Below are 144179 nucleotides of genomic sequence, written 5' to 3'. Positions count from 1 at the left end.
GGTTATTTTACTAGAGAATGGGTATTTAGAAACCAGAATCTAGGGGTGGCACCTGTGGCTCAAAGGGGTAGGGCACCAGCCCCACATGCTGGAGGTGGCAGGTTCAAACCTAGCCCCGGCCAAAAACTGCAAAAAAAAAAAAAACAAACAACCAGAATCTATGTGCTAGATGTGTTCATTGCAGTTTCTAGCCCTTTCCAGTAGGTATTTCTAGGATATATATGTATGTATACTAACTCATACACACTTTTATGTTTCCATATTTATCTGCATATATGTTTTTTAACACAGGAATACATTATTGATACCTCCAAATTGAATTCAGCACCAAGGAGTTTATTCTAGCTTCTCTTTTTCCTTATTTATAAGTCATTTCTCCAAGAGTGAAAAAACTGGTAGTATTGTCTATATTCATTTGTTCTACTTTAATATGCAAATGAAATAGTTTCAGAGATCTTAGCCAAAACCTACGTAAGAAACAAATTTACAAACTGCAGTGTTTTTGTTTAGTTCTTTTTGTCTTTAGCTTCACAGTATTCACTTAAAGCTCTGTTTTCCACAGCAGTTAAGGCCAACTCCTTTCCTCCCCTCCTTTCAGGTGGTAGAATTCATTTGTAATATAGTCATTTTATCATTATATATTTATATGATATATTTATATCATAATATAGTCATTATATCCCGGTTGATTTTTTAAAAATTGGCATGTGGTACAATTCGTGTGTATTATACAAGCCTGTGGTTTGGAATCTGGTATGTACCACAATGGTTCCCTATAGAAGAGCCCCAACACCCAGAACTTCCTCATGCTCTTCCCACCACAAGAGCCACTAATCTGTTTCCCCCCCGTAGTTTTGCCTGTCCAGAGTGTCATAAAAGTGAGTCATTCAATATGTAGCGATACAAATGGGCCTCTCTTATTTCACTAAGCAAAATGCGTTTGAGCTGTATTCTGTGTTGCTGTGTGAATCCATAGTTCATTCCTTTATTGCTGAGTAGTATCCCATCGTTTCTTCCTCTACTCACCAGTTAAAGGACATCTGGGTTGTTCCAATTTTTAGTAATTATCAATAAATATAAGCATTTGTGTACAGGCCTTTGTACAATAACAGATTTTTATTTCTCTTTGGTTATATACCTGGGATTATCCTGCTTCAGATTTATAAGGCCCACTGGGTCATCAAAATGAAAAAGACTTTCACCAACGTACATACTTCTGAAAATTTTACAACATGAGGAATAGGAGTGGATAAATGCTAAGAGCTTCCCGTAGGGGGAGACATATTTAGAGAATCGACAATCAGAACATTGGTTTCCTGAAGTAACACTGGGTGAAAGACAATGGAACAATGCCTTTAAAAAAAAATTTTTTTTTGGGTGGCGCCTGTGGCTAAAGGAGTAGGGTGCCAGTCCCATATGCCGGAGGTGGCGGGTTCAAACCCAGCCCCAGCCAAAAAAAACAAAACCACAAAAAAAAAAAAATTTTTTTTTTTTTGAGACAGAGTTTTACTTTGTCACCCTGGGTAGAGTGCTGTGGCATCATAGCTCACAGCAACCTCAAACACTTAGGCTCAAGCAGTTCTCTTGCTTCAGCCTTCCAAGTAGCTGGGATTACAGGCGCCCACCATAATGTCTGGCTATTTTGTAAAGACGCGGTCTCGCTCTTGCTCAGGCTGATCTCGAACCTGTGAGCTCAGGGAATCCACCTGCCTCGGCCTCCCAGAGTGCTAGGATTACAGGCATGAGCCACCTCACTCCCCAAAAGTGATTTTTAATGTAGAATTCTATATGTAGCTAGATAATTGTGAGGGTAAAAAAAAAAAATTGTTTTGAGACAGAGTGCCATGGGATCACAGCTCACAGCAACCTCAAACTCTTGGGCTTAAGTGATTCTCTTGCCTCAGCCTCCCCAGTAGCTGGGACTACAGGTGCCCGCCTTGACACCCAGCTATTTTTTTGTTGTCATTGTTATTATTGTTGTTTGGCAGGCCTGGGCTAGGTTTGAAACTGCCAGCCCTGGTGTACGTGGCCAGCGCCCTAGCCGCTGAGATGCAGGCGCCAAGCCATTATTAGGTTCTTTATAAGAAATTTAGAACACCAGTTTGTGAGGATAAACTCCATTCATCAGGGTGGACACAGATCACAGGTGGCCCTGGAGTTGAGGAACAGCTTTGATTTCCCATAAGATTTGCAAGTCCACAGCTCTCTGATCAGCCTTGGCTGCTACGTAATCTGTGTTTCTCTTTTTCTGTGTCTGCGATCTCACCTTCCTGGTGCCTGGGATTCCACAGCTGCTTCTTGAAATAAGTGTTGGTAAAATGTTTTGGGATTTGCACATTGCTGATAGCAATTTTGTGGAGGTGGTGATGACAAGTTTCTGGTGTGTTCAGAAAGGAACTCCACCGAGGACCAGAGGTCCATTCACAAGCAACAGGGCACTTGGTAGCTCCCTGTGGCACCTGGTGAGGATGATGGGAGGGATGTGGGACTGGTCCAGGAGGGATGCTGCTTGCAGTTCCTCCCATGCCAACTGAAGGGCTTTTTGCTGTGACTCAGCAGCTTTTGAGGCACATCTTCCGTAGGATGATATCGAGGAGTTTGGGGAAGCTTAACCACCCAGGGACCATCATTCGTGTCACCACTAACTGGGTTTTTAACAATGGCAAGAGCATTCTTTTTCTTTCCAGTCCTGCACTTAGCAGTTGAGTGCTTCCTCTCGTGCGCTCCCTGTCTGGAATTCAGAGCAGATTGGGAACATGTGCCAGTTCCTCTGATGAGGACAGGATCTCAGCTATAGCAAGACTTCCCCTTCTTGGGCCCTTTAGCCTGAAGGTTCAGCCTTCCTGGCTTCAGGTTTCTTCTGCTTAGTATTCCACCTCATTAACTTTTTCACCCACCATCTCGCAAATGAGAAAGCAAGAGTTGTGTTTCTAGACATGATGTATTCAGAAAATTCACTTCTCAGGCATTCTGCTTAGGTTCAAAACTACTTGAGGGGCAGTGCCTGTAAGCTCAGTGGGTAGGGCACTAGCCACATACACGGAGGGTGGTGGGTTTGAACCTGGCCGAGACCAGCTAAAAAACAACAATGGCAACTGCAACAACAACAAAAAATAGCTGGGCGTTGTGGTGGGCACCTGTAGTCTCAGCTACTTGGGAGGCTGAGGCAAGAGAATCACTTAAGCCCAAGAGTTGGAGGTTGCTGTGAGCTGTGATGCCATAGCACTCTACCGAGGGCAACAGCGTGAGACTCTGTCTCAAAAAACAAACAAAAAAACTACTGGAGGATATACTCCAGCAAAACAAAGAGTAAAACAAGAAAGCAGAAGGTAGGGGGATCCAGAAAACAGTGGCTCCCCCAACCAGGGGAGCAACAGTGGGAAATACAATAGCTATTATGGGAGACCTAGGGAGCAACTGGTGCAGGTTGGAAGATGGGGGTAGAAGACTCTGCAAGAAAAGAAAACGGAGGGGAGATGAGCTGGGGAAGGACTTGATGGAAAACTTGATGAAACATTAGGGAGGGATTAATAGAATGCAGATGGCAGGAAGGGCAAGAGAAAAAAAGACAGGCAGCTAGAGACTCCAGGGAAAAGAAAAGCTGCGTAAGAGAGGAATTGTAATCATAATATATCACTGGGCTGGCAGAGAATATTTGCATAATCATCAGTACAAACTCTGACTATTGATTTAATTAGGAATGGGAATGAAATTATTTGTGGGGGTGGGACAGAGGAGGTACAGGCCCAAGAGGGCTAAATCCTTAACGTCTGTAACATCACTAGAACGAGAAAACAGGGTGAGCAGATTGGACATGTGGAAACAATTACAGCTTAAGGTAAACATGAGTTCAGAGTAGTCAAGGAGGAGAGAATAGAGTGTTCATGCAAAGGAGGCATAACTTTGCTCTACTGAAATCTCAATGCCTGAAAAATAGGTCAAATAAATAGTATCCATTCTTTTTTCCAAAAGCTGGATGTGAGCCTTGGATGACCTCAGCAGATTGAGACATGCCTATTGGTATAAAGCGTCTTTCTTTAGGTCAAGATGATGGCATATACAAGGAACAAGAATTAAGGAAGTAACAGGTTGGCTGATAACCCCGCCAGGCCCCCAAATATATAACTTCTTTTTTTAAGCTTTTAAGAATGCAGGGTCAGGGATTGACCTGTGCCGCTGTTTATTATTTCCCAGATTAGAAAGAAACCTGGCACAAATAGCCTCCCAGTTTGCTTGAACGAGGAAATGTGAACATCAGATGGTTTTAATGAGTGTGGCGTTTACAGGCTATTTCACTGACACAAAAAGGACATTATCACCGTCCCTGTTGCCCGCAGCACCTGGAGTGGCTCAGACAATAGCAATTCACATAATGAGCAATCTAAAGTGTCAAGAGATGATGACTGAACAAATTAAGCAATTTCTTTGTGAGAACCCTAGAACAGTGCTGTCTCTTTAGAAAGCCAACAGGGGGCGTCGGAGACCTGGCTGGCCAGGAAGGGGCCCCTGGAGGGGCCTGAGAGGAGGCCGTCCTCAGGAAGGGGAGGAACTTTCTTGCTTTAGCTGTAAATCTGACAGCCAAGGGTCCCGGCGTCCTGGTGGGGACTGTAGTAATTTCAGGTGGAACTGTCACAGAGAGAAATCTCTGAGGACCCACCCAACAAACGCTGGCTGAGTGGCCCACTGAGCTAAGTGAGAGCGGGTAGGGGAGGAAGGGACGTGCTGGGGGAATCGTCTCCGGGGGAATCGTCTCAGAAGCTTACGAATGAAAAGCACATTAATTTGGGAGGCTTTATTTTCATTAAGAAATTACATGTATCCTTTCATTTTTATTGTTTATTGTAAAGTGTAGTATCCTTGCAGAGAAGGGCACATTCGTACATAAACAGCTCACTGAATATTTTACTGATTTCTTTTCTTTTTCTTTTTCTTTTCTTCTTTTTTGAGACAGAATCTCACGCTGTCACTCTGGGCAGAGTGCCATGGCATAGTTCACAGCAACGTCAAACTCTTGGGCTCGGACAATCCTCTTGCCTCGGCCTCCTGAGTAGCCGGGACTATAGACGCCCATCGCCACACCTGGCTAGTTTTTCTATTTTTACTAGAGATGGGGTCTCACTCTCGTTCAGGCTGGTTTGGAACTTCTGAGCCCAAGCAATCCACCTGCCTCGGCCTCCTAGAGGGTATGAATGCAGGCATCAGCCACCGTGCCCGGCCTTACTGATTTCTTTTTAAAGATGAAAATCAGAAGACAGGTTGGAAGACGTTTTGTCACATCACATCACGTCACGTCACATCACATCACATCACAGGAGGCTGTGATGCTCCAGTGCGGCTAACAGCCACACTGTACCTAACGGCCAGGTCTGGCAATGTCTCTCCCTAGGATTATCTCCACTTCTGGAAGGACTGGTGAGGACATCCTCAGGCAGGACTCCTGTGGAGACTCACAGAATGCCCATCCTGGCCATGTGTGGTTGTACCCAGCAGGACGGGGGAGGCAGCAAAGTCCTACTGTATAGACTGGACAAGAAACAGGCCTCCGAGCACGTAAGGGGACATATAAAAAGAGCTTGCTATGGCTTTTCTTCACTGATTCAGATAAGTGAAAGAAAACCTGAAGGAAAGGCAGTGGGTTGTTCTAAATACCAGATAGCGCTGCTCTCATTCCTGTAACCCTTTTGTGACTACCTGAGACCCAAGAAATAAAACCAGACTCCCAGCGACAGTCCTCACGGTGCTTCCACCTAACTAACTCTCTGATCCTTTCTCCTACTGCTCCCCCAATTTACTCACCCATCCCACTTCCACTGGCCACTACCCTGTCCCTGGGCTGTGCCTCGGGCCTTTGCACCTGCTGTTTCTGCAGCCCTGAGCACTTTGTAGAGGTGCCTGCTTTTCACCTCTGGATTCTTTGTTTAGCTGTCACCTCTTTAGTGAACTCCCTGACTGGCCTACCTAAAACGGAGTCCCTTCTCCCAAAACAATCCTGTCTCATCCTATTGATTCATTGAACAGCTTACCACAATCTTACATGACCTTTTACTTATCATAAGTTCACTTGCTTCCTGACTACCTCTCTTTCCAGAATGTCATCTCTATGATGGCAAAGACCATGTCTGCCTCACTCATGGCTGTGTCTGCCCTACTCCAGCTCCTAAAACAATAGTGCCTTGCACACAGCTAGTGCTCTGTCGCCATGTGTTGATAAATGAATGAAGAATATGCATAATAAACAGATCCCGGGATGGAGGGGTTAAGGTGTTTGCAGACGATCCCATGTCTTTCTCTCAGGCATAGAAGTCTAAGTGCTGTGCTCTACACAGAGAGTCCTGGAAAGCCCAGGCGAGGTTCTTAAAATCTGTTAGTTATCGATTGCGGCATAACCATTTAGCAACTGAAAACACCACGTATTTATCATCTTGCAGTGTTGTGGATGAGGTGTCCGGGCACGGCTTAGCTGGATCTACTGCTCAGGGTGTTTCACTAGTCTACAGCTGAGCTGCAGTCCAGAACTCTGATCTGATCTAAGGACTGCCTGGGGAAGCACCAGCATCCCAGCTCGTATGACTGTTGGAAGAATTCCGTTCCTTGTGATCAAAGGCTGGGAACCTGGGCTTCTGGCTGGCCTTTCCACGCTCGAGTCCCAGCCATGCTCGAGAGGAAGAGATTACACAGAGCCAGCAAGTGGTGGTGTGTGGGGGCCATCTCCATCTGTCCAGCACCGTCCAAGATCCCCTGTTCACCACCTCCCTCAGGTCCCAAAGGTGCCAAGGTCTCATCCCATCACAGTCTCTTTTAAAAGTCTAGAATCTCATCATCTACATCAGGAAACTCCCTCTGGGAGCATTTCCCCCTAGATCAGTGGTTCTCAACCTTCCTAATGCCGCAGCCCTTTAATACAGTTCCTGTGGGTCGCCACCTACAAGTTGAGAATGGCTGCCCTAGATCTATCAGTTTTTAAAACTAGAGGAACAAGTCATCTCCCTCCCCCAACATACAACTGTGGAATAGGCACAGGATAACAGTTACAGGTATTTCTATTTAAAAGGGGGAAATGGGGGCGGCGCCTGTGGCTCAGTGAGTAGGGTGCCGGTCCCATATGCCGGAGGTGGCGGGTTCAAACCCAGCCCCGGCCAAAAACCACAAAAAAAAAGGGGGGGGGGAAATGGGACGTACAAAGGAGTCCTGGTACTCACTCCTTTTGGCTCTTGGCTTTGACCTCTAAGTTCTTGGTTCTATCCTCTAAATTCAGGCATCCTTTTTCTTTCATTTTTTTTTTTTAAATAAAAGATAGCATACATTTATTTGCATCTTAGTCGTTTTATCAGCTTGCTTTCTAATCCCAAGTAGGATTTTAGGAGTCCTGACGGTTCTTTTTATTCTTTACCATCTCTTTCCTTTCAGCCCAATTTGACATAACTGAATAACTTCTTAAAAACTTTGTAGGTCTTCCATGGATTTCATCACATCATTCAACAAAAGCTACACCTACAGATCTTTTTGAGAGAAACCTTTTTTCCGTCTCTACCTTAGGCTGTTGCTGAGAAGGCTGAAGGACAAGGGTCCTACGTGTCCCACTGTCCCTCTGATTTGATTAAGGGTATCTGGGAGACACACCTTTATTATCTTGAAAGGGACTTTGGGTAATTGACAACTACTCTGAGCCTCTGATCTGTCTTAGATTTTAATAAAAGGTTAGTCATACAGTCACACTCTTGGCTATGTCTCCAAACCACATTTTCCAGGGAGTGCTAAGAATGCATATCTTAATTTTAACATTGTTTGCTATCTGGAAAGTCTAATAATTTTCAAAACTAATTAAGTTCTAGTTCTTAGTTGTTTAATAGCTTTCTCTCAAATTATCTGTCTCCCCATGCATTTTACTATAAGCCGAAAGAAAAAAACCAAGCAGTGCCTTCTTTGCTTGGCTTGGAAGTCCCTTGAGCTAAATAACAAGTGTCACTCCTCAATGTTCTGCTCTCCCTATAACTACAGGAGATGATCTAACCAGACTGTCGGCCACAGCTCTGCAAGCATCTTCCTTCCTCTGGTTACTAATGCCGCTTCCTCTTGAGGCTTCACCGGCAGCACCACCAAAATCCCTTCCAATAACAAACCATTTGAGCCTATTTAGTTTTATCCCTACTTCCCTCTTCAAAGTTCTGGCCTCCACCCATTTCCAAAGCCACTCTCACATTTTTAAGTATTTGTTAGAGCAGCACCTCACTTCCTGGTGCCACAATTTCTGCTGACGAGCCTTGTGTCATCCTCTCTCCAGGCAGAGCGAGAGGAAGTTGGCTCTCTTTGCCTCCAGAAGCACTGTGGGAAGGTTTGCCATTCTCCCAGAAGGGTGCTGGGTGTGAGAAGCTGTTTGGTGATTCATCTTTTTGAGCAGAGATGTTGTTCCAACCCTGTTATTTTATCATAGACAGGTGGATTTTCTCTGCACCTTTATGTTCTTTTAGGGGTTCTCTGCTGAATGAATAGGACAAGTTCTCTCGAAGCTATGATTCTAGGGTTCCTGGGAAATATTTGCATTGAGGAGGACAGAATTGGGTGAGAGTGGCTTGAGGGCATTAGGGATGGACACAGGATTTGTGCTTTCTGGCTCCTACCCACCTGGAATCACATGGACTGCCCAGCGGGCCCTGGGTCCCTGCCTGCAGGTTTCCTCCCGAAGTCTGACCTTCCAGCAGAATGAACAGCTCCTGTGATGACTGTCCCCTGCAGGGGCAGCCAGGGCACTCAAGCACCCTGGCCTTATGGTAAAAAGCCTTCAGTCTGGAAAGCCCTCCTGGCAACACTATTCTGCTTCTAACAAGCCAAGTTGTCAGAGGCAGGCCATGGCCTGTACTCACACCTGGGGGTTGACCCGGGAGGGGAGCCTTGGGACCCAGCTCCTGCCTGGCATTCATGCTTGGTCCCTACTAATCTGGAATGTTTCTCTGCAGCAGATACCAAGATGATAATGATAAAGCTTTAGTCATGGGGGGCTCCAAGGAGACATGCCTGTCTACCCTGGTTTGTATCTCATGAGCTTAATTCAGCATGATGTCATTAATGCCACTGGCATGCTCTTACGTCTCGGTGCCCTTACATCTCTGTTGACTGAGTAAATCATTCTTCTGCATGGGGAATTCTACTGTATGACCATCATCATCCTTATAAAAGGTTTCTGTTCATCCAGATCAATACAGCCTCAGTTCTAGCAAGGATCTTCTCCACTGCTTTGTAAATACTTGTTTGTCCCCTCTTTTGAAAGATTCATTTTTTTTTTTTTTTTTTTTTGTAGAGACAGAGTCTCACTGTACCGCCCTTGGGTAGAGTGCCATGATGTCAACGGCTCACAGCAACCTCTAACTCTTAACTCTTGGACTTAAGCAATTCTCTTGCCTCAGCCTCCCAAGCAGCTGGGACTACAGGCGCCCACCACAATGCCCGGCTATTTTTTTGTTGCAGTTTGGTGGGGGCTGGATTTGAACCCCCCACCCTCGGCATTTGGGGCCAGCTCCTGTGGTTCAGTGAATATTTCATTTTTACTCCTCATCAACTAGAAAGGCTCCTCCAATCCTGACTGGCCTTGCCTTGTAATTCCTCCTGAGAGTCTTTCTCCAACTTTAATTAAAACTCATTATATGCTTTTCTTTTGGGGGTGGATAGGAGACAGGGCTCTCAGGGTCACATGGGTAACAGTAATTCCAGTTGATGTGAGAAACAGGCAGCATAAGAGTCTCTGCCTAAGTAGAAAATGCCAGTTCTTTAAAGCAAAATAATTCTTATTTTATTAGCTCCTTAAGAGTGGGTTCCGATCCCAGATTATGTCACATTATGTCTAATCATCATCTCCAGAGTATAACTGTGCAAAGACAGAGAAAAGTTTGGGCAAGCAGAAAGCTACTTACCACTTGTTCACCCCTGCCTATCTCCTGCAAAGGGCCACTGGGCTATCCTCTTATCTCCTTAGAGTACAGTAGGTTGGATGGTGTCCTCCCAAGGATATATCCACCCAGAACCTTGTTTGGGATGGGTCTTTGCAGATGTAGTTAAGTTAATGATCTCGAGACGTGATCGTCCTGGGTTGAGGGTGGCCCCTACATCCAATGACAGGTGCTCTTATAAGAGACAGAGGGAGAAGAATGGGAGGTGAGGAAAAGGCTGGAGTTAAGCAGCCCCATGTCCAGGATTCCAGCAGCTGTCACAAGCTCGGAGGCAGGAATGAAAAGGACTCTCAGCTTCCAGAAGGAACCTGACACCTTGACTTGGGCTTCTGTCCATAAGAATGGTGAAAGAAGTTCCCTTTTCTGGCAATGTGTTATGGCAGCCCTAGGAAGCCAATGAATAGGGTACGTGGTACAGATATGAGACGTTCCTGATGGCAGTGTCATCTGGTACAATGGGATAATCTCTGTTCTCGCCAACAGAAGATTTAGGGGCCACAGAATGTTATTTGGAGCTGGTGTCATGGGTCCGGAATGGCTATTTCAAGTTCACTTTGATTCATTGACATTCCTCATTTGGCTAGAGGAAGATCAGAAAAGTGTATTCATCTCATGTAAGACTAGTCTGTGTTACACCTTCTGGTATTAACACCTTCTGGGATAAGACCCATCTGTATATAGGTAATTATTGAGAAAAATTATTGCTTGCTGAAAATTCCAGACCAGGCATCATCTTTGCCCTTCACTCTTCTGATCCATGGGTCACCAAACCCCACCCTCTGCCTCACTTGCCACTAGAACAGGGTAGCGGGCTCCTCCCCAGCTGCTCTCTTGCCCCAGGCTTGCTCCTATTGCTAGTGGTGAGCCTGAATTGGAATAGGAAACTGTTGTTTTCCTCTCACTCAGAGGATTGGAACACAGGTTGGAGCCATCAACAACCCATGCACAGGAAATCCTCCATTCACATCTGGTTTATGCAGGTGCTAGATTTTGCCAGATATGAATAAGAACAGAGGCTTGAGCCTCATTTTTCATGGGGCAAGGGGTTGGGTTTCCGGGAGGGTGAGGGGACACCAGTGGGAGTGAGAGGGGCGTGTGTATATACATTGAAGAGGGAGTGTCACCACTTCCTGAGTGGGAACCTGCCTTTGTGGAATGAGAGGGCCGCAGATCAGCCTGGGACTCCCCAAGCCTTTATTTCCATAGACTCCTCTCCTAGGTCAGAACTGTGGTTGGTGCAAAAAGAGGTGCACAGGCCATTCTGAGTAATTTGGGTTGAGAAATACTGGCTTGATGCCTTGGCAAAATCCCTTCTAAGTGGGAAACTGTTTAATTTAACATTTTATCAACCAAGAATTTCTACAAATAAGGTCTGGGCGTAGTGGCTCACACCTGTAATCCTAGCACTCTGGGAGACCAAGAGTGGTGGATTGCCTGAGCTCATGAGTTTGAGACCAGCCTGAACTAGAGTGAGACTCCCATCTCTAAAAATAGCCGGCACTGTGGCCTGTAGTCCCAGCTACTCGGGAGGCTGAGGCAAGAGAATCGCTTAAGCCCAAGAGTTTGAGGTTGCTGCGAGCTGTGACTGCACTCTACCGAGGGCGACAAAATAAGATTCTGTCTCAAAAATAAAAAAAAAAAAACAACAAAAAAGAATTTCTACAAATAATGGCACATCTAGACTCCTGTAGGGAAATAACTAATGTAAATAGAGAAGAGAGGGAAAATAACTGCTGTCCGTTCCTTGTCAGCCATAAAAGAAAACCCATGAGTTATCGCAGCTGCTGCAGAGTAAGATTCAGCCAGAAACGAGTGTCTGGATATGTTGTCTTCACTGAGACAGAACACCTTGTCATAGCGGAGGGGAGAGACCCGGGACTCGGGGCCATGAGACCTCGCTTCCTGTTTCAGCTGTGCTAGTTAATTTGGTCACATGTATTTAGTTTTTGACTGCCAAACACCTGACCCTCTGCCTCCTACCTATGTCTTAGGAAAGTACCCAAAGCTCATCTCCCTCCTGTTTTCTGAACCATAGAATCTGGAGCAATCTTTCTAGATGAGGCATCACTTCATGGAGCTGTGATAGAGGGATTCCACTGGGAATATTTGATGTCTCAGACAGGCACAACCAGTCAGGTGGACTGGGCCGTCCAGGGCCAGCGAGCATCAGCCCGGCCAGGTCTGTCCTGCCCCGCTGCCTGTGCTTGCCCTCCAGTCGTCTTCTCCTTTTTCTCTTAAGGCCATCAGAGTTGATTTCTCTTGTTTGCATGGTTGTGTAATTTTGCATGAATCAAACTCTGTGGAATCCAGTTTAAAATTCAGCTTCTTAGAGTTCTAGGATGAAATATTGGAAGCTAAAGGGATGAAGGGGCTGGCGATGGCTGCAGTACAAGTGTGCTTGCACTTTCCTCCCAATTGGGAAAGTAAAAGACTAGGTTTAAAAATCAAGTTTTCAGGGCCAGGGATAGTGATTCACGCCTGTAATCCCAGCACTCTGGAAGGCTGAGACAAGTGGATTGCATAAGGTCAGGTGTTGAAGACCAGTCTGAGCAACATAGCAAGACTCCATCCCTACAAAAAAAAAAAAAAAAAAAAAAAAAAGAAGAGGAAGAAGAGGAGGAAGAACTAGCTGGTGTTATGTGGGCGCCTTTGGAAGACTGAAGCAGGATGATCACTTGAGCCGGAGAGTTCGAGGTTGCTGTGAGCTGTGATCATGCCCCTGCCCTCATGCCTGTACAACAAAGCAAGATCCTGTCTCAAAAAACAAATTACCCATCATCGAAGGCCACCCTGGTCATAACTTGTTCAGTTACCCATTGCAGCTGATGATTCTTGGTAAAAGAAGATGGGAAACGGCAAAGCAATCGGGGATGGACTATATTTAGCAAACCATGCAGTGAACGGGGAAGGGTGAGGGAGCTCTGTGAACTGATCAGGGGAGGGCTCGAGGGTATGTTATTAGGTTCAGGAGAGTGTATAGTCTGATTACAGCTTTTTGCAACAAAAAATGGGGGAGGAATAAGATTTTTTTGGTTATTTTCTTTTATTTGCTTTATGAAATACTGGAAGCATTAAGTAAGAAATAATATAAAAGGTTACCTGATGGCAGAATAGGGTGAATAGAGGACAAAGTGGGAGCAAGACTTTTAATACTGGTCTACTTTGAAAATTATGTAAATATATATTTTTTTAAGAAAAGGAAAGATTCATAAGATTTAGGTGCTCTGTATCTAAATATAGTATGTGATATATAATATATGCAAAATCTTTCCATCATATATTAGTATGTAAATAAGATTCATTTTTATTTTTATTTTTTGAGACAGAGTCTCACTCTGTTGACCAGGCTAGAGAGCTGTGGAGTCATAGCTCACAGCGACCTCAAACTCTTGGGCTCAAGCAATCCAGCCTCCGCAGCCTCCCAGAAGGCTAGGATTGCAGGCATGAGCCACCATGCCCAGAATGTAACTAGGATTTTGAAAATTCAGTCTGACTTCAAGTGAAGGCTTTGAGAAGATCTGTGTGCAGAGTGCAGACAGAGCAGGAGACAGTTTGGTGAAGTAGGTCCAGATTGCACAGCCTCCAACCATTTCATCCCAAGAGAAGCCAGCGCTCCTACTGAAGGAGTTTAAGAAGGGAAAGGACAGAGTTCAGGGTCTATATACCAGGGTTTTGCTGATAGAGAAAACTGAAGTTATTTGCAACTCCTGGTACCATTTCTGACATTCAACTTTGTTAATAGATTAATCATCTAATATAAAGGCCATTCTTCTGTTAAAACAATGCTCCCTAAACTCTGTAAGAATTTGCCTTTGAAATCTTCAGTAATCCGTACTAGTCAATGTGTTAGTAACCTCATGATTAATGGAAGTTGGTGATTGCCTTGTGGAAAATGTATTGAGATTTTATTTGTTTTATTTAGTTCTACCATAAATAAGGTTAGGTTATTAAAAGAAAAGACAGAAAATTCTAGAAAAAAGTTAACCAAAAATCAAAATTCAGATGTTATTTCTCAGCACTTGGGAGGCCAAGGTGGGGGGGTTTTCTGAGCTCACAGGTTGAGACCAGCCTGAGACAGAGAAAGTCCTCCTCTTTACAAATAGCCCGGCCATTGTGGCGGGTGCCTATCATCCCAGCTACTCAGGAGGCTGAGATGAACAATTGCCTAGGACCTTTTCAAGAGGTTTACAAAGTAAAAAAGATATTTTCAGAACAATAGTATTAAGATGTCATTTACTCTTCTGAACGTGTTGATGTTCACACTGGCAGGGTAAAAGCAATGAAGGATAAAGGGCTGGTGCTTTAGCACGAGGTCAGGCAGTGGGACCAAATGGTAATAAGTAGTCACTGAAATTTTCACCACCCACACATTATTTATTTATTTATTTATTTTATCACTTTTTTTTGAGACAGAGTCTCACTATGTCACGCCCGGTAGAGTGCTATGGCGTCACAGCTCACCACAACCTTAAACTTCTGGGCTTAAGCAATTCTCTTGCCTCCGCCTCCCAAGTAGCTGGGACTACAGGTGCCCACCACAATGCCTGGCTATTTTTTGGTTGCAGTTGTCATTGTTGTTTAGCTGGCTCGGGACTGGTTAGAACCCGCCACCCTCAGTGCATGTGACCGGTGCTGTAACCACTGTACTACAGGCACCAAGCCAATTTATTTATTTATCGAGACAGTCTCACTTTGCCACCCTTGGTAGATTGCTGTGGAGTCATAGCTCACAGCAATCTCAAACTCTTGAGCTCAAGCTATCCTCTTGTCTCAGCCTCCCAAGTAGTTAGGAGTACAGGCACTTGCCAGAACGCCTGGCTAATTTTTCTATTTTTGGTAGAGATGGGGTCTCACTCTTGCTCAGGCTAGTCTCGAACCCTGAGCTCAAGGGATCCTCTCACCTCAACTTCCTAGAGTATTAGGATGACAGGTATGAGCTACTATGCCTTGCCTGTTCTTCATAAAATTTAACTACCTGTTCTTGCAGAGATAAAATGGTTTTGGCTAACATCTGTCCCTACAATAGTCAGTGCACTTTATTTTTATTTTTAATTTCAGGTTAATGTGAGGGTACAAACAACTAGGTTACAATGTTTGCATTTGTTAAGTAGAGTCCCTCTTGTAGTTGTGTCCATACCCAAGAGATGTGCCATAGTCCCTTACATTGTGCCCATTAAGTGTCTGGCTATTTTTTTCTTACTCAGGCTGGTCTTGAACTCCTGAGCTCAAGCAATCCACTCGCCTCGGCCTCACAGAGCGCTCGGATTACAGGTGTGAGCCATCACGGCCCAGCCCACAGTCTCAATTTAAAAAAAAAAAAGTTAATGAAGCAGTAAAAATGAGTAATTTCACTAAATTCCAATCCTTGAATTATTTTAATATTGTGTCATGACATGAGAAGTTTGTATAAAGCATTTCTACTACATATTAAAATATGGTGATTGTCTTGAGGAAAAGCATTCATGTGATTGAGTTCAGGGATGACTTAGCCAATTTTTTTTTTTGCATGGAATACCATTTTTACTCGAAAGAATGACAGACAAACTGTGGTTATTTAAAATTGGATACTTGGCAGATATTTTTAAGGAAATGAACAAAGTGACTTGTTACTTCAAGGAAAATAATTGATGGTATTTGTTGTAAATGATAATATTTGAGATTTCAAAGGAAAATTAGAATTTTAGAAAACTTGGCTGGGCACGGTGGTTCATGCCTATAATCCCAGCACTCTGGGAGGCTGAGGAGGGTGGATTGCTTGAGCTCACGAGTTTGTGACCAGCCTGAGCAAGAGTGAGACTCCCATCTCTACTAAAAAAGGAAAAACTAAGGCAAGAGGATCACTTGAGTCCAAGAGTTGGAGGTTGCTATGAGCTATGATGATGCCATGAGGGCAATAGCTTGACACTCTGTCTCAAAAAAAAACAAAAAACAAAAAATAAATTTTAGAAAATTTGTTTCTGCTGTGTACTTGATAGCTTCCAAAAACTTAAGGACTTTTCTGATGAGAATGCTGGTGATATTAATGAATGTGATTTTTAAAATTATTTATGACAAAACGTGTCAACAATTAGAAGATTTGCCTAAGTCAGTGAATGAATGTTTTCTAAGCGATGACCACAGGATGTTTACAAACTCCTGCATGAGCAGAAGATCCATTCAAAGTGCAAGATAGACTGACGGGTTTTAATACAGCTCAGTATCAAAGTTCAATGTGTTGGTTTCAGAGTCTAGATTACCAAAACAATTTTTAAGAAAATGCCACTTGCTGAGTTTGGGCTTTGTACCAATGAATATCCACAATTGTCTAAAAAGGTATTAAAATGCTCCTGTCCTTTCCCAGCATGACACTGTGCGATCCCAAAGCTATCCTGGAAACTTAATTAGTCTGAGTGACAAGTTCCTCAGAGAAGAGATTGTAGAATTCTTTTAGTGCAGTGAAAACCCCTCTTCACAACCTTGCTTTTTTCCCTCACTTGACAAACTATTTCTAAAAACCTTTAACATTACTACTGTTTTCTGTTTTTTCAGATTTCACCTATAGCCCCCTTCAAAAATTTTTGGCTTTGGGAATAGTCTGTGGCTCATTATTGTGACTGGAAACCAGATAATGAAATCTGTGTTTGGCTTAACTACCAGGGAAGGGAGCACAGAGAGATAAGCCCCACGTGTTCTACTTTGATCCAGTGCCATGCTTATAAATAACAGAAATCCTGGTTTAGTTGGAAGCGGACTAAACAGCACAGTTACTATGTTACTCCAAAGTAAACAAACATGTCTCTTTGTACAAATATGTGTTTTTAAAAGTTATATTTTAATGATACGGATTTCATTACCATTGAGGACATCTAAGTAACAGCTTATGAACATGAAAAGAAGATTAATTATCTAGGAGAAACTTTGGAAATGGCTGGAGAATGTTTTGGTAACGTGGATCTGAAGGGAACTCTCCCGGTATCTATGGAAGAGGTGACATAGAAACCTGTGCAGAGCCTGCTAGAGAGATGTTAGATAACAGAATTGGAGGAACTTTCGTGAAAGTTGACGTCTCCGTATTATTCAAAGATCTGAGCAAGTTGGCTTTATTTGCACAGTGCTGGTCGGCTTATTGTAACCCTGGATAATTGAGGACTCTTGCTCTTTTGCCTTTTCTCTAACTTCTGGATATTTGCCTGTTTTATTACATTTCAACATTAACACCAAAGAGTGAAGACAGTACCAGAGATGTTAACTGACAGCAAGAGAGTCTGATGGTTACTGTGAGCTTGCCGCCCCTGGTTTATAAAGTGGGAATGATAACAGTCCTTCCGTCATAGGATTGTTCTGAGGAGTAAAGGGGATAACCTTTGTGAAGTGCTCAACATAGTCCCTGGAGCAGGGTAAAATCAACAAATGTGAATTGTAAACCATTTCATGTGAATGCATCTGTTTCCATCAGTCTCTTTTGAATTAACTGTTCAGAAATATTGTTAAAAGAATACTCATGACCAATCATGTGTCCTTCAGTAACCAGCAGTCATATGAACTTTCTGACGTAAAAACACAAAGTGCATTGGACGCAGGCTCCCCTTTTGCAGCAGCCGTGTGCGATAAAGTTCTATTGTGATGGCCTCCTTGTGTCATATGGGATGGGACTGGAACTACTTGGAAATGGGACTAACGATGGCTTATGACATGAAAACGTTTATAAACTTGTGTAGTAAGAAGCCTGGGGATTGATCACATTCGTAGAATAACAGGACCCAATAGGACTTCTTTCTTACGCTTCCTCTGTCGTGAGCACCTGACTTTCATCCACAGGCTAAGGCCTCCTGTTCCAACATGGGTACCTCAGCCCCAGACGTCCCTCCTGTTACCTCACTGTGTCAAGAAAGAAGAGTTTCTCTAGGAGACTTCCTTTATTTGCTTCATTTCCCCAAAATGTAGAGCCTGGAGTCAAAGTTTAGGTCCTAAGGGGTGGAGTGAGGTAAGCAACAAAGAACCCAATTGAGGTAATAAGGATCAACAGATCGTTTGTCCGGTTGTGACCCTGATCTTCCAGTGCAAAATGTGATGTGTGTCTCTGTGTGTGTACACTCAAGCTTGTGTGTGAATTCATTCATCTGTTTTAGCCATTCATCCATAAAGTCAATATATGCTGAACAGCTACTCTGCTGGGTGCTGAAGATTCAAAGACAAATGTGACAGGGCTCCTGCCATAAGTACGCCATAGCCCATTGGCCCTCTCTCACCCTCATCTACCTAGTTCAGACCCTGCCTCATTATCTCACCCACTTTGCTTGCAACACAGCGTTCTTGAGCTCCGTGCTTTTCAGCAGGCCTGGAGACCTGCTAATCTTTTTTTTCCTGGGGACAGAGTCTCACTATGTCACTCTCGGTAGAGGGCTATGGCATCACAGCTCACAGCAACATCAAACTCTTGGGCTCAAGTGATTCTCTTGCCTCAGCCTCCTGAGTAGCTGGGACTACAGGCACCCACCTAAATGCCTGGCTATTTTTAGAGATGGGGTCTCACTCTGGTTCAGGCTGGGATTACAGGCATGAGTCATCTTGCCTGGCCTGAGACCTGCTAATCTTGGCTCAGTTCAACCTTGAACTTGTGAGCTCAGGCAATTGCCGACTTTAGCTTCCCAGAGTGCTGGGATTACAGGTGTGAGCCACCGTGCCCGGCCTGACCTGCTAATCTCGGCTCAGTTCAACTCTCTGCTTCCTGCGCTCTTCTGCTGACTGCAGCTGAGCACCATGGTGCAAACCTGGAATTGGTGTCTCTGCAGATGGGCTGTGTCAGCCTCAGCTGAGTCCTTACTGCAGCCTGTCTGTTTACTCAGCTCAGAGCTCTCTGCCTCCATTCCCTTCAGTGACTCTTACATGTTTTATTTTTTTTGGATTAAATTTCAATATGCAAATATGCATTGTATATCATTAACAATGAGAGAATTAAAGTTGACATGACAATACAAAATATAACATATATAGAAATGATTCTTCAGAAATATATAGTATCTCTACATGGAAAACTAATTATTATTGAAAATATAAAAAGTCACATATCTGTATATACAGGAAAATTGTTATTAATGATTTTTTTTTTTTACTTGTTTAGGTATTTCTTCTCTTATAACTCGGATTATTGTCTTTCTAGGGATAACGGTATACCATGTAGCAAATTCAGTTTGCTCTGGGGGTTCAGAAGGGTTGTAGCAAGCCGCTGGCCCACTGTGGTGGGGGGGGTGCACACACCTGAAACTGGGTGTTATTATATAGGCAAGTGACTTTTAAGCCCTTGCATGTCTTTTACACACCCCAGTCTGCTTCCTTCCTCTCTGCCTTACTTTCCCAAATTAAAAAGCAAACATAAACCATGAAATGTGTACTTCTAAGCTGCTGTGGGGCCCTCTCTGGCCCCTGCTTTGGTTCTGTGCCAATAAAAAGCAACATGAGGCCACCTAAATACTTACTCTGTCTGTGGGAACGGTGCGGGGCCGCTGTTCACTCCATCACATGCCCAGTGGGGGTCACTGGGAGAAAGTTCACTCAGGTCTCAGGACCAGGAGTAGCTGTGACTCTTTGGAGCAATCTTATTTCATAAATATTGAATGAAACACGTGTCTATTTCATATATAGCTATACCTCTATCTAATCTACTTTACATAATCTCATTTGTATCTGCTTATAGATATTCACATCTTCAGCGGAATTTTGCTTTGGATAAAGGGAGCCTCAGAGTTGAATGTGCTTTTCTGTAGCATTAAAGAGGTGTCAACTGTGTGTACGGCAGGACACACCAGAAAGGGAACTGATAGCCTGGCTCAGGAGAGAACAGGAGCATCGCTGTAGCAGAAGGAGCCCTGGACTGGGGGTCTTGCACCTAGGGCCTACTCCCAGCTGTGTTTTTTGCTGGTTGTATGTTCAGAGTTGACAGTATCTATTTTCTTGGTTAGTAACACACTAGCATGCCTCTCCAAATCTTCTCTCTCATTCATTGCAAAATCAGTAAATGTTTTCCATTAAAGTTCTTATAAATACTACATAATGTTGGGGCTTGTGTTGTGTCAATACCAGAAACCCCTTTCCCTTAAAAAAAAAAAAATACTAAATCTGAACTCATGGTGCAGAAGCTCTCCTTTGAAGAAGATACCATCTCAGGGTAATTAAAAAGAAAAAGAACGTTATGCTCAAAGTTTTTTCTTGTCTGTGTTGGAAACAAAAGGCTTGCCTTTGCTGTGTGTTGGGTGTGTGCAGCCTCTGGCATTGGGAGTGGAGAAGGGGCTGCCACAGACCAGTGCTGGTGTATCTTAACATTGAGAAAAGCAGGATTTTCAAGGCACGTGAAATCTCCACCCCCAAATATCTCAGTATAGTAAGTGCCAGCTCAGCAGCTAATTAAAAAGTAATAGTCATATGGGATTTGAAGTGTCTCAGTGAAGGAGTCACAGTGTAACAAAGTGGCCAAATCTCTTTCAGGGATGGTACAGAGTAGTTAGTTTGTATTTTTTTTTTTTTTAAGCAGGTGAAATAGAATATGATACCATTTTTCAAAGCTCAGACAACCCTTCAGATGCTTTTCAATGTTTCTTTGTGGTTCTGTTTCTTAGCAAATCACCCTAATGCAAGAATTGTACCTGGAGCAACATTTTAGTCAAAACGACTTGTGTAACTGTTTAGGGCATCTGGCTGGTGATATGTTTTAATTTATTGCCTTGTTCATTTTGCTGACAAAATACTTTCTCCTGTGCTGAATTGCGGCCCTTATTCATGTTGCCTGAATACGAATTAATGACCTTTGATTTCTGTGGAGGCCTATTTTGCTTTGTAGGTACTTTGTATTTTGCAAAAACTGTTCTATGTGAAATGTGTTTTAAATTGCTTTTTACATCCCCTGCCTTTCTTCCACGGCTTATATCCTCCCCGAAAGACAACTTTTGAGGTAGCTCCACTAAAAGTGGCACTGAACTGAAGGAATATCTCAAGAAAATGTGTTTCAAGATACCAAGAGGCCAGTTACTCCAGGAGGAAGCAGTCAGGGATTGTGGTGGTGGCGGTTGGGTGTCTATCTGGGATCCATTCTGTATTTCCCATTTCCACAAACAATCCTGATTTTGTTCAGGCACAAACCCACCCCTTCCTAGCTGGGGGTTGTTGGGCCCGAACCCCGACCTGGTTTGAAAGCTGAAGATATGTAAGTTTAAAACAAAATCCAGAAATGCTGGGAGAAGGCTCACATTAATTCAGGCTGGTAACCCGAGAAAATGCAGCCTCTGTCTGGCCTCTTCAGAAGGCTTTTATTGATTTCTAACAAAGACGCATAAGCAAAATGTAAAAAAAAAACCCAAAAGATAGGGTTGAAAGAATCCCAAGTCCCCAGGAAGACTGGAGATAGAGAGAGGCTGGGTAAATAGTAGGGCATTGCTAACAGACCAGACAGCTGATAGTGAGTTTAGAAAGGTGGAAGAGAAACTAGTTCTGTCCCTGCAGGGGAAGTAAACCAAGTTTCCTAATCTAACTACATATCGAAAATTCAAAGAGCTTAACCCCTCCCACCTGCTGACTCTGGAAAGCAGAGCCTAGTCCAGCCTGTCCCAGCACCTCCAGGCTCAGTCTGGGGGTGTCCCCATGGATACCCCAGGATTGAGGTGGGGCGTGCCCCACTGAGAAGTCAACCCATCTACCACCCACTCTTCCTCATGCAACTATGAACTAAAATAAAATCTTAGTGATGGACTGACTGCACCCTCTGGGCCAAAAGGATTCCTAAAACTGAGTTGGTAGCGGTGAGACAGGAGATCAGACACGCCTCATCATACCTCCTTACCCCCCCTTTAAAGACGTCCTTTGCACCACGCTAAGAGCCTAAGGCTACCTGCAGGTCCTCAATATATGTGACAAGCCACTTGAGTCTGTCCACTACCTTGTCTGAAGCTTTCCCTGTCACCGACTCCTGGTCTTTTAGACAGAGCCTCACTCAGCCAAACGTCAGCTAAAGAACCTTTAAACCCACAACCTGTAATGTCCCGCGTCCAGATGTCCCACTTTTTTCTGCCAAACCAACGTCTCTTTTCCACTTAGTGATTTCTGACTGTAATTCCTGTCTCCCTAGAATATGTAAAACCACCACAAGTTCATTGGCTCAAGGCTCCTTGGCTGTGGCTTAGGGTCGTGGTCCTCAAATTTGGTTTAGATTAAACCTCTTTAAATTATTTTACAGAGCACGGCTTCTTTTCCAGCGACACAACCCAAGTGAGGCAGGGGAGCCGGACTTCCGCCCTCTAGGGACAGAGCCTGGGAGCCAATGGCGGAATTCCTTCTTGCTTGCCAGCGATTGGCTCAGGGGCAGGCACAAGAGCTGAGGGGGCCCAATCAGATGGAAGAGAGTTACTGGAGGGCGGGACTTTTACTCCAGGATACTGGGCGGGTCTTAATCTCTCTCAAAGGATGCGGAAGAGGAAACACCTTGCTCCAGTTGCTGCACAGCCATTTGTAATCACATGAGAACAAAGCTGACCTGATGAATAGGGAAGCACAGAGAGAATCTCAGAGAAAAAGAGACAAACACTGCTGGCTTGACTAGAGCTGGGATTTTGCTTTGTGCAATAGTAAATTTCCTAATTGTTTAAGTGGGTATGAGCCAGGCTTTCTGTTGCTTCAACAAGGTAATTAGCACATGTCTACTATGTGCTGGGTGCTGTCCTACTATGTGCTGGGTGCTGTCCTAGGTACTGGCAGCACAGCAGTGAACACTGGTCAGAGTGTCTGTCCTCTAGAAACTTACTCTCTGAGAGTGAAGACACCCAGATAAAGGTGCAATGTGATGTTGGGCAATGAAGCAGGGAGGTGGGGAGTGTGGGTGAGAGGGGTGCTAGTGGAGACAGTGTGGTCATGGAAGTGAACACAGAGACAGAGGGTGCCATTGAAACATCTGATGGCAGAATCTTTCCGGCAGAGAAAAGAAATTTAGAGGTCCCAAGGCAGGAATATGCTTGGTGTTTTTACACTGGACTGGAAGGTAAGAGGGAAGCCGAGGTGGGAAGACATGGGTCCCTAGAGGCCAGGGTAGAAAACAGGAACCATCTGTTTGTGTGGGGAGAAGTTACTGGAAAATATAGAGAATGTTAGTTCTTTGCAGTCCAAAACATCCTAATGAGTACAGAAATAAAGTAACTTGGACCTGAAGATAAAACCTGGGCAGATCAGGGCACTCTGCTAGCAGGGTCTATGTGGAACCTTTGAGTGGTCATTATGGCTGTTTGCTCTCCCAGGGATTCATTGAACCCGCTAACTGTTGTTGAATTTTTATAGTTTTGTATAATTAAAATTTGGTATAACCACACATGTATGCACATATGTGCATACATACACATACACAGATACAATATTGGGAAAGTTCCCGTTTTTCCTGTTGTGGTAGGAATTTAAATACTACTTTCGGCAGAAATAACTATTGCATTTATTTTATCATATGCTTTTGCAGCCTTTGTTGAGATGATATCATATATTTTTCCTCCTTTGATCTTCTAGTATGGAGAATTACATAAACACATTTTCTGTTAACTGAATCATCCTTGCATTTCTAAAATAAGCCAACTCGGTCATACTATATTATTTGTGTAATATGTTGCTGAATTCAATGTGCTAATATTTTATTTAGCATTTTTACTTCAGTACTCATAAGAGAAATAAGATTATAGCTTTCTTTTCTGGAGCCCTCTTATTCTACTTGTAGCATTAATGTCTTTGTAAAAAGGAATGGGAATGTTTTCTTCTCTGGGATTGTTTAAATAGTATTATAATTTTCTTTCCTTGAAGATATGGAATAATTCAGTTTTATGGTTAACACAATCTACCCAACCTAAAAAAAAAATCAATTATCATCTTTCATATGATGATCTGTTTTTTTTCCCCACAGGCTTGTATAATTGTTAAACAGATGCAGTTATGCCATTTATTATATGTAATTTCTCATTCTGATTTTCTCCCTTAATGTCAAACACTTTTCCACATGCTACGGTCTTTATAATTATTATAATTGATAAATACCAATTCCATTGTATGGATGGAACATAATTGAATAATTTCCTATCCTTGCACAATTAGGATGCTTCCTGTTGCTATTTTTGTAAAATAATCCTGCAATAAATGTATTTTGCATAAGTTGTATTTTCATTTTAGATTTTTTTCCTTTAGGATAAATTACCAAAAATGGGGTGTAGAAAACTTTCTCTGAGTTTTTTTTTTTTTTTTTTTTGTAGAGACAGAGTTTCACTTTATTGCCCTCGGTAGAGTGCTGTGGCGTCACACGGCTCACAGCAACCTCCAACTCCTGGGCTTCAGCGATTCTCTTGCCTCAGCCTCCCGAGTAGCTGGGACTACAGGCACCCGCCACAACGCCCGGCTATTTTTGGTTGCAGTTTGGCCGGGGCTGGGTTTGAACCCGCCACCCTCGGTATATGGGGCCGGCGCCTTACCGACTGAGCCACGGGCGCCGCCCTCTCTGAGTTTTGAGACATACGGGTAAGTAATTTTCCAAAAGGTTTGCACCAATGTACAAGGCCTCTAGAATTTTGTACTCTATTTGCGTAACTTTCTTGTCAATATTGGTGTATTGGTATTAGTGTTACTTATCATTTTTTTTTCTGTTATTAGGTCTAAAACGGCACCATGACGCTTAGTCTCTGGTCTTAAGAGTGGGGGATGGGGAGGGAACTTTCCCTTCGGTGCTGACCATCTGGCTGAGAGTCCGGAGTTGATTTAGTCACTGAGATTTCTCAGGTGTAGCAGGAGTCAGTGCTTGTAGGATAATATTTAGAAATAAACATATCCTACATCAAGCACACAAAGTAAACGCAGTGTGAGTTTAAAACGGCTTGCTATTCTTACAGAGGCTTGGGGACCTGGGCCCCCCTGAGGCACACGCAGAATTAGCTTGCCTGGAGTTAAAATTCTACAGGCCAATTCTCTGAAGCTTTCGCGTCTCCGGTCACGCAGCATTCCCGACCGCTGAACGAGGCTCCAGCTTTTGGTTGCATTGGACTGACAGAGGGCAAATCCCAGGACTCAGCCTTTCTCGCCTTCTTTGTTTTGCTCTTTGATTAATGTTGGCTGGCCTCTTACAACCAGCTATGCGCAAAGCCTTACTGCAGGTGCTTACTGTTAGGTGCCCAGCCAGACGCAGTGACTGGGAGCTGAGCGTCCACGGGCAGAGGGAGCCAGGGCCTGTGGAGGCCTTCTCCCTCTTTCTCTCCGACTTGCTGATTTCATGAGGCAAACACAAATTGCATCGTCTGAGTAAGTTGGTAGCTGGCTTAGTGAGGAGGGAAGAATCTCAGCTCTTTAACACTGAACTCGGCTCTTGCCTAGTTAATCTGTAAAAACCAAAACACCACTTGCCATCTCAGTGGAGAAGATGTTTTGTTTGAAATCAAAGTACTTTGTAACCAGGATGAATTTCCAATGTCAATAAACTGTTCCCAGGGAGAGGGTCTGATTACAAAAGCCTCAGGTGGAATAATTGAGCTCTCTTCTCCTCAAACTGGGATTCTCACTCAGGCTGATCTCACTCCCTTGTCAGGGGCTCAAAGAAGGATTAATTGGATCAATTCTTGTTTTCATGGTGAGGAAAGAAAGCAAATGGTAGAGTCCAGAAACCACATGTCTGCTCCAAAGTGAGTAAAGAGAAAGAAGGGGCAGAGGGAAAAAGTGTGTTCTTAGATAAAGATTCTTTTTGAGTAATGTGTTGGAAACTGGTACTTTCCTGAATTTGAAGCATGCCACACTTGCTGTTTTTTGACTTGTCAACAAACTGTATGAATATACAACTGTTGTTTAATAAACATGTATTTACCATGTACATATTCTTAACTATGTATTTGATCCTGGGGATACAGAATCAAGTAAGACTTTGTCCCTACCTTTCATTGTGCACAATGTGGAAAAAAATACATAGAATTAAAAAATGATAGTTGTTGGGTCAAAGTGCTGTGAGAGCCCTGAGGAGATGAACACAGGGGCCTTGGTTGGCTGGGTACCAAGTTCTGTGCTTGTTCCATTCAGGACTTTCCTTCCTCACATCTTTCCTGGGGGGATCTTGCACATCCCAAGTGCCTGTCACCCCTGTATGCAGATAAGACCGTTGTTTTCGCTTGCCCCAACCTCTCTCTGGAGTACAGACCTACCTGTGTACCTGGGAGCAGACATTTCCCCTCACATGTCTGGCAGATATTTCAAAGTTGACACAAGGTGCAAGTTGACACAATGCACCTTCCCCCAACCGAGTCCCCCAAATCCCCTGCTGGCCACAGATGCAATCATCTGTCCAGTCAGCAAAGCCAGAGGAGCTGCCAGAGCTGCTGCCACCCCCACCATCCCTTATGGCTAAGATGCTGCTGAGTCAGCCTCCCAGACGGATCGCGGCTGCTCTCTCTCCTCTTTTTTCCACACTTCCCTCATCTTACTTCACACTCTCATCAGCTCCATGGCCTCATCTCTGCTCATCAAGTCTCTTTCTCCAATCTCACCCTCCCTGCTTCCAGATCTGTCCTCTGGGTTGGGACAGATCTCTTTAAAACTCCTACGTGATCCTGTTACTTCTGAGTAAAATCCTCCAGATCTTCCCAGCAGTGTCTCGCCTCTGAAGGTGGAATTTTTTTCTTTTCTTTTCTTTTTTTTTATTGTTAAAAAAAAGGGGGGGATTCATTGAGAGTACAATAAGCCAGGTTACACTGATTGCAATTGTTAGGTAAAGTCCCTCTTGCAATGATGTCTTGCCCCAATAAAGTGTGACACACACCAGGGCCCCACCCCCCTCCCTCCGTCCCTCTTTCTGCTTTCCCCCCAATAACCTTAATTGTCATTAATTGTCCTCATATCAAAATTGAGTACATAGAATTCATGCTTCTCCATTCTTGTGATGCTTTACTAAGAATAATGTCTTCCACTTCCATCCAGGTTAATACGAAGGATGTAAAATCTCCATTTTTTTAATGGCTGAATAGTATTCCATGGTATACATATACCACAGCTTGTTAATCCATTCCTGGGTTGGTGGGCATTTAGGCTGTTTCCACATTTTGGCGATTGTAAATTGAGCTGCAATAAACAGTCTAGTACAAGTGTCCTTATGATAAAAGGATTTTTTTCCTTCTGGGTAGATGCCCAGTAATGGGATTGCAGGATCAAATGGGAGGTCTAGGTTGAGTGCTTTGAGGTTTCTCCATACTTCCTTCCAGAAAGGTTGAACTAGTTTGCAGTCCCACCAGCAGTGTAAAAGTGTTCCCTTCTCTCCACATCCACGCCAGCATCTGCAGTTTTGAGATTTTGAGAAGTGGGCCATTCTCACTGGGGTTAGATGATATCTCAGGGTTGTTTTGATTTGCATTTCTCTAATATATAGGGATGATGAACATTTTTTCATGTGTTTGTTAGCCATTCATCTGTCGTCTTTAGAGAAAGTTCTATTCATTTCTCTTGCCCATTGATATATGGGATTGTTGGCTTTTTTCATGTGGATTAATTTGAGTTCTCTATAGATCCTAGTTATCAAGCTTTTGTCTGATTGAAAATATGCACATATCCTTTCCCATTGTGTAGGTTGTCTCTTTGCTTTGGTTATTGTCTCCTTAGCTGTACAGAAGTTTTTCAGTTTAATGAAGTCCCATTTGTTTATTTTTGTTGTTGTTGCAATTGCCATGGCAGTCTTCTTCATGAAGTCTTCCCCCAAGCCAATATCTTCCAGTGTTTTTCCTATGCTTTCTTGGAGGATTTTTATTGTTTCACGCCTTAAATTTAAGTCCTTTATCCATCTTGAATCAATTTTTGTGAGTGGGGAAAGGTGTGGGTCCAGTTTCAGTCTTTTACATGTAGACATCCAGTTCTCCCAATACCATTTATTGAATAGGGAGTCTTTCCCCCAAGGTATGTTCTTGTTTGGTTTATCGAAGATTAGGTGGTTGTAAGATGTTACTTTCATTTCTTGGTTTTCTATTTGATTCCAAGTGTCTATGTCTCTGTTTTTGTGCCAGTACCATGCTGTCTTGACCACTATGGCTTTGTAGTACAGACTAAAATCTGGTATGCTGATGCCCCCAGCTTTATTTTTGTTACTAAGAACTGCCTTAGCTATATGGGGTTTTTTCCAGTTCCATACAAAACGCAGAATCATTTTTTCCAAATCTTGAAAGTACGATGTAGGTACTTTGATAGGAATGGCATTGAATAGGTAGATTGCTTTGGGAAGTATAGACATTTTAACAATGTTGATTCTTCCCATCCATGAGCATGGTATGTTCTTCCATTTGTTAATATCCTCTGCTATTTCCTTTCTGAGGATTTCATAGTTTTCTTTATAGAGGTCCTTCACCTCCTTCGTTAGGTATATTCCTAGGTATTTCATTTTCTTTGAGACTGTGGTGAAGGGAGTTGTGTCCTTAATTAGCTTCTCATCTTGACTGTTATTGGTGTATACAAAGGCTACTGACTTGTGGACATTGATTTTATGTCCTGAAACATTACTGTATTTTTTGATGACTTCTAGGAGTCTTGTGGTTGAGTCTTTGGGGTTCTCTAAGTATAGGATCATGTCATCAGCAAAGAGGGAGAGTTTGACCTCCTCTGGTCCCATTTGGATTCCCTTTATTTCCTTGTCTTGCCTAATTGTATTGGCTAGAACTTCCAGCACCATGTTGAATAGTAAAGGTGACAGAGGACAACCTTGTCTGGTTCCAGTTCTAAGAGGAAAAGCTTTCAGTTTTACTCCATTCAGTAAAATATTGGCTGTGGGTTTGTCATAGATAGCTACAATCAGTTTTAGAAATGTGCCACCTATGCCTATACTCTTCAGTGTTCTAATTAGAAAAGGATGCTGGATTTTATCAAATGCTTTTTCTGCATCTATTGAGAGGATCATGTGATCTTTATTTTTGCCTCTGTTAATATGGTGGATAACGTTTATGGACTTGCGTATGTTAAACCAGCCTTGCATCCCTGGGATGAAGCCTACTTGATCATGATGAATGACTTTTTTGATGATAAGCTGTAATCTATTGGCTAGAATTTTGTTGAGGATTTTTGCATCTATATTCATGAGTGAGATTGGTCTGAAATTCTCCTTTTTGTTTGGGTCTTTTCCTGGTTTTGGTATCAGGGTGATGTTTGCTTCATAGAATGTGTTGGGGAAGATTCCTTCTTCCTCAATTTTTTGGAATAATTTCTGCAGTACAGGAATAAGCTCTTCCTTGAAGGCTTGATAGAATTCTGGTGTGAAGCCATCTGGACCAGGGCATTTTTTGGTTGGAAGATATTTTATTGTTTCTTTGATCTCGGTGCTTGAAATTGGTCTGTTCAGGAGCTCTATTTCTTCCTGGCTGAGTCTAGGGAGAGGGTGTGATTCCAAATATTTATCCATTTCCTTCACATTGTCAAATTTCTGGGAAAGCTGGAATTTTTAAAGACCCACATTTTATTTTGTTTACCTTTCAACTAGTCCATTTATATTAGAATGATGTCAAGGGTTTCAGAAAAAGACTTTGAAAAAAGGTTACATAAAACTCCAATAGCAAAAACGTAAGTTTAAAACTGGGTGCACACTAGGTAGAGTGTTTCTATAAACCAATCCTTAATTTAGAGACAAGTGTTTTTAATTAAAATAATTAGCATCGCGCTCTATATATATTGTATAGCAGATAAAAGGATTTACAGGTTAGTATTTCAAATGCCAAAAGATAAAAAATAAAAGAATCAAAACAATCCCATTTCAGTTTTACAACATAATTTTTAGATACTGCAGATTTTCATTTTAAATTAAAATAATCAATTAGTGAGGAGTTTCAAAATTCCTAAATTCCATAGGGTCATCAATGAAAGCATTCAAGGAGTAGCTACAGCCTTTTCTTTTTGGAGGATTGCCAGCTGTCTTTCCTTAAGCATTAGACTCTCTGGCAACACCAGCCTTTGACTCCTCTGAGCTGAGAGGAGCCTTTATGAATCACATGTTTTTTCTAGGGATATTCAGATCTTAGATTAACTACAGGGAGAAAGTAAAAGTCAAAACTCATTCAATAAATTCCACTGCATTCAGATTGAGAGAAGTGCCTGAACACACATCTGAAGAAAAACTTAGAGGACGCTTTCCAGCACTGCTGCCTGCCTCTGACTAAGCAGTTGGGGGATCTCCTATTGCGACCACAGAATAACATAGAGGGCACTGGAGGGACCAGAAAACCTCTTTTGTTCATCCTGCAAACAGAGCAAACTGGCTGAAAGCTTCTGGTTTCTTTCTGCTGTGGTAATTAACAGAGATACAGAGCTGCCATCTAGCGACTCAGAAGGAAAAGGCAAGGTGATTTACATGAAAAACAAGACTGAACTTCTGTTAAAAGGAACAAAGCATTCATTTAGTATGTAGTGAAATTAACACAATTTAGGACAAATGTATAGATAAACTAAACTCATATACCTATGAGCTTCTATAATGTACCCTTACATCTCTCATAAATGGTATAGTTTAAATACAATAGAATAACTTTCAAGTTAAATTTCTCATCTCATCCATCTGATGATCTGGGCATGAGACTGCACTAAATAGCCATAAGATGATTATGAATGTAAACCATAAGTGTTTATCATTAAAGAGGCATAAATCAGAAAGACTATACTCCAATCTTGGCTCAAATTTGTGAACTTAGACAAGTTACTTATAATTAAATGTGGATTACAATAGTCACTTTGAAGGATTAGCGTAAGGATTGCATAAGGTAAGTCAGTAAAGGAATGCCTATGCAATAGGCTGGTAATAAATTCTAGTTCTTTGTATCCCTATATGGACAATTAATTTTTGGTTCTTATAAAATATACTCATATCATTTAAGAAAAGAACCACCCTACAAAATAAACTTTTAGGAGGCACAGCAAGATGGCTGAAGAGAAAGCTCCAGAGCTTGTCCCTCTGCAGGAACACCTCGTTTAACAAGTGCCCAAACAACCAAGCATCTTTGGAAGAATCCCAAATCAAGTAAGCGATCGTACTACCTGGTTTTAACTGACATCGAGGAAAGAAGCACAGAAGAAGGCAGAACAGACAGTCCTGCACCGCCTGTGCCACCCCTCCCTCATTCCCTGGCCATGCTGCGCTGGTGCACTGGGGAGAGAGAAGCTGTGTGCCGTGGGGAGGGGGAGTGAAGTCATTACACGGCTTTGTGTTGAAACTCAGGGCCATTCTGGCACAGGGAAAGAAAGCACAGGGCAGAATTGTGTTACTGCCCATGGAGGGAGAATTTAGAACAGCCCACCTAGAGGAAAATTTTCCACCCTGAAGCCTGAGTTCTCGCTAGCCCCACCACCAGTAAAGACCAGTCTGGTGCCTAGACTAAATGTGTAAGACATTGAGGCCACAAGGGTTGCAGTCCTTGGGCAATTCCTGTGGCTGTGCTGTCTTGGAGCCAATGGATGGAGGTGCATGTGACCCGTGAGACACCAGCAGCGAACTGGCCAGTACCTGTGTCACCCCTCCCCCAACCACAGGCAAAATGTTTCAGGAGAGTCTTCTACTTGAGGGAGGGAAAGTGAAAATATCAAAGAACTTTGTTTTGCAACTCAGGTACCATCTCAGCCACAGGAAATTAAACTACCAAGCAGACTCCTGAGGTCCTTGAGTCTAGGCCTTAGTTTCTGGAAGGCATTTCTGAACCTCCCTGGGCCACAAGGAAACATACTCCCTCCCTGGTTGGATTCATCATCTGCTAAGTCAGATGAATAAACTCTGAATAAATATCAGACCCAGCGCCTGTGGCTCAAAGGAGTGGGGCACTGGCTGCATGTATCAGAGGTAGCGGGTTCAAACCCAGCCCTGGCCAAAAACTGCAAAAAATAAACATCATAGGTAGCCAGGAAAAAAGCCATCACTAGCTTTGGGTAAGATTAAGCTGGTTTCGGGTGTGACTAGTTACTGGTAGCCATGCCGGGAGTACCCACATCACTTCTCCCCCAATTCTAGCAGCCCAACATAAAGAGTGAGAGACTGTGCCTGGTAATCCAGGGAATTCTCGTCTCTTACCAAGGTAGTCCACCAGAAATCTGTTAAGAGTCACAGTATTACTGGACTTGGGGCACCCTCAGTGCTAATAAACCAGCAGTGACCAGAGACTTGGACCACAACACTCAATTTCATTTGAGAATGTGGAAAGCCTTCACAAAAAGGATGGATTCAGGGGTGGCGCCTGTGGCTCAAGGAGTAGGGTGCCAGTCCCATATGCCTGAGGTGGCGGGTTCAAACCCAGCCCCGGCCAAAAACCACACACACACACAAAAAAAAAAACAGTAAAAAGGATGGATTCAAACAAGCTCAGACTGTGAAGACTAAAATAAGGACCTAACTCTTCACTGCCCAGATATCGATGAATATCCATAAGCATCAAGAACAGCCAGGAGACATGACCTCACCAAATGAGCTAAAGAAGGTGCTAGTGACCAACCCAGAGGATGGAAAGGGGTGGCCTTTTTAAATAAAAAACTCAAAATACCTGTCCTGAAGAAGCTCAGTGAACTTCAGGATAGCACAGAGAAAGAATTCAAAAGCCTATCAGAGATATTTCACAAAGTCTGAAAAAAAAGAAGAAGAAGAAAAAGAATAGGAAGAAGAAAAATCCTGCAGAAATAGAAGAAAAATCCTGCAGAAATCCGTGAGCTGAAGAATTTGTCAGAGCTTCTCAAACAGCAGAACTGACCAGAAAGAAGAATCCCTGTGCTTGAAGACAGTCTATTTGAAAATGTATAGTCAGATAAGAAAAAAAGAAAAAAAAAAGATTGAAGTACACCTACAAGATATAGGAAATAGAACAAATCTAAGAATGACTGACCTTAAAGAGGAGGTAGAAGGAAACTGCAGTAGGAAGTTTATTCAAAGACATTATAAGAGAGAACTTTCCAAGCCTAGAGAAAGATAACAATATTCAAGTATAAGAAGGTCACACAACACCAAGCAGATCTAGCCTAAACAAGGCTACCTCAAAGCAATTAAGAAAATGCTACAAAAGCTATGTTAACTAGTATGATGAAAATGTGTCAAACGATCTATGCACCAAGTATATGGTGCCCCATGATCATACTAATGTACACAGCTATGATTTAATAAAAATAAATAAATAAAAAATAATAACAATTAAGCTCCCAAAAGGCATGGAATAAACAAAAGATCCTAAAGCAGCAGTTCTCAACCTGTGGGTCGCGACCCATAGGAACTGTATTAAAGGGTCGTGGCATTAGGAAGGTTGAGAACCACTGTCCTAAAGGAAGCAGGAAGAAAGAAAAACAATGTGTCTGGCAGAAGACTTCTCAGTGGAAACCCTACAGGCCAGGAAAGAAAGGCATGACTTATGTGAAATGCTGAAGAAAAAAAGCCTTGACCCAGGAATATAATATCCTGCACAGGCATCTGTATCCTTCAAAAATAAAGGAGAAATAAAGACTTTCCTAAATAAAACCTGAGGGATTTCATTAACACCAGACCTCTCCTATGAGAAATTCTAAAAGGAATTCTTCAATATGAAAAACAACAACAACAAAAAAGAATATAAACATACAATAAGACATATTCTGAAGGTATAGAACTTACTGGTAACAGTATGGGCACAAATACAGAATATTCTACGGCATAATTGCAGTGTACAAACCACTTGTATCTTCAATAGGAAGATGAAAAGACAAACTTATCAAAAATAACTTTTGAGAGATAAATAATATAAAAAGATATGGATGAAACAAAAAAAGTTTTAAAAGTTGGAGAGATGAGGGCAGCTCCTGTGGCTCAGTGAGTAGGGCCCCAGCCCCATATGCCGAGGGTGGTGGGTTCAAACCCAGCCCCGGCCAAATTGCAACAAAAAAATAGCTGGGCGTTGTGGCGGGCGCCTGTAGTCCCAGCTGCTTGGGAGGCTGAGGCAAGAGAATCGTGTAAGCCCAAGAGTTAGACGTTGCTGTGAGCCGTGTGATGTCATGGCACTCTATCTGAGGGCGGTACAGTGAGACTCTGTCTCTACAAAAAAAAAAAAAAAAAAAAAAGTTGGAGAGATGGAGTTAAAGGGGAAAATTTTTGTTAGATTTCTCTTTTGTTCATTTATTTGTTTGTAAGAAGAGTTGTCATATATAAAATAATTGGTTATAAAATGTTTCTTGCAAGTCATGGTAACTCAAATTAAAAGACCTACAATAAATACACAGAAAATGAAAAACAAGAAGTTAAAACACTACCAGAGAAAATCACTTTTAAAAGGAAGTCAGGAAGGAAGGACCACAAAAAAGTAGAAATCAAATAACAATATGGCAGTAGTATGTCCTTACTTACAAGTAATAACATTGAATATGGATGGACTAAATTCTCCAATCAAAAGACAGAGTTGCTGAATAGATTTAAAAAAGAAAAAAGAGAGAGAGCCAAAGATGTTGTCTGGAAGAAACAATTCACTTCCAAAGACATACCTAGACTTAAAATTAAGGAATGGAAGAAGATATTCCATGCAAATGTAAACCAAAAAAGAGGATAGCTATGCTTTCATCAGATAAAAGATGAGATAAAACCTGTAAAAAGGGAAAAAGAGGTCATTATATTATAAAAAAGGTTTGAATTCAGCCAGAGGATATAAAAATTTTAAATATATATGCACTCCACACTGGAGCACCCAGACAAATTTTATGAGAACTAAAGAAAGAGATAGACCCAATACAATAACTGCCAGAGACCTCAACACCTCACTTCCAGCATTGGACAGATCATTGAAACAGCAAATCAATAGTGAAACATTGGACTTAATATGCACTACAGACCAAATAGACCTAAGAAATATTTACAGAACATTTCAACTAACACATACAGAATTCACATTCTCCTCAGCTCACGGATCATTCTCAAGGATAGACCATATGATAGACCACAAAACAAGTCTCAAAAAGTTTCAGAAAAACTAAAATCATACCAAGTACTTCCTTTGACCACAATGGAATAAAACCAGAAATCAGTAACAAGAGGAACACTGGAAAGATACAAACACAGAAAGTAAACAATATGCTCCCGAATAATGAGATTAAGAAGGAAATTTTAAAATGTCTTGACATGAATTATTATAAAACAAAAATATAACATCAAAACCTATGAGATACAGTAAAAGCAGAAATAAGAGAAAAGTTCATAACCATTAGTGCCTGCATCAAAAGAGTAGAAGAGCTTCAATAAACAACTAAATGATGCATCTCAGAGAACTAGAAGGATAAGAGCAAACCAAACCCAAAGTCAGAATTAAAGAAATAAATTCAGAACAGAAACAAATGAAACTGGAACTAAAAAACAAAATAAAATAAGAAAATAAATCAATTAAACAAAAAAGTATTCTGGAAAGATAAACAAAATAGACATGCCTTTAGCAAGACTAAGAAAAAAAGAAGACCCAAGTAAATATCAGAGATGAAAATGGAGACATATGAGGTCTGACAATTAAGTTTGCAAACGCATCCTAGAAAAAGTATTACATACTTCATTGCTGAATATCACTGTGGTCACCTTCAAAAATACTGCCCCTGGGAAGCTATGAACTGATGCCACTACCTAGTTTACTCATCAAAGCAATTTAGGAACTCTTTTTCTAGAATGGCCATCAGAGCTATTGTTGTATTGCACTGAATGTCTTGAATGTCATCAAAATGTCTTAAAAATCACAACATAACAAAGATATTTGTACCAGAATGTTTATTGCAGCCCAATTCATAATAGCTAAGTCATGGAAAAAGCCCAAGTGCCCATCGATCCACGAATGGATTAATAAATTGTGGTATATGTATACCATGGAATACTATGCAGCCTTAAAGAAAGATGGAGACTTTACCTCTTTCATGTTTACATGGATGGAGCTGGAACATATTCTTCTTAGTAAAGTATCCCAAGAATGGAAGAAAAAATACCCAATGTACACAGCCCTACTATGAAACTAATTTGGGACTCTCACATGAAAGCTATAACCCAGCTACAACTTAACAGTAGGGGGAAGTGGGAAAGGGGGGGGGTGGGTAGAGGGAGGGGAATCGGTGGGATCACACCTGTGGTGCATATTACAGGGGTATTTGCGAAACTTGGTAAATGTAGAATGTAAATGTTTTGGCACAGTAACTGAGATAACGCCGGAAAGGCTATGTTAACCACTGTGATAAAAATGTGTCAAATGGTTTATGAAGTCAGTGTATGATGCCCCATAATCATATCATTGTATACAGTTATGATTTAATAAAAAAAAATAAATAAATAGAATAACAGAGAAAAAAAAATGTCTTCCTTTCAATATTTCTTTCATAGTCAGGTAAAGAAAAAAGTCACAGGGAGCCAGATCAGGTGATTAGGCAGGGTGTTCCACAAAAGTTATTTGTTTACTGGCCAAAAACTTCCTCACAAGCAGTGCCATGATGCAAGAACCTTGAGCTACTGGGGAAAAGTTCAGGGCCTTTTCACCTTTTCAATGCAAGATTTTCAGCATTTCTGAATAGTAAACTTGGTTAACTGTCCAGCTGGTACAAATTCATAATGAATAATCACTCTGATATGAAAAAAGGTTAGCGATAAAAATTTAAATCTTGATTTGGAATGATGGGCATTTTGGTCTTGGAAAACTGGCTGACTTACATAGTTTACTTTGATGCTTTGTTTCACGGTTGTATTGGTACACCCATGTTTCATCAGCAGTGATGACATCATCTTGCCTCTCCAAAGGGTCTGGGCAAACTTTGACTCTCTTTTGCTTTTGCTCATAGGTGACTCCTTTGGGACCATTTTTGCAAACATCTTTTTCATGTGAAGATTTTCAGTTAAGATGTTCCTGTTTGTCTATGGATGTTTACTTGGTCTAATATGCTTTTCACAGTCAGTCAATAATGCTGATGCACAGTTTGATGAACTCTTGCAATGTTTTCATCAGTTCTGCTTGTTACTGGTCCCCCGACTTCTCTTCATTAGTGACACTTTATCTCCCGTTAGAAAAATGTTTAATCCATTTGTACAATACCATTTTCTTCATGGCCTTAACCTCATAAATTTTAACTAACATATCCTTGATTTCACTTCCACGCTTGCCAAGTTTAATAAGAAATTTCATGTTTGTTTGTTGCTCTAATTCAAACTTCGACATTCTTGTGATGGCACATGAAATCAGGCAACAACAGTTAATGCCACTCAGCCGGATATCACGTGTCAACATGAAAACACTGATATACCAAGGTTATGAATCCTTACTGAGTGTTTGTATAGTGCTTCCAATATAAGCACACAGTAGTAAGTTTGCAAATTTAATTGTCAGGCCTTATACAACTGATACTTCAGAAATTCAAAGGATAATTAGACCATAAGCAACTATATGCCAATAAATTAGAAAACTCAGAAGAGATGGATAAACTCCTACACACATACAACCTACCAAGATTTAACCAGGAAGAAATCTAAAACCTGAATTAAGCAGGTTTTAGAGATATAAACAGTAATAAAAAGTATCCCATCAAAGAAATGTTCAGGACCTGGTGGCTTCATTGTTGAATTCTACCAAGCACCAAAAGAAGAACTAATGTCACTCCTACTCAAACTATTAAAAGAAATAATAATCAAGGCACAGAGGATACCCCTTCTGTAAACTCCTTCTACAAGGCCTGTATCACCCTGATACCAAAAGCAAAGACACATCAGCAACAAAATAAACTATAGACCAATATCTCTGATAAACATAGATGCAAAAATCCTCAACAACATATCAGCAAACTGGATTCAACAACACATTAAAAAGATTCATCATGATCAGATGGGATTCATCCAAGGGATGCAAGGATGGTTCAACATAGGCAACTCAATTACCATGATAGGTCAAGTCAACAGAATGAAGGACAAAAAACATATTATCATTTCAATTAAGGCTAAAAAAAGCATTTTATAAAATTCAACATCTCTTCATGATAAAAACTCTCAAATAATGTATATATAAGGAACTGACCTCAATATAATAAAAGTCATATTTGACAGACCCACAGCTAGTGCCATACTGAATGTGGAAAGAAAAAAAAAAAGTCTAAGATCTGAAACATGGCAAGGACACCCACTTTCACCATTGTTATTCAACATAGTACAGAAAGTTCTAACCAGAGCAATCATATAGGAGAAAGAAATGAAGGGTATCCAAACCGAAGAGGAAGAAGTCAGGTTACCTTGTTTGCAGACAATATGATCTTATATCTAGAGAAACCTAAAGACTCCACCCCAAAACTATTAGAAATAATAAACAAATTTAGTAAAATTACAGGATACAAAATTAACATACATAAATCAATGGCATTTTGTCGCGGACCGCCGAGTCGATGGGCCTCAGTCCGAGGGTGCTCAGGGTGAACGGTATAGGTTGGTTGAGAGGTCGACGCAGGAAAAAATGACAGACTGCACACAGCACTTGGTGAAGCATGCAGCTGTAAATTTTATTGAGTTTAGAAGTTGGTATTTATACATTTTCTTTCCAAGGTTCAAACAATGTAATCGTTATTTTGCTTATGCTTGTAAATTATCTTTGTGTCTGCATATGCGGTTTATCATGTATTACATGTTTTCAAGGTTTTGCTCTCCGGAGGGAGGTGGTTTATCTTTTCAAGGTTTTGCTCTCCGGAGGGAGGTGGTTTATTTTTAACACCTGGTTACTTCCTCTTATCTAGGAATGTCAAGGCTTGTGACTTCTCTTAGCTCTGTAATTGTTCTCAGTTTCTTATAATTTCTTTTAAAAATAGCTGAACATATTCTTTTACGTATAATGCTTGACTACTTCTATATATATTTTCTATATATTTTTATTCTTATTAGTAACTATACTTTGATTTATAATTAATTGTTTGTTAAACATTAAACTACTCTATGAAAGCAAGATGTTTTTCTAAGTAAAGTTTTACTGTAGGTGGTGATAGTGTATGTCATGTTGGAACATCTTGTTTGCTGTGCCTGCATTGTCTCAATGCACTGTCTCAATTCACTGACATTTGATGATAGGAACGTGCTATTGCACCGTTCCCCTGGAGACATTGAGTCTCTTCAGGCATTCTTTCTCTGTTTAATTATGGATCAGTAAGTCATTATGTTTATTCTTAGTTTCTCAAGACAAGCAGGCATTCAACTCAACAAACAGGTTTCAGAGCAAAGGTTTCTTAGGCTTTTATGCCGCACCTCGTGAGTCATTACGTTCAACAAAAAGTATGCTAGGCAACTTCTGTGCTGCTGTCGCATACTAGGGGTGCTGGGGGCTTCGCTCCGGGGAGCACAGACCACCTACCCATGCGTTTTACAACGCGGACAGCGCCACCTCGCTGCGGCTTGATGCCGAGGGTGCGGCAGCATTTCTACATAGTAACAGTAAACAATCTGAATATGAAATCAACAAATTAATCCCATTTATAATAGCTATGAATAAAATAAGATACCTAGGAATAAACTTAACCAAAGAAGTGAAAGACCTCATTAACGAAAACTATAAAATACTGATGAAAGAAGTGGAATAGGAAATTGTAAAAAGGAGAGATATTACATGTTTGAAAATTAGAAGAATCACTATTTTCTAAAGTCCATACTATTCAAAGCAACCTACAGATTCAATGTAATGTCCATCAAAATACCAATGACCTTCTTCACAGAAATAGAAAACATAATCCTAAATTTATATGGAACCATAAGAGACCCTGAATAGCCAAAACCATCCTGAGTAAAAAGAATAAAATTGAAAGAATCACATTACCCAACTTTAAATTATACTATGGAGCTGTAGTAACCAAAACAGCATGGTACTGGTATAAAAACAGACACATAGACCAATATAACAAGGAACAGAGAGAACTCAGAAATAAATCCGCACATCTATAGTAAACTTTCCTTCAACAAAGGAGCCAACAAATACAACATAGGGGAAAGGACAGTCACTTCAATAAATGATGCTGGGAAAATTAGATATCCACGTGCAGAAGAATGAAACTAGACCCTTATCTCTCTCACAATATATAAAAATCAAATCAAAATAGATTAAATATTTAAATCTAAGATATGCAACTATGAAACTATTAAAATAAAACTTTGGAGAAATGCTTCAGGTCTCAGCAAGGACTTCTGGAGTAACACCCCCAAAGCCCAGTCAACCAAAGCAAAACTGGGATCACATCAAGCTAAAAAGCTTCTGCACAGCAAAGGGAACAATATACAAAGGGAAGAGACAACCCACAGAATGTGATAAAATATGTGCAAACTACCCAGGGCAAGGAATTAATAACTAGAATGAACAGAGTACAAGGAGCTTTTTAGCAAATTGATAGGAAAAATATCAAATAATCAGATTTTAAAATGGGCAAAGGAACTGAATAGACTTTTTCAGAAGAAGGCATATAAATGACCAACAGGCATATAAAAAATGCTCAAGATCATTAGTCAGAGAAATGTAAATCAAAATTGCAATGAGTTATCATCTCACTCCAGTTAAAATGGCTTTATCAAAAAGACAGGCAATAGTGAATACTGCTGAGGACAAGCAGAAAAGGGATCCTCATATACTATTGGTGGGAATATAAATTAGCACAACCACTATAGAAAACAGTATGGAGATTCCTCAAAAAAACTGAAAATAGAACTACCATATGCTCAACAATCCCTCTGCTGGGTATATATCCAAAAGATGGGGATTTGGTATGTTGAAAAGATATATGCACTTTACTGCAGCACTATTCACAGTAGCTAAGATTTGGAAGCAACCAAAGTGTCCATCAACAGATGAGTGGATGAAGAAATTGTGGTACATATACACAATGATTATAGACTCGCAAAAAGAATGAAGTCCTGCCCCTTGAAAGAACACGGGTGGAACTGGAGAACATTATGTTAAGTGAAATAAGCCAAGCACAGAAAGACCAGTCTTGAAAGTTTTCACTCATATGTGGGAGATATATATTAACAACAATGGATTTCATAGAGACAGAGAGTAGAATCATGGTTACCAGAGGCTGTGAAGTATGTGCATGGGGAGCTGGATAAAATAGGAATGGTTAATGGATGCAAAAATACAATGCACCCATTGATAGAATGAACAATATGCCATAGTGACCATAATCAACACTAAGGCAGGGTATAACATTAAAATAACTAAAAGAATGGAATTGCAATGTTTCTAAGACAAATGTTAAATGCTTATGGTGATGGATACCGCAATTGCCCCGATTTGATTAAGTCACATTGTATGCCTGTATCAAAACTTCACGTATACATTTTAAAGATACACAATTATTATGTAACCATAATTAAAATATTTTAAGAATTTAAAGAACTCAGTGTCATAAAACATTCCATCAAGAACTTGAAGAGACAATAAAATCATAAACCCTAGAGATGCAAATGAGAAAAATATAAAATAAACTTATGACAGTCAATTATTCCAAAGGTAAAAGATGTCAAGTGCTTAATTTCAACGTCTTCGAAAAAATGTTACCTCTCAATCTATTACATTTTCTGCATCTAGTAGCTTTGATGTCAACAAGGAAAGGGGAAGATGTGACATGTATTCAATATGTTTCATCTTTGAGTCTCCCAGCTGTAACATTAGGTGTTTTGAAACCACCCAGTCCATCAAGTTGGTTATTACAATACATTTTTATCACAGTTCACAGAGTAAGAAAAACAGATAATCTCTCCATAATTTACACACATGCACATATATCTAGAAATATTATAGCTGAGAGCTTTATAGAGAGATGTTGTACATTGTACATGTTTTTTTTACCATTGTTGATATTATGGAATGCTTTTTAGCCAGGTGTTTTTCACATGATTATGTATAACAAAGAATTCATTCATATATGCCCTTGATGTAAGAATTTATAAAAATCTAATATGTTCTTTTAGATTACAATTGAGCCAGGCCTCTAAGTAAAAGTCTAAAAAAGTAATGACAGAATATTTTAGAATCCTTTTCTTAATTATTGTGGCTTCACTATTCCTTTCGAACCTTTTTACCATTCTTCATCTTATTCACTCACTATTGGCTGATCATGGCTGTTAATTAAATAACTGTCAGCTGAGTCCACCATGCCCCTGTGCAGTTGAGCCCAGTTGGATATAGGGCTCTTATGACAAAAGGAAGCTGGGAAAACTTGCATTTTATAACATCATCCTTAAGAATTGCTGTACTCTTACCGAAGCCAGTCTAGCTTCATTTTGTGTGAAAAGCTCCTATGAAGTATATAAAATTAAATTCTCAGCCAATGTTATAGCTATATTTCTCCACCAGGGGGAGCACAACTTTTGTGCTTGATGCAAGACTTCTTTTCATTTTTATTTTATTTTTTTTTATTAAATCATAACTGTATACAATGATATGATTATGGGGCATCATACACTCACTTCATAAACCATTTGACACATTTTTATCACAGTGGTTAACATAGCCTTTCCGGCGTTATCTCAGTTACTGTACCAAAACATTTACATTCTACATTTACCAAGTTTCGCAAATACCCCTGTAATATGCACCACAGGTGTGATCCCACCGATTCCCCTCCCTCTACCCATCCCCCCTTTCCCACTTCCCCCTATTGTTAAGTTGTAGCTGGGTTATAGCTTTCATGTGAGAGTCCCAAATTAGTTTCATAGTAGAGCTGTGTACATTGGGTATTTTTTCTTCCATTCTTGGGATACTTTACTAAGAAGAATATGTTCCAGCTCCATCCACGTAAATATGAAAGAGGTAAAGTCTCCATCTTTCTTTAAGGCTGCATAGTATTCCATGGTATACATATACCACAATTTATTAATCCATTCGTGGATCGATGGGCACTTGGGCTTTTTCCATGACTTAGCTATTATGAATTGGGCTGCAATAAACATTCTGGTACAAATATCTTTGTTATGTTGTGATTTTTGGTCTTCTGGGTATATGCCCAGCAGAGGAATTACAGGATTGAATGGCAGATCTATTTTTAGATCTCTGAGTGTTCTCCATATATCTTTCCAAAAGGAATGTATTAATTTGCATTCCCACCAGCAGTGCAGAAGTGTTCCCTTTTCTCCGCATCCACGCCAACATCTCTGGTCTTGAGACTTTCTGATATAGGCTAGTCTCATTGGAGTTAGATGATATCTCAAAGTAGTTTTGATTTGCATTTCTCTGATGATTAAAGATGATGAGCATTTTTTCATATGTCTGAAGGCCGTGCGCCTGTCTTCTTCAGAGAAGTTTCTCTTCAAATTCCTTGCCCAGCCTGCGATGGGATCCCTTGTTTTTTTCTTGCTGATGCGTTTGAGTTCTCTGTGTATTCTGGTTATTAAACCTTTGTCAGAGATATACCCTGCAAATATCTTCTCCCATTCTGAGGGCTGTCTGCTTGCTCTGCTTACTGTGTTCTTAGCTGTGCAGAAGCTTTTTAGTTTGATCAAGTCCCAGTAGTGTATTTTTGAAGCTGCTTCAATTGCCCGGGGGGTTCTCCTCATGAAATACTCACCCAGACCAATTTCTTCAAGGGTTTTCCCTGCATTCTCCTCTAGTATTTTTATAGTTTCATGTCTTAAGTTTAAATCTTTAATCCAATGAGAGTCTATCTTAGTTAATGGTGAAAGGTGTGGGTCCAATTTCAGTCTTCTGCAGGTTGCCAGCCAGTTCACCCAGCACCATTTGTTAAATAGGGAATCTTTTCCCCACTGGATGTTTTGAATTGGCTTGTCAAAAATCAAATAGCGGTAAGTAGCTGGATTCATCTCTTGGTTCTCTATTCTGTTCCAGATATCTACTTCTCTGTTTTTGTGCCAATACCATGCTGTTTTGATCACTATCGATTTGTAGTAAAGTCTGAGGTCTGGTAGTGTGATTCCTCCTGTTTTGTTTTTATTTCTGAGTAATGTCTTGGCTATTCGAGGTTTTTTCTGATTCCATATAAAACGAAGTAATGTTTTTTCAAGATCTTTAAAATATGACAGTGGAGCTTTAATAGGGAGTGCGTTGAAATTATATATTGCTTTGGGTAGTATGGACATTTTGATAATGTTGATTCTTCCTAGCCATGAGCATGGTATGTTTTTCCATTTGTTAACATTTTCAGCTATTTCTTTTCTTAGAGTTTCATAGTTCTCTTTATAGAGATCTTTCACGTCTTTTGTTAGGTAAATTCCCAAATATTTCATCTTCTTTGGCACTACTGTGAATGGGATAGAGTCCTTAACTGCTTTTTCAATTTGACTGTTGTTGGTGTATATAAAGGCTACCGATTTATGAATGTTGATTTTGTAACCTGAGACGCTGCTGTATTCCTTGATCACTTCTAGGAGTTTTGTAGTAGAGTCCCTAGTGTTTTCCAGATACACAATCATATCATCTGCGAAGAGCGAGAGTTTGATCTCTTCTGACCCTATATGGATACCCTTGATCGCCTTTTCTTCCCTAATTGCGGTGGCTAAAACTTCCATTACAATGTTGAAAAGCAATGGAGACAATGGGCAGCCTTGTCTGGTTCCTGATCTGAGTGGAAATAAGACTTCTTTTTAAAAGGGAAGTTATTTTATGCTTTGAAGAGTTCTCAAAAATCACCAAATCTTTAATTTTACAGAGAAGAACACTACATCATAGATAATCTAAGTATGTCATCACATACTAACAAAAAAATAGATCTAGATGTAAAACCCAAGTATGAGACTTCTCATTTTCTCCTGGAGCACACTCAAAATATCTTACTTCTTTCCAATACTAAGTCACTGTCAAAAGCATAGTTGGGAGTAAATATCAATACATTTAACAATTTTACATCCAAATGAGCAATTGACATCCACAATTACTATTCCATACAAACGTTTCCTTTGTTGTAGGTTTTTTTAAAGTTAATTTTAGTATAAGAAAAAATATAAAATTTGATTTTAATAACAGAAAAAACAATGTTCCATGGAAATTAACTTATAGATTAATTCACTAACAAGTATTTCATCTATATGGCAATTTAACAATCTTAATCTGATTTTAAAAAAGCTCTGACAGTTTTGGCTGTATGCCCATAGGGCACCAGCCACATCCATCAAAGCTGGCGGTTTCCAGCTCGGCTGGGGCCTATTAAACAACAATGACAACTACAACCAAAAATAGCCAGGCGTTGTGGCAGGCATCTGTAGTCCCAGCTACTTGGGAGGCTGAGGCAAGAGAATCATTTAAATGCAAGAGTTTGAGGTTGCTGTGACCACAGAATTCTATTGAAAGTGACATAGTGAGACTCTGTCTCAAAAAAAGAAAAAAAAAGTTCTGACAGTTTTTAAGGGCTCACACCTGTGAGGCTGATGTGGGAGGATCATTTGAGTCCAGGAGTTCAAGACTATTCTGTCCAACACAGTGAGACCTCACTTCTACCCCTAACTCCCAAATTAAATTAAGCAGCATGGTGGTGTGTGCCTGGAGTCACAGATATTCAGGAGGCTAATCCAAGACCATCACTTGAGCCCAGCTGCCGTGAGCTATGATCATGGCACTGCACTCTGGCCTGGGTGACAAAGCGAGATGCTATCTAAAATAATAATAATAATCATATCCTTAGGACTGTTTGCCCAGGCACAACTTGGCTGACTGCTCCCTAGAGTGGCCAGTTTCCTGCTGGAGCTAGCTGTTGTCAGGCTCACTCTCTGGCTGGATGTAGAATGACACAGCTTCTGAAGAGCATATACTTAGTTCCACTTCAAGAATGATTTTCTTTGCAAGATATAAATGGAAACAGACATACTCTTCTGACTGGATTCCCCTGCAAGCTTAGGGAAACAAAAGCAGTTCATCCCACCTGGCAAATGGGAAGTTAAATCACGGAATCTGTCACAATTTCAAGATAAATAAAAGAGATGGACATTCAACATCTTACCTCCTGGGCAGCATCTGAACCTTTTTTAGGAGATTCCAAAACAGCAGATTGAGATTCTGGATTGGAAAAGAAGTAGATAGTCAATATCTTAAAGAACAAATTTTCCTATTTCCTCAGTCAAAAAATAAAACTTTCACTGAAATATGTCTTCAACCATAAATACCAAAAATATTTAGTCTTTTGCAACTATTTTATTAGACTATTAGGATATGACACCTTTTGGCATACAGAACACATACAGTGATGAACACTCACATCATTAATTATTTTTAAACATCAGAATAGTCCTTTGCCCATTTTTACACATCAACCATAATTGTTTTTTTCAATCTCTACACTCTACATTATGCCACGAAGTCCTTAAGACCTTTACTCATTATTCACTTAGCTTACATCTGTACCATGAATCTTAAAAGGATGGAATCTCAAGAGCTGGACCTCACTATAACAATTATGTTTTGATTTTCCTGAGAGATAATGAACACTGTCACCCAGAGGCACTGAGTAATAAGAGACTCAGAAGGGATTTTGCTCCTTTACTCTTCGTGTCACTTGAGATTCCTGGAGATTGCAAATTCATCACACCTGACAACTAAGGGAACATCAAGTCCTGGATTTTTATTGTTGTTTTTAAGCTGGAGGGCACTGTCTTCTAAGTAAAGCTTACTAACAAAATTTAAAACCATAAAAATAAAAACGAAAGGTCTTCCAAGAATCCCAAATACATTAGATCTGAAAACCACTAATCTCATCATCTCCTACATTTTGGAGATGAAGAACCCAGCGCCCACAACGCAAATGGTCAGTGGCAAGGTGAAGACGAAAGTTTCTATCTCCTGTCACATTGCTCCTGACACTGGCAGGCAGACCAGATCCCAGACACAGTATATAGTAGCCATTCTTCATGATTGGCTCAACATCCCCAACTCAGCAGGACTGTAGCTGATGTATGTGACAATGTGACAAAAAAATAAGATTTTTTTTTTTTTGCAGTTTTTGGCCGGGGCTGGGTTGAACCTGCCACCTCTGGTATATGGGGGTGGCGCCCTATGGCTTTGAGCCACAAGCATTACCCAATGTATTTATTTTTTTTAATTTCTGATTAGTGTGAGGGTGAAAACAAATAGGTTATACTATTTGCATTCATTAGGTAGCATCCCACTTGAGGTTGTCTTCCACCCAAAATGTGCGCCATATACCTTACATTGTGCCCATTAAGTGGGAGCATGCCAACCCCTCCTCTCCTCTCCTCCCTCATTCCCCCTCCTCCCAACTTGAATTGAATTGAGTTTCTCTCTTATATGGGCAGGACGTGTAGTCTTTCAATGGCAAAGCGCATTGTTAAGCTACAGTGTAAGTTTCACCTCCCTCAGATGAGAGTCTCAGCCTCCACAGAGACCCACGTGGCCTGGTGCACCTGCTGTCATCGTGAGCCTAACCACTCCTGCCTGTCCCTACTTATTCAAAATACTCTGCTGGCCAGCTTGATGTTCTCTAAAACATCAGTCACCCTTCTTTCACAGGGCCTTGAAGCCACAGAAGCTGTTGCCTCTTCCCAGGATGAGGACCGTTCTTTCCTGACACCTGCCTGTCCACCTTCCTTAGTCCCTTCTCCCAGGGCTTTGCTCCAGCCTCTCTGGAGACCCTAAAGAACAGCCCCAGCCACTACTCAATACTCCCATGCCCTGGCCCTTACCTTCTTACCAACACTGACCATCACACTGTCCCATAATTCATTTGTCTGCCTACTTATTTATATCTCCCTTACTCCACTCCAAAACATAAGCTCCATGAAAGCAAGGATTTCTGTCGATTATTCCACCCTCTTGTAGCCTCAACATCTAGATAGTCACATAGCAGGTGCTGAACATATTTGTTGAGTAATTCTAGGAATCAATGAAAGAATAACTGAAAGGTCAGAACAGTGATCGGACCATGAAGGGTGTGTCACCATGAAAAGGAGCTGTCCAGAGGGAGTAATGGTTTTCTAAGAGGCAATATACACCCTGCCTTGCCTTCAGCTACTTTATGACCTCAGCTAAGAGGACATCTTTCAAAGCAAAAATCACTGAGAAGAGTAAGATGCCGTCACTTACCAATAGATGTCACAGTGGGAAGAGAATATAAACAAAGCGGCCTTAAAATACAACCATTTTCCAGACAAATACTAATTTGATTGAGCTAATAAAAAAAGGGATTCTTTTCTCTTTCTCATACTGACAAATCTCTACTCTGAACTGAACACAGAGTAGCCAAATTTAAGTAAAAATCTTTAAGAGTAAAGCTAGTTAAGAGTTAACAGTAAAGCAAAGCCAAACTCTTGTTTTCTCTCACTTTTTTATAATTCCAAATCCTTCCTGAACACAACAGACTCAAGACAAGTACCAGCTTTGTACCAAGGGAGAGTTTTTCTTCTGCTTCTGTCTTATTCATAGATAGTGCTGTAACAGTCTGAAGGATTTCCTGGTCATACACTAAGTTCTTTACATTACAAATGTACAAAATGTTTCCTAGCTTTTGTCTATAGTCTTTTCCGGTGACCAGCACAAAAGAGCAAACTTCTGGTATTAAATAAGAACAAGTGTAGTTTACTGGTAATAAATAAGAACAAGTGTAGTTTACTAAACAATGTATTCAGAAAAACAGTACTTACTAGGAAGATGTATCAATCAAATATTCTCAATACTTACACCCAAACTTGCAGTTTCCCTCTGTCTAATTGAGGGGTGTCCAACCTTTTTTTTTTTTTTTTTTGGCCTCAGCTATACATTAGAAAAATAAGAGTTGTCTTGGGGCACACAATAAATATGCAAACACTAATGAAAGCTTGTTATCAAAGGAGAAAAACAAACAAAAAAAGATATCTGCATATTTTTCATGACATCAAAGCACAAAACATCCTCACAAAATCAGCATTTGGCCCCTGGGCACAGGTTGGACACCCCTGGTCTATTTCAAAAGCTAACTGAATTAAATTCATTCTTCCTTCCCCATCACCATCCTTTTTATTTCCTTGAATTCACGTTAAAATGTCTGGAGAAGTTTAGATGTCAAAATGCTGTCTTTGGAATCATAAGCTGGAATACAGGGGTTCCAGAGGGCCAAGATTTTAAGGCAGAAATGCACAGAATAATGCTGCTGCAAAATAAAGAGAGATGCACGAGAAACTCCGAGAGGAAAGAAAGATACAGGTTAAGGAGAAAAAATAATAGAGAGCAAATGAAAACAAGCAAGAAAATAGAAGAAAGATGGTACAGGAAGGAGAAAGGAAGGGAAGCCTGAGGAATGGCAGAGTAGGGCCGGGGAGTGAAGTGAGCGGTGAGGAACAAATGAGAAGTGAACTGGCTTCTGAGGAAGGGCTCCAGGTAGAGTCACTGGCATGTGGATGTGACAAATCAGCTGAGTTGCAACATTCCCAGAGCTCCCTAAGTGAAAGTGACCAGCTGTCATGCAGACTCCAGTGCACCCGTTACCAACACTGTCCTCCCAGGACCAGGGGCTGTTTTGAGAACAGCCTTAAACCCAGCTCTGGGGCTGGCTAACAGTCTCCTTAACTATTCACCAACTAGAATGGTTAAAGAGAAACCAAGATAGAGCACTCTCAAGGGTACATTTAAAACAGTCACCTCCTTCACTCATCCTTAAAATTAAGAAACTAGAATTTTTCAGAAATCACTGTAAAGTAAAGAGGGAGAAAAAAATTCCTGATGAAACTTTAAAGACTCGATTTTAAAGATAACTTAGAGTATGCCTAAGATAACTTTTATCTTAGGCATACTCTAAAATTCTGCACTCCCTGCATTCCAAATATGTTTCAGGAGTGATGTCTTTATTATCACAAAATAAGTCTATGACTCATAAAACCAAGCATACGTGGATGAGTTATGGATTTGTAGGAAGAGGACAACAAGAAAATGAAGGGGAGCCTCTCTGCTAATATGAGAAAATAAATTAAATCATCCATTAAAAATACACAAAATACGCCTCCTAAAAATGAATTTAGTGGTCTCTAAATAGTTTTACATTTTAAGTGAAAAGACAATTATATAAAATTATTAAATTACAGTTTCTTGAATGGTATACATCAATTTGATTCACATCTAGCCAATTTTAATTGAAAGAGAATTCATTAAACTTCTCTTAAATAGGAAGACTTATGATTGGCTGGCTAATAAATGGTAGATGTTTTTAATTCTGACATATTATGTTCTTCCACAAACAAAGCTGGGGTTAAACACTTTAATTTTCCTAAATGGGGCCAATCCTGTGTTATACTTACTTGATTATTTACTAGCACGGAGGAGGATCTGCCCCTGATTGCCAACAAAATAAATCCATATCCAGGCTTTATCTAGCTAAAGGGAAAATGTGAGCCAATTTTATAATATGTACATATATATAATATATATATTATATATATAGATAGAGAGAGAGAAAGAGGGCGAGAGAGATACACACACATATACAGGGTGCACATGAAGTTTGTGTGCAATTAACTATGCTAAACTATTTTAAATTGCACACAAACTTTGTATGTAACTTACTATGCAACTTACTAAATTGCAACTTACTATGTTATACTATTTTAAATTGCACACAAACTTTATGTCCACCTCATATATATGTCTATGTGTGCTGAAAATGGACACTTTATCTGTAGGAGACCCATTCTAATACATTTTATCCCTTGATTAAATGAGAAGCTCAGAGAGCGAGAGAATGCTATCAACTCTTTCTGGGCCCCTTAGAGAATTTCTGCACTATCTCAGCCAAACATACGTTAAATAAAACATTTGCACAACACAGAGAAATGAGTAGTTGTAATTACATCACACAGACTGTCTTTTCTTAGAAGCCATGAGAGACATTTCTCCTAGATATCAGAGGCCAGACAAGGTGCGTGCTTCTCTGAAAGGTTGTTGGTTTTCAATCTCACGAACACTTGAGAATGATACAGAATTGTTCACATTCCTCATTCTGCTTTGAAATTGAGAGAAAAATTCTAATTGCCTTTAAATACAGTATAAACTCCATGGTGGTCCACTTTCTTGCACTGACCACCTCTTTAAGTTGACTATTTTTCATAGACTAGACACACACCACATGTACATATCAGTACAAGAGGCCTAGTTCCTTATGTTGACCTCCTCAGTTTGTTAAAGTTCCTTGGGTGGTCAACATACAGAGGTTCTACCGTACTTGGAGAGCCTTATGTAATACATTTCAGTGTTCTATTACAGCTTATCTCAGTTTCTTTTTATTGTTCTATCCTAAAATCATTTTATTCTGATCTATGTATCTTTGTAATTTTTTGTATGCCTTAGATATGTATAAGCTGCTCAAATATTTTTTGGAACAAAGGTGAGTTATCATTCATTCAGACAGCACATAACCACATTTTTCCTTTTAAGGATTTCTATATAAAAAGTTCCTACCATCTTTCTACCAGATTTTCTCCCATATGTTTTTTTTCCCTAGGATATTTTGTACTGAAGTTGTCTTTCTAAATTCCATCCTATTCACTCTCTTAGCCATTCACATGTTCAAACATAGATAAGGGACTTGATTTTCAATAAAAGAAACAGCCAGGGATCAAGTCCCTATTCGCTTCTGGTTCACCTTGAAGGTGCAAACTCAAACTAATTATGGCTTTGATTTTGTGTAACTCTATTGAAGGCCTTTGAAACTTAGTATTGAGCCCCTAACATAACCCACAAACTGTTTTAGTACACAGACAAAAGTCTCCCTCAAATCCTGCATTGATGTGCTAAGTAGATTTTTCTTTTTTATTTCAATATTTTTCCAAGAAAACCAAACGATCTTGAAATGCTGGAAGTCCACAGGAAAGACATGTGCATATAAGCAGATACTGAAAGGACCAAGCTAACTCCATTTTGTTAAAACTAACTCCATTTTGTCTCACAGCCTTCACTTACCCCACTTCACCCCGCAGCCTTCAATTTGCAGCTACATACCAAAGGTGATAGGCAACCTGCTTCCTCCCCTACCCCCAGCTCCAGTATGTCTGCCCCGCAACCTGCTTCCTCCCCTACCCCCAGCTCCAGTATGTCTGCCCTGAGATAATGACACTCACCCTTGGCCCCATTACTAGTAAATCTTTCCCCTAAGCAATCAGCCCAAGTCAAACATTGTCCAGTTCCCTAAGCCCCTGTCCCCCCTCCCTTTTTCCTTTCTGTATCCTTAAAACTGCTCTTCCCTCTGCGGTCAGGGCTTCTCTGCTCTCCTGCTGCTTCAGGAACGGAGAAGCCCCGGCCCAAGCTTGTGAATAAACTACCTCTTGCTTTTGCATTGGACTTGGTCTTTGGGTGATTTATGAGGGGTACCCCGTGACCTGGGCACAGCAATACAAGTACAATATATTTTATAAATAATTCAAATGGCAGAGATATGCATAAAATGTCATGGAACTCCAGAAACAGGACAACCAGAGTGGGTGGGTGTACTGGATGATAAAGGGAAATGAAGACAAAAGATAAAGACAAAACAAGATAAACAGAAAGGTTTGCTTATCAGTTTCTACCACCAACCCTTGCAGTATATTACTACTTTCTAACTTTTTTTTTGCAACCAGACTTATCCTTCTAGAAAGCATTCTGTAGACTTCAACAGGTGGGGCCCATCTGCATGACAGTGTGCTCCAAGTGCACAGAGAGATGGGAAGAAAAGATTCCCAGGACTGCTGGTGAGCAGAGGCACCCAGACCTCACCTTGGCCTCCACATGCATATAAGGAAAGGTCCGTTCCTTCATCACCATGCGAAGATGGAGAAAAGCCTCTTTTACAGAAGAGATCATGGAAAAATCAAAGTGAGAGAATGCTTGAGAAAGGCAGAAGAGGGAGCATCAGGAAGCTCAATCAGTTGTGTAATTGAATCATTCTGTGTAATTACATCACACAGAATGTCTTTTACATGCGAATTAGTAACAGCTGAAAGCATTTTTCTCCGTTTTCTAAGTTGAATCTGTAAGTCTCTCTTCTTCAAAAAGAAAAAAGTCATCAAACTCTTTAACTTAAAATTGAAAGGAGCCATGTGTTGCATACACCACATTTTAACCATGTTAAACACAATGTGAAGTAGCCATCAGTTAAGTGTACTGCAAATAGTTTATTGCTATTATTAATTATAAAACTTTGCAATTGATACAGAACACGAGAATCTAGACAAGATGTTCCCTGTCATTTTGACATTCTCACTCTTGACTGACTAGAAGAGAGTGTGGTTTGGCTCTCTAGGAATGAGACTGCCCTATGGAAATGTCTTTACAAAGGAATGTCATGGAGTCATAGCAGGAAATGGTTAGAAAGCACCATTAGATCACTTTGAACCAAGGAATACTCCATGACTGTTGGGGTTAATAATAAGGCAACTGAAGAAAGACAAGTCTCAAGTGAAATTATTTTCTACCTACCCTCATCATCCTCTTCAAGAATGCATATTTTAAAAGGAGACAAGTTATTGCATTAAAAATTACTTGCTCTAGCATTTTGCAAGCTACATCACATCATAAAGAAAAAAAAAAAAACACTAGGTGACAACTTGCCTGGTATCAATCCCAACAACCATTGTTTACCAAACTAAGATTCAGATTATCACTTTGAATACACTTTTAATCAGTGCCCCTCCAGAAACTAGTAACATGTTTCATAATATTTTTTAGAGTACCCTCAAATTTTAGAATATAATATAAATGTTTCAGTTAGAAAAGGTGAAGAAGATATAGTAGGGAACAAAACACATGGAATTATCACCCTCATCTACAATGCAAAACACAGGATATGAACTCTAAAAAGGGATCGCCACGTAATTGACTAATTCTATATCTACATCTGGGTATTTCCTGCCAATAAATGATCTTTAACATAAACAAATATAACAACGTATATAATAGGATCAAATAGAACAATGTATATAATAGGATTAATGCATTTAGTTCAGTGCTTTTCCTTTGAAAATCAAAAGTACTTTCACTCACTTGTTTTATTTTCAGGTGCTATGATGTTAGAAGTCCCTCATCTCTAAAAATCTTTGCTTTAAGGCACTCTGCCTTGGTCTTAGATCAATTGTTCTCTGTGTTTTGATCAATTCAGAGTCTTACATAGAACGTTTATGGTGAGTACAGCCCACCCAGTGAACACTTGTCAGTGATTGAAAAATACTGGGCATTAAAGGGAGATTCAAGGTCGAGTGCAGGTCCCCTTTCAGCACATTGACAGAAAGAAGAAAGGCATAAATATATCTCTCTAGAGCAGTGGTCCTCAAACTTCCTAATGCTGCAACCCTTTAATACAGTTCCTCATATTGTAGTGACCTCCAACCATAAAATTATTTTCATTGCTACTTCATCACTGTAATTTTTGCTACTGTTATGAATCGTGTTGTAAATATCTGATATTAGGCGACCCCTGTGAAAGGGTCCTTCGGGTCATGAGCCACAGGTTGAGAACTGCTGCTCTAGAGACTGGAATAAAAATAGGAGGCTAGGCTACTATAGCTGGACTCCAGGCAGGAGCCTGGAATAAAATCCCCTTGGATTGTTAGTTTTGAAGGGAGCTCATGAGGAAGATAATGTGAAATAAAGATAATTATAATAACAGTAAATACAGGGAGCCAGGTATTGTATTCTGAGTTCTGATGCTTTACATAATGTCATAAAATCCTTAAGATAGGCCTGTGCGGTAGAAACCAGGGCTCATCACCATTTCACAAATGAGAAAACTGAGTACAGTAGTTAGGAAATTTGTCTAAGATTACAAAGCTCATAGGTGGCAGAGCCCGAGCTCCAGTCTCCAGGCTCCCATGTTATCCACTTTTACTATAAATCCAAATTAAGATTTTATTTTATTTATTTATTTTTTTTGTAGAGACAGAGTCTCACTGTACCGCCCTCGGGTAGAGTGCCGTGGCGTCACACGGCTCACAGCAACCTCTAACTCTTGGGCTTACGCGATTCTCTTGCCTCAGCCTCCTGAGTAGCTGGGACTACAGGCGCCCGCCACAACGCCCGGCTATTTTTTTGTTGCAGTTTGGCTGGGGCTGGGTTTGAACCCGCCACCCTCGGCATATGGGGCCGGCACCCTACTCACTGAGCCACAGGTGCCGCCCCCAAATTAAGATTTTAATGACGCTCTTTCTCTCTATGAACCAATCAGAAAGAAACATCAAAATTCTTAACTTTACTACTTATGCTACCATTTATGAAAATATGGAGATGGGTGGGGATATCCTATGAATAGTAATGATGTCCTTTTATTTACTTTTTTCCCATCATCAGAAAAGTCAATATTTATTCCTGGTCAATCAATTGAGAAGAAGTTGGGGATTTACAACATCAAAATGAGGGAAAAACAAGGGATAAAGCAACCAAAGTCCCTTAAGTGTTAAACATAAACATGACTCTTTATTCTGTACAACAAAGTGTTTTCCTAGCATTGGGCTTGGAGATCACCTGAACTGCTGCAAATAAAGCTGATGTTTATCGCATGCTATCTTCCCAGTCAGCAATTCAAAATACTTTTAAGACAACGAAAGAAATGAATAGAAGATGGGCAGCGCCTGTGGCTTAAGGAGTAGGATGCCAGCCCCATACGCCAGAGGTGGTGGGTTCAAACACGGCCCTGGCCAAAAACTGCAACAACGAAAAAGAAAACAAGAAAAGAAGGGCGGTGCCTGTGGCTCAAAGGAGTAGGGTGCCGGCCCCATATGCCAGAGGTGGCAGGTTCAAACCCAGCCCCAGCCAAAAACTGCACACACAAAAAAAGAGAAAAGAATAGAAAAGAAGAACCCCAAATTAAAACTGAAAACAGATTATATGTGAATGCTGTACTAGTAAAAAAAAGTTTATTTAAAAGCGGTGCATCTTACAAGGGTATATGTGAATCCTAGTAAATGTGGAATGCAAAGGTCTTAGCAAAATAACTAAGAAAATGCTACAAAAGCTATGTTAACTAATGTGATGAAAATGTGTCAAACGATCTATGAACCAAGTGTATGGTGCCCCACGATCATACTAATGTACACAGCTATGGTTTAATAAAAATAAATAAATATTAAAAAAAAGAAAAAAATAAATAAAACTGAGATTAAAAAAAAAAAAGGAAAGAAAAAAAAGGGCGGCGCCTGTGTCTCAAGGAGTAGGGCGCCGGTCCCATATACTGGAGGTGGCGGGTTCAAACCTAGCCCCGGCCAAAAACCACACACAAAATAAAAAATGAGATTTAATAAAACTCTCTAACTTGCCTCACCAGGTTATCTCTGAAGATAAAGGATTAAGAAAAGGGGCTGTGCCTGTGGCTCAAAGGAGTAGGGCGCCGGCCCCATATACTGGAGGTGGCAGTTCAAACCCTGCCCTGGCCAAAAACTGCAAAAATAGTTAAAAACAAACAAACAAAAAAAGCATCAACCTCCCTCCCCCCGCCAAAAAAAAAAGCAAGAAAAAAATCCTCTACATTAAAGTGAAGAGATTCAAAGGGACATAATATGGTGGCCATAACTCCTTTGAAGGCGACAGATAGAAATGTCCCCACTTTGTGGCTCTCTTAATCCAGGCAGGATGTAGAGCTCCTGCCTCCAGCAGTGGCTCCCAATGGACATCTGGTGGTAGTAGTTCTCCAACTTTAGTAGATATCATAATTGTTGGAGAATTCCAATGTTCTGTCCCTAAAATTCTCACTCAGCAAGCCTAAAAGTGGGGCAAAAGAATCTCTAACTTAACAAGGCTCTTAGCGATGCGATTTTAATTGGTTTATCTGAAGATTATACTCTAAAAAATACTTAGAAGAGAAACAGACTCACTACCCAGCAAGCAGTGTTTTAAAGACCCATCATGTTACGCACTTGCAGAACATTCCCTGTCCTGGTCTCCTACCTGCTCCGGTATCCACTGGCCTCTGTTCTTCTTCAGGAGGCTTAGACGATGGCCACACAGATGGGACTTGCCTGGGAAACTGCCCCTCGGAGTAATCCAGAGAGTGGGTGGGTTGACTGACGGCAGCCCAGGTGTAAAGTTGATCTTGCTAGATTAAAAAAAAAAAAAAAGGTTTAAATGCTACAAATTCAATGATGGAAAAATAAACCTTGACTAACATATTGCAAAATCATTCCTGTGTAAATCACATACAGGGTGGCCATAAAGTTGGTATGTAAATTAGTTTACCAGTAAACAATTTAAATTGCACATAAGCTTTTATATAAGACATTTTTTTGATTAAAGCACAGCTCTGTACATTAATGCAATCATGGGGTACAATGTGCTGGTTTTATGTACAATTTGAAATGTTTTCTACAAACTGGTTAATTAAAATAGCATTTTATACTATTCAATGTAGATTACTAAGATACACATTACTTTCAGTCTTTTTTTAACCCTACTGTCACCATTTTTTTCTATAGTAAAATCTAAGTCTGTCTTTTTTTTTTTTTTTTTTTTGCAGTTTTTGGCCAGGGTGGGTTTGAACCTGCCACTTCTGGTATATGGGGCCAGCGTCCTACTCCTTTGAGCCACAGGCACCACCCAAATCTGTGTCTCTTTCTTTGGAGGGAGAGGCGCTATGTAGGACTACAGGAAATTATAAGGTCAGGTGATCCAGACAATCAGAGAACACTCTGAGCTACCATCATGAACTCATTTGAATAGATATTCTTTTAAGAATTGTTTATACACCTGTGGGAATGTCACGTACTTGGGCACCAATTGGCAATAGTAGCGGCCGTGCTTTCAACAACAAAAAGCCCAGGAAACGGACTTATCTGGGGTCCAGGTTGGAAACCGGGAGTGACACCATGAAAAAGTAAGTCAACCTGCCAAGAATAAAAGTACTAGATAAAACTCTTCTGGCCAACAGAGGCTTTGCCAGACGCAAAACTACAATCTGAACAGACTGAAAAGGTAGTTTATAAAGATCTCTAGAGCCAGGAATTAAACTGTACATTTCACAAAGGAGCCCACTTAAAGACCTATAAACACCTCAGAAATCTCATTAGGATTTAGGAATAACAAGTTTGATCATTTTAAGATAGATTTGTCAATATATTCACACCCCGTGTTTGCAGCATTTTCCCTGCTTGGGTATCTTTCCCTAATATCTCTGATCAACAGAAAGTAACACAGAGAGAAGAACAGTATGGGCAAGACAGAAAACGAAAAAACATGCTATGATCATTAAGACTAGAAAGAAAATGAGTCAAAGCAATAGACAGATGTTGCTATTCCTATAACGTATTTACTATAGGATGCAACATTTAGATCAGTTAGTCTAAGCTTTACTTTTAGCAACAGTCATTGGCCCTAGTTGGGTGTTCAGATTCCCAGAGTCAGCTAGGATCGCATCACTAGGGCCACATTTCAGACCCAGCCAAGCATTCTAGCTACTCACATATCTTTCAGCCGTTCATTCATATCTTGATCAACACCAGAGGCTTCTCTGTTTAGCATACTGAATATCAGAAATGGCTTTTCATTGGTGACATTAGTGGCTTATTTAATTAATAAGATAAATGTCAGGCATTTGGTCTCACTGGAGAACCCGGAAGGAATTCAATGTAAGTAGACGGTCTATGACATGAGAGAACATTCCTATATTTGAAAAGGTGAAGACTCAATCAAGGGATGAGGTTAAGGCATAACCCTGTCAGTGCTACATCCAACCACAAGTTTAGGAGGATGTCTCTTTGCCTGTTGAAAACAACTAGGCACAGAATCCTGCCTTCTTTGTGTCTGTAACACATGAACCTTTCACACAAACTGTGGTCAAGCATCTACTCAAGTAGCAAGTTGGACACGTTATGACCCCTCCAGAAAGCTTGCGTGGACTCTTGCCCCTGCTACTTTTGTGTGTTTAGTGAATGTCTGTGTTTTTGACAGAATTTCATTTGAGATTTGCTTTCATTAAAACCCAGTAAATTGTTACATTATCTATACAAATTGAAAATGGATCAAAAATCCAAACGTAAGAACTAAAACTATAAAACTCATAGAAGAAAACATAAGGAAAAGCTTCATGACACTGATTTTTTTTGGCAATATGTTTGTAATGAGGCACAAGCAACAAAAGTAAAAACCAATAAACTAAACTAAATCAAAATTTAAAACTTCTGTGCACAGAACACAATCAACAAAGTGAAAGGCAACTTATAGAATGTGAGAAAACACTGGCATGCCGCGTCTGGTAAGGATTTAATACCCAGAATACACATAAAGGACTTCTATAAGTCAACCAAAAATAAATAACTTGATTTTACAATGGGCAAAGGATGTAAATAGATGTTGTTCCAAAGAAGACACACGAATGGCCAACAAGCAGATGAAAAGACACTCAGTGTCACAGAAATATGAGTCAAAACTACAAGATAACACCTCACATCCATTAGGACGGCTACTTTAAAATGGAAATACATGCTAGTAAGAATGTAGAGAAATGGTGAGCTTTGTTCATTACTAGTGGTAACAGAAAATACTACAGCTGCTATGGAAAATATATGGCAGTTCTCAAAATATTAAAAATAGAATTACCGGGTGGCACCCATAGCTCAGAGGGTAGGGCGCTGGCCACATACGCTAAGGCTGAACCCCACCCAGGCCAGCTAAAGCAACAATGACAACTGCAACAAAAAACAGACGGGCGTTGTGGTGGGTGGCTGTAGTCCCAGCTATTAGAGAGGCCGAGGCAAGAGAATTGCTTAAGCCCAAGAGTTTGAAGTTGCTGTGAGCTGTGATGCTATGGTACTCTACCGAGGGCAACATAGCGAGACTCTGTCTCAAAATAAATAAATAAATATATAGAATTGCCATTTGATCCAGCATTGTACTTCTGATTATGTAACCAACATAATTGAAAACAAGATCTTTTTTAAAAGATTTTTTAGCACTTCATTATTCAACAAATTCTTTTTTTATTCATATTAACTCATTCCTGGTAACAACACTTTAAAGTTATTATTATTATTTTATTTACTTTAATGAAGATAGAGGATCTTTCTTTTTTTATTATTATTAAATCATAGCTGTGTACATTAATGCAATCATGAGGCACCATACACTGGTTTTATATACCATTTGACATACTTTCATCACACTGGTTAACACAGCCTTCCTGGCATTTTCTTAGTTATTGTGAAATATTAAAGAAAGATGTAAACTTTACCACTTTCATGTTTACATGGATGGAGCTGGAACATATTCTTCTTAGTAAAGTATCTCAAGAATGGAAGAAAAAGTATGCAATGTACTCAGCCCTACTATGAAACCAATTTATGGCTTTCATATGAAAGCTATAACACAGTTATAACCTAAGAACATGGGAAAGGGGAGAGGGAGGGGAGGGGAGAGGGTAGGATGGGTGGAGGGAGGGTGATTGGTGGGATTATACCTATGGTGCATCTTACAAGGGTACATGTGAAACTTACTAAATGTAGACTATAAATGTCTTAACACAATAACTAAGAAAACAAAATCTTGATGAGATATTTGTATACTCATCGACAGGAGCAAGCAACCCAAGTGCCCGTCCATGAATGAACGGATATTTTACAAGATACACATATAATGGGAAATTACTTAACCTTTAAAAAACAGAAGTATATTCTGACACATGCTACAAGGATGAAGGTTAATACAGTGTATGAAATGAAACAAGCCACTTACAAAAAGACAAATACCGTACAAGCCCACTTATGTGACCTATCTAGTGTGGTCAATGGCATAGAGTTAGACAGTAGAACGGCAGTTGCCAGGGCTTTAGGGTAGAAGGAATGGGGAGTTGTTGCAATTTAACTGGTATGGAATTTCAGTTACACAAAAATTAAAATGTTTCTGAGGATCAGCTACACAACAATGGGAACATACTTAACAATATTAAAGTGTATACTTAACTGGTTGAGATGGTAAATTTATGTTATAAGCATTTTACCACAGTTTAAAAAATTTAAATACACGTATTTTAAAAACTGGTAAATTGCAAGGCTGTTAGGGAGTAGCTAAACTTCACCTGCTCAGGAGTTGCACATGATTAAATTGATTTAGGTCAGCTTTTAACAGGTGACAAGGATACAGTAGGGGCTCAAGAAAAGCAATGAAATGTAACTCTCTCCACCATAACTCACCCTCTGGTTAGTTAATATAGCTATAGTTAGCTATATTCCACACAGCCTCAGAAAATCTCTCCAAAAACCTATTTTAAATATTTGCATCCATTGGCTTCCTAACACTTTTCAGTAAAGCAGAATCAAACGGACATGGCCGTCAAGGATGCTTTAGTAATGGGCACACAGAGGCTCAGCCTCGGAACCAGACTGCCTGGGACTGCCCCTCAGCACCACCACTGTGTGAGCTGAAAGAAGTCTCCTGAGCAACCCTGCACCTCAGTTCCTCACATGTGTGATATATGCAGCATGCTTAGTAAATAACAATGTCTGGCCCACCGTCAGCTCCTCTGGGCCCAGAGTGACTAAGAGACTCCACATCTGGCCATGATCAATGACAAAGAGACTATTGCTTACAGAGCCATCATCCTGATAACAAACCCACTCATAGTTTGCTCCATATAACACAGGCAGCACCAACAGCCAAAGAAATAAAGTTAGGTCTAGCAGAGTGTAGACATGTGGGAAGGAAGTGGCTAAGGAAAGAGAGTGGGGACCAAATTGTTGCTAGGAACCAGATTACAGCTAGGAACTGTTCCCTGGTGAGAACATACCCAGTGAGGAGTTCCTAGTGACCTTTAACTGACCTAGGGATCATTACTATCTAATTAGCATAGCATGGGTGGGGCTTTTGTGAAGGATTCTGAGAAAGAGGTATGGGCAGAAAAGGAAACATTCTACGGTAACAGGTATAACCAAACTGTTATGTAATCTGTTCTATAACCCCGAACTGTCAATCACCCCATAGGCCAGGATTGATAACCAGTCCTCCCAGGAGGGAGGTGGGATAAACTAGTGAGCACATCAAAGGCAGTGGTTTCAGACTAGACTTTGGGGTCTTTCTCAACTCATGGAGACTGACTCGTTCCCCCTTTTCGGGGACATATTTTCACATTGTTTCATCCTGTGTAGTTTTCTTCTTTGCTTTTACTTCATATAGCTTCTTTCTTTTTGCTATAATAAACTAGCATTGCTTTGTACCTGTGATCACTCCATCATCAGCTCAACTTAGTCCCAGTACTCATTCATAATCCTGGGAACCAGCAGACCATAAAACATACAGAGACCTAACAGTAAACTGTCTCCATTGGCGTTTCATCATTCATCAAAACACAAAGTGTCCTAAAATCACTCTGTATCACCTCATATAAATGAAAAATGTTTGGTCCCTCCTCCAGTCTTTGAATCATACCTCAGAATTGTCAGACATTACCGGGCCATGATAATCTTCTCAAATTCTCTCATTCATCATGTGGCTGCACCTGCAGAAAATAAGCAAAAGCAATTTCTTTGATGGCTCCTCAATGTCTACAACATCAAATCTCAACTCTTTAACATAACTACTGCTTAAATTTTCCTACATACCTGCCACCCACCTTCCCCAATTTCATTTATTTTTTAAATTTTTACATATATATGTGTTTATTAGGTTTCCATTTTTTTGTCTTCACAAAATTAAAAGGCTTCAAATTTAATAACAATAACAATGTTTAAAATAGGACTAGAAACAAAAACTTCGAATATATTCAGGAAACGAATCAGACAATTGCTACATTGAAATATTAAGCAATAATAATAACAATGCAAGGAAACAAGAGTATGTCAAGTAAGAGAATGTCTATTAAAGAATGCTTTGACTCTGAGATTCAGTATGGAGTCATCAGTTAACTTTTTCTTATTTTTTTGAAGTATCAAAAAATAGACCACTAATATTTATAAATAAAAGATAATTTCAATTCCTTCCCCAGTGTCATTTCTTTACGTTTCCTAAATCAAGCTCCATTCTGCTAGAATGCCCTCTTCTTGGTCTCCCCACTCACAGAATCGAATCAGATTGTTAGAAATCTAGTGGAAGTCACACCTTACCTGAGTATCACATTCACTTCACCTGAAAGGGCCACCTCTGAATCAGACAGCCAAGTCAACACACGTGCCACCTCGCATTTGCCACTTAATCATATTGGCAAACCCAAAATGGTTGATGCAAACAACTAGGCCCAGAATCATGCCTTCTCCATGTCTGTCTCACATGAAGCTTTCATGCAAGGCTTTCCTTATGCAGGCTTTCAGTGTATCTGGGCAGTTCCCTCTTAAACGCTCAGTATACCACATCTGGAAAATCACACTGAAATTTCTGTTTCAAAAAGGCCATCAGAAGATGTTACTGAGAGGTGTCCTGCGATCCCCCTGGACAGGTGCATGTCACTGCGCGGGTACCGGGCCCCACCTGGAGCCTGGGACAATTTGTTCCAGGCGCAGGTGCAGGCGGAGGGGAGGAGCACGCTGCCACCCCGCCTCAGCCGACGGGCAGCCTGCTGGCAGCAGCTGCTTGGTGGGGTAGAAACCCTCGCCTCAGCCCCAAGCTGTGGTCCTTGCATCGTCTTTCCTGTGGCCAAACTCAAACTCTTTTTTTTTTTTTTTGTAGAGACAGAGTCTCACTTTATGGCCCTCGGTAGAGTACCATGGTCTCACACAGCTCACAGCAACCTCCAACTCCTGGGCTTAAGTGAGTCTCCTGCCTCAGCCTCCCGAGTAGCTGGGACTGCAGGCGCCCGCCACAACGCCCGGCTATTTTTGGTTGCAGTTTTTGGCCGGGGCGGGTTTGAACCCGCCACCCTCCGTATATGGGGCCGGCGCCCTACCGACTGAGCACAGGCGCCGCCCCAAACTCAAACTCTTTTACTCACCCCCTGTAAAAAGTATGTGTTAGTAACCTACCTGGAGCCTCGTCATCACCGCCATTTCGAGGAGTCTCCCAGTCACAGCCACTGCTATGGTAGCCGCAAAAACTACTGCAGAACTCGTTTGCTCCGCAGTGTCAGCGGCACCTGCGCTGCCTCATCCTTTTCACGGTGGGTGACAACAGAGGAGAAGCAGCGACAGCCTGGCGGAGCGGGCAGACTGAGCAGTGCGAAGGGAGGAGTTCCGGCTTGCCCCCACCCCACCGCCCACTTGGTACGTTCCTCCTCCCCCGCCCTGCTGCTCAAAATGCTTCTCCTTAGAACAGCGGGAGGGGCGGGTGCCAGGGCGGTCACGCCCCCGTCCTGTGCCGGGGGAGTCACGTGTCCGCAGGAGTCACGTGCCCACGCGACAGCCCATAGCCCAGCAGCGCTGTCCTGGGAGCTAGGAGGCTGTGGTGAGTGACGGACTGAGCCTGGAGATGTTTTTAAGCCCAGTCCGTCGGCTTAGTGGCGGTTGCAGCCCAGGAAGAGGACGACAGCGACGGCCACGCCGAGGCACTCGTTCAGGGGGTAAACCCTGCTCAGCTGGCCGTGCCTCGGTCTGTGCAGGCGACGGGTCTGTGGCGACAGGAGAGGAGGAAGGAGGCGTGCAGTTTCCAGCCTGTCCCCGGTGCCTGGGAGGAGACCACCCCCCCCCCGCAGTTCTGCGCTGCTCCCCGGAGCAAGGTAGGGGACTCACCTTAGCCACCCCTTCGGCACTGGACGCGCCATCCCGCCAGCCTCGTGCGGAGGCACCGCCAGCCTGACAGTGACAGGCTGTTAGTGGCCCCCTACGCGGATCTTCCCGGCGTCCCCAGGAGCCGCGGCTCAGGTGGGAGCCACCAGCTGGGTGGGGGCAGCGCCTCTCGCCAGGGCTGGGCTGCTGCTGCCTCCCGGAACATGGCGCGGCTGGAGGACGTGTGCGTGCCAGAGGGCGCCGTGTGCGTGCGAGACGGCGCCGTGTGCGTGCGAGAGGGCGCCGTCTGCGTGCTGCGGCCCGACCGGCTAGGCGGGGGCGCGCTCCCGCCGCCAGTCTAGGTGCCGGTGAGGACCCTGAGACTCAGCTGCGGCGCTCGGGTCAGGAGTGTTGGAGGTAGCCAGGGTCCAGGGACAGGCCTATGAAAGCAAGAAGAAATTGTTGCTTTAGTAGTCTTCACGTCAAAACGAGAGCAGCCGTGCTGTCTTAAATGCAGTTGTGAGTTAACATTGCTGCGTTGGGCAATCAGCTCTCCCTGTGGTTTTTCCACTGCAAGTGATGATCGGAGCGTGTCAGGTACTGAGATTTCATTTTCAGGAGTGATGTGGAATGACCCATCCTTGAGGATCCCAAAGTGTTGAATGTTGAATAAATGGTTGTACAAAGAGGTTACCGAAGCCCAGAAACTGACAGCTGTTTTAATAATAACAGTAGGAAACTGTTTAGGACGGGAAGTTAACAATATTGCACTAGTTGAAATCGTAGGAAACATTTAAAGCAGTGTATTCTCCAGGTTTGGAATTTCCACTGGGCAACCATGGCTGAACTGCGAACTCGAGTGAAACGTTTTGTAGATCCAGTGATATTGTAACTCTTTGGGATTATCTCTAATATTAAAGTTGGAATGAACATGTTTTCTCCGGCATGTATTCCTTTTTTATTTTAAATTATGAAGGAAGGCTAATGAGTGAAATAGGTCTTTTAAAATCTTGGGCACCGATCTGTTTCAGTTTCTGAAATCATACAAAGGTTTTCCTGGAGATTAGCTGAGAACGAGGAAGGCATGTATTCTATTGGTGCCAAATGACATAAAAGCAAAATGAGATAGGGTCGACTGTCTAAAATGAAATCCTTATATTAACTTTTTTGAGAAAAATCTTTAATTTGGTTTAAAAGCAAAACATTTAAAGATTATAAATGTTTCCTGGGAGATTACAGACAGGGGAGGAAAGGTTTTACCTGGTAAGGATCTTGTTTTGTTGACGCAAGCACTGACGACCGGCAGCTTGACTTAGGGCAGGCTTAACCATTTCAAGTTATGTGTTCTATTTTAGAGACGGGCAAGTTGTTAAGATGACGGAAAACCAGAATGTTGAGTGTATTAATGGAATGAAAATTAAACTATAGGATATCTTTAATATTCTCTATCCCATATAGTTTTTATAGTAGTTGTTAAGAATTAGTTTTTGTTGGACTGGTTTCATGAACTAAGCAGAGCTGGGAAAGGAGAAATATCTGGTGTATTCCATACACACGTTATTCCATGAAGAATATTTGAGCAGAAGTAAAGAGAGCAAAAATCTTTAAATGAGGAAAGAACTTGGTAGCTAAAAATATATTATGCAGTCTCTGGTATTGGTTCTTTATTATCTGAGGAAAAAAGCCTCAGTTTATTTGGAGCGGTGTCCAACTTGGGGAACGAATTTGAAAGGAAGATGTTTTTATTGAGTTGTCGATGTTACCCATTTTTCTGTAGAAGTCAGTCAGAAACGTAACATTCTTCTGAGGTAGACTGGAGAACTGGTAGTTGAGATATTTGGAAAACCCTTTGTTGGAACACATTGTGAAGAATAATTGTAAAAATATTTGTTTTTTTTGGTATTAGTTGACCCATAAATTTTCTTGACCCATAAAACTGTTATGTTTTAAGAGCACTTTTTGAAACTAAAAAGAATGGTTAGTGAGATTAGTCGTTGCCCTATGAGGTTTAGACTGTTTTCTGTGTATAAACTTAATGATATTGAGGTAACATCTGTCAGGCGTGAAGAATTTGTTTGATAATTAATTACAGTAGGTTGCTTAGGAGAGCTATTAACACTATTGTCTGACTTGGAATTTTTTGCTAACAATAACGGGCAAAGTAGCCCGTGTGCTGTAATGGGTGCAGTCTTGTAGATTTCTCCTTAGGCTGGCAGGGGCCTCTTGTTTGCTAATCCATTTCCCTCATTTTACAGATGAGAAAATAAAGGCCTGATAAGGTGAAATCACTTTCAGCTAGTATGTAGCTAAAGCAGTCTGTAGTTTAGCCTAGCGATTTCTTTTTGGGAAGATGCTTATTTGTCCCTTTCCTTAGAAGTAGCTTTATGGAGTTGTGGAAGGAACCCTGAAATATCAGTATAAGCGAGAAGGCCAGGTTTTAAATTCTTGATTTGTCACTTCCGTTTTTGACATAACACGTCAACTTTCATAACCTTGCTGCCTTTATCGACAAAAGTAATTTTCCTACATAATTTATACTGTTGTTGGTTGGAACAAATAAGAAATCACACTGTAAACTGTAAACTTTTATGTAGATTAAAAAGTAGTGATATTTTAAAAATACAATTCTTATAACAAGGTGTGTAGATTCCTAAGTTTTTGCTTAGCCCTAGTTTTATTGTTTTCAGCATCTGCTATTTTAGCAGATAACTCCCTATAGATACATTTTCTGATCCCTACTGAGTTCTAATTTGAGTAAAGCTGCTTATGAACATTTTAAATACTGCAGTTAGAGCCTGACTTCCCCTGGAGAATATGAAGTTTCTTCATCTAGCATTTGAAAACATTCTAGTATATACTTATGCATACTCTGCTTCTTTAACCAACAGTGGCTTTTTTGAAAGTAATAGTGAAAGTACCTTGGTAGCAATGTTAATTTGTCTCTTGCTGGTTTCCAGATATGGCAATAGCAGGAGGTAATTTCCTTTATAAAGTCAGTTTTGAATAGTTCATATTAAGGTCATCTGGCAGATCTAAAATATATAGAAATGTAAAATAGGGGTTGTGTTTGCTTTTGCTGTTTTAAAATCTTTTATGGCTTTAAATCGATAATACTAGAAATCAATATATCAATATTGTAGTATTGTATAGATTATCAGAGTTTTATCTTTAAAAACAAAGGTCATGATAATCATAAATACTTGCTGAGTACTTAGAATATGCAGTACTCTGTTTTAAGTGAATTATTTTAGAAATTATTTTTTAACAATCCTGTAAAACAGATCAAATTATTATGACATGGCAAAGGAGACATAGGCTTTGAACATAGGAGACATAGGCTTATGTGATGTGTAGATATCAACATATTCATACAGCTAAATAAGTAACAGATGTCATTTCTCTTCTTAACCACTGCTGTGTTAAGCTAAACAGCTGGTTTTTAAAAAGTTTTAAGGCAGTGTTTCTTAAATTTCAGACTTCATGAAAATATTTGCAGGCCAGCTATTCTACTTCATATGGGTGGTCAAAAAATAAAAGGAAAAGACCTTGAGAGAGTCATAGAAAATAGACCAACAAGCCTTTTTATGAGATGCTTATATATTTGTTGTGTTATTGTTGTTTTTATATCATCAAAAGTAAATTATTCTCAACAGCTAAAGAACTGTAGTTGTTAATATTATAAGAGGCTATGCTAACATAACTTCACTTTGATATTCATGTCATTGTTCTAAAGAGACATACTTAGGGTGGTGCCTGTGGCTCAGAGGAGTAGGGCGCTGGCCCCGTATGCTTGATGTGGCGGGTTCAAACTCAGCCCTGCCAAAAACTGCAAATAAATAAATAGATAAATAAAGAGACATACTTTTTTTGTGTGTGTGTGGTTTTTGGCCAGGGCTGGGTTTGAACCTGCCACCTCCGGCATGTGGGACCGGCGCCCTACTCCTTGAGCCACAGGCGCCACCCTAAAGAGACATACTTTAATTATAGGGTCTAAAGAAACAAAGATAACTAACCAAAGTGATTTAGGACTTTATAAAGGAATAGATCCCAGCAATAGAAAGTTTGAGTTTGTTCAGGCTAGAAAATAGCATCCAAGACCAGCTTTTCTGATTAGTGAGACCCCCCTAAAATTCTAAGAAATTTGAATTCAAACTGAAATTCTTAGAAAATTTAGTTTAAATGTGGAAATGCTTCCAAATTGAGGCATATAAAGGAGGTAAATTATGAAGCTGCAAACTTAAAGGGTAGAAGTCACTTTTTTGTTTTTGGCTTGTAAAAATTCTAAAAATTGTGTTTTTTTTGGTCAATTCTTTAACATTTATTTATTGCATTAAAATTGTTTCACAATATGTAGTAGTTTACCTTTCTGGATATTGCTTTGTATTTAGTCCATAATTTAGGAAAATATGACTAATATTAGTACACAATTATATTTCTGTTCTGTTTACCTCTTCTGTAACAAAGTAAGGTAGAAATAAACATTAAAAACATTCTTCATACAGCCTTACTAATTAGTAGTAATGGGGAATGATGGTAAAGACAGTGACATGAAGAAATTAAATTTCACAGAATATTTTCTATCATAATTTGCACAAGAATATCAGAATTAATAATAGAACTTTGACCTGAATTCCAGTGTTCTATAATTACATCTTGCAACCTTTCATTTAGAATAAATCCTTTCTACCAGAATTTAATTTTCATTACTTGGAAGTGACTTGGTGATCAAGGAAGAGAACTTTAGTTGAGCTGCTGTACACTAGGTACTGTTAGATACTTTAATGCATATCATTTTAATATATGATAAGAGCATGTTACATATCTAGTTAAGAAAATACTTTAAAAATTGTCATCAGAATATTTCCAATGCTAGACCTTATTATTCAAGAACTAATTTTAAATTTATATATTATATAAACATTAAGTTGATTATGTTCAGAAATTTTTTCTCAAGATCAACCCAGTAATTCAGCCTTCAGAAATTATCCTTGTCTTCCAGTATTTATGAAAACACCTCAAGAAGGTAGCCGGGCATTGTGGCACGCACCTGTAACACCAGCTACTTGGGGGGCTGAGGCAAGAGAATTGCTTAAGCCCAAGAGTTTGAGGTTGCTGTGAGCTGTGACACCATGGTACTCTACCGTAGGTGACATAGTGAGACTCTGTCTCAAAAAAAAAAAAAAAAAAAACTAGAAAACCTCAAGAATGAAGAAGAGTGTTCTTTAAACTGCAATTGAACAGGAGCAAAAAAATACCTCTTTATCATGTTTCTATTATATTTGTCTTCATGTTATTGAAAGTAAACAAGAATTATTGACAGCAAATTGTCTTACTCATCATTCTTCCTTTCTTTTGTCATTTTTTTCTCCCACATGACTCCTTCTACTCCTCCTCTTTCAGGTCTTAATGTTTTAGTGCTTCACAAACCCCCAGTCAAAAGAGATCTGTGCTTACATAGATACTTATAAACTTACATATTTGTGTTAATTAAATTTAAATTTTGCCATTTTTATTTCACATTTTAGGGCTTTTACCTTTAATCGTCATATGAAGGTGTTTGTAGCTATAGGAATTTGAGTCATTTGTTAATATATGGGGAAATAATGATTTGCATTTTCTCTTCTATGAATTGACACTTCATATCCTTTGGTCATTTTTTCCTCTTTGTTCCTTCTTACTCAAAATATCTAAAAGTAGCAATCAAAAATGTGAACAAATAACATTTTATGGTTTTTACATTGCAAAATGAATTATGTTATTGTTACAATAAAAACATAAGTAAAAAAAACATAGATTTAATGTTCCAGCTTCTTTTGCATAATCCTTAGTGATTATTAATCTTTGCATGTTGCAAATATTTTTTTCTTACCTTTTTCTTTTGAATGACAACTTTTATAGCACCATTACCCCTTCACAAACCCTGGAAGGATTTGACTCTGTCCATGTACTACCTTATTGGGGTGATTGTTCTTTTAAATTCTTTCATAATTCCATTCATACTTACAGTCCAAGAGTTTCCCCTGCCTATTGCTTTTGTTGTATACTTAGATATTAGGGAGGATGCAGCAGAAAACACTGAAAATCCTTTGAGCATAGAAGGAAACATGTAGTCTCACACTTTGAGTTAGTCATTATGAAGTCCTAATAGATGGTAGAGGCATAATTACAAATACTCTGTAGTAGCTAACAGTTTTTCCACATAAATTTTCCTTGGCTCCTTGCAGTTATCTTTGTAAAGTTTATCTTATTCCTGTTTTGCAGATGAGATTCCAGTTAAATCATTTAAATTTACACGTACCTAGTGAGTGGTGTTTACTTGGGTCCTTTCCAAACTGAATCTTCAAAGGTGATTAAGAGAAGAAAGGATTAAATCATGAGCAAATTTAAAACTTTCAGGGAACAATACATAAATCATTATGATTATGAATTTTTATAGAAAGTGAGATATCTTGAATTATCCAGTCTGAAAATATGATGGTGGCTATGGCGCCAGCCACATACACCGGAGCTGGTGGGTTCAGACCTGGCTTGGGCCTGCAAAACAACAATGACAACTACAACAACAAAATAGCCGGTGTTGTGGTGGGCACCTATAGTCCCACCTACTTGTAAGGCTAAAGCAAGAGAATCGCTTAAGGCCAGGAGTTGGAGGTTGATGGAGCTGTGACACCAGGGCACTCTACCGAAGGTGACATAAGAAGACTCTGTCTCAAAAAAAAAAAAGTGATGGGTTTTTTTGAATTCAAAAGTAATTAGAATTTTTTGTCATTTAATTTCTGAATTTTCCAGTTTTTCCACAATGCACAAGTATTATGTATGTAATAAAGTTTTAAACACCTCATAATTAGCCATTGTTAAAGGAATGTTCTGTGCCCAGCACTGCATTTAGTTTTGTTGAGGCAGGTGTGCGGAAAGTTATCAACAAAGACAATATTATAGTTTGTCTTATTAAGGTTTCACACTCAGGGTACAAAATATAGACATATAAGAGGGTAATAGTATTTTTTAATCATCCAAATTGCTTTTTAGTTGATATAGAAGGGAACATGGTAAGCCCTGTGAAGATATGGATCATGGCTATCTTTTTCCTCGGTAGAGTGCTCTGGCATCACAGCAACCTCCAGCTCTTGGGCTTGGACGATTCTCTTGCCTCAGCCTCCTGAGTAGCTGGAACTACAGGTACCCACCACAATGCCCAGCTATTTTGTTGTTCTTGTTGTTGTTGTAGTTTGGCCAGGGCTGGGTTTGAACCCACCACCCTCAGTGTATGGGGCCTGTGCCCTACTCACTAAGCCATGGGTGTAGCCCTAGTTCCCCAGTCTAAGCATATATCTGAAGAAGACTTTCTCTTCTTGAATGCAGCTTAAAATCTGTTAGGAAGAGGTTATTTATTTATTTATTTTTATTTATTTATTTATTTATTCATTTATTTATTTTTGAGTCTCAGGCTGTCACCCTGGGTAGAGTACTGTGGCATCACAGCTCACAGCAACCTCAGAATTGCTTAAGCAATTGCTTAAGCAATTCTCTTGCCTCAGCTTCCCAAGTAACTGGGACTACAGGCACCTGCCACAATGCCTGTTTGTTTTTTTGTTGCAGTTGTCATTGTTGTTTAGGAGGCCCGGGCTGGGTTCAAACCCACCAGCCTCGGTGTATGTGGCTGGCACCCTACCAACTGAGCTATGGACGCTGCTGAAGAGGCAATTTCTTAAAACAAAGCTCTATGATTAGGAAAAGTTCTGTGAATATTTTGAAGTAATACTGCAGATTTTAGGGGGTAAATATATATTCAGGGCAAAGGGCTTACACGTTTTGTGCTCTAAAAAATAGATCTTTCCAAAAAAAGGATAAGAATCACTCACTGACTTGGAAATTTATGTTCAATTTTTGATGTAGAATTCTTGCAATCTTAAAATAGTCCAAAATTTCTTATAGCAGAAACAGTCATTTTCCTTTATACATCTTATATAAGGGAAATACATAGATAGATTAAGCTGTTTTATATTTGCCTCTTCAGTGAGATTTGCTTTTCTTTCCCCTAATTAAAAACATTTTAGTGCTTATAAATCAGAAAATATTTTATTTTAAATATAAAACCAAATATACATTTAACTCTTTTAAGTTGGTGTTGGAGATTTCAGAATACTGACCTTTTCATGTTGCTCTGTTCTGGTCCCTCACCTCTTAACCACATTTCTTCTTTGGCAAGAAAACAGTCTATAATTCTAAATTGCTCTGGCAGACAAGCTATCAGTGGCACATACTGCTTCAAACCTCTTTAGAATGGAATGCCTTGGAATATACAGTTGTCATTAAATCTTATATGTATAGTAGAACGTAGGTTTACATTGGGGAATGGAGATAGAAAAAGTGAGGCAGCAGATCAAAAAAGTCCTAAAGACCTGGTAGGAAGTCATGGTAGTGACTCTAATTGTAGGCCCTAATTGAAGCAGTGTTATAACTTACTCCACAACATTGTTGGGTCAGGGCGGAAATGGTGTGGTATACAAGTTAGAAATAGCTTAATACTTTATTTAGCCTTGCTTTCTTGTAGGGTACTGAATTCAGCTGATTTAAAGAGTTTAGGTAGAGTTTTTAGCTCATAGAGTTATTGCAGAGGCAGTGACTGTCATAAACTATGCTGGTTTTTAAAAAAAACAATTATGATCTGTCCCAATATCATTTATTTTATGTATCACTGTTAAAACTACTCCCATTATGTAAGCAATTAAATATCCTTTCATTTAAGGCTAAATAGTATGTTACTTATTTTTAAAGAAACCAGTCCAAGTGAAATAGGGCCCTATTTCTTTTTCTTTTTTTTTCCTTTTTAATTTTTTTTTTTTATTGTTAAGTCACAGCTTTGTACATTAGTGCAATCAAGGGGTACAATGTGCTGGTTTCATATACAATCTGAGATAGTCTCATCAAACTGTTGAACGTAGCCTTCATGGCATTTTCTTAGTTATTGTATGTAGACATTTGTATTCTGCCTTTAGTAAATTTTGCCAGTACCCATTCTAAGATGCACCATAAGTGTGGCCCCACCCATTACCCTTCCTCCACCTTAACCTCCCCCCTCCCTTCCCCTTCCATGGCCCTTTCCTTGTGCTATAGTTGGGTTATAGCCTTCATGTGAAAGCTAGAATTGATCTTCATAGTAGTGCTGAGTACATTGGATACTTTTTCTTCCATTTCTGAGATGCTTTGCTAAGAAGAATATGTTCCAGCTCCATCCATGTAAACATGAAAGAGCTAAAGTATCCATCTTTCTTTAAGGCTGCATAATATTCCATGGTATACATGTACCACAATTTGCTGGTCCATTTGTGGGTCGATGGGCACTTGGGCTGCTTCCATGCCTTAGCAGTTATGAATTGGGCTGCAATAAACATTCCGGTACAGATGTCTTTACTATTATATTGTGATTTTTGGTCTTCTGGGTATAAACCTAGTAAGGGAATTATAGGATCGAATGTTAGGTCTATTTTTAGGTCTCTAAGTATTCTCCAAACATCCTTCCAGAAGGAATGTATTAGTGTGCATTCCTACCAGCAGTGTAGAAGTGTGCCCTTTTCTCCACATCCATGCCAACATCTCTGGTTTTGGGATTTTGTTATGTAGGCTACTCTTACTGGGGTTAGGTGATATCTCAAAGTAGTTTTGATTTGCATGTCTCTGATGATTAAGGATGATGAGCTTTTTTTCATGTGTTTGTAGATCATGCATCTGTCTTTTTTAGAGAAGTTTCTCTTCAAGTTCCTTGCCCACCCTGAGATGCGATCACGTGTTCTTTTCTTCCTAATACGTTTGAGTTCTCTGTGGATTCTGGTTATTAGACCTTTATTGGAGGTATAACCTGCAAGTATTTTCTCCCATTCTGAGGGCTGTCTGCTTGCTCTACTTACTATGTTCTTGGCCATGCACAAGCTTTTTAGTTTGATCAGGTCCCAGCAGTGTATTTTTGATACTGCTTCAATTGCCTGGAGAGTCCTCCTCGTAAAATATTCACCCAGGCCAAGTTTTCCCTGCACTTTCTTCAAGTATTTTTATAGTTACATGTCTTAAGTTTAAATCTTTTATCCAGTGAGAGTCTATCTTAGTTAATGATGAAAGGTGTGGGTCCAGTTTCAATCTTCTACAGGTTGCCAGCCAGTTTGTCCAGCACCATTTGTTAAATAGGAAATCTTTTACCCACTGACTGTTTTTACTTGGCTTGTCAAATATCAAATAATGGTAAGTAGCTGGATTCATCTCTTGCTTCTCTATTCTGTTCCAGACATCTACTTTTCTGTTTTTGTGCCAGAACCATGCTGTATTGATCACTATTGATTTATAGTACAGTCTCAGGTCTGGTAGCGTGATTCGTCCTGCTGTGTTTTTATTGCTGAGTAATGTTTTGGCTATTCGAGGTTTTTTCTGATTCCATATAAAACGAAGTATTATTTTTTTAAGATTTTAAAATATGACAATGGAGCTTTAATAGGAATTGCATTAAAACTACATATTGCTTTGGGTAGTATGGACATTTTAACAATGTCGATTCTTCCCAGCCATGAGCATGGCATGTTTCTCCATTTGTTAACATCTTCAGCTATTTCTTTTCTTGAAGTTTCATAGTTCTCTTTGTAGAGATCTTTTACGTCTTTTGTTAGTTATACTCACAAATATTTCATCTTCTTTGGCACTACTGTGAAAGGAATAGAGTCCTTGACTGCTTTTTCAGCTTGGTTATTGTTGGTATATATAAAGGCTACAGATTTATGGGTGTTGATTTTGTAGCCTAAGACATTGCTGTATTCCTTGATCACTTCTGTTTTTTTTTTGTAGAGATAGAGTCTCACTTTATGGCCCTCGGTAGAGTGCCATGGCCTCACACAGCTCACAGCAACCTCCAAATTCTGGGCTTAAGCGATTCTTTTGCCTCAGCCTCTCGAGTAGCTGGGACTACAGGCGCCCACCACAACGCCCAGCTATTTTTTGGTTGTAGTTCAGCCCAGGCCGGCCACCCTCGGTATATGGGGCTAGTGCCTTACCTACTGAGCCATAGGCGCCGCCCTCCTTGATGACTTCTGAAAGTTTTTTAGTAGAATCCCTAATGTTTTCCAGATACACTGTCATGTCATCTGTGAAGAGTGAAAGTTGATCTCTTCTGACCCTATGTGGATACCCTTGATTGCCTTTTCTTCCCTAATTGCAATGTCTAAAACTTCCATTACAATGTTAGAGAGCAATGGAGACCAGACCTTGCCTGGTTCCTGATCTAAGTGGAAATGATTTAAATTTAACTCCATTCAATACGATATTGGCTGTAGGTTTGCTATAGATGGCCTCTATTAGTTTAAGAAACGTCCCTTCTATACCAATTTTCTTAAGTGTTCTGATCATGAAGGGATGCTGGATATTATGAAAAGCTTTTTCTGCATCAATTGAAAGAATCACATAGTCCTTATTTTTTAGTTTGTTTATGTACTGAATTACATTTGTAGATTTACATATATTGAACCAGCCTTGAGACCCTGGGATAAATCCCACTTGGTCATGGTGTATAATTTTTTGATGTGTTGTTGGATTCTGTTTGTTAGGATCTTATTGAGTATTTTAGCATCAATATTCATTAGTGATATTTGTCTATAATTTTCTTTTCTTGTTGGGTCTTTCCCAGGTTTGGGGATCAAGGTGATGTTTGCTTCGTAGAATGTGTTGGGTAATATTCCTTCTTTTTCTATATTTTGGAAGAGGTTTAGTAATATAGGTACTAGTTCTTTTAAAGGTTTGGTAGAATTCTGATGTAAAGCCATCTGGCCCTGGGCTTTTCTTTTAGGGAGATTTTGTATAGTTGATGCTATTTCAGAACTTGATATAGGCCAGTTCAAGATTTCCACTTCATTCTGGCTAAGTCTTGGTAGGTGGTGTAGTTCCAGGTATTGTTCGATTTCTTTCAGATTTTCATATTTATGAGAGTAGAGTTTTTTGAGGTAATTGTTAAGGATTTTTTGAATTTCTGAGGGGTCTGTTATTTCATCATTACCATTTCTGATTGATGAAATTAGAGATTTTACTCTTTTTTTTCCTGGTTAGGTTGGCCAAAGGTTTATCTATTTTATTGATCTTTTCAAAACACCAACTTTTAGATTTATTGATCTGTTTTATAATTCTGTTTTCAATTTCATTTAATTCTGCTCTGATTTTGGTTATTTCTTTCCTTCTGCTGTGTTTGGGGTTGGATTGTTCTTCCTTCTGCAGTTGCTTGAGATGTTCCACTACGTTATTAACTTCCTCTCTTTCCGTTTTCTTGAGGAAGGCTTGCAGTGCTATAAATTTCCCTCTTAGGACTGCCTTTGCAGTATCCCAGAAGTTCTGGTAATTCGTGTCTTGATTGTTGTTCTGTTCCAAAAATTTGGTGTTTCCTTCTTAATCTAGTTTATAACCCATCTATCCTACAGCATAAGATTGTTTAGCTTTCATGTTTTTGTATGGGTATGCATGTTCCTGTTGTTATTGACTTCAAATTTTATTCCATGATGGTCTGAGAGATGCAAAGAATAGTTTCTATTTTTTTAAATTTGCTGAGGTTAGATTTGTGGCCCAGGATGTGGTCAGTTTTGGAGTATGTTCTGTGGGCTGATGAGAAGAATGTGTATTCAGTTTTGCTGAGATGAAATGTTCTGTAGATGTCTGTTAAGTCTAGATGTTGAATGGTTAAGAGTAAATCTAAGATTTCTTTGCTTAACTTCTTTTTGGAGGATCTATCCAGCACTGTTAAATTGGTGTTAAAATCTCCAGTTTCTCTTCAGAGAGGAAGAGGAGTTTCCAACAGATGAAGCAGACGACAGTAGGACCAAGACTCCTCATCAGTAGTCACCTCATGAGTTGTCAGCACATGTGTCTTCTGACACCGGATGGAACGATGACACAGATGATGTTTGTTTTTTAGAAGCCACTGACGATGCTGAATTAGTTGATGCTGCAGAGAACAGTCTTCTCAGTTACAATTGTACAGTGGATGAAATTCCTGATGAACGTATGATAGAAGTATTGCAGGATTAGCTAATTAACTGTGGACACATAAATAACCAGGCTAATAATTTACCTGAAGTCTGTGAAGTTTGAGTAAAAAGATAATTACATTTATTTTTATGCTGTTTATATCAAGCTGTGTCACTTTAATTTTTTTTTATTCAGGTAAATGAGTTTTACTGGAAAAAAAAAAATCTCCAGCTATGGAACTGGAGGAAATCAAGTTGCTCATGTCTGTTAGAGTTTCTCTTATAAATTGAGGTGCATTCTGGTTGGGTGCATAAATATTAATAATTGAAATCCCATCATATTGAGTATTAAGTTTAAAAAATATGAAGAGTCCATCCTTATCCTTCCTTATTTTGGTTGGTTTGAAGTCTATTGGGTCTGCGAATAGGACTGCAGCACCTGCTTTTTTCTGTTTCCACTTTCCTGGAGTATAGATGACCATCCCTTCACCTTGAGTCTATATTTGTCTTTTTTTGTGTGTGTGTGGTTTTTGGCTGGGGCTAGGTTTGAACCCATCACCTCCGGCATATGGGACCGGCACCCTACTCCTTGAGCCACAGGTGCCGCCCTATATTTGTCTTTTAATGTAAGATGTGATTCTTGTATGCAGCAGATATCTGGCTTGAGTTTTTGTATCCAGTCAGCCAACCTGTGCCTCTTTAGAGGACAATTTAAACCATTCACATTAAATGAAAATATTCATAAGCCTTTTGAGAGTCCGGTGGACATTTTTAATCCTTTTGCAACTGTGGAAGTTGGAATTTGATCAAAACTTTCTGGGTGGGTTTACTTTTGTGGTGGAGGATTATGCTGGTCTTTATGGAGGATAGGTCTGAGAATATCCTGGAGAGCTGGTTTAGTTATGGCAAATTTCTTCCACATGTGAATGTCATTGAAGTATTTAATTTCTGCATCATAAATGAAATTCAGTTTAGCTGGGTACAGGATCCTGGGTTGAAAGTTATTTTGTTTTAGGAGATTAAAATTCGATGACCATCCTCTTCTAGCTTGAAAGTTTTCAGCAGAGAGATCTGTGGTTATGCTAATATTCTTGTCTTTGTAGGTGATGGTTTTCTTTCGCCTGGCTGCTTTCAGAATTTTCTCCTTCATATTAACTTTAGTGAAATTGATTATGATGTGTCTGGGGGATGTCTTCTTCGGGTTGAGTTGTGCTGGAGTTCTGGAACTGTCTGCCATCTGAATTTCAGAATCTCTTGGCATGTCTGGAAAGTTCTCCTTCATAATCTCATGGAGAGAAGACTCTGTGCCTTGTGAAGCCACTTCGTCGCTTTCGGACATCCCTATAAGACGAATATTAGTTTTCTTCAGATTATCCCAGAGTTCTCTGAGTGAGTGGTCTATTTTTGCCCTCCATTTCTCTTCCTCTTTGAGAGTTTGGGAGTGTTCGAAAGCTTTGTCTTCAATGTCAGAAATCCTTTCTTGTGCTTGCTCAGTTCTGTTACTGAGGGATTCTACTGTGTTTCTCAGATCTTTGAGGGCTGCGACTTCTTGTCTTAATGTGTCAAAATCTTTGGTCATTTGGTCTTTGAATTCGTTGAATTCTTGAGATATCTTTTGGGTTACTGCTTGGAATTCTAATTTGATCTTATTTGCTATCCAGATTCTGAATTCGATTTCTGACATCTCAGCTATTTGTTTGTGCATGGGATCTTGTGCTGTGTCTGCTCCATTGAGAAGATAACATGATGAGCTTTTCTTTTCCCTAGACCATTTTAAATCTTCTTGCATGTTCATCTCCAGTGTGACCTATTCAATAAAGCTGACCTTTTTAATCGTAACTCTGTTGCACACTGGTTATAGCAGTTAAGAGCAGTCTGGCTAAGGGAACTGAAGAATAAAATTTTATATGTGAGATAGAACTCTACTTTGAAATCTAGTGAAGGGAAAGGTAGATTTCAGCACTACTGCATTATATGCAGAACCGAATTGATGAGTAGATGTGAAAGTAAACTAACAAAATAATCATTTTAGGAATAGTCTGGTGGCAGCTGTGTGGAGCAGTGGGACTGAAAGGTGGTGAATTCTATGTAATTCACTTTGATTTTTTTTTTTCCCACCAGTTACTTTGTTAGCGAGATTTTTATTTTGGCCTTCAGTTTAGCATTTTGCAAGGAGAGAAAGGAGGTGATGGCAGAATTCTTAATTATAGATGTCTCTAGTTTTCAGGATTTGGGGGATTATTCCTTACCTCTTTTAGAATCTGTAGGCTTTTTCCATTACTGAACAGTGAAGCAAATATAGTGGCTATTAGATTTCTACTTTCACCATTGGTAATTTTTTCAGCTCCCAGTGCCAAAGATGCCAAGTAAAGCTGCTTGACCAGTTTTTGATGAGCTGTTGCAGCCCTCTACTCATTTATGGAAGTTGGAACAGTTTAGGACCCTTTAGGGTCAGTAAACCTCTGCAACTCCTTTTTAGAATCTTAAACCCTTAGAGGTCATCTATTGCCAACACTCTACATTTCAGTTGATACCCATCTTAACAACTCTGAAAGAAAAAAAAATAGATAAAAGATACCAAGAGGAAATATATAATTGTAGGCCCAACTGACCGTGTTACTTCATTTACAAACTGTATTGTTCAGAATGTGCTCCTTTATAGTTAGATGTTTCACATTGTTAAACTCTTTAAAGCTAGTCTTTTGTAAATATTATTTAATGAAGTAATCAGAATTTTATTTTTTAAAAATTCGAGGCATTCAGTTATTATAATTAGAAGATAAATACAACAGATAAATGTTAATTGCTTGTTTAAAATATTTCCAAAGCATTTTTATTCTTATTCATTGCTGGAACCAGAAACTTAGGTGTCGTCATTCTAGTCTCCTTGTTCTTGTTAATGCTCGCCACACCAACTCACAATCCGGTCATTATGATCTCCTTATCTCTTAACTAATTCTCAAGTTCATCTTCCAGAGTTTTACCCAGGGCACCTTCCTGAACACAATACTCAAATTATGTTATTATGTAAAAGTCTCAAGATTTTGTCACCATAAGTATCAAATATGCGGTGATAAAGTGCTTCATTTCCTTTCTACTTTCTTTATCTTCATTTTCTGTCCTATTGTACTTCAAGTTTGTGCTGTCCCTTCAGTGTGACCTTTCTTTTGAGGGCATGGGTGTATACCTGTGTACTACTTATCCTCCCTTCCCTACCCTGGATAGCCACCTATCTCATAGTCATCCTTAAGACTCTTTAAATTTTAGTGTTAAATCCCCTTGAAATTCCTCGCCTCTACCCCATACATGTGTACCCATGTTGGGTGATCCCTTCCCCCCACTTTTTTTTTTTGAGACAGAACCTGACTTTGTCACCCTCGGTAGAGTGCCCTGGCATCACAGCTCACTGCAGCCTCAAGCTCTTTCTTGGGCTTAAGCAATTCTCTTGCCTCAGCCTCCCAAGTAGCTGGGACTACAGACGCCCACCACAACACCCAACTATTTTTTGGTTGGAGTTGTTATTGTTGTTTGGCAGGCCCCAGGCTGGGTTCAGACTGCCAGCTCCTGTGTATGTGGCTGGCACCCTAGCCGCTGAGCTACAGGTGCCAAGCTGGGTGATCCCTTTTTGCTTCTGTTAACATAGTTCAATAGCATTTGTTATTCCATGTGGTAATTAAATAGTCTTTTGCCCCTTAAAAAGTATAAATTCCTTTCAGACTAAGATTGTGTCTTATTCATCAGAGTTCCATTGTGTGACATATAGGTGCTAAGTAAATGTTAAGTGATAGAATAATTTCATAAACAAATTGGCATGACAGCTAAAGGAAATACCCAGTTAAATTATTTACTATCACAGACTTAATTCATTTTTCTGAAGTCTTGAAGAGAATTAGATATACTTTTTCTGGTATGTCTATACTGAAGAAGGAGAAGTAGATAAAGAACAGTGAATTCTAGAGCTGAATGGACTGCATTTTGAAAGCCAAAGGGTTTACTAGAAATTTCAAGTTACAACTAAAACCCAAGTCATCTAGTGCTTTTTTACTACTTTGCTAATTTCTGCCTGATAGATTGTAGTTAACCTCCATGGTTAACTACTTGTGTACATTTACCACCTCAAGTTTAACCTAAATTTCATAGATCCTATGTACCATGCACAATATGTACGTATCAGTACAGGTAGGCCTAGTTCCTTACGTTGACCAGTTTGTTTTAGTCCCTTGAGTGGTCAACTTACAGAGGTTCTACTATATTTTGCCTTGTATTTGGTTAGGATTAGTAGATACTTGTTTTTTACATTTTAAGCAATTGGACTGCCTGTAACCCAATTTTTTCTTTTTTTTTTGAGACAGTCTTATTTTGTCATCTCTGGTTAAGTATCCTGGAGTCATAGCTGACAGCAACCTCAAACTCTTGGGCTCAAGTGATCCTCTTACCTCATCCTCCCAAGTGGCTGGGGCTACAGGTGCCCAGCTATTTTTAGAGATGGGGTCTCACTCTTGCTCACGCTAGTCTTGAACTCCTGACTCAAACAATCCACCTGCCTCTGCCTCCCAGAGTGCTAGGATTGCAGGCGTTGAGCCACTGTTCCTGGCCCACTATAACCCTATTTTATTCTATAGGTTCACTTTTATGGAATGTTGAATATTGCACATTCAACAGGTTATGCAAGGTCAGACAATTAAGTTCGCAAACTCGCCCACATATCTTAATTGCTGAATGTCACTATTATTACCAGGTAGCCAAAGGGAGTACTTTGACAGTAGCACTTTTCTAGGACAAGTTGAACTTAATTGATCCCATATAGCTAAAGCACATTGACCATTTATAAAATGTTTTTACCTAGTATAGTCTTTTGAATTATTTGCCATGCTCATGTGGAACTTTTAAAATAGACCATAAAAATTCCTTAAAGAGCATTGTTTTAAGGATGTTGTTGAGGACAGCTTATTGTAAAGGATTGTGGATGCTTATATTTTTGTCTACCTCTTTTGCATGCTGTTGGTTAAATTTTGTGATTTTTTTTTTTTTTTTTGTATAGTACTCATTTCTTGGTCTAGAATGCAAACAATAGATTCCTGTGGAAAATTGTTACCAAATTGCTGCCAGAAGACATTGTTATGAAAATTAACCATTACTTACTTTGGGAAAGTATAATAAAGGAAGCATGTTCCCTTTTCATAGACTGAATTCTCAGTTGAATGGTTTTAAGTAGTTGGTGGTGGGGGGTTTCATTTAATATCTTAGTAGCACGGCCATTTTGAAGTCTTTTCCACTATTTTTTCAAAGGCACTTTTAAAATGTGAAAGAATGAAAACTGGCCTGTGTAAGTAGGAAATACGTAAGTTTATATCTGATGGTTCTTTTTTGCATGTGGGGAAAATTGCAATAAATATGTCTGTAATAAGTAAAGCTTTCATTTTTGTTTGTTTTCATAGAAAAGTATTTGGAGTGAAATTATTCTAAACTTCCTAGATTGGAATCAGAATTTTAGAAGGAGATGAGATCTTAAATGTCATCTAATATAATTTTACTTTCAAGAAGAAGAAACAAATATTGAGAACTGATGCAGGTCAACCAAAAAGTCAGTGGTAAATCTCAAAATAGAGTCTTGGACTTCAAGCTCCCAGATCAAATCACAGAGAAAGGTAATGGTTACTTTCCTAACTGAATGACCCTTATGGACCATTAAAATTGATTATTGTGATTTGGTATTTTATTCTAGTTGCCTTTTTTTGGTGTATCAATTTTGGTGGAAACATTTTTGCCCCTAAAACAGCTGCAACTTAGTGGAAGCTGGAACCAAAATAAAAGTTAGGAACTCCGATTCTTTGCTCACAGTTATCTCTTTAGGATGTAAAATTGTTTGGCAAAGTAGAGGGCAAAATTTGAATATTTTATATGCACCAGAAACTCTGCTATGATTTCAGTTACTTCTCATAGCGTTATGTGTTGAACTTTTTTCATTTCATTACACAGGTTTAATGAAATTAAGTAATTTGGTGTTTACTGTGAAGTATAGTTAACCTGAAGTGCATTTTTTGTGGACTTCTGAACAAAATGGCAGACTGGAAAAGCTCCCTTCTTTTTCAAATACAGTAGAAACTCTGTAAGTTGACCGCCCATGGGACTATAACAAACTGGTCAAGGTAGGGAACTTCCATTGAGTACACATGGTGCATTTCTGTGTATGAAAATTAGGGTCAACTTAAGGAAGTAGTCAGTGTAGAGAGTGATCAGCTGCAGAGAGAGGTTCTACCATATATGGAACTACTAGGTAAAAATAAAGCTAAATGTAATAAAAGAGTAATCTGCAGGTGTATGAAATGAGAAAGAACTCACAGCAGAAAACAGAAATTGAGGCTTTGTCCTGTAGGGAAAATAAACACATTACTCCTAATTGTGTGAGTTTTCCTGTAGTGATGGAATCCACAGGTCCAGAAATGGCAGGGAGATGAGACTGGTCTCCTTGAATAAAAACCCAGACCAGGAAGAGTGAATTATTTATATAAAGGCCATCTACCAGCCTGTGTTTATGTTCCCTGGATATATCTTCTTTCTTTTTGTTTTTAACCTTCTTGGTGTCTTTTCGAGGTCTCTTTTTTTAAAGAAGTATACTGCTGAATTCTGTTATCCACCCTCAGAGACTTTCTTTATTAGTGAGTTTTATTTATTGCTATAACACATGGAAATTGTTGACATTCTACTTAATATACCTTTTAAAAATACTTTTCTGCCTTTTGTAACATTGAATATTTTTGTTTTCAAAGGCATACATTTGATATATTGAATTGAGACCTATATTTCTATTAATTCTCCATAATCAGTTTCTTATGTGTATCTTCCCTGTAAACCAGGTAAATCCTTTAAAGGACTTACTTTCCTCTGATCTCTACAGTAGCCGTGTACTGTGGAATTTAGTTCTGCATTGTTAGGGGTGTTCTTTCTTTTGTGTGAAATATACTTAGGTTACTTTACTCTTACATATCACATAGTGTCCTTGCAGATTTCTTTTCTTTCTTTTTTTTTTTTTTTCTTTTGCAGTTTTTTGCTGGAGCTGGGTTTGAACCTGCCACCTCCGGCTTATGGGGCTGGCGGCCCACTCCTTTGAGCTACAGGTGCCACTCAGATATATTTCTATTTTTATTGGAGTGTCTAGTCAAAGTCAATTTTCAAACCTCCCAAGGCCTTTTCAATATCTTTAGTTAACCCTCACTTTTAAAAAACTAATTAATTTTTATTTTTAGAGAGAAATTCTTGCTCTTCACCCAGGCTAGAGGGTAGTGGCCTGATCATAGTTGACTGTAACCTCAAACTCCTGGACTCAAGGGATCTGCTCACCTCTGCCTCCCAAAGCACTGGGATTGCAGGTGTGGGCCCACTATGCCTGGCAGCCTAGCTTAGTTTGGTTAATGATTTTGGTTTGAAATGCTTTCTCTTTAACATTTTGAAAATGTTGCTACATTGTTTTCTTTGGTGTTGCTTTCGGGAAATTTTAATGTCAGTTTGATTGCTTAGCCTATGTGTGTGACCTATTTCCTCTCTAGAAGATTTTGAAATTTTTGTCTTTTTGAGTTTGACTGTAATATGTCTAAGTGTAGTTCATTTTTCACCTTGTTTGGCCCTTGGATTTATGTTTATTCATTCCATAAATAATTTATGGGAAGCCTACTGTGTGCCAGGATGTTTTCGAGACACTTTGATCTGAGGTCTTTAATCCTTAATTTGTGGAAAGTTACTGATCATTTTTTCAAATTTTGTTTTTTCTGTTGTTTTTTCTTTTTTTCTTTTTTTTTTTAGAGACAGAGTCTCACTCTGGTATCCTCAGTAGAGTGCTGTGGTGTCAAAGCTCACAGCAGCCTCCAGCTCTTGGGCTTAGGCGATTCTCTTGCCTCAGCCTCTCAAGTAGCTGGGACTACAGGTGCCTGCCATAACGCCTGGGTATTTTTTGATGCAGTTTGGCCAGGGCAGAGTTCAGACGCGCCACCCTCGATATATGGTGCCAGCGTCCTACTCACTGAGCCATAGGTGCCACCCTGTTTTTTATCTTTTTGTGGGAATTCTTTTAAAATTTGTCATGTCTAACTTCTGTCTGTCTCTTTAATACAGGATGGACATAAAATTCATGTGCAATTTAAATTGTAAACTACTAATTAGTAGAACTTTATGTCTACCTTGTATTTTTCCTTTTTAAAAAATCCCTTCCTGATGCCTTCTGGGACTTTACTATTTGATCTTCTGGCTCACTATTTCATTCTTTGGTTTATTCTTTTATTTATCTAATCTGAAGAGTCTTTTATTTCAACCTTTATATGTTCATCCTTGTTTTTCTTCTTGTTTCTTCTTTACAACTGTTTAGGCCTGCTGCATGCTACCAACCTTCTCTTTCTTTGATGATTTTATCCTAAGTGTTTTAAAAAGATTCTTCATGTGTCTATTCTTTTAATTCTGCTTTGTATCATAGAGAGAATTTAGTTTGAGTTTCGATTTCATTCTCATTTCAGTGGGAAACAAATAAAAAATTTAGGCAAGGCAGTGATACCATTGGAGTTTTAGTTTTGAAGGACCATTCAGAGGCATGGTACCACAAGCATGTAGTCCCAGCTACTCAGGAGACTAAGGCAAAAGGATAGCTTTTGAGCCCAGAAATTCAAGACCAGCCTCAGCAACATAATTTGACCCTATTATAAAAATCCCTCTGGCTGCTTCCTAAAAATGATGGGAGAGTGTGTGTAAGAAGGAGGAGGGTAAGAATGTAAGTAGGGAGATCATTTGAGAATTGTTTGCAATTGTCTAGTCAAGAGGTGATGGTAATATGGATTAGGATAGTAGCAATTGAGGTAGGAGAATGTGAATTTAATTTGGAATATATTTTAGAGCTGGAATCACCATTTTTTAATTCTTTTTTTCTCATTTATTTATTTTTATTGTTAAATCATAGCTGTGCGCATTGGTGCAATCGAGGGGTACAATGTGCAGGTTTCATATACAATCTGAAATATTTTCATCAAACTGTTCAACATAGCCTTCATGGCATTTTCTTAGTTACTGTATGTAGGCATTTGTATTCTGCATTTAGTAAGTTTCGCCTGTACCCATTCTAGATGCACCGTAGGTGTGGCCCCGCCTATTACCCTCCCTTCATCAAAACCTCCCCCCTCCCATCCCCATCCTTGGCCTTTCCCCATAGTCTTGTGCTATAGTTGGGTTATAGCCTTCATGTGAAAGCTATAATTTAGCTTCATACTAGAGCTGAGTACATTGGATACTTTTTCTTCCATTCCTGAGATACTTTGCTAAGAAGAATATGTTACAGCTCCATCCATGTAAACATGAAGGAGGTAATGTTTCTTCAAGGCTGCGTAATATTCCATGGTATACATGTACCACAATTTGCTAGTCCATTCTTGGGTCGATGGGCACTTGGGCTTCTTCCATGACTTAGCAATTATGAATTGGGCTGCAATAAACATTCTGGTACAGATGTCTTTGTTATAGTGTGACTTTTGGTCTTCTGAGTATAAGCCTAGTAAAGAAATTATAGGATCAAATGGCAGGTCTATTTTTGGATCTCTAAGTATTCTCCAAACATCCTTCCAGAAGGAACGTATTAGTGTGATGGCTGGATGAAGGTGGTGCCATTTATTGAAATGGAAAAGATGGATGTGTGGGTGTGGAGGAAAGGTTTGATGAGGAAAATCAAGAATTCTCTGTAGTCTTTTTTTGGCTTGGCATGTCAGTAGACATCCCTGTGAAGATGTCAAGTAGGCATTTGAATATACAAATCTGGATTTATACATAAGGTCTAGGTCTAGAGACCACAGATTTAGAAGTCTATAGCATGTTAAGTATTTCACACATTATTAACTACCATGTGAGTTGTATATAAGTCATATGTGTCACATCTCTAGACCTAGTAAAACACTGATCTCAAGGAAATTTTTTTTTTTTTTTTTTTTTTTTTTTAGTGTGGCAGTGTGTTAAAAACATGAGACCAGATTAGGTTTTCTAACTCACACATTTAGATAATATAAGTTAGGGAATAGAAAGGGGCCCATAAATAGTGCTGAGACACTCCTAACATTTACAAGTTCTGAAGAAAAGGAGAGGTTAAAAAACAAAAAAAAATAAATGAAGCTTCTTTTTTCTTATTCTTTCTGTCATCTGCTCAATTTTCAGCATAGAAATGTACCATAATTTGTTTAACTATGCATGAATAAATACGTAGATTTCTCCTCCAGTGTTTTGGACATATTAACAATACTTTCTTTGAATGTCTTTGAATATTATATTTACATATCTGTACAAGTACACTTACGGGATAAATTTCTAGAGATTGAATTACTAGGGAAAAAGGTCGTGCATTTATATTTTGATGTTTCTTGTCAAATTTCTCTCTTAAGAGGTTGTCCCAGTTGTCTTCCTGATTGGCAATATGTATAGTAAAACTCTTAATCTTTGTCAGATTTTTTTTTATTTTCATCATAGCTCACAGCAACCTTGAACCTGGGCTCAAGTGATCCTCCTGGCTCAGTTTTTCTATTTTTTAGTAGAGGTAGGGTCTTGCTTTTGGTTCGGCTGATCTTGATTGAACTCCTGAGCTCAAGCAATCCACCCGGCTTAGTCTCCCACAGTTGCTAGCATTACAGATGTGAGCCACCGTGCCTGACATTTTGTCAAGCTTTTAAGTGAGAAGTCATGTTAGGATGGTGCCTGTGGCTCAAGGAGTAGGGTGCCAGCCCCATATACCAGAGGTAGTGGGTTCAAACCCAGCCCTGGCCAAAAAAATCTGCAAAAAAAAAAATAAATAAAAGAGAGAAGTCATGTTATAGTTTTAAAATTATAAATGATTGTGAATACTTCTATGTTTACTCAACATTTACATTTATTCTTTGAACTGCTTCTTTTATCTTTTCTAGAAAGTTCTTTTTTTATTGGTTTGTTATAACTCTGATTATTTTTCATATGTGTTGCAAGTATTTTCACTTTTGATTTCTGTTTATGATATTTGCATTATAGAAATTTTAGATTTTTTTCCGAACTTAAAAAATTGCAAGTAAGCATTTATATCACATTTTAGAAAGTCCTTCTACATCTAAGAATTTTTTTCCCCTAGGACTTCCATAGTTTAATTTTTATTTATGTCTTTGACATAAACTAACAGAGATTGCCATTGGTAGAGTGCTGTGACATCACAGCTTACAGCAACCTCAAAGTCTTGGGCACAAGTAATCCTCATGCCGCAGCCTCCCAAGTAGCCTGGGACCACAGCCCCTGTCTCTATTTTTAGAGACAGGGGCTCACTCTTGCTCAGGCAGGTATCTAACTATTGAGCTTAGGTGATCTACCCGCGTTGGCGTCACGGAGTGCTTTTTTACAGGCGTGAGCCACCATGCCTGTGCCACCACGCCTGCCCCTAACTTGTCAGAATTCTTAAATTCATTTGGTGAGAATTGGCAAGGTAATTTTGAAAAAGAAAAATGATGAAGAGGGACTAAAATTAGTATTAGAAAGCTGTATGATAAAAATATTGTAGTATTGCTGCAGGAATGGAAGGAAGAGAGTAGTGGAATGAACTAGAAAGCCCAGAAAGAAATTCAGTTAGATAAAGGAGTAGAATTGTTTTACCGATAAATGAATGAGAAAAATTAAACATTAGAAGAAGTTAAAAAAAAATTGAATATGTTTTTTGGAGAAGCTTTAAATGTAAAAGCAAAGGAAGGGCTTGTAAAGAAAATTACAAGCATCCAAAATGTATTTGCATTATACACCCATATTCATAGCAGTATTCACAATAGCCAAAAGGTACCAATAACCCATTGTCCATCATGGATGAATAGAACAATAAAATGTGTTGTGTACATACAATGTAATATTACCCAGCTTTATAAAGGAAGGAAATTATGACACTTGCTACAACATGTGTCAAAACTTTGAAGTCAATATGCTAATTAAAATTAACCCAGTTACAAAAAGACAAATGTGGTGTGAATTCATTTATATGTAGAACTTGTAGCTGTTAGGCTTTAAAAAATAGCCCTTAACAAATACTGATCCATGTAGCTTTTAGGGCACAGGTTGAAGTACAAGCAGTAGTACTTTTGTAGTAGCTATCGGCGCCTGTGGCTCAGTGAGTAGGGCGCCGGCCCCATATGCCGAGGGTGGCGGGTTCAAACCCAGCCCCGGCCAAACCGCAACCAAAAAATAGCCGGGCGTTGTGGCGGGCGCCTGTAGTCCCAGCTACTGGGGAGGCTGAGGCAAGAGAATCGCTTCAGCCCAGGAGTTGGAGGTTGCTGTGAGCCGTGTGACGCCACGGCACTCTACCCGAGGGCGGTACAGTGAGACTCTGTCTCTACAAAAAAAAAAAAAAAGAGTGTTACACAAAGAATGGAAGAATATGAATAATTCTTAGTCACATGAAGATAACACCCAACTATTTTCATTTACAAAGTAGCTGTACCATTATGTATTTCCCTGCCAAACCCCCGCACTACAGGAGAGCTCCAATTTTTCCACATCCTCACCAACACTTGGTCTTCTTAGTCCTTAATTCTGGTGGGTATATATGATAGCATGTCATTTTTTATTTTTTTAAATTTATTTTTTACTGATGCATAATATTCATATATATTTGTGGGGTACATGTGATATTTTCTTACATGAATAGAATGTATAATGATCAAGTAAGTGTATATAGGGTATCTATTACCTCAAATATTTATCATTGCAATGTTTTTGGAGCATTTCAAGTCCTATCTCCTAGCTACATTGAAATATACAGTATATTGTTAAACTATAGTCATTCTCTGCTAGAGAATGTAAGAGTTCATTTCTTCTAACTGTTTGCATCAGTTAATCAATCGCTCTTCATGGCTCCCTCGCCACCCCAGCCCCTCTTCACCACCTCTGGTATCTGTCCTGTCTTTCAACCCTTTCCCCCCATGAGATCAGCTTAATTTAGGTCTTACACATGAGTGAGGAGGGCATCTCATTAGTTTTCCTGGTGACTCAAGGAGGATGAGCATCTTTTCCTGTACTTATTTGCCATTCACTGTGTGTTCTTTGATGAACTGTTAAAAATCTCTTACTCATTTTAAAATTGGAATATCTTACTTCATAAGAGTTATTTATATATTTTGGGCTCATTATAAAATTGGAATATCTTCATAAGAGTTATTTATATATTTTGGGCATAAATCCTTTATAAGGATATAATTTGCAAATGTTTTCTCCTAGTATGGCTTGCTTTTCATTTTCTTTTCTTTTCTTTTCTTATTTTCTTTTAGAGACAGAGACTCACTTTATCTCCCTTGGTAGAGTGCCATGGCACCACAGCCCAAAGCAACTTAAACTCTGCGGCTTTAAGCGACTCTCTTGTCTCAGCCTCCCAAGTAGCTGGGACTACAGGCGCCCACAATGCCCAGCAATTTTTTGTTGCAGTTTGGCTGGGGCCAGGTTTGAACCTGCTACCCTTCGTATATGAGGCGGGTGCCCTATTTCCTGAGCCACAGGCACCGTCTTGCTTTTCATTTTTTTAAGTGTTGTTTAAAGAGCAAATTTTTTATGAAGTCTTAATTTATCTATTTTTTTCCTTTTGTACTTTCTGTTTTTCGTAACCTATTTAAGAAATCTTTGGTTCAGGCCACTAAAATATTTTGTTTTCTCATAGAACTTGTATTGTTTTAGCTCATATGTTTAGATGTACGATGTATTTTAAGATAATTTTTGTCCTTTTCTCTGTGGAATGAGGTAGGGATCAAAGCTCCTGGGTTTTTTGTTGTTGTTGTTTGTGTTTTTGTTTTTTTTTTGACATGGTTATATAGTTTTAAAAACAGCATTTGTTGAAAGGAGTATATCCTTTACCCAATGAATTGTATTGACAGCTTTTTTGAAAATCAGGCATATATGTGTGGATCCATTTCTGGACTTTCCATTCTGTTCCTTTAATCTGTAAGTTTTACTGCTATTAAATAGTGTCTTGCACACTATATCTTCTAATTTGAGAGGAACTGATATTTTAATAACAGTGAGTATTCTGATCCAGGAAGATGGCTTATCTTTCCATATGGTTAGGTCATCTTTAATTTCTTTCAGTAGTGTTTTGTATAGTCTAACATACATTTTGTCATAGTTAATCCCTAAGAATTTATTATTTATAATGTTATTGTAAGTCATTGGGTTTTGGGGGGGTTGTTTGTTTGTTTGTCTTTGAGACAAGAGTATTTCTCTGTTTTCTGGGCTGAAATACAGTGGCGTCATCATAGCTCACTACAACCTCAAACTCCTGGGCTCAAAGATCCTCTTTCATCAGCTTGTCAAATAGCTGGGACTGCAGGCACGTATCATGAATTATGACCTTGGTGAAGTTTTCTATTTTTTTGTGAGATGGAGGTCTCACAATGTTGCTCAGGCTATTCTCAAACTCTTGGTCTCGGTCTTCCCACCTACCCTCCCAAAGTGTTAGGATTAGAGGTGTGAACCACACACCTGTCCATGTTTTTAATTTCAACTTCCAATTGCTTATTGCTAATATGTAGAAATAAAATTAGTTTTCATATATTGACTATTCCATATCCTTCCTATACACACTTATTCTAACAGCTTTTTTGTAGATGGCTTTGCTTTGTCTAGACCAGTGGTTCTCAACCTTCCTAATGCCACAACCCTTTAATACAGTTCCTCATGTTGTGGTGACCCCAACCATAAAATTATTTTCGTTGCTACTTATGGTTGGAGGTCACCACAATATGAACTATATTAAAGGGTCACAGCATTAGGAAGGTTGAGAACCACTGGTCTAGACAGATGATCATGTCCTCTTGAAATAAGGCCTGTTTTACTTCTTCCCTTCCAAGCTATAAAACGTTTATTTTTTTCTGGAAGTACTGAACTAAATAGAGCCACTAGTAAGTACAGTGTTGAGTAGAAGTTGTAAGAGTTGGATATCTTTGCCTAGTTGTCAATCTTAGAAGAGGAAGCATTCAAGTTCCTTTCTATTTCAGTTTGCTAAGAGTTATTATTAATGAGTATTGAACATTATGAAACACCTTTTCTCTGTTGAGATGATCATGTTTCTATTGTTTCAGTTAATAGAGTAAATTTACCTAGATTAATTTTTAAACATTAGTTTTAAACATTAAATGTATTATTGTTTTTATATATAGTTGGATTTGATTTGCTAGTATTTTGTTGAGGTTTTGTTTTTTAAAAAAATCATTATGAGGTATATTGGTCTGTAATTTCTTATAAAAGGCTTGCTCTGGGTATCAGGGTAAGATGGCCTCATTAAATGTGCTATCTTTTAGGGGATGGTGGGGGAGAGTTTGTGTAGAATTGGCATTACTTCTTCCTTAAATATTTTGTAGCATTCACCTTGAAGCCATTTGGGCCCAAAGTTTTGTTTTTAAGTATGAATTTAATTTCTTTAATGAACAGGGCTATTGAGGCTGTCTTTTCTGTGAGCTTTGGTAGTTTGTGCCTGTTAAAGAATTTATCTGTTTCACTTCATTTGCATGAAATATTCCTCTATTATCTTTTAAGTTTTTATAGGATCTATTGTGATGTTCCTCTTTCATTGTTAACATTCATAATGTAGGTCTTCTCATTTCTAATTGGCATGGCTAGAGATTTATCAATTTTGTTGACCTTTTTGAAGAACTGGTTTTTAGTTTCATTGAATTTTATTTTTTAGTTTGGAGATACTCTTGTTATCTTTTTATAATTGATTTTGTTTCAGCTTCTTTATTGTCAGAAGACAAACTTAGTTAAGTTTGTTTTATGACACAGGAAGTGGCTTATGTTGGGGAATATTCTGTGTGCCCTTGATAAGAATGAGTATTGTGCTATTGCTGGGTAGATTTTTCTGTAAATGTCAATTAGATCCAGTTGGTTTATGTCATTTTTCAGTTCTTCTATGGCCTTACTGATTTTCTGTCTTAACATGTAAGTAGTTGAAACTTCCAACTATAATTATGAATTTATGTTTCAACTGTTGGGTCTATTAGTTTTTGTTTCATGTATTTTGAAACTTTTTTTTGTTGGTCACACACAGATTTGGGATTGGTATTTCTTCTTAGTGAATAGATCCTTTTATCAGTTTATAAACTGTCCCTCTTTGCTCTGAGGTCTGTTTCATCTGCATTAATGTAGCTACTCAAGATTTTTTTTTTTTTTTTTGTAGAGGCAGAGTCTCATTTTATAGCCCTCAGCAGAGTGCTATGGCATCATAGCTCACAGCAACCTCCAACTCCTGGACTTAGGCAATTCTCTGGCCTCAGCCTCCCAAGTAGCTGGGACTACAGGCACCCACGACAATGCTTGGCTATTTTTTGTTGGAGTTTGGTCGGGGCTGTGTTTGAACCTGCCACCTCGGTATATGGGGCCAGCACCCTACCCACTGAGCCACAGGTGCCGCTCAAGATGTTTTTTTGATTAGTGCTTGCATAACATCTTTTTTCAGTCCTTTATTTTGACCTACCTATTATTATATTTGTATTATGTTTTATTTTTGGTCTTAATTTTTAAAACAGTCTTGACTCTTTTATTTATTTAAATATTCTTTTTTTCCCCACTGCATAAGAGTGCAATAGTAAACCTACCTATTATTATATTTGAAGTGAATTTCTTGTTGGTTATTTTTTTTCTCTTTTTGGCAATCTCTGTCTTTTGATTGGTATATTTAAACCATTTGTATTTTATATAATAATATGTCTGGGTTAGGCCTGTTCATTTTGTTTTTATTCTTTCTGTTTTTCATTCTTCAGGTTTTCCTTTTCGCTTTCTATTTGTTTTTTTTTTGTACATTTTAAAATATGAATTTAGGTAGTATAATTTTTATTATTTCTTTGTATAGTTAGTATAGTGGTTGCTATAGTGATTGTAGTATCCATCTTGGACCCAGAATAATTAAATGCTTTATAATTGTTGATCGAAGTAGTATTTTTAGATTATAATTGTGGTTTTTATTATGTTAGTAGTGAATGTTTTCTAGATAAAGTCACTGAAATGTAAGGTCACTTTTTCCTAACATAGTCTATTTTAACATAATACTCCCCTATAGTTTTCTCCCAGAATGTTATGACACTCATTTAGTTCAGTAATTTGCTTTATCTGCAAAGGAGGTAATGTTTTATCTTCATAGTCTCACTTAGGCTGATGGCTATAGATAGGTAGCATACAGCTCACTTTTGCTTTTGATTCACTTTTTTTAATATATGACTTGTAACTTTAATAACTCTGCAAGCACTACACATGGCTAGCTTTGAGGGCAAATGCTGTGTTTAAATGATTCTGCTTTTATAGTACTAGTTCAAATAGTTGAATGGTCTCAAGGTAAGCTCTGCCTATTGGGTATGATATCAAAAAAAGGTTCTTAATTTCTTCAAGTCTGTTTCCTCCTTAATGAAAAATTTTAATTATTAGAACTTTGGCACTTTGTGTGTGTTACGCATGTATTCTAATTTGGCTATTTCCAGATTAATATAGTTTTGACAATTTACAAATTAGTTCAGTTCATTTAAAGGATTTTTGTTTTTGTTTCTATAAAAACCAAACAAATTTTAAAGCACTGGTAGAACAATTTGAAAAGCATGGCAAATTTTACTAATATACTGTTCCAGGTATCTGAGTTTTAATAATTCACATAGATACTAGAATGACAGCTTATTTAGATCTATGATATCCGTTTTTAGGAAGTGTATAGTGTATAGTGTAAGCTTGACATGCTTGTTGTGGCCCAAGTAATGCTCCCTTTGGCCAGCATCTTTAATCTTATCCAGTGGTATGCAGTAGAACTTTCTGAGATGACATAAATGTGTATCTGCATAATATAGTAGATACTTTAATTTTAATTAGTGTTTATGTTTTAAAAGCCACATGTAGCTAATAGTCATCAGATAGCAACACAGGTCTAGCCTCACAATTTTGTCCTTTATATCTAAAACCCCATCTTGGAATTTTTTCTAAATCTTTCAAGCATAAGCTTAATAATAATCATAAGCTTCTGAGGGAGTCCTTGACCTGTTAAGTCAGCTTGCAGAGTAGTAGAGAGAAGGTGAACACATTGGTAGAAAAATGGCACATGCAGTGGTAATTACAGTACGATATAAGTATTATATCAGTGAATACGTAGAGGAAGTGACTAACGCCTGGAGATTTTCAGTGAAGGAAAGGAAACTACTCCAGGAATTTTAAGTAGGTAGTGTTTAAATACAGGGAATTAGGCTGGATCCGATGGCTTACTCCTGTAATCCTAGCACTCTGGGAGGCTGAGGCAGGTGGATTGCCTGAGTTCATGGGTTCCACCTGTGAACTAGCACTCTGAGACCAGCCAGAGTGAGACCCCGTCTCTAAAAATAGCTGGTTGTGGTGGGCACCTGCAGTTCCAGCTAACTTGGGAGGCTGAGACTAGGGAATCGCTTGAGCCCAAGAGTTTGAGGTTGCTGTGAGCTATGATGGCATGACACTCTACTGAGGGCAACAAAGTGAGACTCTGTCTCAAGAAAAATAAATACAGGGAATTAGATGTTGTAAAATTACTATTCAGATCAAACAAGTACTTGGTTGAGTCTTCAGAAATGACTTTTACACCAATATAGAACTACCAGTCAGTCTGTTAGGAGCTCCCACCTCTGGATTTGTGCTAGAGAAAGAAACACTCTCACTGCATCCACTTCTACTGCTTTTGGATACCCAGAAAGCTGGAGATAATTACTAGTTTAGAGAGAGAAATAATTGAACTAACTGTGGTGTGTAAACTTAAGTAGAGTCCATTGTATATATATGTATAGGTATACAATACATATATACATACACACACACACACACAAATAACCTTTCTATATCCATTCTTTACAGATCCAGGATGAGAAGACTGATAAAAGAAGAAGCTAGCTGAACAGCTATAAAATGCCCAAATCTGGGTTCACAAAACCAATTCAGAGTGAAAATTCTGACAGCGACAGCAATATGGTAGAGAAACCATATGGAAGAAAGGTATATAATTACCCCGAAGATTTGTTGACTCTTTTTAAACTGGAAAAAGATTTCCAATTAAGTATGTTTTAGTAATTCCTCATAAAATAAAAAGCAGTATGGATGCCAAGTAACCGCAAACCATTTATCTAAGCCTTTTAGAAATAAATTAGATTCTGGGGATGTGATTGTTTTTCATTTCCTAAGGTGAGCACAATTAAGTAAACACAATTGTTAAGACTGCATAATTATATAAGAAATAATGATGGCAGGGGTGAGGGGGGAACCAAAGACCTCATAGTCATTTGACATTTCTTTCCATTACAGTTAGTGGCAAAACCCATATACACACTAGATACTCCATTTTCCCAGTCTGTGACATTGGATAAATTTATGTATGGTCTTCAACCTCAGTATTTCCCTTTATCTGCAGTAGAAGACAATATGCCTTCTAGAATAGAATTGTTGTGACAGTAAATTGGCTTATAATTGCACTTAATAACAATAGTTGGCACATAGTAAATGCTCAGTAAATGTTAACAGTTTTGGTTAGTGTTAGTCATTGCCAGTGACCTGTGATTCTGTCTTTTTATATCCTTATTCATTCCTATTTAATTTAAATCTTCAGAATCTTTGTTTGGACTTTACTTTTTCCTTATCTTGTTAGTTTTATACATTATCTTTGGATTTTTCCCTTTGGTTTACTTTTTGTGAAGTCTTTTTTTAAAAGCCATATTCTTACTGAAGGAGGTGTGAGATGTTTCTGGTTTTATAACCATCATCACAATCCAGTTTGACAACAAGTAAGTCATCACTCCCAACCCAACTCCCTAATTCTGCTTTCAAAATCAAGAACTACTAGTTTTCTTTTCAAAATTGGAAATTCTGTGTTCTTTTCAAAATTGGAAATTTTAGGATCACCTTGTAGTTTCTACAAAAATATCCTACTGTGATTTTAATAGGAAAAATCTTACTGAGTTTGTACCTTAAATCTGCAGACTATTTTGAGTAGTATTGCCATCTTACTATTGTCTTCCAATCCATGAACACAGAATATCTCTCCATTTATTTAGTTCTTTCATTTCCCTTAGTAATGCTCTGTAGGGTTCCAGTGTACCAGTCTTGTACTTCTATTGTTAAATTATTCAAAAGTATGTTATTCCTTTTGGTGCTATTCAGTAGTTTTTGGTATATGTACAAAATGATACGATCATAACCACAATTGATTCTAGAACATTTTCAACCCAGTATAAATGAATGAGAGAATATACAAGAATATGAAAGAAAGATACAAATAATATCTTAGTGTGATTCCCACAGATGATCACAGGGAGTGTAATTCCAGAACTTCTGTACAAGTGTAATAAACATATTAATGAAACTGTTGAGTACAGAGATGGGAGAAAGAAGAGAAGCAATTAATGCTACTTAAGAGGTTCAAGGATGGCCTCAGAGTAGAATACTTAATCTGACTTTTCAAGAAATAAATATTTGACTATCAGGAAAGTAAAAGTAAAGGATATTCTAAAGAAAAGAAACAGCAAATGAAAAACAGATGTGAATCTATTACATCTGTTAAGTGGAGTTGTGGGGACAGGATACAATGTTAGGTTTGAGGAAAGCATTAGAAGTTTTATTTCTAGATATTTATAGCGAATGGTGCTTTTGTGAACATTTATCTAGGCTGCTTGGGTTTGAATTTACAAGGCAAAACTTGTTGACATTTTTTTTTCCTCTAGTGTTTTGTTGACACTTTTATTCTTCCTAGGTACTCTGTATATTTTGAAAGTTGTCAATAAATAGTGTCTGAGTGTTGTCTTCATAAAAGTATGATTTCTTAAAAGTGTAGAAACAAGAGCAAAAAAGCACTTTTTATGAAATTACTCCTATTAAAAACATTCCTTAGGTAATTTAAGAATACTTTTAATCACTAGATTTATAAAATAGGAAGAATAAATATAAACTATGATTTATTAACTCCTGGCTTATTACATAGAGGGCTATATATAACTATTCTCAGTCTATAAGTGTGCTATACTTTTTAAATATCATGTTTGGGTAGCAATCAAAAGCTCCTCTAAGGTAGTATGCAATGTACTTAATTCCATGCTTTGGGATTTCAGAGCAACTTGACATCAAAACTGTTGTTAGAAGTATTTTCCTTAGTTTGCAAATGAATATTTAACTGCTTATTTGTACTTTAAGAGAAGAAGGGCCATAGTATCCATTCCAAAGTCCCTACCTATAGACCATAGTGCTGCTGTTTAAGACAAAGTGAAGAAATCAGGAGGAGAGGGATTGAAGAAATTAAGAGAAGGGTGAGAGAAGGTAAGACCGTATTATTCATTTGTGTATTTGCAATTCATATTCTTTTGATTGTCTTTCCTTAGTGAGTGATTGAATTGGAACCCAGCTTCTAAAGTCTGAGTTATTTCCCATAAAATTTTTAGAAATGAATATATGTTTATAGTTGTTATATATGAGACCTTATTTATAGTTTAATATGACAGAATGTTGCTGTTATGAGATCCTAAATTAGTAAAATAACCTGAGTAAGATGTGGTGGTACATACCTGTAGTTGTAGCTACTTAGGAGGTAGGAGGATCACATGAGCTTAGGAGTTCCAGACCAGCCTGGGCAACAGCAAGATCCTATCTCTTAAAAAAAATTTCTTTTTAGGCTGGGGGTGGTGGCTCACACCTGTAATCCTAGCACTCTGGGAGGCCAAGGCAGGTGGATTACTTGAGCTCATGAGTTCAAGATCAGCCTGAGCAAGAGTGAGACCCCGTTTCTAAAAAATAGCTTGGCATTGTGGCAGGTGCCTATAGTCACAGCTACTCAGGAGGCTGAGGCAAGAAAATCGCTTGAGAGTTTGAGGTTGCTATGAGCTATGATGCCACAGTATTCTACTGAGGGCAACAAAGTGAGACTGTCTCAAAAAAATAAAATAAAATAAAATAAAATAAAATAAAAAAAAAGATGATTCAACCTCAACCAAAATTTAACTCCTTAAATAGAGCAAAATTTAAATAATTATTCTTTAGCAATTTACTTTTTTTTTTTTTTTTTTGTAGAGACAGAGTCTCACTGTACCGCCCTCGGGTAGAGTGCCGTGGCATCACACGGCTCACAGCAACCTCTAACTCTTGGGCTTATGCGATTCTCCTGCTTCAGCCTCCCAAGCAGCTGGGACTACAGGCGCCCGCCACAACGCCCGGCTATTTTTTTTTTTTGGTTGCAGTTTGGCCAGGGCTGGGTTTGAACCCGCCACCCTCGGTATATGGGGCCGGCGCCCTGCTCACTGAGCCACAGGTGCCGCCCAGCAATTTACTTTTTATATAAAGTTATTTTCATTACCTCATTAAATATCACACTAGTTAATTATATCAGGCATATTCACTTACAGTTCTTTACCCCCTCACTGCTGATCTGTAATATTTTATCCCCTTTGGTTTTAGTTTACTTTGGAAGTTTCTCTACTACTTTTAGCTTTAAATCAGTATATATAATTTGCAAAACAGAATCTTTTATAAAACCTAATATGATAATCTGAATCCTGGGTTAAATTCATAAAGCATGAGAGTGGATGTTGGTAATTTTAACCTTATGAATAGTTCCGTTCTGTTGTTTTCATCATTAATTTAGTTTAGACATTCATTATTTTCCATCTAAGGATTACTAAGAAATATTTTATTTTATCCAAATAATTTAATACATGTTCATTGTATAAAAATTTAAAAATATATATAAGAATGGTGAAGATAGGGTGGCACCAGTGGCTCAAAGGAGTAGGGCGCAGGCTGCATTTGCTGGAGGTGGCGGGTTCAAACCCAGCCCCAGCCAGAAACTGCAAAAAAACAAAAAGAATAGTGAAGATAGAAATTAACCTTGTCAAAACTATGAAAGATCTGAGATTTTACCTTACTTGGAAACTAAGCATTCATGGTTTATGGCAGAAGACACACACTCCTGCGTCAGAAATAAAGTTATAATATGCATAGCAATAGCAAGCCTGACTATGAGTGTTTATGTCTATTCCAAGCTTTATTTCCCACAAGGTGGATGTAAAGAAGGCCAGGTAGCAACTGCATTACAAGACGGGAATCCCAAATCTTTTATGATGGACCGTAAGTCTGACCTTTCCTATAGGAGACGTTATTATCTTGGAGAGTAAACAGACATGTCCTTTGTTCCAAAGGGACATACTGTCTCTGTCTTCCAAATCTGTTTTTAATACAAGTATCCTAGAAAAGATACTTCAGAACAAGGGAAATTAGTGACTCTGTTTGCAAGATGTGCAGACATGCAAGGGAGACATGAAGAATTCTCTCCCAATGTACTTGTAACACCACCATGCACAGATAGTCATTAATATTTTGGTTTACACAGGTATAATCATTTTACTGTGCTTCACAGACATTGTGCTCTTTACAAAATTTGAAATTTAGCAGCAGTCCTGCATCAAGAAACTCACTGAAGGCTCAGACGATCTTTAGTAAGTTTTAGCAATAAGGTATTTTTAAAGTAAGATATGTATACTGATTTTTAGATATAATGGTATTTCACACTTAACAGACTTACCAGATAGTGTAAATGTGATTTTAACAGATATTGGGAAATGAGAAATTTTGTGTTTTACTTTATTGTAATATTGCTTTATTGCAGTGGTCTGGGACCAAAACCTGCCATATCTCCAAAGTATATCTTTGAAGAGATTTCTATTTACATTTATGTACTTAGATATTCATTCTTATTTTCTAGGCAAGTTTTTATGTCTTATTTCTAAGAGATGGTAAAGTACATTGTTTAATAGCAGCAGCTATAGAAGGTCACTCTTGTCTTGCCATTGATGTTTTCATTATTGTGTATGGTTGCTGTTGCAGGCTCTTAAAAAAATAGTTAATTTAAATGATGAAGACAACTCTAAAACTAGTTTAAATAATAAACCTAACAGTTACAGACATTTTAATGTCATAGATGTGGAAGAAGGAAGTGCTAATGATGCTGTCCTGAATTGACAAAGAGTATTTCCACCATTTGGTAACTCAGAAATCTCAAGACAATTAAAACATTTTTTCTTAAAGTTATTTTTCAGCTTGGCGCCCGTATCTCAGTGGTTAGGGCGCTGGCCACATACATCGGGGCTGGCAGATATGAACCAGGCCTGGGGCCTACTAAACAACAATGACAACAACAAAAATAACCCGGCATTATGGCGGGTGCCTGTAGTCTCAGCTACTTGGGAGGTTGAGACAAGAGAATCACTTGAGCCCAAGATTTTGAGGTTGCTGTGAGCTGTGATGCCACAGCACTCTACCTAGGGTAACAGTGGGATTGTGCCCCCACCCCCCCAAAAAAAAGAAGTTATTTTTCCCAGATCAGAAAACAATTTTTAAAGGTGTTAATAATCTCACTAATTTTTTTTTTCAAATAATGCCTACAAGGAATCATTTTATTTTACAGAGGACTAGGTTGGTAGCAGTTATGAATAGTCACACTAATCACCATATTGTACAGGAGAACATTATTGATATATTCTTGTTAGTATTTTTCATTTGACATAGTATCAAGTGTGTTTCTTTGAATTCCTTTTATGGCACGGAATCTTTAGTTACACGACTTTAAGGGAGAAGTGACATCTTCGTGTTTTTCTCAGGTCTTTTATTTATAAGTAATTCATTTCCTAAGGCAAATTACCAAGGTTTTGTTGGTTAATCTTTGTAGTAATCATGCCATTTTATTTTCTGTATTTTTACTGTTTTGAGGCAGAGTCTTGCACTATTGCTTAGGCAAGAGTGCGGTGGTGTCAGCTTACCACAGTTTCAGACTTCTGGGCTCAAGTGATCCTCCTGCTCCAGCCTCCTGAATAGCTGGGACTATAGTGCATGTACTACCACACCTGGCTAGTTTTTCTATTATTTTCTATATTTCTGATGCTTTGACATCTAGACCTTGCTGACCGTTGAGAGAGAATTTTTCCTAGGACTAGCCGGTTCCTACAGATAGTAAATAACTCATTTGTGAGGATACCTTTCATATGAAGACCAGCCAATCCAGAGCCCACACCCAAGACACCAACTTTGTCCAACACTTGTGCTCTGAGCCACTATCCCGCTTCCCTAAGCATTCCAGAACTGGATACCGAACAATTAGAGAAACAACTCCTAAAGTCCTGAGCTGGCTGAAAATACTCAATCTAGCCAATCCTAAAACTGCATGTCCTACAGAAACCATGGAAAAAGATCTTGCTCACATTTATCCTTATCCCTCTACCTCCTAACCAGTCCTGTTGCTTTCCCATATGGTCTAGTATGAGTCGGCATGGTTCCCCTTCTTTCATATTGATTTTATTTTAGACTTACAGTTTGGGTAGCTTCTAATCTTACTTCTACATTTCTGTAGTATTATTTATATGAAATGGGAAATACCTGTTCCTTGAAATTTTTGTTACAACTCTATTGTAAAATCTCCTGGCATCTTAAAAAGGCATCTTTAAATTTTATATTTAAAAAGGCATCTATACATAGAACAGAAACATATCTATAGTATTGAATAAATAGTAGACTCTCTGTAAATTGACCACCAAAGGGACTGTAACAAGCTGGTCAACATAGGGAGGGTAGTCAACCTAAGGAACTAGGCCAACTTGAGGTAGTCAATAAAGGGAGGTAGTCAACTATGAAGGTTCTACTGGGCGGTGCCTCTGGCTCAGTGAGTAGGGCGCCGGCCCCATATAACAGGGGTGGTGGGTTAGAACCCAGCCTCTGCCAAACTGCAACACACACACACCGAAAAAAATAAATAAATAAAAAGAAGAAGAAGAAATATGAAGGTTCTACCATATTTTACATTGTTATTTGAAAATTTTGTTAGAGAAATAAGAAACAAGTTAGAAAAAAATTGAGCACTCTGGGAAGCTAAAGTGGGTGCATAGCCTGAGCTAGAGCACGACCCTACAAACTAAAAACAGCCAAGCATTGTGGCGGATACCTGTAGTTCCAGCTACTCAGGAGGCTGAGGCAAGAGAATCGCTTGAGCCCAAGAGTTTGAGGTTGCTGTGAGCTGTCACAACAAGCACTCTCCCGAGGGCGACAAAATAAAACTCTGTCTCAAAAAAAAAGAAAGTTGTGATTGTTGAAGCTGAGTCTTGAGTATATTGAATAAAATGATGGCTTGTAATACTCTGTCTCTACTTTTGAGTATGTTTGAAATTTTCCTCAATAAAAAGGGTTTCTAAAAACATGTTTCTTAGCTAATATTTTTATGTAACTTTATTCGTGTTTGATTTTTTAATAGAGCAAAGACAAGATTGCATCCTACAGCAAAACTCCAAAAATTAACCGAAGTGATGTAGGCAAGGAGATGAAAGAGAAATCCTCTATGAAACGTAAACTTCCTTTTCCATTAGTCCATCAAGAAATGAAGAACGAGATTCAGACACAGGTAGAGTGACTTTTTTGTTGTTGTTGTTAAAATTTAATTATTCTTTTACTGTGATATCCTCTCTTTAGCAGCACTCCTCTTGACATCACATTAACTGTGTAGAGAAGTATTTGTATTTCAGATTTATAATTTTGGAGCAGAATGTTACCTTTGTCATCCAGATGTGATTTCTAACAGATAAAAACAATTTGCTTTATTTCTTAACTCTTTATGTTTATTTCCTATTCCTTACCACTTTTAGAACTTAATTTTGGGGGAAACATTCCAGTGATGAAAATTTACTTGGGGATAAACATTAAGATATGGTAAATTTGAGAAAACATTGTTGAGTTTTTGTAAACATATTATTGGACACACCAAAAAAATTGAGGCATTTTGGATTCAGAAGTAAATTAGAAATATGTACCACTAAAAACAAAAAAATATTAAGTCTAACTGCCAAAGTGCTTTTCATAGTACTTTTGTTTCTTAAAACTCTTATATGTTAGAAATTGATACTTAAGATAAGTCAAACCCAATTATTCTTAATAGATGAGAACTTTATTACTGCTATCTAATAAATTACTAAGGCATGTGTTAGCTCTAAGCTAATCATTTCTTAAAACTAATAAAAACTTGAATATTTGTTATAGTTATTTTATTCCTTGCAAGAAATAATAATGAATTGTTCTTAAGAATGTTTTCACTTCCTTCACTGGAAGTATCCCATTCTGAGTGTTTTTAAAGAAGTTATATACTAATATATTTGTGGCCACTTGAATTATTATTACAGAAATGATCTTAATCTGGAAACTGAACGTAAAGATTTTGAAACACCCTATGCTAACATTGCTTTAGAAAACAATTTGTAGTATACATTTTTTAGTTGACAGGTCTCTGTATGTTTTCTGTATCTCTTAACTTGAATTAGACATTGTTCTTAAACACTTATGACAAAAATAAGACATTGTTTTATATACTATATACACAGTGAAAATATTAAGAATTTCCCTAGACCCAAAGCAAAATGAGTTATTTACAATCTACCTTCTTTTTATAATTAAAAAAAAACAGAGTACAGAGTACAATTAAGTGGTATTGTCTATATGAAAGATAATTATACCATCAAACTCCATGTTTAACATTGATCTTTTTAATTGGAAATGCTGTATTTCAAACTATTGGCTGAAACTGTCAATGACGGTAACATATATCAAAACACTTATCCTAATATATGTAGTATTAAAGGTGTCTTAAATGTGTTACATACATTTTAGAAAACAAAATGACTACAAAAACAGAAAATGGACAAAAGATACAAGCAGAATTACAGAATGATAGTTGGCAAAGAAATGTGTGAAAAACATAGTAATAGTAATCAAAGAAATACAATTTATGATGATTGACACAATTGTTATTGGTCCAAATCATACCTGGTGGTTATGGGTTGGAAAAAATAATTTGCTTTAATTGGTCTAAGTTAAAGGAATACCTTGTTCAAGGTTAAATATGACAAGATGTATCAAAAACTAAGTTTTTCAACATTTGACTAATCCTTCTTTTGGCATTCATTCCATTTAAATAATTATTGATGAGAACAAACATTTTATCTTTAAGAATATTTATCTGAGTTTTGTTTATAATGGCAAAGAAAATCTGGAAAATAATGTTAAGTAATACAAGATGTATTTAACTATGGTAAATGTAATGAAAAAATATGATTTTCACCCTTAAAAATAGCATTGTAAAAGAATACATAATATGTATTCTAGTCCCAGTTAATGATATTGGAAATGAAAAACTAGGCTATAAAACACTACAAATTGTTTGATTACATTAAAATGTAATTTGTGTGTGTATACACATTACATCTATTAAGTAATATGAAAAGATAAAATAAGACGGTTTAAACATAAAAGACTATTTCACTGTAAGAACTAAGCCTGCACCTGATGGGTGTATTTTGGGTTCAGAATAAAATGCAGATGTTACAAACCCTGATGGGAACAAGGAGGCAGCATTAATAATGCTATTCAGCTCATCATCCCTTGATGTGAGGGATTAACTGATAACTGTCTAAACCAGTGGTTCTCAACCTTCTTAATGCCGTGACCCTTTAATACAGTTCCTCATGTTGTGGTGATCCCAATCATAAAATTATTTTTGTTGCTAGTTATGGTTGGGGGTCACCACAACATGAGGAACTGTATTAAAAGGTCACGGCATTAGGAAGGTTGAGAACCATTGGTTTAAACTGAAATACGTAGTTTTTAAAAATGATTACTTTAAAAATATTTCTTTAAAATTCCCTCATACTTTATACTTTTTAATGGTATATGATTCCTTTTATAAACAAGAAGCAATTACTTTAGTTTCTTTCTATGTTGGATTAAAATAAACTAAATCTTACAGCTTTTTATTTAAAAATAGCATATTAGGGCTTGGCACCTTTGGCTCAGAGGCTAGAGTGCCAGACATACACACTGGAGCTGGCAGGTTTAAACCCAGCCTGGGCCTACCAAACAGCAATGACAACTACAACCAAAAAAAAAAAAAAAAAAAAAAAAAAAGAAAAGAAAAGAAAAAGAAGAAAGAAAAGAAAAGAAAAATAGCCAGGCATTATGGCCGGCACCTGTAGTCCTAGCTACTTGGGAGGCTGAGGCAAGAGAATTGCTTAAGCCCAAGAGTTAGAGGTTGCTGTAAGCTGTGATATCACAGCACTCTACCAAGGGCAACATAAAAAAAAAAAATTAACATCAGGCTGGTTGTGGTAGCTTATACCTATAAGACCAGCACTTGGGGAAGTCTAGGTGGGTCCAAGGTTTTGATAGCATCCTGGGCAACATAACAAGACCCCATCTCTTAAAAAAAAAATTAGCTGGGCATGGTAGCACACACCTGTAGTCCCAGCTACTCAGTAGGCTGAGGCAAGAGGATCACTTGAGCCCAGGAATTTGAAGTTGCCTGAATTTATGATGTTATCACAGCACCCTACTACTCCAGGCAACAGAACAATATCCTGTTTCCAAAAAAATTAAAAAATGAAAGAAAATCATAGCATTTTAAAACAATTAAAAATAGCATATATATGTTATTTTTTCTTGTTCCTACATGAATGTATTTTAGTCTCTGCTAGTTACTTTTTAAATATATTTAGAAGTATCCTTGGGAAGATGTTCTGCAGATATTAACACTTGACAGGATGTGAGCTGTTTTTTTACTTGTTTATACTTTTTGTATGACTAGAATTTTTGAAATAATGGACATAAATTACTTTTACAAAGTCATTACTTTTTAAAAGGGGTATTCATACCATTGTCCAAGACAGGCCTATTTGGCCCCCAAAATCAATAGTAATGCTATCACCAAATAAGGTTTTGTTTTGTTTTGAGATAGAATTTTATTCTGTGCTCTGGGGAGAGGTGTAGAGTGCTGTAGTGTCATGGCTCACAATACCTCAAACTCTTGTGCTCAAGCAGTCCTCGTGCCTCAGCCTCCTGATTGGCTAGGACTACAGGCATGTGCCAGAACACTCAGGTAATTTTTGTCTTTTTTATTTGTTCATAAAGATGGGATCTCACTCTTGCCCAGGCTGGTCTCGAACTGCTGAAGTCTCAGCTTCCCAGAGTGCTAGGTTTACAAGCATGAGCCACCATGCACAGGCCCAAGTAAAGATTCTTTTTTTTTTTTTTTTTTTTGTGGTTTTTGGCCGGGGCTGGGTTTGAACCTGTTACCTCCGGCATATGGGACTGGTGCCCTACTCCTTGAGCCACAGGCGCCACCCCCAAGTAAAGATTCTTAAATGTTATTTTGAGATAGACCAGCGTATCTTAAACTTCCAAATTCTTAATTTTTTTAGTACTTACTAATTTTTTGAAAGAAAACATTCTAGAAAAGTAAGTGCTTGACTAGACAAATTAAATTTGGATCTGGGCACAGTGGCTTATAACTGTAATCCCAGTTCATTTAGAGGCTAAAGTGAGAGGATTGCTTGAGGGCAGGAGTTTGAGCCTACCTTGGGCAACAAACTGAAAGCCCACCTCTACAAATTATAAAAATAAAATAATTAGCTGGGCATGGTAGCATGTGCTTGTTAGTCATCGCTAGAACATTCATATATTGCTAATGAACATTCGTAGTGCTAGTACATGCACTGTGCAGTAACTTCTGTCATTTTTGGTAGTTATCAAAGATGTCTAAGTGAACTTTATTCCTACACTATCAGTCATAAAATCATACTTATTTTCTTTACTAGATTTGTGGCATCCTAGGGAAAGCCACAGTCTCTTACTGTGAAAAAATTTAACAGTTTCTTCTTGGCCTTCAAACTAAATTTGCAGTTATTTTTGTTATTAGCAATGCTTTCAAGAGCATCTTTGCATATTGTATTTTTATCATACACTGAATTATTTCTTTATGTATCCCCTGGAGTATGGTTACAGTTTTTAAAAGAATAGAACATTTCTGTGATTCTTGATATTTTTACAAATAATCATACCTAGTTATAAAGCCTCTAGCGATACATTAATGTTCTTTAACCTCACAGGACCTTGGGGAACATGTTTTACGTCATCATTTTAGTTTGCATGGTTAGATAACTAGAAAGATAAAATATACTTCACTTTTTTAGTATTTGTTTCCTTTTAGTAATCATTATTTGTTTACTCATTTGGGGGGAGCATTCTTAGATAATATGGCATGAGAAAATTCAAAGTGGTATCGTGTGGTCTGTTTCCAAAGTCCATGTTGTGAAATATAATAAACTAAATCTTTTCCACCAGCCAGCCTTAGAAGTTCTATTTTCCTAAGACTTTAGATGCCATGAAAGGATTTACCTTATTTAATGTGATTTAACAGATTTGGAGAGAGGAATTCTTTAAAATTTCCTTTAAAAGAAATTTAAAGGTATAGTTTTTCTGGGAACTATGTTAAAATAGCAGATAAAAGCAGAGCTATATTTATGAACAATAATCACCTTTGGTGATTTTGTAGCAATTATTTATTATACGGATTTACCCCATTTCTCGCCACGATTTTATTATAACAATTTCAAACATGTAGTATAGGCTCAGTACCCATAGCTCAGCAGTTAGGGTGCTGGCCACATACACCGGGGCCAGTGGGTTCGAACCCAGCCCAGGCCTGCCAAACAACAATGACAACTACAACAAAAAAATAGCCAGGCGTTGTGGTGGGCTCCTGTAGTCCCAGCTACTTGGGAGTATGAGACAAGAGAATTGTTTAAGCCCAAGAGTTTGAGGTTGCTGTGAGCTGTGACTCCATGGCACTCTACCAAGGGTGACATAATGAGACTCTGTCTCAAAAAAAAAAAAAATGTAGAATAGACTTTAAAAATAATTCTTGGTATTTTTCTTATTTTCTTTCAACCTGAATCAGAATATTAACTTTAAAAGATTGTTTTAAAAATTACAGATATTAGCTGGGCATGGTGGCTCATGCCTGTAATTCTAGCACTCTGGGAGACCAAGGTGGGTCAGGAGTTTGAGAACAGCAAAAATGAGACTCAGTCTCTCACAAAAGTAGAAAAAGTTGTGTGTTGGTGCACACCTATAGTCCCAGCTACTTGGGAGGCCGAGATAGTAGGATTGCTTGAGCCCAGGAGTTTGAAGTTGCTGTGATCTTTGATGATCTCACTACACTATAATCTAGCAGTGCAATAGAGCAAGAGTCTTTCGCAAAAATAAAATAAAACAAATACATAAATAAATACACAATTGTTTTTGTCTTGTCTTGCCTTGCCTTGCCTTGCCTTGCCTTGCTATAAAAGGACATATCATGGAAAGGATTGCTCTGCTTAGAACTCACTGTTTTACATCCATCTCATTAATAGCAGTAGTTTAATACAGCCTAGTCTCAGTATAGCATAGAGGGAAGAAGTAGTTGATTAATGGGACAGATGTGGAAGCTTTAATATTCTAGCTCTTGAATTAAGTCCTTATAGAGTACATATTCACAAATACTTTGTCTAAACATACTTATCTGAATAAAAACCAAACGATATGTGGGGTTAGGGTGAATTGAATTGGTTACTTCTAAAGGAAGATTTAGGTGGTTCTTAACCTTCCTAATGCAGCAATGTATTTTCATTGTTAAAAAGGGGTCATGGCCCACAGGTTGAGAACCGCTGCTTTAGATCAACTGTTAAACTACTTACTTATATTATGACTGTAATTGCAAGTTCAATTTATCCATTGTGCTTTTAATCTGTTAAAATAGTATGATTTCCTTCAATAATCCACTTTAGTCTAATAGGCACAATTTATTGGTTGCCACTTTTTCTTTGCAATCTGTAGAATTTGTGTGTTTTTATATGAAATGTCAATTATTTTTCATGGAATTTTTGTAGTTGTTAATCTATTCAGTTTTTAAATGTCTTTATTGAAAAATCTTGTCATTTACTACATTTACCACTTAACTTCAGAATGATATTAAAAAAATGTTACTTTATTACCCTTTTAACTGAGTGAATATTTCCATCACTAAACTTTCAGGCTTATTTTTAAAAATACTATGTTTTAGAGTTACTTGTTCTCTAAGCTTTTTTTTTTTTTCAACACTTGAGTAGTGAAATCTTGAATACTGTCTTGTAATAGTGATCCTGGAAAAAAAGGTCTATGTCAATAAGTTGAGGATGTGAAGATCAGAATATTATTGTGAGTTGAAATGGTGCATTTCTTAATAAGTGAAAGTATGTACTCTGTCGATATCACTGAAGTCAGTTCTCCATATTCTCATTTCTCTGTCATGAATTGTTAGACAGAATTATATTTTCTTAACTGATTGACTTTGACTTAGAATGCTTTCTTTCTAAGAGGGCTTTTATAGTGATCACTATAGTATTAGGTAGGTGCAAAAGAAATTGCTATTTTGGACCATGAATTTTAGATCATTACAACTAGGCTCAGACACATCTTTATTAATCAAAATAGGAACCATTACAATCAACGCACTGTTGCCAATGAGAAATAAGTTTTTTGATTTTGTAGTGTAAAAATCCATGCTTTGGGATTTGACAAACTCTTGGAAAGCATTTTCTGCGTCATGCTCCTTGTGGAAATATTTTCTCTGAAAAAAATTGTTGAGATGCTTGAAGAAGTGGTAGTAGATTATCGAGAGACAAGGTGAATGTGGTGGATGAGGCAAAACTTCATAGCCCAATCTGTTCAACTTTTAAAACATCGGTTGTGCGACTTGTGGTCAGGAATTGTCATGGAGAAGAACCAGGCCCTTTCTGTTGACCACTGTGCGGCGGCAGGCGTTGCCATCTATTGTGCATCTCATTGATTGGCTGAACATACTTCTCAGGTAGAACCGTTTCACCAGGATTCAGAATGCTATAGTGGGTCAGATCAGCAGCAGACCACCAAACAGTGACCATGACCTTTGTTTAGTGCAGGTTTGGCTTTGGGAAGTGCTTTTGGAAGTTCCTGTAAGTCCAGCCACTGAGCTGGTCATCACCAGTTGTCATATGAAATCCACTTTTCCTCACACATCACTATCCAATTGAGAAATGGTGCATAGAATAAGAGAAGACAACACTTGAAAATGATGATTGTCTGGTTTTTGTCAGCTCGTGAGTCACCTACTTATTGAGCTTTTTCACCTTTTCAGTTTGCTTCAAATGCTGAACGCCAGGATGGTTATTGAGTTTTTAGGCAATTTCTTCAGTAATTTCTCCTGTAGTTGTCAGAGGATCAGCTTCCATGATTGCTTTCTGTTGGTCATTGTCAGCTTCCGATGGCTGCCGTATCCTCCTCATCTCATCTCCTTTGCAAAACTTCTTGAACCACTGCACTGTATGTTTGTTAGCAATTCTGGGCCAAATGTGTTGTTGATGTTGCGAGCTGTTTCAGCTGCTTTATGACCCATTTTGAACTCAAATAAGAAAATTGCTCTAATTTCCTTTTTGTCTAACATTTCCATAGTCCAAATAAATAAAAACAGGAAGTCATCAGTAAAAGTGAGAAAAGCTCGTTGAAATGATGTATAATGTAATTATATTTATTTAAGAATGTATTCTGGTACCAAATAGCAAATTTCAACAATGCAAAAACTATAAATACTTTTGTGCCACTTTATACCATTTGAATGTATTTGCGATCTAGGATGATACTGCAGTCCACAGTGTTTTGTTGTCTTCAGAGTAGTTTGACACTCATAGAACAAAATGGGTTGATTCAGCTTTTCTTAAGACAAATTCTAATCAACCCAAAAAAAACAGTGATGAAGTACTACTACCTCTTTTACTGTTTGTCAGATGGTATGTTTTAATAAACAGCATCAGTAATATGTATTATTGAAACTGCCTGGTTGAATTCCTCAACTTTAAGATATTCGAGATGAAGAAACTGAAATCTTAGGTGCTGGCAAAACCTGTGTTTTAAACATACTTTTGGCTTTGTCTTAAAAAGTAATCTTTTGGAAAAATAATGATAAATCATTAAGTAACTGGTGGTCTTTTGAAAATGTTGGTTTGTTGAATTCTGCACTTCCCTTTATGTGCTTTTTTCTTTTCTGTCTCTCTTCATTCTGTAGATTCAGATGCAGGACATACAAGTGAATATTGGGGGGAAAGACTTACATCTTTTTACAGGACATACTCAGGTAATTAGATTATCAGGTGTTCCTGTTTAGCCAGTGGTTTCTATCACATTTACAATTAATTATTGTATGATAAGCAACTTCTTTTCAAACTTATATATAGATTTCTTTGGCTAAATAACTGTACTGTGTTTACTATTTTTGTTCTGAGATATCAAGTGTATCATATATAGTACATTGTAGCAGGACTACTTCATGCCTCCACTCATGTAGAAAACAATGTGAGAGTCAACCTCTGGCATGGTGTAGTGCAGTGATCCCTATGGGAAGATACCCTTTAGGAGAGATCCTTAGTCTATTTTGTAATATACACTTCACAAGGTATACGTAGTGTGCTGATTTTGATAGTATCATCAGATCCTTTTTGTCATGTTTTTTTAAAAAACATATTTAAACAATTTTTTCCATTAAACTCATTAGTCTTTATTGACTTTGCTGCCAAAGCTAAATTTACTTATAACTGGATTAAAATACCAGGTTACCAGGAGAGATGCCATCACCATTAACTATATTTATACCTCTGTTCAGCTTGGTACCAGTTACTATATGTTTCTGATTTCATAATTGCCCTAGATAAAGAGTTGAAGAAAATATATAAATACTATCACTTTAAAGAGTAAATGTGTTCTCTAGTATGTTAAAATTAGTTAAAAGTTTTGGTCGTCCTTTTTTTATAAATGGGCTAACATTTTTATTTCTGAACTTTAAAACATTATAAATACTGTTTAGTCCCTGGATCTAAGTGTCCAGTTTTTAGCACATGACATTTAGCTATAAAAAAAGACTGAAATAAACTTGTCACTGATAATAAATACTTTTTAATTATTTCATAAATTTGTTGGGTTGGGTGGGGAAGTGGTAAAATCCAGTAATTATCCATAAAATTATTAGTTGAGCTTGAACAATCAGTAGTGTCTGGCTACTATTGTAAAAGTGGAGAGTGGGGGCATATTTATAATCAGTTACTCTGAAATTACATTTCTAAAATGTAATTTCCAAAGTGCACCTGCAAAAGATCTATGTGTGTTTGTATGTATATATGTGTGTGTGTGTGTATACATATATATGAAGCCATTCATCATCTGAATCTTATTGCAGAAAACCAAAAGATTCAGACATTCAACTGTTAGAGATTCATGTAGATATTTTATAACCAGTGAGTAATGGCAATTTTTTTTTTCTCAGAATTGAAGTTACATACATTGCAAACATGATTGGTGCTCATCTCTATTGGTAGTTCCAGTGTTTCATTTCCTGCACAGTGACTAATTTCTGAGACACTGATTGGTTTGTGAACCAAGTCCCCAAGAAAAACAGTTTTATTTCTTACTTAATTGGGATGCAACTATGTTGAGCTTTCTGTATTCTGACATGATCTGAAAAGAAAGCATTAGTTTTCAATATTATAAGACTGGAACATCTCTATTTCTGGGGGTTTTCTGAACCTTGAACGAACAAATGTTGGATTGTTGCAAAGTCCACTCTCTGTGTGGGTTGAAGAGTCTGAAGTGAATTTCTTGTATTTTTCCTTGTAAATCTACACTGAATGGAATTTGAAGTTTATAGTAGACTGTACTAAATGAGCACATTTGTCAGTATTATTACTATATTTAAACGTGAAAATTCTGGCCTATTATTAGGACAAATAAATACATTTTATAGCTACCAAATCTTGAGAAGTGTCTAACTCTTTATCAAATACATAGTATACTGTGCATGTCTAAAAGATTATCATTTTTTAGTTATGATAGATCAGAGGAAACAAACTCATTATAGGACAGATAAATAGCCTTGTTAACTCCTTTAAACTTGAAAAAGCATATTTAGAGACATTTGTGTCTAACATTTAGACTTTGAAGAATGGTATGGTTGTCTGTGGCCTTGCTATCTTATACCAGCTACTCTTTATTTACGTTTCTTATCTGTCTCATGTAAAACATGAACTGAGATAAATGACTGTGATAACTAAATTAAAGCAAAACTAGAGTTCATATAGGATGTAGCATCTAATTTGGATTTTTGTTTAAATATTTGGAGTATACCAAATTTGTTAATTCTTCTCCAAAATATGACAATCTTATCTTTGATCATTTGGCAGCATGGCATTCTAATAATGAATTTATAAGAATTTTTTATTGTCACCTGTTTGCTTTAGAGTGTATTTAAAAAAAAAAAAAACATTGTTTTAAAATTCAATTAAAATGAAAAAAGTCAATTGTTTTGCAAATATAAAGGCCAAATTTTTCTCAAATCTGTTTTAAGGAAACTTTTTTTGTTTTCCTCTCATCACTAGATTTTACTTCTTTTCCTTGAAACATCTTTTCTACTTTATAGAAAATTTTCACAATGTTAACTATTTTATTTTCAGGTGAGATGTACCACTTAAATATTTGTTATTCATATGGAAAACCATTAAAACAATAACTGTGGTTTCTCACTAAATACTAGAAAGCCATGATGTTTAGTTACATGTATTAACTAGAAAGAGTGAATATAGATTTCAGGAAAAAATAGGCTTCTCCAAAGACATATTTAGGGCTTTATAATAAATTTTGTAGTAAATTAGGTTAAATGCTGATATTTTTTGGATTTATAGTAAATGGGATCATTAAAGAATGATCTCATTTATATAACATAAATAAGGATATGATAAATATGAAAATTAAAGATTATACTGGAAATATTAATGAAAGCTGATTTAATGAGTTGATATTTTTGTTCTTATGTAAAATCAAATATTTCACAAAGTGGACATTCTAGGAGCTATGGCATTTTTAATGATTTGTGGGCAGCAGAGTTTAAAAATTAGGACCTTTAATTTTTCTAGGCCATTAGAAAGCCAGTTTATCCCAGTTAATTTAAGTGATACATTGAAACATTATTTAATTTCTTATGCCTACTAATAATACCAGATTTTAATTACTTTCTTGAGACGTGCCAGATTAATAAATGCCAATCTCCTTGAGTATTCTAGCAGCAGGCACATCTCTGTGAATGAAACCACTGTGTTGACTACTAAGCCTTCCCTTCTCCCACTCATTTTTGCTGTTAAATTTATTATTTATTATTTTTAAATAATAAATAATAAATAATAATATATAATATATATTATTTAAAATTTATTATTTTATTATTATTATTTATAATTTATTATCAATTATTTTTGCAGCTCTTCTTTACAGGTACCCTCAAACCTGGATCCATAAATTCCAGATACTGGTATAGGGTTTTTCAAGAAACAGATGCCTAGGCAGGTATTAGCCAGACTTCTATATATTAGCTTATACAGGGTACATGTAAAACACAGACATCTATATCTCTCACCTAAGAAATTCAGTTCAGTCAGAATTTTCTCACACTAATGGGGAATTCAGGTAGCATTGCCAAAGAATTTTCCAAATAGTTTGAATCTGAGAGCTTACTGTGATGAATCAGATCTCTTTGAAAGTCCCTCATAAATTTATAGATCTGTGTAGGATATCTGCTAAGCCATAGCCAACCAGAATCTTTAATTTGCTTATTTTTAGCTTTGATTATATCATTTCACATTTAAGAATTCTGTGACTAGAATAAAATAATTTGGTGCCCTTTTTTCAGTAATTACGCTGTGTGATGAGACCTGTCATAAATACTTAGTTCTGGGTGCAGAGACAAGATGGCGACTGAAGCCAGCTTTCCACAGAGGCTCCCGTCCTGAAGGAGAGTTAAGGGATGAAAATTTAGCAAGTAACCTGATGGATTCAAGCAGCACCAAGAGAGAAAGTTGAAGAATGCACATCAACCCGGCTGAGGAGAGCTGTGACCACAAGGATGGAAACAAAAGGTACAAACCCCATCACCAAGCAGACGGGAGTCCCTCCTCCCCCATCTGATTGGCTTAATTGCCCCACAAACAAACGGGAAGAAATCAAAGGCCCTCCCACTACATTTCACGGGAGAGACCTACTAAAATCTGGACCTACCTCCCTTACTAGGGTGCCTAGATGTTCTCCTGCCAGGCATAAAAACTGTATAAAACTGTAAATATACTTTGCCGGCAACTCTGAGCTCCCAGCACTCCCCTCTACTCTCTCTGAGGTATGAAAGCCTGTCCCTGAGGAGTTCGGATTCTTGGGTGACTTCCAGAGGGGAGAGGACAGTGCCCAAGCTATGGCTGGTCAGCACTGATTTTGGGGCACAGGAGAGAAGTGAGGACAGTCAGCTGAGGGCAGCCCTCACCAAGGAAGCGCTTCTCCGAGGTGTGGTGCAGCAGCCCTCTTTGGGCAGCAATACAACCAGGCATAAAACTGAGTGGAACTGTGTGACCTCGCTACTGGCTTCTCTGGGCTCCCTGCGGCTCTGGGCTCCTGGCGGCTCTGGACTCCCGGCTGCTCTGGGCTTCCAGCGCTCTCCCTGCCCTCGCTCTGTGGTCTGGGGAGACCTGAGCGCCTGCACACACTCGGGCAAGGAACTGGGTGGAACTGAGTGTGTTACTGCTGGCGCCTCTGGGCTCTCACTGCTACCCCCACCCCCGCCCTCACTCTGACGAGAGACTAGGAGGAACTGAGTGTGCTCGCTGCCGGTGGTTCTGGGCTCCTGGCGCCCTACCCCACCCTCACTCTAGGATGTGGAGACCTGTCCCCCCGGGAGTCCAGACTCTTAGGGGATTTGTTGGGGTGTGGACACTGCCTGAACTGCGGCTGGTGGGTCCTGACTCTGGGAAGCAGGAGTGAGGCTGGGCGAGACCCACATCGGAGGGGCAGTTCCCTGAGGCAGCTGAAGCCACACCCCCTGTCTCCCTGGGCAACCAGAGGAGACCACCCCTGAGTATAGGATTTGCCTGAGGCGACTCACACACCCCGGAAACTTCCAGGGCAGGGCCGACTCAGAACTGAGACTTCAACCCAGAGCAAGTGCTTCACTGGGGTCAAACAGAAGCCAGCTGAAAATAAGTCAGAACCACTTAACCCCACCACACCAGATAGGACCCCAGTGTCTCAGGCCACAACACAGAACGGGCCCTCAACAAAACCCCAGGGGAAAAATCAAAGGGAGTAAAATAACCATGGGGCAGAATCAGCGGAAAAACTCTGGTAATATGAATAACCAGAATAGATCAACCCCCTCAAGGAAAGATATGGCGGATGTAATTGAAGATCCCCATTCATAAACAACTGGCAGACATGTCAGAAATCGAACTCAGAATTTGGATTGCAGACGAGATTGATAAAATGGAATTAGGAATCCGAGGAGAAATTCAAAAGTTGTCTCAAGAATTTAACGAATTTAAAGACAAAACCACCAAAGACTTAGACACACTGAAGCAAGAATTTATAGCCCTCAAAGATATGAAAAATACAGTAGAATCCCTCAGCAACATAATGGACCAAGCAGAAGAAAGGATTTCTGACATCGAAGATAAAGCCTTTGAACGCTCCCAAACTCTCAAAGAGGAAGAGAAATGGAGAGCAAATACAGATCATTCTCTTAGAGAGCTTTGGGATAATTCGAAGAAGGCTAATATATGAATAATAGGAGTTCCGGAAAATGATGAAGTGGCATCAATGGGCACAGAGGCCCTTCTGCATGAAATTATGAAAGAGAATTTTCCAGACATGCCTAGAGATTCTGAAATTCAGATAGCAGGCAGTTTCAGAACTCCAGCACGATTCAACCCCAATAAGTCATCCCACAGACATATCATAATTAGCTTCACTAAAGGTAACATAAAGGAGAAAATTCTCAACGTTACCAGGCGAAAGAAAGCCATTACCTACAAAGGAAAGAACATTAGAATGATTGCAGATATCTCTGCTGAAACTTTTCAAGCAAGAAGAGGCTGGTCATCGACTTTAAATCTCCTAAAGCAAAATAACTTTCAACCCCGGATCTTGTATCCAGCTAAACTCAGCTTCATTTATGATGGAGAAATTAAATACTTTAATGACATTCACATGTTGAAGAAATCTGCCACAACCAAACCAGCTCTTCAGGATATTCTCAGACCTATCCTCCATAATGACCAACCCAATCCTCTACTACAAACGTAAACTCACTCAGAAACGTCTGATCAAACTCCAACTTCTCTAAGGGTGAAAAGATTAAAAATGTCCACTGGACTTTTGAAAAACTCGATACCCAAAATTCCACCAAACTTATCAAGTCTCCGTTAATGTGAATGGCTTAAACTGTCCTCTAAAGAGACATAGGTTAGTTGACTGGACACAAAAACTCAGACCAGATATCTGTTGCTTACAAGAGTCACATCTTAACTTAAAAGACAAATACAGACTCAGGGTGAAAGGATGGTCATCCATATTTCAGGCAAATGGTAACCAGAAAAAATCAGGTGTTGCAATTTTATTTTCAGACACAATAGGCTTTAAACTAAGAAAAATAAGTTAGGACAAGAATGGTCACTTCATATTTGTTAAGGGTAATACTCAATATGATGAGATTTCAAATATTAATATCTATGTACCCAACCAGAATGCACCTCAATTTATAAGAGAAACTCTTAACAGACATGAGCAACTTGATTTCCTCCAGCTCCATAATAGTCAGAGATTTTAACACTCCTTTGGCAGTGATGGTTCGATCCTCCAACAAAAAGCTGAGTAAAGAAATTTTAGATTTAAACCTAACCATCCAGCATTTAGATTTAGCAGACATCTACAGAACATTTTATCCTAACAAAACAGAATACACATACTTCTCATCAGCCCAGGGAACTTACTCCAAAATCGATCACATCTTAGGTCACAAGTCTAACCTCAGTAAATTTAAAGGAATAGAAGTTATTCCATGCATCTTCTTGGACCATCATGGAATAAAACTTGAGCTGAGTAACAACAGGAATCTGCATACTCATACAAAAACATGAAATTTAAATAACCTCATGCTGAATGATAGCTGGGTCAGAGATGAGCTCAAGAAGGAAATTGCCAAATTTTTGGAACAAACAACAATGAAGACACGAACTATCAGAACCTCTGGGACACCGCAAAGGCAGTTCTAAGAGGGAAATTTATAGCACTGCAAGCCTTCCTCAGTAGAATGGAAAGAGAGGAAGTTAGCAACTTAATGGGACATCTCAAGCAACTGGAAAAGAAAGAACACTCCAACCCCAAACCCAGTAGAAGAAAAGAAATAACCAAAATCAGAGCAGAACTAAATGAAATTGAAAACAAAAGAATAATACAACAGATCAATAAATCAAAAAGCTGTTTTTTTTAAAAGGTCAACAAAATAGATAAACTGTTGGCCAGCCTAATCAGGGAAAAAGAGTAAAATCTCTAATCTCATCAATCAGAAATGACAAAGACGAAATAACAACAGACTTGTCAGAAATCCAAAAAATCCTTAATGAATATTACAAGAAACTTTACTCTCAGAAATATGAAAATCTGAAGGAAATGGACCGATACTTGGAAGCTCGTCACCTTTCAAGACTTAACCAGAATCAAGTGGAAATGTTGAACAGGCCCATGTTAAGTTCAGAAATAACATCAACCATACAAAACCTCCCCATAAAGAAAAGCTTGGGACCAGATGGTTTCACATCAGAATTCTACCAAACCTTTAAAGAGGAATTAGTACGTATATTACTCAGCCTGTTCCAAAAGGTAGAAAAAGAAGGAAGACTACCCAACACGTTCTATGAAGCAAACATCACCCTGATCCCCAAACCAGGAAAAGACCCAACAAGAAAAGAAAATTATAGACCAATATCACTAATGAATATAGATGCAAAAATATTCAACAAGATCCTAACAAACAGAATCCAGCAACACATCAAACAAATTATACATCATGATCAAGTCGGCTGTATCCCAGGGTCTCAAGGCTGGTTCAATATACGTAAATGTATAAATGTAATTTAGCACATAAACAAAGTAAAAATCAAAGACCATATGATTCTCTCAATCAATGCAGAAAAAGCTTTTGATAACATCTAACATCCCTTCATGATCAGAACACTTAAGAAAATTGGCATAGAAGGGACATTTCTTAAACTGATAGAGGCCATCTACAGCAAACCCACAGCCAATAACATATTGAACAGAGTTAAATTGAAATCATTTCCATTTAGATCAGGAACCAGACAAGGTTGCCCATTATCTCCATTGCTTTTTAACATTGTAATGGAAGTTTTAGCCACTGTAATTAGGGAAAAAAAGGCAGTAAATGGTATCCACATAGGGTCAGAAGAGATCAAACTTTCGCTCTTCGCAGATGATATGATTGTATATCTGGATAACATTAGGGACTCTACTACAAAACTCTTAGAAGTGATCAAGGAATACAGCAACGTCTCAGGTTACAAAATCAACATTCATAAATTGGTAGCCTTTATATATACCAACAGTAGTCAAGCTGAAAAAACAATTAAGGACTCTATCCCATTCACAGCAATGCCAAAGAAGATGAAATATTTGGGAGTTTATCTAACAAAGGACATGAAAGATCTATATAAAGAGAACTATGAAACTCTAAGAAAAGAGATAGCCGAGAATGTTAATAAATGGAAAAACATACCATGCTCATGGATGGGAAGAATCAACATTGTTAAAATGTCCATACTACCCAAAGCAATATATAACTTCAACGCAATCCCTATTAAAGTTCCACTGTCATACTTTAAAGATCTTGAAAAAACAATACTTCATTTTATATGGAATCAGAAAAAACCTCGAATAGCCAAGACATTACTCAAAAATAAAAACAAAGCAGGAGGAATTACGCTACCAGACCTCAGACTATACTACAAATCAATAGTGATCAAAACAGCATGGTATTGGCACAAAAACAGAGAAGTAGATGTCTGGAACAGAATAGAGAACCAAGAGATGAATCCAACTACTTACTATTATTTAATCTTTGACAAGCCAAATAAAAACATTCAGTGGGGAAAAGATTCCCTATTTAACAAATGGTGCTGGGTGAACTGGCTGGCAACCTGTAGAAGTCTGAAACTGGACCCACACCTTTCAGCATTAACCAAGATAGACTCTTACTGGATTAAAGATTTAAACTTAAGACATGAAACTATGAAAATACTAGAAGAGAGTGCAGGGAAAACCCTTGAAGAAATTGGGTTGGATGAGTTTTTTATGAGAAGGACCCCCCAGGCAATTGAAGCAGCTTCAAAAATACACTATTGGGACTTGATCAAACTAAAAAGCTTCTGCACAGCCAAGAACACAGCAAGTAAAGCAAGCAAACAGCCCACAGAATGGAAGAATATATTTGCAGGTTATGTCTCCGACAAAGGTTTAATAACCAGAATCCACAGAGAACTCAAACGCATCAGCAAGAAAAGAACAAGGGATACCATTGCAGGCTGGGCAAGAGACTTGAAAAAAACTTCTCTGAAGAAGACAGGCTCGCGGCCTTCAGACATATGAAAAAATGCTCATCATATTTAATCATCAGAGAAATGCAAATCAAAACTATTTTGAGATATCATCTAACTCCAGTGAGACTAACCTATATCACAAAATCTCAAGACCAGAGATGTTGGCGTTGATGTGGAGAAAAGGGAACACTTTTGCACTGCCGGTGGGAATGCAAATTAATATATTCCTTTCGGAAAGATGTTTGGAGAACACTTAGATATATAAAAATAGATCTGCCATTCAATCCTGTAATTCCTCTGCTGGGCATATACCCAGAAGACCAAAAATCACATCATAACAAAGATATTTGTACCAGAATGTTTATTGCAGTCCTTTTCATAATTGATAAGTCATGGAAAAAGCCCAAGTGCCCATCGATCCACGAATGGATTAATAAATTGTTGTATATGTACACCATGGAATACTATGCAGCCTTGAAGAAAGATGGAGACTTTACCTGTTTCATGTTTACATGGATGGAGCTGGAACATATTTTTCTCAGTAAAGTGTCTCGAGAATGGAAGAAAAAGTATCCAATGTACTCACCCCTACTATGAAACTAATTTAGGACCTTCACATGAAAGTTAGAACCCAGTTACAACCTAAGAATAGGGGGAAGGGCGAAAGGGTGGGGAGGGAGGGTGGAGGTGGTTAGAGGGAGGTGAATTGAAAGGATCACACCTGTGGTGCATCTTACAAGGGTATATATGAAGCTTAGTAAATGTGGAATGTAAATGCCTTAGCAAAGTAACTAAGAAAATGCCAGGAGGGCCATGTCAACTAATGTGATGAAAATGTGTCAAACGGTCTATGAACCAAGTGTATGGTGCCCCATGATCATATTAATGTACACAGCTATGATTAATAAAATAAAAAAATACTTAGTTCCTTGAGAGATTGCACAAATCAGCGCTGGCATTAGGAAGGTAATTTGAAGGAGTACTGATATATAGGCTTAGCAGTAATTAGGAAGAATAAAATTATAATGAACGAAGAAGTTTCAAAGATGTAATACTAAGCAATGTTTGAAATGTTATTGAAGTTTAATTGTACTAGAAAAAATCACTAAAGTACAAGTTTTATTAGGAATAAATTTTCAAATGTTATTTTCAGAAAATAATAGAATTAAAATTTTTTTTAGTGCATTCAAGATGAAATTTCTTTACATAATATAATAAAACCCCATTGCTTTTTTTGTCTGGCTATTGCTAGTATACATGTATAGCATAAATCAAAAAAGTCATCTATGTTTGCTTTTGAATAATTGCATTTGTTTCAAATTCTTACATTTTTATTAATAATTCCAGAGAAAGAAGGTTCAGAAAAGAAGAAAACAAAAAAAGAAGCTGGAAATAAGAAACCTACACCAGGTAGCATTCTTTTTGGTTATCCACTCTCTGAGCGAAAACAGATGGCACTTCTTATGCAGATGACAGCAAGAGACGACAGTCCAGGTGATACCTACCATCATTGACTTAATTTGTAGCCTTAGTTTTCCTCAGACAACTCTAGCCTGTCTTAATAATTATTTTTAACTACTTTTAATTTTTATCTTTTCTTGGATTTAATCAGAATTACTTATGCCATGGGATTTAATCAGAATTACTTACACCATGAGTTTGTTATTTTATGATTATTTGTGTGACAGTTCATTGATTGGCTATATCCTCCATTAAATTAGAAGCTGTACAAGAGCAAGTCTTTGTACTTGTGGACATTCAGTAAATATTAAATAAAATAAATAATTTAGAAAGTGATTGATCCACCTTGAGAAATTTCTTGCAGAACTATGTGCTTTTACCTTTTTGATGACTTTTTTCATCTTACTTTCTATAAGTCTGCTTCTAGGATATAGTTTTCTTTTCAGTTAACTCTGTCAGTACCATGCCCTAACCAATTGTGCCACTGGAGCACTTCTTTTCAGTTAACTAGCATCCTGCTGATAAACTGGTAATCTTATCACATTGCTACTTTTAGAAGTAAGTGTGTTGATCTGTATTTTATTGCTTAAAATCTACTACATTCTTCTAAAAGGAAAACATCTGCTGTGTACTAAGTTTATTTCATATTTAATTTCACATTTCCAGTTAAGATGATGTGCCACGTGTATGTGTGTGTTTATTCATGTAGTGTATGCTCCAGAAATAAATTGGAGATGGATTACCAGCAGGACAAAAAGAGGGAACAGACTAAACAAACTGCTGATTTATTAAAAGGAGCTAAAAAGGTAGATAAAATCTAGTCCCCAGCTGGACTGAAGTAGTTATTACTATTCAGCAATGAACAAATTCAAAAGAAAAAAAAAATAATTGTATAGTTTTCATTCAGCGTGAATTCAAACATCTTTATTTAAGACTCCGGGTAGCATAATGGATCCTCTTGTAATGGATTGGAAAGATTTTTTCAATGTACTTTTTCCTATATTGACTCTTTTTACTTGGATGCAATGGTTAATTCCTTACAGTTTCTAAGTATCATAATTTCAGTTAAAGCATGAATGTATCTAAATATGTTTTGCTACTAAAAACTTTTTAGGGCTTCCTGCTTTTTGAAATAGTTATGTTATGGTTACTCTTAACCTTTTCCACCTTCAACTTGAGAAAGACTGTGGCCAAATTAAAGATTTCTTACATTGCTAAAATTTTAAATGTTTTCTATCAAATGCTGACTTTGAATTAGGTTTAATAGTTAAATGAAAAGACGTTTTAAAAAAACTTTTTTTTTCTCCAGTGCCGTGAACTTTTGTCCTTTACAGAATAAAGAATTAATATGTTAAGACAAGAAGTAAAAATCCTCCTTCATCTCCAGTGACCTCTGCTAAAGAGACAACCACTATTAACAATTTCTTATCTGTATTTCCAGGGATGTTTTAGGTGTAACCATACAAATATACATATATTTTTGTTATGGTTTGTCATAAATAGCATTATAAATAGTTGGCTATAGTTGGCTTTTTTAAGGCTAGCTCTTAGTTTTCTTTATTAATATGTATAAACTAGATTGGAAAGCTTTTAAAATATCAAGCTGTTTTCTGTCATATAGGTATTCTCAGAGTGTACAGTTCATTGTTTTACTCGTAGATCAATCTTTAGTTTTTAAGGAATTCAACAAGCTAATTTTCTTAAATAATTTGACCACAAAAATTATCAAACAATTAATTTAATCAAATATTTTCAAGTACCACTGTAAGTCAAGAAGTCTTCTAAGCAATGAGGGAGGATACAGTGATGAATTAGACAGACGAGGTTCTTGCTCAATAACGTTATGGAAATACTTAGATAGGAAACTGTAATTGAGTTAATGTGCTTTAATTCCAAAAGATAAACTTTAAACTTACTTCTTTTTAATGAATGAGTGATACTGAGAATTTCGATCATGTCATATTGCAACACTGATAACTTTCATAGATGTTTTTCTCTTAAAACATAGATTTTTTTCTCTTATTTATAACTTTCTTTTAAAAGTTATAAATATTCAGAATTAGTTAACACTGTGTGTGTGTGTGTGTGTGTGTGTGTGTGTGTGTTTTGAATTCTAAATTGATTAAGAAACCAGAGTTTTTTTTAGTAGTTCTGAAATGGAGCAGGAGATTTAGGGTATTTTATAGTTTAACTTTCTTGGTTTTTGATAATAGAAACTACAACAAATACCAAAATAAAGGAATCAAAGCAAAGCACAATTTCTGTAGGCCTTTTTCCAGGTCACCTGTATTTTTTGTTGACCTTTGATTTCATTTTTCATACTAAAACCATGGTGACTTTAATTTGTACTTAATATCAGAACAAAACAACTCTAGTGGTTTGTCTTTGTTAGAGGTGTACATTCCAGTCTTCAAGTTTGTTTCATCTAGGTCTTAGAATAATAGCATAACATTGTCTTGGCAAAATATATTTAGCAATTCATCAAATTACTCACTAAGCAAACATTTTCAGGATGCATACTTGATACATTTTTATTACTTTAAACAAATTTTATGAATTGACAGAATAAAACATTTTCTAAATTGGCTTGTGATACTTGACAAGCCTGAGGGGAATATCTATTCCATGTATTTGGATAAAGTTATTAATGTATCATTCAGGTCATGTTTTGAATTGTTAGGGTGAGAAAGTATTCCCTGTGTTCCTGGAAATTAGTATGTTACCAATAAAAACCTTTAAGGGTACAAAATATTTAGCCTATTTTGTTAACTTTCTTCTTTTTTGTACATTCCACACCAAATCATCCATCACAAACAACCCCAACCGAAAAGAAAACTCCCAGTTCTTCATCGCGACAAAAAGATAAAGTTAATTAAAGAAATGAACGTGGTGAAACTCCTTTACACATGGCAGCTATTAGAGGAGATGTGAAACAAGTTAAAGAATTAATAAGTTTAGGGGCGAATGTGAAAGATTTTGCAGGTAAGACAAGTAATATAGGACTAATATTCAAGAACTAAAATTTGAACAGATCCTGTTAAAATTTAATCCACATTTCTTTATTCCTTTTGCTGAAGTGAAAGACTTCTATAAGTATTACTACAAAACTTCTAAAGTGTGTATATAAAACCCAGATCTCTATTATAATTTCGTGTCAGTAATAACTCACAGTTTTGTGTATTAAACTTATATTTTAGTTAACGTATTACATTGTAATTCTTTATCCAATTTAGGTTCTATTCTAGGTGATTTTGAGTGATATAATGTTTTCAAAGTAATTAATTCATTCTTAATTCTATTAAGAATATTTGTTAACTTGCAGATGAGGACTGTGAGAGAATGGTATTGTTATTTTTATTTTCGTCACTCAAGTAGTATACTAGTGCATTTTTACTGTAAAGAGTACTAACAGTAAAAGTATGCCAGGAACAATATAGAAATTCCCTTTAATTTCACATACGACAGGACTCTATCCCCAGTTTCTTTCTCTTCCCCAGAAATGTTAACAATTAGAGGTTATGCTTTCACTGCATTTTCATAGTCCTATATGTATAATGAGGATATATATTTAGATAACAGACTTTTCAAAAATGAAATTACTTCTGTATTAGTCTGTAGTTCTGCAGCGTTAGCTATTAATGTCTTACAGATGTTCCTCCTATAAAAGGAGACCTACTTCATTCATGTTTAACAGCTACATAATAATTTTGTAGTATAAATTTCTATAGGCAACATGGTAGTAAAAATCCATATAGAAACATCTTTGTATATAGATAATGAAAACAGTTAAACAGAAGTGAAATTGCTAAATCAAAAGAGATGTATATTTAAAGTTTTGAAATAGTGGCTGATGGCCAACCAAAAAAACCTGTATAAATTCATACTGTCATTAATAGTATATGAAAGAGCCGTTTTCCTTATATCTTCACTAAAAGTGGGTATTATCAACTTATTAATCTGAAAAGTATAAAAAGAAAAAATCTTAATTTTGGATTTTTGGAATCAGTAGTGACAGTAAACATTTTTCTTGTGTTGATTATAAATTTATGCATATTTTGTGAATTGTCAAATCCACTACTTTGCCTGTTTTCTTTTGGTTTGGTACAGTTTTTAACATAAGAGCCCTTCTTCATTTAGACTAGGTTTTATTTCTCTGTCAGATATGTAAAGATTTTCACTGTGGCTTATTTTGAACTCTTGCTGTAATATTATACTGTGGTTTTATATAAACATATCAATTGCTCTTTTCATTTGTGGGTTTTTGTTTGATATTTAAGAAAGCTTTCTATTGTAGCACTATCTTTTTATATTTCTACTTTACAGATTTTATTTTTACATGTAGCCCTATTATACTATACCTGGAATTTATGTCTCTGGTATGAGGGGGGAAAGGTGTGATAAATAAGACCTACTTTAAAGAAAGATTAAGGGCTGGGCACAGTGTGGCTCATGCCAGAAATTACCCACACACTGGGAAGCCCATGTGGGTGGATTACTTGAACTCAGGAGTTTCTATTTTTTTCCTCTTTTTTCTTTCTTTCTTTTTTTTTTTTGAGACAGAGTCTCACTGTGGTGTCCTCAGTAGAGTGCTGAGGCATCAGTAGCTCACAGCAACCTAAAAATCTTTTTTTTTTTTTTTTTTTTTTTTTTTTGGTGGGTTTTGGCCGGGGCTGGGTTTGAACCTGCTGCCTTTGGCATATGGGACCGGCGCCCTACCACTTTGAGCCACAGGGGCCGCCCAGCAACCTAAAAATATTAAGCTTAAGCTATTCTCTTGCCTCAGCCTTACAAGTAGCTGGAACTACGGGCAGCCGCAGTTCAGGTCATTTTTGTCTGTTGCCTGCAGTCTTTTTAGGATTTCCAAATAGACTTGATGAGCTGTCCCACAGATACAAATTCATAATGAGCAATTTCTCTGGTATTAGTAAATGATAGCAACATCATTTTGACTCTTTATTTGGACTGACAGAACATCTGTGGTTGTGGTGAATTGGCTGATTTCCATTTTGCACTTTGACCCTTTGTTTTAGGATTGTTATTGTTATTGGTACGCCCATGTTTCATCACCTGTGATAACGTGGCCCAAAACATCATCTTGCCTCTCCAAAAGGTCTTGGCACACTTTGATTCTCTTTTGCTTTTGTTCATTGGTGAGCTCCTTCAGGACCATTTTTGTACACCTCTTTCTCATGCCAAGAGTTTTGGTTAACATTTTCCTATTTCTCTGTCAATGTTTACTTGGTATCCTGTGCTTCTCACAGTCAGCTGATGATTTTGATCCACAATTCAACAGATTTTTGCAATGTTTTCATCAGTTCTCATTACTGGCCACCCTGACCTCTCTTCATCAGTGATGTTTTCTCTCCCCTCAGAAAAATGTTTAATCCATTTGTACACTGCTGTTTTCTATATGGCATTATCCCCATAAACTCAGACTAACATGTCCCTGATTTCATTTCTGCTCTTGCCAAGTTTAACAAGAAATTTAATGTTTGTTCATTGCTCTAATTGAAGCTCTGACATTCTCACAATATACGAACACACAAAAGCAATAATGAATACCACTCAGTGAGTCACCACCACATATCAACACATACACAGCTGTAAGATGTTGATATACCAAGGTTATGTATGAAACTTTACTGAGCTATTTAATAACAGTACTGCCAACTGTAAGCCCACAGTCCCAGGTTCCCGAACTTAATTGTCAGACCCCATATTTTCTTCTTTGTATTTTTTAATGTTTTCTAATATTTCTTTTGTGAACATGGTACCTTTTTATTACAAAAGTAATTGAAATGATAAATTTTTTAGTTAAAATAAGTATTAAATTCAGAAAATATTGTATCAACAGAACAAAGCCTTTAAAACATAATGGGTTTGTTTCCTGAAAGACTAATCAAGCTTATTAGTACTTCACCTCCTTTTACCAGTCTTTTTCATAGTTTAAATGATTATAAATTGTCGAGTTTATGTTTATTGGATAAACTTAAGTAGTTAATACTTTTGTCACATAATTTAGCCCGTTGGAATATACTTGACCCTTGAACAACACAGGTTTGAACTGTGTGAATCCATTTATATGAAGAATTTTTCAGTAAATATATGGAATTCTTTGAGATTTCCAACAATTTTTAAAAATTCAAACTATGTAGCCTAGAACTATTGAAAAAATTAAGAAAGCGGTATGTCATGAATGTATAAAATATGTGTAGATACTAGTCTATTTTATCATTTACTGCCATAAAATATACACAGATGCATTATTAAAAAGTTAAAATTTGTAAAAATTTGAAGAGAATGGATGTCAGCCTGAACAGGGTTTTTAATGTAGATTAAAAGGGCCTTATTCTGGAAAAAGTATTCCAGAAAGGACAATTATTAGTAAGGAAGAAAAGTGAGCACCATTATTTGGGACATTAATGTATAAGCTAATTCTGGTGTTTCGTGCAAATGCAATTAGGTTAATGATCAATATTTATCTATAAAGTATTTGCTAACTCCTCCTGACTGTGACAGGACAAGGTAAACACCAGGGTCAGTCAGGAAGGCCTGAACAAGAACTCCTTTCTAGATTGGTTCCATCAGTGCTTTGTCCCTGAAGTCAGAAAGTATCTTGCCAACAAGGAACTGCCTTTTAAAGTTCTTTTAATATTAGACAATGCCTGTGGCTAACCAGGATCCCTTGATTGTAACACCAAAAGCATTAAAGTAGTCTACTTGCCCCCAAATATAATGTGTCTAAATCAGCTTCAAGATCAGAAGATAGAAGATCATAAGGATCTTTAAGGCTCATTACACATGGTATTCCATGGAAAAGGAAAAGAAAACACTGATAGAACATTAGGAAAAGCCTGGAAAGATTATACCATTGAAAAGATGGTATTGTATATTGTCTCCTTCGCTGTACAGAAGCTTTTCAGTTTAATGAAGTCCCATTTGTTTATTTTTGTTGTTGTTGCAATTGCCGTGGCAGTCTTCTTCATGAAGTCTTTCCCCAGGCCAATATCTTCCAGTGTTTTTCCTATGCTTTCTTGGAGGATTTTTATTGTTTCATGCCTTAAGTTTAAGTCCTTTATCCATCTTGAATCAATTTTTGTGAGTGGGGAAAGGTGTGGGTCCAGTTTCAGTCTTTTACATGTAGACATCCAGTTCTCATAACACCATTTATTGAATAGGGAGTCTTTCCCTCAAGGTATGTTCTTGTTTGGTTTATCGAAGATTAGGTGGTTATAAAATGTTAGTTTCATTTCTTGGTTTTCAATTCGATTCCAAGTGTCTATGTCTCTGTTTTTACCTACACAATGGGAAAGGATATTTGCATATTTTCAATCAGACAAAAGCTTGATAACTAGGATCTATAGAGAACTCAAATTAATCCACATGAAAAAAGCCAACAATCCCTTATATCAATGGGCAAGAGACATGAATAGAACTTTCTCTAAAGACGACAGACGAATGGCTAACAAACACATGAAAAAATGTTCATCATCTCTATATATTAGAGAAATGCAAATCAAAACAACCCTGAGATGTCATCTAACCCCAGTGAGAATGGCCCACATCACAAAATCTCAAAACTGCAGATGCTGGCGTGGATGTGGAGAGAAGGGAACACTTTTACACTGCTGGTGGGACTGCAAACTAGTACAACCTTTCTGGAAGGAAGTATGGAGAAACCTCAAAGCACTCAAGCTAGACTTCCCATTTGATCCTGCAATCCCATTACTGGGCATCTACCCAGAAGGAAAGAAATCCTTTTATCATAAGGACACTTGTACTAGACTGTTTATTGCAGCTCAATTTACAATCGCCAAAATGTGGAAACAGCCTAAATGCCCACCAACCCAGGAATGGATTAACAAGCTGTGGTATATGTATACCATGGAATACTATTCAGCCATTAAAAAAAATGGAGACTTTAAATCCTTCGTATTAACCTGGATGGACGTGGAAGACATTATTCTTAGTAAAGCATCACAAGAATGGAGAAGCATGAATCCTATGTACTCAATTTTGATATGAGGACAATTAATGACAATTATGGTTATGGCGGGGGAACAGAAAGAGGGAAGGAGGGAGGTGGGTGGGGCCTTGGTGTGTGTCACACTTTATGGGGGCAAGACATGATTGCAAGAGGGACTTTACCTAACAATTGCAATCAGTGTAACCTGGCTTATTGTACCCTCAATGAATCCCCAACAATAAAAAAAAAAAAAAGAAAAGATGGTATTGTAATAGAAAAGGCTATGAGAGGACAGAATGGTGGGTAATTCTAGCACTTTGGCTATGGCAGGAGGATTGCTTGAGGCCAGAAGTTCGAGACAAACCTGAGCAAGAGCAAGACCCTCTATGAAAAAATAGAAAAATTAGCCAGATGTGGCAGTACACGTATGTAGTCCAGCTACTTGACTGGAGCCTGAGGCAGGAGGATCCCTTGTACACAGAAGTTTGAGATTGCAGTGAGTTATGATAATGCCACTATACTCTAGCCCAGGTGACAGAGCAAAAGCCTGTCTCAAAAGGAAAAAAAAAAACTAGGCTCGACACCTGTAGCTCAGTGGCTAGGATGCCAGTCACATACACCAGAGCTGGTGGGTTTGAATCCAGCCCTGGCCTGCCACACTAACAGTGACAACCACAACCAAAACCAAAAGATAGCCGGGCATTGTGGCGGGTGCCTGTAGTTCCAACTACTTGGGAGGCTGATGCAATAGAAGTGCTTAAGCCCAAGAGTTTGAGGTTGTTGTGAGCTGTGACACCATGGCACTCTACCAAAGGCAACATAGTGAGACTCTTGTCTCAAAAACAAATAATAAAACCCCAAAACTTTGAAAGCCATCAAGTCCCAAACAGTAAATACCTGCTGAAGAAAACTGTATCTGAATGTTATGTATGACTTTCACAGTATTTACCTCAGAGCCAATCAAGGAAATCATGAGATTATGACAAAAATGGTGGTGGGTCAAGGGTTTCAAGATGCGGATTTTGAGGAAATTTAAGAGTTAATGGACATAAAAGAAGTATTAACAGAAGATGACTTGATGAGTGCTTCTGAACCATTACCAGGTGATGAGAAGGATTTAGAAGAACAGTGCCAGAAACAAGTTGACAGTCTGGCAGAAGGGTTCCAATTACTCAAAATTTTTTTGACTTTTTTTGTAATGACATGGACCTTCCTATTATACAGGCACTGGACTAAGGTAAATGGTGGAAGGAGGGTTGGTATCATACAAAAACATAAACATTTTTAGAGATTGGAAAAGCAAAAAAGTGAAATTACCATGTATCTTTTGTAAAGTTACGCCAACTGTGCCTGTCTCACCCACCTTTTCTTCTAACTCCACCTCTTTCACCTCTGCTACCCCTGAGACAGCAAGACCAGCCCCTCTTCTCTCCTCATCCTACTGTGAAAATGTCAGGGATGAAGGTCTGTGTGATGATGCATTTCCACTTAATGAATAGTAAACATGCTTTCCGTTTCTTATGATTTTCTTGGTAACATTCTTTATCTTTATTGTAAGAATACAATATATAATACATATGAAATACAAGATATGTGTTAATCAACTGTTACTGGTTAAGCTTCTAGTCAGCATTTGGCTATTAGTAAAGCTTTGGGGGAGTCAAAGTTACATGTGGATTTTGAATTGCGTGAGGGTTGGTGCCCCTAACCCTCATGTTTTTCAAGGATCAACTATAATACTATCTTGAACAATGCTTCAGTAAAGTTAATGTTTTTCTTAGATAACTTATTTTCAGTGGCTGCTGCTTTACTTATTTTTCCTCTTATATCATGTGAAATTTAGAATTCACATGTCACACGTAGGTTTGTATATGAAAAGCATGTAGCTTGAATTAGTGCAAGTGAATCATATGTCAAATTAATATTCTAACTTCAGGTTGGACACCACTGCATGAAGCTTGTAATGTTGGATATTACAATGTTGCTAAGATACTTATAGCTGCTGGAGCAGATGTTAACACACAGGGGTTAGATGATGACACTCCACTCCATGATTCTGCCAGTAGTGGGCACAGAGATACAAGTATGATAGAAAAAACAGTAATTCACATTTTTTAAATAAAAATTCAACCCATAGTTATTTTGTTCATTTTTTAGTCATATGATCTATGTCATAATTTCATTCATTGCTTAATCAACTCATCTATATTTTTTCTTCTACTTTCTAACTTATAAATCATAGTCAGATTTAGCCTTTTCATAAAATAATCTACTTAATTTGCCAATTGATTAAATATTTTGGAAAAATTTTCATTTCAAGACATTCCACTATCAGAGATACTGGTTAAAGTGTACTTTACATAAAATACAAATTTAATGTCATGTTGCCTGTCTTTTAAAAGGCATTTTACTTTAATTGAGACAAAAATGGAATTTGGAGGGAAAATAGAAGTTCAGTTCCGACCTGGCCAGTTTACTAGGCTGTGATCTTCTCTGAATCTCCATTTCCTCATCTTTAAATTAGATAATAAATAATACCTGTCAAAAGGGGATATTTTAAAGGAAAAAAAAAAGATACTCTACACATAAGCACATGTTGAAATCTTAAAATGTTACAGCAGTGTCAAAGGTAAAATATCAAAAAGCTGCCTTTCTATTGCTGCATTTCAAATATACCAAAATATTTTTGAACTAAAATTTAGATAAAAATGCTTTATTTTTCCATGTTTGTCAATAAAAACGTTTTTATTTTGAGGGAAGAAAAATGTAATCTGTAGCTATTAATTTTCTGAAGTTGGTCCTTGCTTTCTATTGGACTGTCCTTTCGGCTTCCTGGGCAATTTATACAAGCCTACATGATAGCAGATGCCCTGTCATTGTCTACTGATGCTCTTGTCTAGAGCCATGTTTCCTGCACTAGACTGCAAAAACCAGGCATATGGGCATTTTGTGTTGTACTGTGTTATTGACTCTGGAACTGCTTGTCCCATAAGAAATGCTCAATAAATTTAGCATTACTATATGTGTTAGTAGTTGGAAAGATACATAGGTGGATGGATGAATGGATGACTGAGATGAATGTTAAAACTTAATCCATAAGGCCTGACAGCATACAGGGTACATTGCCGGTTTGTCTTAGTTTATCAGAAACTGATATATTTTCTGGCTATGATATTTTAAATACTATACCTTTTGCCCCCCCTTTTTATTTAACATTATTGATTATTTACCAAAGATGAGTCATTTTCTGTAAGTGTGATATATAAAGGTTTCCCGATTTTTCAGTATAATTTTAAGAATTATGCTTGTGACTAAGACATGGTTTCTGTGAGTACATGTTTCTAAATATGCACATAATTGCAAAATATTTCCAGAAGCTGACCTTTGAGCTCATGCCTTTATAAGGACTCCATACTATTTCCAGTCTCTTTCCAGAGGGAGAGTGGCATGCTGTTTTCAAGGGGCCTTTCCTTTTCCTCCTCCCGGCATGCCTAGGATAGTAGGAGTCACAATTCACGAGCTTTGAGAGCTATTTTCTCCTTGTTCTTTTACATGTGCCTATGGAGGAGGGAAATGAGAGCTACCAAAAACTCATTTCTGCACACGTATGTCTGTTGTATCTATTACATGGGTCACTACAAAAGTTTCCAGACGCTGTTTTGTGGTCCTTATTTCACTACCAAGGAGCACTGTTGACAGCATCCTTTCTGATTCATCTGTGTAAGTTTCAACTTGCTTGGATAACTGATACTGCTGACAGAGCTTCATTTGTTTGTGTCCATGTGAATTTTACATTTTTTTAATTTTTATTTTATCTCAAAACTTTTGTAATGACTCATGGAAGAGCATCTGCCAGGATTTTTTCTCTTAGTAATAATCATGACAGCTTTATCCATAAAGTGTTTCTCAGATAGAAGAAGCAGAAAGATAACAAATTTATCAGCTCTAAATTGTTTATACAATAAGAAGGGATCAACATAGCTCATTAAGAACCTAATTTTTGATCCACCATTTCCACATGCATAGTAGTAATTAATCATACACATGTTTATGCTACCCTTATTCCTAATTCTATTTTAGATATCTTTTTGTCTTAGTATTTTACCTAGTTTTAATTTATTGCCTGTTAAATTTTAAGCAACTTTAAGTTGCCTTAAATCTTTTTTAGAATAATTGTTTGTATGTGTAAATAATCTGTAAAATGGTATATATTTTTTGCTAACATGTTTGAATCAACTGTACCTGACTTTTCATAGGCATGTAATATTAATTGATGACTTCCTGATGAGTGTAGAAAGCTATTAGCAATATCAAGATCCTTCATTTTGTTTTCTCATTCTAAGGCTAATGGAATGAGCCCCAAAATTTAGAAGTTGAACTCACAAAGATGTTCAGTATAGTATTATTTATAATGACTTAAAAGATTTTTGCCTTGGTTACTTCTCAAACCCCCTAAAATGACAGTAGGGGAAAATTTTAAAGGACATAGACTCACAAGGACAAGAAACAGAAAAAACATAAAACGATATCGGTTATCATCAGGGAAGGCTTCCTCCTTAGCACAGTGTCCCCAGGGCCTCATAATGGGGCCAGCTTTGCAAGAGATGAGGCAGCCCAGAAAGAGCAAGGATCTCCTCTCAGCAGCCCTCTCAGTCCTGGGTCCCTCACACCAACTTCCCAGGAAATAAGCTGGCCAACATTCTCAGCAGAGAGGCTGTGGCCATGTTCCCAGTGTTAACGTATGGGTGGGAGTAGGAAATGAGAGGATGTGGAGATGAAGGTGGGCCGGGAGGGGGAAGTTGGGAAGGTTGGGTATTCAAGTCATCTGGACCACTCTCACCTGCACCTGGACTCACTCCTGGCTTCTCTGCAGTAGCCATCTCCACTAATAAACGCCTTGCACCTCTCACAAGAGAATGAGGTGACACTGTATGGCTATTTCCACCATCCTTTAAAAAATTAAAACTCGGCAGCACCCATAGCTCAGTGGGTAGGTCAGCCACATACACCGAGGCTCACGGGTTCAAACCCATCCAGGGCCAGCTAAAATCAACAATGACAACTGCAACAAAAAATAGCCAGGCATTATGGTGGCCTGGGTCCCAGCTACTTGGGAGGCTAAGGCAAGAGAATCGCTTAAGCCCAAGAGTTTGAGGTTGCTGTGAGCTGTGATGCCATGACACTCCACTGACAGTGACATAGTGAGACTTTGTCTCAAAAATAAAATATAAAAAATAAAAACTAATAATTTTTTTCCTGAAAGTTTGGGCCAAAAACTTAGGTATGTGGTATATATGCAGGAGCACATTATACATCCAAAATACAGTAATTTGTTTTCTTTACACATTCTTACATTTTGAACTTTTCTATAATGATGGTCTTGAAAAAATCTTTATTATTCATTGTGAATCTTCACTCTTAAATACTTTGATTTGTTAGAAATTCCTGATTTATAGCATTGTGTTTTAAATGCATTTAACCCTTAATGGCCAATGCAATTAATATTCATCTATTTCATGTTACTCATTTAAACATTATTTTAAAAGACATAACAAATGTATTTTCTAAGTACCAGAAAACACCAGAATTATGTGTGAGGAATATGCAGATGAATAAAAACTTGATGCCATATGAATGTTACTGTATAGAATAAGGAAGGAAATGAGTTGTAATATGAATTTGTTTGATAGAACTAATCAGTGTCAATGGAAATAGACTAAAGATCAAAAACAAGAATAGATGGTTGGAAGGCAGAATCAGTAATGCTTGGCCACCTCTTTGATGTAGAGTATGAGTGAAAAGGAAGAATTGGTGATGACTCCCAGCTTTTTGGCTTTAGTGACAAGGCCAATTTTGATGCTAGTCATTGAGAATGGAAACAGATAAAATGTCAGGGTACACGTTTAATGAACTCTGTGTCCTATTGGCTTTAGGTTTTTTTTATTAAAATACACATATAATCAATTGCTTATATCCAATGAGCATTTGTTTGGATTTGGAGTTGAAGAGAGCTGAGAGCATAAGCAAGAGAATAAAAATGAATGAATGGGTTGCATAATTGTCAATTCAGACAGAGTGTTTGCTCCAAAGAGATGCTGTATACTTCAGTGTGAGAAAATAAGAACAGTGCTATAGGGAAACCATCATTGAGTTAGATATGTATAGCTCTTAGAACCATTTCATAGGATTGTTGGTAGCAGAGTCGGAGGTAGAAGAGTGAAGTGTCAATAGAAAATCACAGCTGCAAGGACAAACATCTTTTCAGGAGGTTGACTACGAAGAAAGGAAAGTTTAGCTAGCAGAGGAGGCTGTAAGTTTGAACACATTTTCTTGTCTTACCTATGTTTTATTTCTCTATCGCTATTATTTGTTTTAAGAAAAAAAGAGACATGAACCAGAAAGAATGGCTTCTTCATAGAATCCAAAATAAGTAAAAAAAAAAAAAAAAAAAGGAAAATTTAAAATATGTTAAAAAATGTAGAAAGAAAGAAGATTAAAAAAACACACACACACAAAAAAAAAAACGGTGACCAACTAGGTAGATCCTGATTATGTAGAGTGAGAAGTGTGTATTATTTGGTGGGGAGGCTGAGTAATGGTTCACCCCTATAATTGCAGTACTTTGGGAGTTTGAGGCAGGAGGATCACTTTGAGAACAGGAGTTCAAGACCAGCCTGGGCAGCATAGACCCCCATCTCCCATAAATTTTTAAAAATCATTTTGGCATGGTGGTGCACACCAGTATTCCCAGCCACTCAGGAGGCTGAGGTCAGAGTATCAGTTGAGCCCAGGAGTTCAAGGTTGCAGTGAGCTATAATGATGCCACTGTATTTCAGCCTGGGCAATAGAGCATAACTCCATCTCTAAAAACAAAAACAAATTAAATAATTTGGAGAAGGAAAGAGGGCCTCTTTAAGAAAAATTTTGACATCTTGGATACAAAATTAGAGACCTATACAGGGCCAGTGAAAGTAAAGGGCCTTGAAGTTTACGTTTCATTATTTTTATTTATTTATTTATTATTATTATTTTTTGTGTGAGAGATAGGGTTTCACTGTGTTGCCTAGGCTGATCTCAGACTTCTGGCCTCAACAATCCACCCACCTCGGGCTTCCAAAGTGCTGTGATTAGAGACGTGAGCAGCCTTGCCTGGCACTAAGCTTCATTAGTTCAAAGTAAATTCATACAAGTTAAAGATAGTTAAAATTCTGTGGGATGGAAAAGAGTAAAATTAAGAGCATTAGTAGTAATATTATCCTTAAGTAGACTAGAAATACTTCCTTTGATAGTCCTTTGAGAATATACATTTCAACAGCCCAGGGAGCTTTTTGCTATTGTTCATGGATTTATCAGAAGAACTTGGAACAGTACTTACTAATAGATACTCAGTAAATAATTGTTGATTTCTTTTTTTTTTTTTTTTTTTTGTGGTTTTTGGCCGGGGCTGGGTTTGAACCCGGCACCTCCGGCATATGGGACTGGCACCATACTCCTTGAGCTACAGGCGCCGCCAGTTGTTGATTTCTTGATGAAAGAAGAAGAGAAACAATGAGATTAACTGCTAAAATAGCCTAGTGTAAATTTTTATTTATTTATTTATTAAGATAGAATATTAACTCTCTCACCCTAGGTAAAGTGCCATAAGCATTATCGTAGCTTAGAGGAACCTCAAATTCCTGGGCCCAACCAGTCCTTCTGCCTCAGTTTCTCTACTTTTAGTAGAGCCGGAGTCTTGATCTTGCTTAGGCTGGTCTCCAACTCCTGAGTTCAAGCAGTCCACCCTCCTCAGCCTTCAAGAGTGCTAGAATTACCAGGTATGAGCCACCACACCTGGGCAGCCCAGTTTAAATTTTAAGAAAGAAATTCTTTGTAGTTTATAAGATTATCAGATTAGGGAATGTATGTCATTGAAAAGGGGATTTGAAAAGAATAGTAATGATTTAGACTATACGCTACAAGGAATGGGCACAGAGTAGTTGAGAGTAGGAGGGTATCAGGAATGTTACTAAGAGAATGGTCAAAATGATACAATCTATGAAGAAACTAAATGTTCCTACTGTTTAATGTTTCAGATAGTGAAACTATTACTCCTTCACGGTGGAAATCCATTTCAAGCTAACAAACATGGGGAGCATCCAGTGGATGTAGCAGAAACAGAAGAGTTGGAGTGGCTTCTAAAAAGAGAGGTGCCTTTGTCTGATGATGATGAAAGTGACACAGGTTTGTTTCAGATAATCAACATTCAGCTGTTTGACATAGTAATTTATAGATTATTCCAGATTGGTTTAGGATAAATGAAATGTGTGTACGTTAGAATAAGGCTTCTGGAATAGATTATTCCAGATTGGTTTAGGATAAATGAAATGTGTGTACGTTAGAATAAGGCTTCTATTAGAGTAATACTTACCGCATAGCCAAGAATGATGAAGTTATGTGTATTTATTTGCTACACATAACCTGTGTGAATGGAGTTGCCAGGTCTGTCCTCTTCCTGTATTTTTCCCTATATATTTCTGAGCTATTGCTACATTCAAGCCCACTGTAGAGTCTTTCCCTGTGCATCACTGTCATAGCTGCTACTCTGACTTCTTTATGGAGCTACTTACCAAACGCTTTATAACTTTTCTTGGCATTCGTGAGTCACCTTTGCAATTTTACTTTTGTGATTTAGGTGGTTGAATTCTAGTCATTGTTGTAGGATGGGGATAATTTTTTAAAAAAGAAAAATCTAAAACAATATTTTAGAAAGCTTTCAGTGTATTTGGATTTAAAGAAACATAAAAATACAACAGAAAAAAACTTCCTCGTGTTGAAGAAAGTCTTATTTATACAGATTGGAGTAGTTAACCATATTTTAGGCAGAAAAATCAATGAAAAAGAATTTTATCAATCTTATAAATAGCCGTGTCCTCACAAAATCTTAAAAATTCCTGTAGGTAGTTAGGAAATATTACTTTCATATTACATTATACATCAGAGAAAAAACAAACTATATTCATTTAAACTCAACCATTTCCACAAGACAACAGAACAACAACATGTTCAGTTTTGAGGTAGAAAGTTCTGGCCTTTACTTTTATTTTATATAGTACAGTTGAATTATCTTTGCATGTAAAGAACACACCTCCTGAATAAAAAACATCCTTATTGCCTTATTAAACAAAATGTTTGTTAATGTACTTTAACTGATTAAGAAATGATGCTAAATTATTAAACATGAATAAAGAAGCCATGGAATAAAAGTTCTGGCAGTGATCACTGACTGCAAGAGAGATGTCTAAAGAACTGGTAAATACTGTCAAATTGACTATAAATATTAGATATTACATTAAAAGGGAAAAGTGAAAAAAGTAATAACCTGGAATTTAAATACCAAATGACACTAACAACATTTGAAGAGAGGTGGCAAGTATAGTAAAGTCATCTTTCAAATTGGGAAGGTTATATGGTAATGATTTTTCTGTGATAGTTGAAAAAATACCAATTAAAAAATACTTTAAGAAAGAAAAAGGTACCCATTTTGTTAACATTAGACAAAAAATTAAATCCAAAAAATATTCCATGGCAAAAGGATGATTTTATGATAATAAAGGTGATATAATACAAAACAAAGATAAAATTTTATTGTCTTATTTAACATCAGATAACACTGTCAAAATATGTAGAGCAAAATTTGTTAGAAATGTAAGGCAGAATTGACAAACACAATACTAATTGAAAACTTTTAATGGATTTTCCAGCATATATGATTCCTTATTAAACAGAAAGTCTCAAAATTGCAGACATTATCAGCATAACCATTAGTACTTATGATATGAAGCCAGAGTTTTGCCTTATTCAGTAAAAGCACATATTTGTCATAAAATAATTAAGTAGGAATGAAAATGTACTGAGAAAATCAGGAGGAAAAAGCAAGAAAAGAAGAAAAGAGAAAAGCAAGATGTTAATAAAGAGTAAACTTTAATGATTTAGAAAAATTTTTTTCTAATATTTCTAAACAAAACAGCAGAATGAAAGCTCTAATCACTTGTCTGACAAGATTGAATAGACAGATGGCTAGCATATCTGATCAAGGAAAAAAGAATACAAATTCACAAACATCATTAGAGAGTAAGAAAATTGATAAAGCCACAAAATGTAAAAGATTCTGTTCTATTTCATTAGCACTGAAGAGCGAAACCACATCCCAAAACTATCCTAGCTTATTTGTTGTGAAGAAGGAAGTAGTGGACATTTGAAATCTCTCAACTTTTAGTGGGGACAAAATGTGTACTGATGCCGTGAAAATTCTTTTGACAGCATCCCCTTTAAAAACAGTCCTTCCTTTTAAAAACACAGGCGTTGATGATTCTGCGTTTTGTTATGGAACCAGAAAAAACCCTGTATAGCTAAGGCAGTTCTTAGTAATAAAAATAAAGCTGGGGGCATCAGCATACCAGATTTTAGTCTGTACTACAAAGCCATAGTGGTCAAGACAACATGGTACTGGCACAAAAACAGAGACATAGACACTTGGAATCGAATTGAAAACCAAGAAATGAAACTAACATCTTACAACAACCTAATCTTCGATAAACCAAACAAGAACTTACCTTGGGGGAAAGACTCCCTATTCAATAAATGGTGTTGGGAGAACTGGATGTTTACATGTAAAAGACTGAAACTGGACCCACACCTTTCCCCACTCACAAAAATTGATTCAAGATGGATAAAGGACTTAAATTTAAGGCATGAAACAATAAAAATCCTCCAAGAAAGCATAGGAAAAACACTGGAAGATATTGGCCTGGGGGAAGACTTCATGAAGAAGACTGCCATGGCAATTGCAACAACAACAAAAATAAACAAATGGGACTTCATGAAACTGAAAAGCTTCTGTACAGCTAAGGAGACAATAACCAAAGCAAAGAGACAACCTACACAATGGGAAAGGATATTTGCATATTTTCAATCAGACAAGAGCTTGATAACTAGGATCTATAGAGAACTCAAATTAATCCACATGAAAAAAGCCAACAATCCCATAGATCAATGGGCAAGAGACACGAATAGAACTTTCTCTAAAGATGACAGACGAATGGCTAACAAACACATGAAAAAATGTTCATCATCTCTATATATTAGAGAAATGCAAATCAAAACAACCCTGAGATATCATCTAACCCCAGTGAGAATGGCCCACATCACAAAATCTCAAAACTGCAGATGCTGGCGTGGATGTGGAGAGAAGGGAACACTTTTACACTGCTGGTGGGACTGCAAACTAGTACAACCTTTCTGGAAGGAAGTATGGAGAAACCTCAAAGCACTCAACCTAGACCTCCCATTTGATCCTGCAATCCCATTACTGGGCATCTACCCAGAAGGAAAGAAATCCTTTTATCATAAGGACACTTGTACTAGACTGTTTATTGCAGCTCAATTTACAATTGCCAAAATGTGGAAACAGCCTAAATGCCCACCAACCCAGGAATGGATTAACAAGCTGTGGTATATGTATACCATGGAATACTATTCAGCCATTAAAAAAAATGGAGACTTTGGGCGGCGCCTGTGGCTCAGTGAGTATGGCGCCGGCCCCAGATGCCGACGGTGGCGGGTTCAAACCCGGCCCTGGCCAAACTGCAACAGAAAAATAGCCGGGTGTTGTGGCGGGCGCCTGTAGTCCCAGCTACTCGGGAGGCTGAGGCAAGAGAATCGCGTAAGCCCAAGAGTTGGAGGTTGCTGTGAGCCGTGTGACGCCATGGCACTCTACCGAGGGCGGTACAGTGAGACTCTGTCTCTAAAAAAAAAAAAAAAACTGGAGACTTTACATCCTTCGTATTAACTTGGATGGAAGACATTATTCTTAGTGAAGCATCACAAGAATGGAGAAGCATGAATCCTATATACTCAATCTTGATATGAGGACAATTAATGACAATTATGGTTATGGGGGGGAAGCAGAAAGAGGGATGGAGGGAGGGGGGTGGGGCCTTAGTGTGTGTCACACTTTATGGGGGCAAGGCATGATTGCAAAAGGGACTTTACCTAACAATTGCAATCAGTGTAACTGGCTTATTGTACCCTCAATGAATCCCCAACAATAAATAAAAAAAAAAAAAAACACAGGCGTTGGCTTCTATTGGGAACAATAAGGAAGTATTTTGCTTTGGAAACAAATATGTTTTAGACTGTGCAGTATATTTATTTTTGAAATGAGTTATGTTGTCCTAAAATTAAGTTATATTTTCTTATACATCTTTTCATTTTTATAATTTCAAATTTAGTTTGTCTTATTTATTAAAGAAAAATCTAAAAGTGGGTGTTTAACTGGCTATTTTAAGAGTCTATGCTGTTTAAAGCAAAGTATAAATCAATGCTTTTCCAAATTAAAAGAAAATCTATATTAAGACAATTGCCATTCCTAATTTCCTTTGTATACTTAAATTTTCTTAAAAAGAAATTCATGTTAACTCAGAGGTTATCTAGCTGAATTATTTTCCAGATAATTGTAAGTATACTAGAATGCAATCATTAATAATAGTGGGTGATAAAGTGATGGTACTTCCTTGTTGGATTTGCTCTGCAGAGAACATTAAATTAGGGGAAAAAGAAAGATGCATTCCATGGACCAAGGAACAAGAGTGCTTGCTGATTCTGTCTATCTTCTGAACAGAAAGCCATTTGAATATAACTATAGCATAGAATGTGGAAGGTAGGGAACTTCTTTCTTTTGTTAAAAATTATTTTAATTTTACTAAAAGTTAGTAAATACAATAATAATTTGTAGGAAAATGTTACATACATGCTTTTTGTCCCATACTTCATATATAGTAGCATCTTAAATAAGTGATGAATTCTGAAGTGACCAGTGTAGTCCAGGAGTATACTATAAACCAGTATGCCTCTTAGATAGTATCATATTGTTTTGGTGTTTATTATTATTATTATTTGAGATAGAGCCTCTAGCTGTGGTGTCACAACTCAGCAACCTCCAACTCCTGGGTTTAAGCCATTCTCTTATGTCAGCCTCCCAAGTAGCTGGGA

General features: G+C 38.1%; 1 pseudogene; it reads left to right on the top strand.

Annotated features, from left to right (window-relative positions):
- The first annotated feature begins 64358 nt into the window (after positions 1–64358).
- Positions 64359–143842, top strand: LOC128579125 (ankyrin repeat domain-containing protein 12-like; annotated as a pseudogene).
- The last annotated feature ends 337 nt before the right edge of the window (positions 143843–144179 follow it).

This window comes from Nycticebus coucang, chromosome Y (assembly GCF_027406575.1).
Source record: "Nycticebus coucang isolate mNycCou1 chromosome Y, mNycCou1.pri, whole genome shotgun sequence".
NCBI lineage: Eukaryota > Metazoa > Chordata > Mammalia > Primates > Lorisidae > Nycticebus > Nycticebus coucang.
This window is presented reverse-complemented; position numbering and strand designations above follow the sequence as displayed.